This window comes from Sphaeramia orbicularis, chromosome 10, assembly GCF_902148855.1.
Source record: "Sphaeramia orbicularis chromosome 10, fSphaOr1.1, whole genome shotgun sequence".
In the NCBI taxonomy this organism is placed as follows: domain Eukaryota; kingdom Metazoa; phylum Chordata; class Actinopteri; order Kurtiformes; family Apogonidae; genus Sphaeramia; species Sphaeramia orbicularis.
The window spans coordinates 51,145,918-51,255,379 of NC_043966.1; the positions used below are offsets into that span (position 1 = coordinate 51,145,918).

The window sequence follows — 109,462 nt, forward strand, 5'->3', positions numbered from 1 at the left end:
AGAAGAACTTCATAAATAAATAAATAAACTACTGGTCAAAAGTTTTAGAACAAGTCTCAGTTTCAACTGTGAACAGAAGACTTCCAGTTGCAGGTTTGATCAGTCCATAACAGCTTCTTCCAGTCTTCAGTAGTCCACCGGTGGTGTTTCATGGCCCAGGCAAGACTCTTTTTCTTATTCTGAAGTCTCAGCAACGGCTTTCTGCTGCAACTCGACCCATCAAACCTGCAACTGGAAGTCTTCTGCTCACAGTTGAAACTCAGACTTGCTTACTACGACCACTACTGAGCTGTGCTTTCAGCTGTTGTCCTGTGAGTCTCCTCTCATAAACTTGTCTTCTGATTCTGTTGTGTCTTTGGCTCTGCCAGACCTCTTCCTGTCAGCATTTCCCAGTCCAGTTTCTGAGTGCCTTTGTATGGTGAAGAAAACTGGACTTACTGACACCTGGACTTTCTTGGCAATTTCTCTGTAGGAAAGACCTACATTTTTAAGTATTATGATGGTCTGTCTCTCTTCTATTGTTAATTCCCTTTTCCTCGCCATTTTTATAGTAACACACTACTTTCTGCAGTCCAATACTGTTCAAATAATGCTCACAACGGTATGGTACCAAAGTGTGTTCCAACACTACTTTTATGCAGACAGAGGGGGTTGGAAGTAATTAAGAAACGCTGGGACACCTGTAGGAATTGGTAGCACTAACTTTCAAGGCTTGACCAACCTCCATTGCTGCAGAACTGCTTTAAGTTGTTAACCCATTTCTTGTTCACCTTTTTGTATAATTCTGAAATGTACATTATTTTTCAGTTTTGTTTAACCTTACCTTTTTTATTTTTTATTTATTTATTTTTTTTTACCTCTGGCAGTTCACCGCTTACCTTTGTACCATTTCAAGCTGTTCATTGGACTGGAAGTGCTTGAATTTCAAAACAAAAATGGAAAAATTCGGGTGTTCTAAAACTTTTGACCAGTAGTGTGTGTGTGTGTATGTATGTATATATATATATATATATATATATATATATATATATATATATATATATATATATAAATATGTGTGTGTGTGTGTGTGTGTGTGTGCGTGTGTGTGTGGTGTAAAACTAATCAATTATTGCAGAATAACTGTTCAGATATCACCCTCTTTGTGTGGAAACCTCATGACCAGAAATAAACGCAAATCAAAAAATGACAGATAATTACACACTAGTATTTGAACATTTGATTAAAATTCAAGATATCTACACAGCAAAAATGACAGTTCACTCACACAGTTAATTTATTACAATTCACATCTCTAAATGAGACAGAATAGAAATAGAATTGTTAATATTAGTTGAGTTGTTAACTATTGATAATTGCAGTTTGACTTTATTTTTAAGTCAAAATTCTGACTCCTCAGCTTCTTACGAGGTGTGACAACAACGAAACAAGACTGTGCCAGCCATGCTCATGATTTAATGGCAATTGAGTAACCACTTCTGTCACTATGTTGTGCAACATCTAACCACTGTTCTGCTATAATATTGCTCAAATCTCCCTCTCTATGCCAACTGTGTGACTCGAACTGGCCTCCAAGAGGAGGACTTTGCTGAGTGCTTCCAGGAGTGGCAGAAGCAGTGGCATAAGTGCATTAACTCTAGGGAGGATTACTTTGAAGGGGACGATGTGTAATTTCTCTTTAAATTTTGTTAAAAAAAATTTTTTTAAAAATTGAGAAACGTCTTGTTTCATGTGTGCGTTTTTCTGGTTTCCTGATGCCTCAGTTTAAAGGACTTCCTTTACCAGTGTTATGAACATAAATGTTTTTGTCAAAAAGCTGCCGTACAAATTAATACTTCAAAAAAAAGACACTGGCATTTGTTATCTGTACACTCCTTAAAGATACTCATTGATGGTTTTTTCATCCAAATGCATCGCCTACAGTGGTAACTATAAAAGTTGTGGAAACCTTCAAACTCAGTAGCACATTTCTGTATGAGTTTATAAGTTACAGTATAGGCCATTGAGCTTTGGTAGTAAATGTATGCACATCATTGTATCAAAGAACTACGGGTGAGCATTTGGATTGAGATCAATTGTCCAAGCACTATCTTTTTGCCTGTTTCTTCTATTTCATTTGTTGTTGTTTTACATTCAAAGGTCAACTGTGAACTTGACAAGCAACCTAGTTCAGGTTTTAGCAGCAGCAATATAAACTCTGTTGGTCTCAAGACAGACCCAGTGTCTATGATACATAAGTCAAGTTCATGTGTTTATCTCTGTACATCAAAAACTGATGTTTTTTTTTGGATGAAAAATTCATCAATTTTTTTTTTTTTTCTTCCTGTCCTCTGTTGAGAGCAGACGTGTTTCTGAGCTGTCCTTGCCTTCCTCTTTTTTTTCTCCTGCTTTTGCCTCTGCGTCTCATCTGATTTTGTCTCTGGATCCCCTGCTTGCTGTATTCCCGAACAACTAAATTATAGAATTGATCAACTGGACACTCAACGCAATTGACAAGATTTTTTCACCCAGGAACAGGGGCCTGGGGGAGCCCGCCTGCCCTGACAGAACTTTTGCAGTATGCGATCGACGCTTGGAACAAGTGGAGGTAGTATGGCTGTCGGTTCTGTTGGTGGAGGAGTTTGAGAATATTTACCTATTTGGATTTTTGATAACAGGACACCTTCTAATTGGTCTTGGAGTTGCCCTGGTTTATCACAAAGTTGAAAAAACAGCAGCACACAGAGACCCCGCTGGTGTCAGTCGAAATTAAGGAGCACTTTGGAGTGGTTAGTGACAACGTGAAGGTATTACAGCGGATGGTGACACAGTCGGACGATTGCGTGCGAGACCTGGCTGGACGAGCTGTGGACTCACACAAAAGTTGGATTACATCACTGGACAGACCGTGGATGTGCTCCGGGAAATCACGGGACTGAGGGGAAAATGGATGAACTGTGCAGGTGGATCTACCTGCTCTGAAGTGATGAGTTAATGCTGAGGCCCGGTTATAACGAAAATTAAGTTATAACTAAATTAAGCCGAAATCAAGTCATTTTCCCCCATTTAGTTCTGTTCCTCCTGGGAGCCGGTAAAGCAGTTGGAGCCACTCTTGTCTAATCTGTTCCTTTGCAGTCAAAACATCCTTCCAAGGCCAAGACTCAGGACTGAATGAACTGATAGTCTGAGTCTCTTATTTTTCATACACAAACAGACTTTCAAGGACTCACCACATACAAGCATTTAACCCCCCCCCATCTCCGTCTGCCTCACAACATTCTTCTTCTCTTCCTGTCACCCTCCCACAACCGAATCCATTGAAAAAGTTCCATCACGTGACCACGTCTACTGTGTTTATAATGTTTTATGTATGTGATGTATGTGCTTGCATTATCTTCACTGTAATTCTTTCAAAGAAAAGGGTTTGTGGTAGCGCTCTAGTAGGAGCAGCGGCCCCATGTCCCTAATCACTGAACTCAATTTCGTTTGATGTACTTTCTACTGTCAAATGACAATAACATCAATCCTGATTCTGATCAAACACACTAGAATCCAAACTAATGGACACTTGCTTGTCAGCCATATGCAATAAAAAGGCCTACATCTGCAGGGGGAAACACCCTCTATCACTATTGTTCAAACCGTGCGTAGAGCTACTACAACTATTACATCCCACAAACGCCCCCTGCCAAACAATAACAATATGATGATGGCTGAGGCCAAAACTGAAGCCAAAGCCGTCACTGGACCAAAGAGCAAGACAAATATGTCAGTCAAAAAAAAGACTATAAAACACGTACCACATGCCATCGATGTCAGAAATATGTCTGCAAAGCCTGTGTGTCCCCCTGTGCTAACCGGGCATTTAGTGACAGAGAGAGAAAGGGGAGGGGGGGGGGGGGTATACACAATATGAGATATGAGGGCAGCGGGAGGGTTATATGTGTTATTTGATGTAATTGCCTTCAATTCATCATTCAGGTTGTTCCATAAGTTGATTCCTGAAGTCATTTTTGCAATGTGCTGCAGCCTAATTTTGAGAAACACAGACACCACTAATCTCAATAGGTTTGAATGGTGGTTGTCAATGCCAAATTGTGTTTCTTCAATATATTCCCAAACAAAAACACATCCTGTGCCAATCTCTTCCTGGACAACATGCGTCACCACCTACACCTTGGGAGCTTGCCCTAATTGGACCTGGCAAATCACCCACTCCACTGCTTTCACCACCTTTACAGAAAAAAAAAAATGTTACTACCACTACAGGTAATTAGCATCAATAGTAACAGTGGAGGAGTAAAAGTTCTATTACAAAGCTCTGCTTGACAGTTCATAGGCCCACTTTAACCTCTTTGGTTCACATCCCACATGTCCATAACAAGGCAGGGGTTAAATAACACATATCGCTATTGTGTACACTACAAAAGGGTTAACACATTCTGTGATTGAACATGTTTAAGGTTTTCACACACGTCCGTATCACTGCAAACTTAACCACATCACCATAAGCCTGCCCTGATGGCCTGACTGAGATTCAACCTAAGTATTGCTGTTAAACAGGGGGGTGGCAGCAGAGGATAAAACAAACAAGACAGACAAAACAAAAAAAAAAAGGAAACTAGTGCGCCCCAAGGGCAGTTCCCGGATCTTTTATGCCCGTTACCGGCTTACTTGCTGGGCGGACTAGACATAGAAAAAACCCAAACCAACTAATAACACAAAAACAACAGCAAGAAAAACAGCTAGGAGGCCCCCGATGCCTCTGGTTTGTCCAAATGGTTCCCTTACCGACTACCTGTATTTGCCACCCCAGCAGAGAAACAAGTCCTTGTTCCTTCATTCCCCTGCATACCAGCATGGAGTGAGGTGTGCAATCGCCTCACTCCTCTGGTTGGAACCACCAGCCACACTCCTGTTCCTCCCTGCCGGCGGGCATATTTATATCCACCTTCCTAATCCCTGCACCTCCCCTTATTTGCTTAGTGCCACCTGCCACAAAAAGAATATCTGAAACCTCAAAATGCATCAGAATGCATTATGGTCATGAGCTTTGGGCCATGACTGAAAGGACAAGATTCCGGATACAAGCTGCTGAAATGAGTTTCCTCCGTTGGGTGGCTGGGCGCACCCTTAGGGATAGGGGGAGGAGCTCAGTCACCAGGGAGGAGCTCGGAGTAGAGCCGCTGCTCCTCCACATCAAGAGGGGCCAGCTGAGGTGGATCAGGCATCTGTTTCAGAAGCCTCCTGGAAGCCTCCCTGGGGAGGTGTTCTGGGCATGTTCCGCTGAGAGGAGGCCTCGGGGAAGACCTAGGACACACTGGAGAGACTATGTCTCTCGGCTGGCCTGGGAACGCCTCGGGTCCCCCCAGAGGTGTTTGGGGAGAGGGAAGTCTGGGCATCCCTGCTTAGACTGTTGCCTCTGTGACCCGGTCCTGGATAAGTGGTAGAAAATGGATGGATGGATGGATGGATGGATGGATGGATGGATGGATTATACGATGTGATGGTTTGATATGAGCTTTTAGATTAGTAATTTTCACTGTTTGTAAGAAAACCTAATCTGTAGGACTAAAGTAGTTCATGTGTTTTACAATTAGGCAACATGAAGAATACTGTAGTAATGTATGGGGATGGATGGAGCAGAGGAAGATCGAGAGATTCTGTCCAGAAAACATATGCCTTCGGACCATGAAGGTGCAGCGTGAGGGTGAACTCTCTCTCCTGTACTCCTGGCGGTTTTTTGCCAAGAGGTCGACCTGTAGATCTGAAATGAAGTTAGCACAAACTACTAAGACCCCTTTAAATAATAAGGTAGGAGGAGTCTAACACAGTGTAAACATTAAGCACCTATATGAAATATTTTGATCAGTATTTTCATCTGACCAGAGGAGCATTCCAGTCTGTCTTTTAGCTCTTCATCTGTTTTCTCTTCTTTGCCCTTCACTCCCAGATCATGCTGCTCCTCTTCTCCTGCTCCAGACTCTCCACTCTAACCAGAGCATCAATAAGTCTGGCCTTCAGAGCAGTGGGAGAAGCACCTAAAGCAGAACTGAGGTCCTAGTGCAGGCATGTCCAAAGTCCGGCCCGGGGGCCAATCACGGCCCGCGGTCAGATTTTATACGGCCCACAGCTTGGGTTTTAGAATGTATTATTTATGGCCCGCATGGACTGTTGAACAGACTACATGAATCATAAAAGGTTCAAAATGCAGGTCCTCCTTTCACCTCATGGTGGCAGCACCACTCTAACTCTATGTGGCTCTGTGACCTTGCCGTGAACCCTTTTCGCTAATTTCTAACCATGGCGCCTGTCAATAAAAAAACGAAAGTTGACAGTGAGGGCCGCCGCTTCCAGGAGAGATGGGAATTACAATTTTTTTTCACTGAAAATCGAGGTGATTGTGTTTGCCTAATTTGTCAACAGACTGTTGTCTTGTTTAAGGAATTCAATGTAAAGAGACACGAGCAGACAAAACATGCTAACGAATACGACAAGCTAGCAGGGAGTGAGCGCTCCGAAAAATTGAAGCAAATTCCAGCTGCTTTAAACTCACAACAGTGACTCTTCATGTGAACCTGGGAGTTCAATGAATTCACCACCAAGGCAGGATACCAAGTTGCCAGCTTAGTTGCCTCTAACTGCTGGTGTTATGTACTTGTAGATGTGACACAAAATATTACTTTCTGAATGATTTTGTGGAAGACAAGAGTAAGAGTCAAATGTTTTCATCTTAAATGTTAACAGACTTTGCATTACTGAGTAATATATGAGTAATGATTACTCATATAAGTCATGTTTAAAATGAATGTGGGGTTAAGATTTTTATCAACTTCTTGGACGTTTCAGATACTCCACACAGTTTGTTCTATGTTATCTGATTCCAGATGTGAAAGGAAGGCAGAAATGTTTTTTTTTTTTTAAATTTGTTCACACCTGAGTGGCTTAGATTTGGTTACATTGCCATTTAAAAAAAATGATATTGTGACAATGAAAATAAAATTGTTGTAGAACAGCGCTTTTATATGTAATTTTTACTGTTTAAAAAACGTCTGAAGGGACCACTGGCCCCTGGCAATGTCCACATTATCAGATCTGGCCCTCTTGAAAAAAAGTTTGGACACCCCTGTCCTAGTGGAAAAAGGGAAGGAAATATTGAGTAATGTTTCTACCTCCTCTCTCCCACTGCTGGCTCACATGCTTCATCTCATCCTCATGGGAATGAGCGTCTTACTGTCAGAGACACATATTCAACAGCTACAGTAGATTTAAATGGATGCTCATGTGGACTTGTGTGTGTCTAAAAGGAGTGGCAGACAGCAGATGTGATGGAGGTTTGAATCTGACCAGGGCCTTGATGCTCTCATGTGTTTGAGAATTATTACATGCAAATACTTCCAGCCTCATGGAAATGCTGAGATAAGTCCACTGGCAGGCTCTCTTCAGCTTTCCTCCAAGCTTATGTATACCTCTTGCCTTGATAGATGTACATACACTTCGGCCTCTGTAAGCCCTGTACCAAGATGGCGGCGCTTTAGGCACGTCCCTCAGCAGCGTCTACCTGAGCATCATGTGATCTTCAGTGCGACGCATGATTGGGTGAAAGTTAGATCAAGTGGCTCGTTACTCCATTGGTTTTGCCTGGTTAAGATGTCCATGCTATATTGAAATTTTTTTTATCTTAAATTTGAAATGCAATGTATTTGAGAATATTGAATTAAAAAACATTTTTAAATAATTGAATTCAGATTATGAAACTATGTGTAAAAAAGAATTTAAATTCAACTCTTAAAAAAATTAAACTATAAAAAAAATCAAATTACCGAATACAGCTATTTTTTTAAAATGTTTGCGAAATACAACTATTCAATATCTGATGGTACAGATTTACTTCCATAGACAGGCAAACGCCACCACATATCTTGACCAATCACATGCTAGAAAAAAACATAAGGAAAAAAACAAATCAGCTCCCAATGAAGAGCTAGCTCCTGTTGTTCAAATCAAAGAGCCGGCTGTTAGAGCTGGATCTTTTGCAACCGACTCATCACTAATGGGAAGCAGTTTATGCCACTGTACAGAAATAATATCCTTGAAACAAAAATGACTTAGTGTCTCAAAATGAGATACTTCTGTATGTCAAATATTTATACATCTGAGAATATTTCTCATTATTTAAAGATACATTATTTTTTGACATTACAAGTTATTCTTATGAAGTCATTTTTGACCTGCTGGATCACTGTCTTCCTCCATAACATGCAGATTGTTTTAGTACTTTGTATTCCATCCTTGAAATGAAATAAAAATGCTATGTGAAATATAAGCCTTTTATCTGGAAATTTGCACATTAAATAGAAAACATAACATTTTTGCCCAACAATTTAAACTATGCCAAATATGTATAAAGACATTTAATATTTATACATTTTATGCTGCACCCTGGCTATTAATTGTGCTCATGTCAGTAAATATTTACAGGGCATTTCAAAAAATGTAGCAATGCGTTAGCCTCATAGCCTAATTGCCTATGTCATATTTTTAGCCAAATTGTGAAATATGACTGGATAATTATGCTATAATGAGGCTAATGAATAGTTTTTCCCAAATGACAAGTATTTGAAATGTCACCTATGAAAATGTAGCTCTCTCAAACACTTAAGAGAAGGGGCATCAAAATGAGAAACCCCTCCATTTTGTAACTGTATGTGAGTGGTACAACACCAAGTTCTAGTCTCAGTTTTACTCCAGGATTGACTTTTTAGTGTTTTTAGTGTCCTATCTTGATCAAGAGCGACTCTTAGTATTAAACTGGCAGAAAGTACTCATTCAACCCCAGCATCACCATTTGCTCGACTGATTCTAAAATGAGCTATTCGTAAGTTCATCTAAGAGAGATATTATTGTTATGCAGTGGTTTGGAAAGGGACGTGCTTCTGATTGACAGGCTGATGGAAAAGGACCAGCCAAAAAAAAAAAAGTGCTTGAAGTCACATAATGACAGATTAGACAGATTTTGGTAACTAGGGTCTTTATTTTAACTTGAACACAGGTGATTAGGTTAGAAAAGAGACAGGCCTTCTATACATCTGTTGTCCATCCATTATTTTTTCTACCAAACTCATTCAAGTTACAAATTTCCTTAAGAAAACTCAGGAATTGTAGTGCTTTACTTATATCAGACACAATAAATAAATCACTTTAATATATGCTGTATATATTGTGTATGCTAGATTAATCGGAACATGAATTATCATTTGAAAGACACTGACTGAGCCAGCTGAAGTAGATCCAATATGATGCAGTAAACAGTGCTGTTAAACACAGCTGGGGGGGGGGGGGGGCTGTTAAGTAGGAACTGTAGCTGCTGTGTTTACACTTTACATACAGCTAAATGAAAAAGATAAGAAACAGTAGTAATTAGGTCACACTGTAAATGTAAAAGCACCAAACATGAGCATGTGAATTTCAGTTTTTAAATTAGGATGAGGACAATTTTAGATTCATCTGCAGTTCTAGCTAGTGATAATTTTCCTACAATATAATTTGGTTTCTTGCATAGTGTTCTCCAGAGTCTCCATTTTAGCTGCAGTGCTCCACCATTGTTCCATGTGTGCACCATATGAAGCACTTCCCCCAGTGTCGGCAGCTGCAGGGAGTGGAATTGGGAATTTGGTAGTGGGATGGGAGGGGCATCAGGTTCCATAATGAAGTCTTGAGTGGTGCTAGTGCAGGTTGAGAGGGCTGTTTGGTAGTCCAGAGGTATTTGCGCTCATTGACCGGTGGGAGTCGCTTGTGTCTGACGGAACAGCTTCAGCTCTTGCTTGTACCACTCGGGGGCCTCGGGGCTGTTCTTCCCAGATGGCCCATGATCATAGCCGTAGGCAACTGTCAGCTCCTCATTTTTCTGCACAGGCCTCAAGGTTCGGATGCACTTGATTGGCCCAAAGCGAGGATGAACAAACCTGCACACAGTGAAACAAGAAAGGAAAAGTAAATCCAAACAAACAACAACACGAGACAGTTAAGAGGAAAAGGAAATAAGGAATTGGTGATAATTTAGTGACATAAAATCCATAAAATCTCATCTAAATGAAGGACTGCTAGACAATGGAAATTAAAAAATATACATTTGGCCTCGTTACACCATTTTTAGCTTTCGTAGCACAATCAAACAACCATCAACCAGTCAACTGTGTAAAACTTTAGTGGTTGACTTGTACCTGCCGGTTATTAGCCGGAATGTTTTGTATGGAACACACAAATAATAAAAGTAATGAAAAATTAAATTAAGGATAACGAATGGAGAAGCATCGACAAACAACTAGACAGTCGGACTTCCGGTTGGAACACCTCTGCAATGTCTGTGCTCTGAGAGAGCTCCCACCAGAACCAGAGTAATTACAAACATAACCCCATCAAAGAGAAGAAAATAAGTCACAATATCGAACAACAAAGGGGGAAAGAAATACACCAATAGCCGATGCTCTGTTGCCGCACAAGTGAGTGAAGACAGTTCTTGAAAATTAGCGCTAGCATCAATGACTAAAGCTAATCGCTGCCCACATGAGGCTACACGCTAAAGCCAACAACTACGTAGTGCAAAGTGACAACAGCAATTGAGACATGGCTGATCTTGATGTAATTTTCCAGGAACTAAGAGGCTTTCACCATGAAAATAAAGAACAATTAGATTCCATTAAGGAAGAGATCTCTAAAGCGTACACCAGACTGGATGAAGCTGAGGGGAGAATTGAGAAGATGGAGGACAGAATCCAGGGCACTGAGGATGTTTTGACAAAAGTGGTAAAGCTTCAAATAAGGCTGGAGGACAAATTAACAGACCTGGGGCCTCATGTACAAAGGTTGCGTATGCACAAAAACGTTTGATCAGTCCATAACACCTTCTTCCAGTCTTCAGTAGTCCACTGGCGGTGTTTCGTGGCCCAGGCAAGCCTCTTTTTCTTATTCTGAAGTCTCAGCTATGGCTTTCTAGCTTCATCTCGACCCATCAAACCCGCAACTTGAAGTCTTCTCTTGACAGTTGAAACTGAGACTTGCTTACTATGACCACTACTAAGCTGTGCTTGAAGCTGTTGTCCTGTCAGTCTCCTGTCACACAAGCTGTTGACTCTCATAAACTTGTCTTCTGATTCTGTTGTGGCTTTGGGTCTGCCAGTCCTCTTCCTGTCAGCATTTCCCCCAGTTTCTAAGTGCCTTTAGATGGTGGAGGAAACTGGACTTACTGACACCTGGACTTTCATGGCAATTTCTCTGTAGGAAAGACCTACATTTTTAAGTGTTATGATGGTCTGTCTCTCTTCTATCGTTAATTGAGTTTTCCTCGCCATTTTTATAGTAACACACTACTTTCTGCAGTACAATACTGTTCAAATAATGCTCACAACTAGGGCTGGGTATCATGGCCAATTTCCATAATTAATTCGATTTCGATTCATAAGGTTCTGAATCGAATAATCGCAATTCGATTCGATCCAATATCGATTTGATTCAGTATTAACTGATTGATTCACATGAATTTAGTGATACCAAAGTACAATTTTGAGTTGTAACCTGATTATTTGACTACCACAGTCATGTAACACATCAATACTGGTATCAACATTGATATTAGACAGGAAATAAACACGTCATTTCAGCAGGAAGTAGCTGAATCTGCTCTTAAATGATAAACAGGACAGAAACATTGCCATGTTTCTACAGTGGCTCAGAACAGACTTCTCTGTCATCTTTATTGTGTTTTATAGCTGGTGGCTTCTACTCACTGGGGGGGGGGGGGTGTGTGCTCCGTGATTGGAGCGAGGGTGGGGTTGTGCTCTGTGATTGTTGGTCGGGGAGCGGTGGGTAGTATAGCGGTCGGACATTGTTGCTTTACTATTCCTCCAACTCCATACTCAGCCATAGGTGATAGTATGGATGAAAGTTATCATTCCAAGAACGACTGGCTTCCGTGACTCGCCTTGGAGAACCTCTGGGCGGCCAGTTCCTTCACACTGCGGGTTCGAGTTTGAGGCCGAGATGACCTCCAGCAGAGGAGTTTTCCCCACCCTTCCTCCACATCTTTTCCGCGCCAGAGCCGTCGCGAGTGAGACCAAGACTCCCCCAGGGGTTCGCATGACGGAGCCGGCCGTGCTTCTGCATAGTCCTGGTCCTGCTCTGAAAAATCGATCTCATCCATTATTAATCGATTACACAAAATTAAAACGAAATCAATCTAAGATCGATCAAATCGATTTTTTTTACCCAGCCCTACTCACAACGGTATGGTACCAAAGTGTGTTCCAACACTACTTTTATGCAAACAGAGGGGGTTGGAAGTAATTCAGAAACGTTGGGACAGCTGTAGGAATTGGTAGCACCAACTTTCGAGGCTTGATCAACCTCCACTGCTGCAGAACTGCTTTAAGTTGTTAACCCATTTCTTGTTCGCCTTTTTGTGTAATTCTGAAATGTACATTATTTTTCAGTTTTGTTCAACCCTTCCTTTTTTTTACCTCTGGCAGTTCACCACTTACCTTTATACCATTTCAAGCTGTTCATTGGACTTGAACTGCTTGAATTTCAATACAAAACTGGAAAAATTGGGGTGTTCTAAAACTTTTGACCGGTAGTGTATATTCGGAGATGTCTCTCACGGCTTAAGGTTTGGATATAGTATGAAATATACAACTCTCCATCTCACATGATCAGATCAAGTTCTGACAATTCAGGTCTGGTTTTATAGTTTTGTCCTTCATTCAGAAAACAAAGGTGAACACTAAATTAATTATATGCTGTTACAGACCAACTTCCCATCTGTATGATTGCAACATTCATTCACAGACCCCTACTTGTACTTTCACATTCTGTGTATCTTTGTGTAAGCTCAGTCTGACCCCCCTGTCAGTGTTTACTCACGGGTCATATTTGCAGTTTGGTGTGAATGAGTGGTTCGCCTTGTGACCCAGGGAAGCACAGTATTTCTCCATCTGGTCAAACGGCTGAGGCACATCGATCACTGTATCCTCATCCAGTGAGATGGTGTTTCCGTTCTGTGTCCAGTCTCTGCTGTCCACCTGAAATGTTAGCCAAGTGGTTTCAATCCAAGGCAGTGATGAAACATGAAATAAACAAGCTGTAGGTGCTGTATGTGCTGTACCTCTGAATGTGTGATGCGAACTCCGTTATAGAAGGCCATCACAGTGTTTGCGCTAGCATCTGCCTTAGCAAAGAGCCCCTGTCCTGCCCCTTTGATCAGAGAGTCTGCCACCAACACCCTGACAACAATGAGAAAAAAGCTGAGAAATGCCCTTGACGTGACAAATGTACTGTAGAAATCTGACCTCTTACATTTGGCTCTCATAGGGATCAGGGAGAAGAGTGTGGGTGGCAATGCAGCTGGATGTAGACTTATCATATGTGTACATGGCACCTAAAAAACAAAGAATGCTTCATTAATTTTTCCATAAGTTCATTGCTCCCTAAAAATACAAGCAGAGCCACATGCACCCAACAATGTGATCTACCTCAGAGATCAATAACTAAAGTCACATGACCAATGGAAAAAAGTGAGAAATAGCTCTGTGGTTGTGGAAAACAGTTAACACCAAAATCAAATAAAGGAAAACTGCAGGCAAAATGGGTAGCACATGAGCTCTGATTTCACACAATGCTTTTTGTTGTTACAGTACGAGCAGTGCAAGTTATACATTAACTAAATGCTTACTTTTTTTTTTAAGTGGAGCATGTGGTTGGGTTGAACTATGGATGGACAAAAGGATGAACAGAATTTCTGGTATAGCCTGATATATAAGGCCTGTAACGGTACACAAAATTTTCGGTTCGGTATATTTTCAGTTTTGAAAGCCACGGTTTGTTTTTTTTCGGTTTGGTACGGGAAGAAAGAAAACCCCTCAAAATGTCTTTAATGCATTTATGAATTTTTGAACATTTTTCCCCAAATTTTTGGAGACAACAGAACATACAAAAACAGGAATAATATAATTCTGCTGCTATAAATCAAATAAAAAATAAAACAAATAAAATATTACTAAATGTATTTTAAACATTAGTATTGCCCTTTTCCCTGAAAGGTAGTTTTGAACAAACAACAAAAATCTAATCCCAGTTCTGTCAGTTCACATTCTGCATAAAAATAACAACAAAAAATTCCACATGAAGTGCAGCATTAACAAGAGGGTAAATTTGTATTCTCTTACAAACTTAAGAGCAACACTGACAACAAAATTAACCAAATTATTTATTCTAGGACAGTGAATAAACTGTTTAGGCCACTTTAGGTATGTGTGCATGTGTGTATGTGTGTGTGTAGGGTGCAATTGGTCAAAAACACATAAGGGGGGATTTTTTTTTATATTTTTTTGTCGGAGGGAGCGCGGGGGGCAGTTATATACATGGAGGTGCGGTCCATAACTAACGTAACTAACGCTGGCATGAAACAAAAATGAAATTTTCAACATCCAACTCCCGGGTTGTATTCCTCTATTATACAGTGTGTGTGTGTGTGTGTGTGTGTGTGTGCGTGTGTGTGTGTGTGTGTGTGTGTGTGTGTGTGTGTGTGTGTGTGTGTGTGTGTGTGTGTGTGTGAGTGAGTGTGTGAGTGAGTGAGTGAGTGAGTGAGTGACAGACAGACAGACAGACAGAGCAGGTGTCCTGGTCCCAAACAGGACTGTAATAATGGTGGAGGCTCTTCAATCTCTTCCTTCCAGGTTCACATCATATTTGTTGTTTTTTTTTTTTTTACCTTATGTCAGCTGCTATGTCATATTTCAGGTCAATGTGCGCTCATTCAATATGTATGTGTGGAACTTACGCGGATTTAAAGTTTCGTGTCGAACAACGTCTTTCGTTCCTTTTTCCCAACATACTGTGCTGTTTCGTTACAGCTGTGTGCCGAACCAAACAGGTGCGTACCGAAATGGATCAGTTCGGGTACCGTTACAGGCCTAATATATGTGTGTGTGTGTATATATACATATATATATATATATATATATATATATATATATATATATATATATATATATATGTATATATACATATATATACATACATACATATATATATATATATATATATATACATATATATATATATATATATATATATATATATATATATATAAATATATGGACAGGGGTATAATACATATTATCAGAGATACTGTATGCACTCCAGGAGCCTGGGCACCGACCCTGTCCATCAAATGGTCAATGAGTGGTGTGGAGCAGCCACACAGCCCTGAGTCACTCTGCTGTTGATGGAGAACCATGTGGAGTGCTTGTTGTTAAAATGTAAGCAGGCTTAAGCATCTCTGTATATTTTTTGAAAGAGCTGATCTTTCTTTGGGCTCCAGGGATGATGAGGATCTTCCTTACGCCATGTTGTGAATGTTATTAAAAGTTAATCATACATTCACATGGCCACCTATTTAACAGAACATAAAATACAGCAGTGCACTGTCACAAAATAACAGACAGACCATGCAGCTGTTCCATGTGTCATTTTAACCACCATCCCCTTAAGGTGACAACAAAGATGATGCCTGTTTTCTCATCTCTTCTCTCCTCAGGTTGTTGCCTTGAGGGGTGAGGAGTCAAGGCAAGAACATAAGAAGAATTAACCCAGGTGCAGTGGTAAGTTTAAAAAAATTAACGTGTGGATTTTGATACAGAAGAGCTTGACTCAAATAGACAAATAAAACTTAAAATAGCTCAATGAAACTGATCAAATGAAAGAACCAATTACAGTATGTCTATAAAATTGTACGGAAGACATTTTAAAGACATCCTAATTTTGGCCTCACTACTTACTGTTGGGGGTGGTTTCAAAACGTGGTCTTCCACTCATGTTGGAGACCAGTTTGGCAAGCCGAGCTTCGATGAGCTCTCCATCCACAAATGTTCCATAGAGTGCTGTGTGGCTGTCAGGATAGATGTACGCCACAGACTGCCCTGTCATCTCACCCTCCTCGTTGACCTCCCCAAACACACAGCCTCCATCCTAGATGCAGCACAGTACACACCAACATGCACAAGACACAGACTATGACCATTCAGGACCTTTGCACATCAAAAAGAAAAACCTTTAACTTCACTGCATTTAACCATTTAATTAACAGTAGTTTTTCAAATAAAGACATTGACAAAGATTGTACTATGAACTTAAGAATTACTGTATAATGCTTTATTAGAAATATATTTCTATAGGAAAGTAGATGAATTACCAAGTAATCCAATGGTTCATGCAGTAAGCATAGTCAACATACTTTTAAAAACATTTTTTAGTCAACTATTTCAGTTTGTGGTGGGGTGGGAAGAGATTCATGTTTTCCTTCAGAAAGATGCAGAATTAGTGTATGTATACAGAACTGTTTCAACCTGAGTGCTGCATATGTGAAGTAAAATCTGAAAAAGTGTTGGTCAGTTTTTTATTGCTATTATTACCCCACCCCCTGAAGGGGAGGCAAGGGGTCTTGTTTTTGGTTCAGTTTGTTTCTTTGTTCCCTTGTTTGTTAACACTTTAGCAGCACAACTATTAGTTGAATTCATTCCAAATTGGGTTTATAGATTGCCAGTGACCCAGAATAGATGTGATTACATTTTGGGAAAAGTAGGTCAAAGTTCAAATTTATTTAGAATTTTAAACCCCCCCCATATTTACTTATAATGGCCGAAATTTGTCTATGCTGTGTAGGTCTATGCTGACATCAGCACATGCATAGACATGATGAAATCAGCTGGATCTATGCCAAAATAAGCTACGATACGTGCGAGAAGCAGGGTTTGTTGTGCCTGGTACCACTTGTTAGCTTACCGGCCGAGAGGCCGTAAGCTATTGTCGTCATGTGGCGCCTGGCGTCGTCGTCACCTGTCGTCGTCATCTGTCATCCGTTAAAAAACTTTCAATCGTCTTCTTCTCCGAAACTACAATTCCGATTGACTTCAAACTTGGTATACAGCTTCTTTATGATCATGTCAACAAAAGTTAGTGAAACTAATTGGGTCTGGATCTGATTCTGGATTTGGTGCGACTTTGAAAAATTTCTCCATTATAAGACATATGAAGTGGATCGACGCAATAACTCACTAAATATAAATGATATCACGTGTAAATTTCTCCAGTCCAGCCCTGATGGGGAGATGACTAAAACATCATGACCACATGCTGATCTGGATCTTCTTCTGGATCCGGGAACTTACGGAAAATTTAACATGGGCTCTTACGGGGAAAAAATTTCAATCGTCTTCTTCTTCAAAACTACACTTCTGATTGACTTCAAACTTGGTGTACAGCTTCTGTATGATGATGTCAACACAAGGTATTGAAATTATTTGGATCCAGATCTGATTATGGATTTGGTGCGACTTTGAAAAATTTTCCCATTATAACAGATAGGAAGTGGATCGATGCAATAAATCACGAAGTATAAATGATATCAAGTTGGAATTTGAATTTTTTACAAATCTGATTGGAATATGACCAAAACCTAATTTGCACCAAAGCAAAATACGCAGACAATATGTTTTTTTCAGGTGTTAAACCTCCCCTGTTGGGTCTGAAAGAACAATGTATACTTTGTCTGAATCAAGGTTCGTGTACAGTATGAACACATTATTTGGATAGTTTGGACTTCACACCAATTACAAGAAGTTATGCAAGGTTATAAAAAAGCAAACAAAAGAATAATTTAAAAAAAAACAACAGATGACAAAAAATGCTAAAAATGGGTAAAATTACTGAGTTGGTATTCATGTAAAGGAGACCTAGAACACACAGATGATGCCAACTCCCAAACCTGGGCTGGAAGAAAAAAATGACATCCCTCTTTTCTGGCAGCCCTGGGAGCAAGAAGAAATGTCTCTGTTCTCACAGAGTATGTAGCTGGCTTTCTACTCTGTAATGAATTCCTTCACTGACTCATGACCATGTAGTGTCTAAAGAAATGCTAATTGCAATTATAAAACTAAGAGAGCAGTATTTTTTAACATAGTAGCCTCAAATCAACCACTGACAGCCAGGTAGCAAAACAGCCGATCACAGCGACTCAGTCATAAAAAGTAACTTGTCAGAAACACAGGCAGTGTGACTCACAGGGTAGTAGACCCAGCATTCCCCACAGCGGTTGTTGTCCTTATACTGCCCCTTGAACATCAGCCGGCCCTCTCCATCAAACTCCTGTGCAGGCCCGGTGAGTTCACCATCCACGTATGTCCCATGGAGGACACCTCCATCTTCATACGTGTACACCCCCTGACCCTGCAGAGCATCATCTACATAAAAGCCCTCCAGGGCACTGTGGAGAGCATGCAGAGAGCAAAGCTGCAGTTATTTTATTTATTTGTTTGATTTTACCTTTAGGTAACCAGATAGTCCCATTGAGATTAGAAATCTCTTTTGCAAGGGAGACCTGGCCAAGGTATCAGCCGTACAAAGTCCAAACAATACAAAACACATATATGATACACAATGAACAATCAAACACAACAACAGTTATTCAACCATAATGGCATCAAGAAAAACAGTGACATTCCTTCTTCACTGCATTCTCCATAATACTTTTAAAATCATTAACAGAAATGAAAGTATGTAGTTTTACAGTTTTTTTAAGATTATTCCATGACCATGGTGCATGCTAAGAAAACGCTGTTTTTCCAAAGTCTGTCAGAACTCGGGGGAACAGTCAAAAGCAACCACTTGGAGGAACGCAGATGGAAACTACTAGAGCAGTGGTTCTTAACCTTGTTGGAGGTACTGAACCCCACCAGTTTCATATGCGCATTCACCGAACCCTTCTATATTAAAAAATAAAATATGATTTTTTTCAAATTCAAGACACAGGAATATGTTTTACTGGTGCACAAAATGAACCGTGCATTAACATCACTGTGTTCAAAGAACAAAACCAATACAGTGCATGAACTCACAACAAATGACATACCTTCTCACAAAGACATGACCTTTTTTAATACTACCACACTGAAATGGTTTTAATTTTTAACCTTATGTATTCCAATAATGAACTTATTGTATTTATGCTATTTATCATTTTTAACATTTTAACACACACCCATCACCTAATTTCCATCAGGCTACAATAATAATGAATATTTACTGCAAATCAGTGTGACTGACGGCTTTAGCGTAATACAATTTCTCCATCTGCGACGGTGCGTTGGTCGTCACATGATTGTAACTGACCAGTGCGGTGACCGAAAAATGTAAACAAACGCTACACATGGCTGCCTCCGTGGTTAACAGGAAGTAGCAAAAGTCATAACATCGATGTGGAAAATACTCAAATAATTCATCGTCAGACGAGTGGAAGAGATTATAAACACTTCCGGATTGTGTTGTAGTGCTATAAGCAACAACAATACACCACGTATATTGGATGTCAATCAGAGAAAGAGTCTCTGAAGCCGTTTGTTTACATACACAGACCTAGCCCGACACACACCCGACTAATGAGTCGAGTGTGTGTCTTGACCTCTGCCGAACCCCTGAGACTGACTCACCGAACCCCTAGGGTTCGATCGAACCCAGGTTAAGAACCACTGTGCTAGAGGTAATAGAAAGAAGATTACTGAGGTATTTTGGGAGTTTACCCAGCAGAGCTATATAGATGAACAAAAACAAGTGTTTTTGTCTACGAATGGTTAATGATGTCCAGCCCACTAAATCATAGAGAATGCAGTGGTGAGTGAGAGATTTTGCATTTGAAATGAAATGTAAAGAAGCATGATACACTCAATCAAGGCACCTTAAAGTGGAGGTAGCTGCGTGTCTGTACAGTAGATCACCAGAATCAATCACAGACAGAAAGATACGTTACACTTATCAGTCTATTAAGACTATTCACATTGTATATTCAGAGATGACAGTTATCTTTACCAAGTCACGAGGGAATCACAACAGTGAGCATGTAAACACAACACCAATGAAGTCCCATCTTTAAATATGTATTGAGGTATATGTTGAGTGAGATATGCTGAGTCTGAGATGAACTGCTTGTGAAATTATTAGGAAAATAAGACACACATTTTTTTCTCAGGGTGGGGAAGCAAAATTTACAATATTTTGAGGCAGGGATTGAAAGACAGTGTATGACCAATTAGTTTATTGAAAGTCATGAGAATTTAAATCTTAAAATCATATTTTACTGGATTTCTAACGGTCTTGTTGTCTACCTCAAGTTCAGTTGCCATTTTTCTCATGGATTTGGTTGGATCCTTTAGGATTTTGGATTTGAGAGCTTTAATAAAAGCTTTGGTACGTTTTTTGTTGCTTCCTCCACTTCCAGACTTTCTCGTAGGGCTGCACGATTAATCGATTTTAAATCGAAATCGAATTTTTTAATTAGGACAATTTTTAAAAAAAAGGGAAATCATAAAATCGATTTCATCTCTCTCGTGCCTCCGGGCCGTGCGCCTCCGCAAGCCCGCGGGCCACCGTAGGCTCTTCCTGTGACAGCGGTCTGTCACAGAAGTCTGTGTAATGACCGGATGTTAAATCTGTTCATGAGCCCGCAGTACTTATAGCAACATAAGCCGTGGCTTCACGCACGGATCCTGCAATTGAAATATAGCGGCATGTGGATCACTCATCATACGTTGTCCCGGATCCATACCCTACTGTCATCTTCCGAACCCGGTCCGGGTCTCGGGGTCATCAGCCTCAGCAGAGGAGCCCACACAGCCCTGTGCCCACACACATCCACCAGCTCCACAGATAGAATCCCTCCAGTGTGTCCTGGGTCGGTCTGTTCCACGCACGGATCCCACAGTTTAAATAGAACCGCACGTGGATCACTCATATTAACGTGGTCCACGCACGCACGACAGATGCTTGTCACTGACTTACATTGGTATCACTTCTGTGGGCCAGATACCCCAAAAAGGAAAAAAAAAAACTTTTTTTTTTTTTTAAATTAATTGTCCTCTTACTTGCTAAATTTTTCATTACAAATGTAAGTTCTGTAACACAAAACCAAATATTATTTATGTTTTGTAAGATGTTGAACTTTATTTAAAGCTGTTAGATAAATGTGGAAACAAAAAGGCTATAAAAACTATCAGTATTTGCTCTGATTTGGACATTTTATTATAGTGTATTCCCCCTGACAAACTTATGTTATTTTCTTGTTGTATACATTGTTTGTGTACTCTACTTCATTTCAAAGATTTAATGAAGAGAAAAAACAAAACAAAACTGTGGGTTCATCACGTGATACCATCACAGCTTTGAGGTCGGAGCAGTGGCTTGCATTGTGGGCTGCTCACGAAAACGACATGCTGACTTCTGTTGCCTTTTCTAGTTATACCCAAAAATCGAAATCGAAAATCGAGTTTTTACAGGAAAAAAATCGGGATTTTTTTTTTTGCCAAAATCGTGCAGCCCTACTTTCTCATAATACTTTTGCTCATAGTCATTCACTTCTTTCCATTATAAACAGTCTTTATGGAAAGCCAACTATTTTTGAAATCTCCTTTGGTGTGACGAGTGCATTCAGCAAATCACACACTCTTTGACGTTTGCTTTCCTGATTACTCATATGGGCAAAAGTTTCTGAAAAGGTATGGATAATAGTGTTAGGTATGATTATGACATCAATATATGTTTGGTTTCAAAACAACTGACGTAGTGCCTGCTGAGAAAAAACAACTAAATGTTCACTGTAAATTTTGCTTCCCCACCCTGTATATATTTCCAGACTTGGTGGTGTGCATATTAGTGAGTCCAATAATATTTGTCTGATAATATTTACCTTCCATCAAAGAAGAAGAACTTGCCCTTGCCATTCTTCTCTCCATGAGTGAAGTGCCCTTCAAAGCGATCACTGGAGGAATAGGTCACTGTACAGAAGCCATGTGGCTGGCCATCATCATCCAGAGGACCTAAATGCACACACAAACATGAGGCTAAACATTTACAGTGCAACTGCATTTTTTTTTTTTTTTTTTTTTACATTTTCTGGTGTGACAGCCTTATTCTAAATTAGATTAAATTCATTTTTTTTTACCTCAACACAGAGTATCTTACAATGACAAAGTGAAAAAGTTTGGTGGTACCAGGCAAAACAAACCCTGCCCTTCACACATATTTTGCCCATTATAAGTAAATGGGAAGAATTTTAAAAATAGGACCTATGGCCCTGTAGCTTACCGGCCAAATTAAAAGCTTTGGGAAATGTATCAAGATGCCATTTATTATCACCCAGTTATGTGTATTTATTATATTACAGAAATAGCCATGTTTTGGTCATATTCCAATCAGATCTGTAAAAAATTCAAATTCCAACTTGATATCATTGATACTTACTGATTCAATCCACTTCCTATCTCTTATAATGGGAACATTTTACAAAGTCACACCAAATCCAGAATCAGATCCGGATCGAAATAATTTCAATACCTTGTGGTGACATCATCATACAGAAGCTGTATACCAAGTTTGAAGTCAATCAGAACTGTAGTTTCGGAGAAGAAGACGATAAAAAATTTTTCCCCATAAGAGCCCATGTTAAATTTTCCGTCAGTTCCCGGATCCAGAAGAAGATCCTGATCAGCATGTGGACATTATGTTTTGGTCATCTCCCCATCAGGGCTGGACTGTAGAAATTTACACTGGATATCATTTATATTTACTGAGTTATTGCATCGATCCACTTCCTATCTCTTATAACGGGGAAATTTTTCAAAGTCGCACCAAATCCAGAATGCGATCTGGATCCAAATAATTTCACTAACTTTTGTTGACATGATCATAAAGAAGCTGTATACCAAGTTTGAAGTCAATCGGAATTGTAGTTTCGGAGAAGAAGACGATTGAAATTTTTGTAACGGATGACAGACGACGACAGACGACAACAGGTCCATTTTTAGCTTCGGTAAGCTAAAAATCATAAAAAAATGTAACTTTGACCTACCTTTCCTAAAATGTAATGACATCTATTCTGGGTCACTGGCAATCTATAAACCCAGTTTGGCATGAATTCAACCAATAGTTTTGCTGCTAAAGTGTTAACAAACAAACACAGAAACAAACCGAGCCAAAAATAATACCCTTTGCCTCCCCTTCGGGTGGGGCGAGGTAAAAATATATCATTTTCAACAGTATTCACAGCATTTTCTTAGTGCATTGTTGACACACCTTTGGCAGCAATTAGAGCCTCATTCTTCTATGCAGAACTTCTCAAGCTCCATCATGTTGGATGGGGAGCACTGATGCACAGCCATTTTCAGATCCCTCCAGAGATGTTCAATTGGGTTGAAGTCTGGGCTCTGGCTGGGCCACTCATGGACATTCACAGAGGTGTCCTGAAGCCACTGCTTTGTTATTTTGGCTGTGTGTGTAGGGTTATTGTCCAGTTGAAAGATGACTTTTCACCCCAGTCTAAGGTCCAGAGTGCTCTGGAGCAGGATATCATCAAGGTTGGTCCAAGATGGCACCAATGCATTTGGCCTGAAGTCTGTCACTGCCCGCACTTTTAGTTGTTTTATGGTTTTTATCAACTGTCACTGCAAATGTTTTACCTGTATTTATATATGATCGTCAGACACTTCTGGATTTGCGGCCAGCAGCCAACAATATTGTGAACTTTCAGCAGGATGGGCAAAATTCTTATCAGGCCCCATTCCTACATGGAGTCCCATCTTACCTGCTCCGTATCCCGGCCCCACCTCTGCGCAGAAGGCGCCGTTTGCGCAGGGGAAGACGCATCGGCCGGCTGGTAAAACTAAAGGCCATCTTGGCATGTTCTCCACAGGCTGTGGAGCATGCTGCTCGGCTTGCTCCATGGCGAGTGCTGGATCCCATCGCCCCCTGCCTGGTTCCTCTCATCGGCTTGGAAGACGGATCCCTGTGTTGTCGCCTCCCGTCCCCGCGCATTCTCAGGCGCGGAGTGAATCTCCACAATCTCTGGCTACCTGTCCGGGTGCAGGTGGCTAGTACCCCTGCTAACTCTTCAGCTTCAGATACTGTCAGGGTAGCTGTGGTGAATGCCCGATCGCTGGGGAATAAAACTTTTAATTTCAAGGACTTCTTCATGTCCCGTGGATTGCATTTCCTATGCGTGACCGAAACCTGGATAAATGTCGGTGAGTCCACTGTGCTGTCAGAACTTTTGCCACCTTCCTGCTCATTCTTCAACTCCCCGAGGTTATCAGGCCGTGGAGGGGGAATCGCTACTGTTTATAAGCAGATGTTTAAGTGCAAGCAGTTAACGCTGTCTTCCACCTATACCAGCTTTGAACTGTGCCTTTTTGAACTGTCTTGTCCTGTTCCCATCCTGTGCGCAGTTGTCTACAGACCTCCTAAATACAACAAGGATTTTATCAGTGACTTTTCTGACTTCCTAGCGGACGTAATGCCGAAATATGACAAGCTCTTAATTGTTGGAGATTTTAACATTCATGTGTGCTGCCCCGAGAAGCCATTAGTGAAAGACTTCTTAATTCTTTTGGACTCTTTTGGTTTGGTGCAGTGCGTGTCCGGTCCCACGCAGGAGCGTGGGCACACGCTTGACTTTGTTTTAACTTTTAATTTGTCTGTTGAGAATCTTGTAGTATTGATGCTGTGTTTTCTGACCTTATGCCTATGATTTTTGACATTTCACTGCCGTGTGTAATGGCAAAACCGTGCGCTCCAGCGCGCCGCTGTCGGGTCCTTAACCTGCTGCTCAGTTTGCTGCCGCTTTTACTGTTAATTTTGACCAGTCTATATGCGCTGATACCGAGGAGCTATCCTCTAGTTTTTATTTGATCTGCCAGACTGTGCTAGAGTCTGTGGCTCCAGTTAAAATAAGGGCATCTAAACCTAAACAGGAGCCTTGGTTAAATGAGAATACTCGCGCTGCCAGGCGAGAATGCAGACGAGCTGAGCGCAAATGGAAAAAAAATAAACTGGAAGTGTCTTTTCAAATTCTAAGAGAAAGCTGGCGCCACTATCAATCAACTGTAAAATTATCAAGAACGAGATATTTCTCTGAGATTGTTACAAATAATCGTCACAACCCTCGTGTGCTTTTTAAGACTATTGACTCGGCTTTAAATGTCCCTCAGCCTGTGTGCTTAGAGCATTCTTCTGAAACATGTGAGAAGTTTCTTTCATTCTTTGTAAGCAAAGTTGCAACTATAAGGACTCAAATAACGCCTCCTTCTCATGACCCCTCCATGCATGTCCCCTGTTGTGCTGTTTCTGATGACTTTGAGCCTGTAACTCTCCCAGAATTAAAAAACATTGTTGCTCAGTTGAAGGCCACAGGTTCTCCAGATGACCCACTACCTCCGCGTCTCTTTAAGGAGGTTTTTGAAACTCTAGCGCCTGCTGTCCAATTGATTTTAAACAGTAGTTTGTCAGCCAGTGTTGTCCCTGCTCATTTTAAACATGCAGTGGTGCATCCCTTGCTTTAAAAAACCTGGCCTTGATTCTGCAGCACTGTAAAATTTCAGGCCTATCTCTAAGCTCCCATTTGTTTCAAAGATCCTGGAGAAAATTGTTTTTATTCAGTTGAAATCATTTTTAGATGAGCACGGTATTTTAGAAACTTTTCAGTCTGGTTTTAAAAATCTTCACAGCAGTCTGCTCTCTTACGGGTTTTTAATGACATTTTTATTTCAACTGATGCTGGCCTTTTTGTTGTTCTGGTGCTGCTTGACCTGACATCTGCCTTCAACACTGTTGACCATGGGATCCTCCTCTCCCGACTGGAACACTGGGTGGGGATTCAGGGTTCGGCTCTGGACTGGTTCAGGTCTTATTTGACTGGGAGATCCTTCTGTGTTCACTTTGGTGAATTTATTTCCTCTTCTGCCCCCCTGTCATGTGGGGTACCACAAGGATCCATCCTTGGACCTTTGTTATTTTCTCTTTATATACTCCCTTTAGGGTCCATCCTGAGGAAACATGGCATTCCATTCCATTTTTATGCAGATGACAGTCAAATCTATTTACCTTTTAAGAAGGATGACCCGCAAGCTATAAAACCCCCCTTGGACTGTATTGATGATATTAAATCTTGGATGTCATTGAATTTTCTGAATCTAAATCAGGACAAATCAGAAGTGATGGTTTTTGGCCCCAGTGTTTCAAATCACACAGCTCTTGTTGACCTGGGTTCCTTATCTCATTTGGTTAAACTGGTCATGTCAAATTTGGGTGTTAAAATGGACCCCAATCTTAAACTCGACCAACAAGTTAGTGGTGTGGTCAAGTCCAGTTTCTTTCACTTAAGACAGCTTGCAAAAGTAAAGTCTGTTCTGCCCAGGGATCTATTTGAAACCGTGATCCATGCTTTTGTAACTACTAGACTTGACTATTGTAATGCACTTTATGCTGGGTTGAGTGAAAATGCACTTTCCCGACTGCAGCTGGTCCAAAATGCTGCAGCTCGGCTTTTAACAGGGACACGCAAACATCAACATATTTCACCGGTTTTAGCTTCACTCCATTGGTTGCCAGTGCGTTTTAGAGCTGATTTTAAAATTCTTCTATTTGTTTTTAAATGTTTGAATGGCCTTGCCCCCTCCTACCTGTCTGACCTGATCCACCCCTACGCCCCCTCTCGTGCTCTCAGGTCAGCAGATCAGCTGCAGCTTGTGGTTCCAAAAACTAAAAAGAAGCTTCGTGGGGACCGTGCCTTTTCTGTTGTCGCCCCAAAGTTGTGGAACCAGTTGCCCTCAGTTGTTAGACAGGCTCAGTCTCTATCTGTCTTTAAATCATATTTAAAAACGCACTTTTTCTCATTAGCTTTTAATCAGTGAGTGACATGTCTGGTTTTTTTTTTATGCTGTTTTTAACAGATTTTAACTTGTCTTTGTTTTTATGATGTTTGTATTGTGTTGTTCGTAGCCCACTTAACACCCTGTGTTTTCACTAGTTTTATTTACTTATTTAATCCCTTGTTTTATGTTTGGTGTACGGCACTTTGGCCAGCTGTAAAGTTCTTAAAGTGCTTTATAAATAAAGTTGGTATGGTATGGTAAGGATGTCTCTATACATTGCTGCGTTCATCTTTCCCTCAACCCTGACGAGTCTCCCAGTTCCTGCTGCTGAAAACATCTCACAGGACAACGCTGCCACTGCCTTGCTTTACTGTAGGGATGGTATTAGGCAAGTGATGAGGGAAGCCTGATTTCCTCCAGACATGAGGCTTGGCATTCAAGCCAAAGAGTTCATTTTTGTTTCATCAGACCAGAGAATTTTGTTTCTCATGGTCTCAAAGTCCTTCAGGTGCCTTTTGGCAAACTGCTGGCAGGCTGTCATGTGCCTTTTACTGAGGAGTGGTTTCCGTCTGGCCACTCTACCATACAGGACTAGTTGGTGGACTGCTGTACAAATGGTTGTCCTTCTGGAGGGTTCTCCCCTCTCCACACAGTGCTGTGGAGCTCTGTCAAAGTCACCATCGGGTAATTGGTTACCTCCTTGACGACAGTGATTGCTCAGATTAGCCGAGCATCCAGCTCTAGGAAGAGTCTGAGTGGTTCCAAACTTCTTTCATTTACAGATGATGGAGGCCACTGTGGTCACTGGAACCTTCAGTGTTGCAGACATTTTTTTTCTGCACCCTTCCCCAGATACAATCCTGTCTCAAAGGTCTAAAAACACTTCCTTGGACTTGATGACTTGGTTTCTGCTCTGACATGTATTGTCAACTATTGGACCTGAGGTGTGGGCATTTCCAAATCATGTCCAATCAACTGAATTTACCACAGGTGAACTCCAATCAAGTTGTGGAAACATCTGAAACATGATGAGTGGAAATAGGATGTCCCTGAGCTCAATTTTGAATGTCATGGCAAACACTGTGAATACTTATGTACATATTATATTTTTGTTATTCATTTTTAATGAATTTGCAAAAGTTTCAAGCAAACTTTTTCACTGTCATTATGAGGTATTCAAAGAATTTTGAGGTAAATAAAAGTTCATCTAATCTAATTTGGAATACGACTATAATACAAGAAAAAAAGTATAGCACTGTGCCAGATGCACAGTAACTTTGCTCACAGTATGAGACATTTCTCACACAAGGAAGTGGTGTTTTAAATTTAGTTAGGGGTGAAATGATTCCTCGAGTAATCTGATTACCTCGATTACAAAAAATGATCAAGGAATTTTCTCAGCCTTGAGGAATTGTTTATGTAATTGTAAAGGTTAAAGCGCGGTATTTCACTTGGAATAGGGCTGCATGATATTGGAAAAAACTGACATTGCAATTTTTTTAAACCCTGCGATTTTGCTGCCGACATAAATGGTCAAACAAATTAGTTGTGTTTCCTCTCGTTGTGGCAACAGGTGCACGGTACTATTGACACAGAACACGTGTTTCAATATCATCCTTCTTACAGACAAAATAATTCCAGATAACTGATGCTTTTCTTTTTGGCACCATGTCTTTGTTTTCAGTAATTTTCTCTTACTTGTTGGTCATTTTTCAACGCTTGGGGGGGGTACACACGCACACGATTTGGCCTGGGGGGATGCACACGCGCACATTTCATTCAGCAGGTCGGGGGGGGGGTTCCCGTCCGACTTATATTACTATGGGGGTCCGTTCCGCCCGCAGAAGTGAAAGTGAAACTTAAGGCTAATTTATTTTTTTCCTACCTCCTGAAGCTTCACAAACTTTCATTTAAGGGGGCAAGCTGTGCCACAGCAAAACCTTACCAGTGGAAACGCTGTGTTGTTACCAGCGACTCAGTCCATGCGCAAGGGAGTGGTCTGCTTCGGCAAACTGATTAAGAATGAATGTGATTTGTGGATTGCTGCACGCAGTGTGTGTCAGGTATCCTTGTAATTAGATGAGAACACATTGAGTTCATTTGCCTCCAACATCGCAGGACCTGCGATGTGACTATTGCGAACACATACATATCACAATGGCGATGATGACGATGATGATGGCGAACGATGTATCTAACTCAGACTACTTTTAATGTGGCACAACACACTTACATCATCCACTCAAAGGAAGGAGGGGGAAGTGGAAATGTTTGGCTGAAGGAGCAGGAAGACGGAAGAACCGAAGGAAAACAACAATGATGAAAGAGAAAAAAAACACAATAAAAAAGACAGAAAATGACAAAAGTAAGACAGTTGATGTAGCTGAACAAAGTAAATAAATAAATAAATAAATAAATAAAAAATCACCTTTTGAAGTGACCCAGTTGGAGCCCAGACCCAAATCCACCTGTGGAATGACTTCAAGAGAGCCATTCGCACCAGAAACCCTGACAATATGGGTGAGTTGATGCAGTTGTGAGGAAGAATGGTCCAAAATGTCCCTAAACATTGTGCCAGTCTGATCAACAGCAACCAAAAATGCTATTTTAAGGTTATTGCTGCCAAAGGAGGTTTGGTTCACTCATTAGATTCAAAGGTTTACTCACTTTTTCCAGCAGAACTGAGCATTTAATGGCTGTGTTCCATAAAGAGATGACATATTTATATTTAATTAATAATTTGTGTGGTATGATGTTAAGAACATTGTGTTTGTCTATGCTCATGACTTAGATTCAGATCAGATCACATTTTATTACCAATTCAAAACACAATGCCAGATTTCAAAGGGTTCGCATACTTTTTCTTGCCACTGTAGTTCATATCAAAGAAAGTTCCACCTGGGTCACCAGAGGATGGTAGAGTGAAAAAGGTATTTTATAATTACTATGACAAACATGGTACTTAATAGTGACATTTAAAGGTGCGGGAGACTTTCGTGATGAATTTTTCATCAAATTTGTAAAACCTCAGTCATAGCCTAAGTATCACGAATCTGTAAGTCTTTCTGTGATTACTCACTTGAATCTCTTGCATTACAGTGAACAATTTTGAAGTGCCATCCACCATAAACAAACCCGTGTGTTTACATTCAGAGCTGGGAGGTAACTCGGGCATCTTCGGAATTTTTTTGTCACGACGTGCACTGTAGGGAAACGGAGGCTTGTGCTGCCGCTGCAGGGAGGTTTGTGCAGCCGCCTGCAGCGGCAGCAGCAGTGCAAGCCTCCATTTCCCACAATGCACGTCGTGACCAAAAAATTCCGATTTTGATGAAAAATTTGTCATGAAAGTCTCCCGCACCTTTAAAAGAAAAAAGAAAGTGAATGGGTCATCTCATCTATCTCATTTGATTGGAAGTTTATTTGACAGGTTCATGTCACAAATCATATCTCAGTTCTCAAGTTGAGGCTCCTTGGGTCCTTGCCCTGACTTCTCACCTTTATCGTTCACTCCTCACAGAGCAGATACAATCAGACAAGACATCTTCACCTTGGAGTCATTAAACATTATGTAAGGAACAGCTGCAGCAAATATTTTCTGATATTTAGTCCCACTGAACCGCTGTAGTTTCAGTTATTTACACGTTTGATTAACTTTTCAATATACAGGGTAGCATAATGTGTCAATGTGCGATGAAGGGATTTCATATAGTTTTACTTTCTTATTTAACATGTACAAGTTTGCTCATGCATTTGGTTAATTTAAATAACTAAGGCAACTTCAGACTGAACAAAGCTTTAATCTTTTACTTTTATTGTTACTGGACTGACTTCTTCCTGAGAGTCTCTGTGCTCAATGTCCTTACAGGTTTTCCCTGGATCATCTCTGGACCTGCTACTGTGGTCCTGCTTCTTTAGTTGTGATAGTGTTTATTATATAGTTACATGGATGGTAGAGGTTTCTATTACGGGTGCAGCTGCAGTAGTAGTATATCCACTGTTAGTATTTGTATTTAAAGTATTGGTATTAACAGTTTTTACTCGTTATTGGTAGTTCAATTCAGTTTGCTGTGCATCCATGTCTCCCCATATCCCCCTCCTCTCTCTCTCTCTTTCTCTTCCTGTACCCTCTCTCTTTAACCCCAACCAATCAAGGCAGACATCCATCCTCCAGAGTCGGGGTCTACTCCAGGTCTCTGTCTGTTAAAAGGAAGTTTTCCTCACCACTGTCCCCAACTGTTTGCTCCTAGAGAATTCTGATGATGTCTGTGAATTGGTTTGTTAAGAGACTGGTTGAAACGAGCTCTAACTGTATCATGAGATAACTTTTGTTATTTTGTGGTGCTATCTAAATAAAATTTGATTGATAGCTTTTAAGTCCTGCCATCGTTTGTTTAGTCCAGCCATGTAATAACTCGTCTACACATCACGGGTCTGATCACAGAGAGACTCAAGTACAACTTGGACAAAGCAATATCTCCTCTGCACAGTCTCTTCAATCCTCAAGCTATATTATAAAAGCCAAGTAGCCTCTGTGTGTGTGCGTGCCTATGTATGTGTCCAGGGATCCACACAAAATCCGGAAAGAGCTGATCGCTGCAGTTTGGCATACTTATGTATTTTTGTTCAAGGTAAAGACTAGCGAAAGCGACAAGTTGATAGGACCAATATTTTTGGGAGATAATAGTAATTTTGGAATACAATAGCCTTACAATCACATTGCTATGGCCAGAATGCTATGGTAGTGACTGCTGGACAAATGCGGTAATACAAAACAGCATAAAAATGACCACATTTAGAACCTGTGGATCCCCACGGGGCAATGCGCTAGTATTTAAGTGAAATGAGAGATCAGTCAAGATTGCAGACAGAGATTTCCAGTCCACTATCAAGCATTTAGCAATCAGGAAGCTGAGGAAGTGAAAAATAAGCAACTGAGAACCGTTCCCAGCCCATGGACTAATGTCCATGCATGAAGTTTACACAGCCCACGTAAAATGTTACATGTTTATGATTTGAAGACTCCTTGTGAATAGTGGCTTTTGTTGAAGAAGGCAAGCAAGAGTTGTATGACACTGGAGGAGCAGATGACCTCCATCAGTCCATCAGAGTAACTTAAAGTGACAGCTGGTCTAGAGCAGTGGTTCTTAACCTGGGGTGCCCAGAGAGCCCAGGGAGGGCACAAAGCTTTGTCTGCATTAAGGTTACAAGTTGTGAAAATTCTATTGGATGTAACAGAAAAAAGACTTCTACACTAGGCCTGCACGATATATCAATAATGTATCATTATCATAATATCAATGTTTGCAATAGACGTACTGCAAAGATTACTTAAATTTTAATTAATATAGCGTACATGTTATGTGCCGTGCATTCACACTCCGAATGTCAACATATTTGGCCAATCAGATGCTGTCATGCTGCCAGAGAAGCCCGCCCTACCTGATAGGGATGGTAGGTGATGACATAACTGTCACTTGTTATCCTGGTTCCAGGTTCGAACAAATCCAAGACATGCAACCTACAATGCAAATGGCTGAGCCAGTCAAATTTTTTTTTTTTTAAATTTACCATCACAAAGTGCTATTTTACTGTACCGAAGCAGATGAAAAAGGGTTTGAACTCTTGAGTTGAACCGTGTTAGTTCTGTCATTAACAGCTGCAGTCTGTTTTTCAATCATAGTTTGTCTTTAGTTCTTGAAGACCGCTGTGCATGGTCATAAATTATTACTTTATTTACCTTCTGCTGAACTGGACAGAGCAGATAAAGGGCTGATGAACACAATATGAAATATGAAGATGTGGAAACACCTCATAAAAGCCTTATTTGATATCATGTAAATGCATAAAGATCCTGTTAAGCCAATGTAGTGGGCGCTAATTAGCTAAGATGCTAACATTTGCTTGCACCAAATGTCCTCATTTTCGAACTTAACCTTATTTTCATGATATATCATGATATATCACAATATATCACAATATATCATGATACTGTTAAAAAGGCAATTTTATGTTTGTTTCTTTTTTTTAAATGATTATTTCCTTGAAGAATTGATTTACACCAGAAATATGCACAAATACTAAACACATTTTTATTTGATCACGACAGGATCTAATGTTATATCACAAAATGTTCCTGTGTTCAAATTTAAATTATGTTTTACAGACATTACAGTTTAAGATCCTGTTCAAATGTTCATATTCTATTAGTTCAGAACTAACGTCAGAACATTATTTTTGTGCAATCCCAACAAAGGAACTAACGTTATTTAATAAAAGAGTGTTAAATAAGAATAAATAAAATGTAAACAAAACAGAAAAACAAAAATGAACCTCCACAATATCTGCATTTAAATAAATACCTAAACCCCAGGTGTCAAACATGTGGCCTGGGGGCCAAATCCGGCCCGCCAAAGGGTCCAATCCAGCCCGCGGGATGAATTTGTGAAATGCAAAAATTACACTGAAGATATTAACAATCAATGGTGTCAAAATCATTTTAATTCAGGTTCCACATACAAACACACTCCACTTAGATTTCAAGTGGGTCAGACCAGTAAAATATTATCATAATAACCTATAAATAATGACAACTCCAAATTTTCTCTTTGTTTTTTGGTGTAAAAAAAGTAAAATTACATGAAAATGTTTACACTACCAAACTATACTTTTACAAAAATGTGAATAACCTGAACAAATATGAACAAACGGAAATGTCTTAAGAAAAGTAAATGCAATTTTACCAATATTCTGCTTGTTACTTAATGTATTGTGCAATCGTAATGCAAATGTGTAAATGATAAACTGATAAAACGAGACAGAATATTGTTAAAAATGCACTTGTTTTTCTTAAGACAATTCAAGTTGTTCATGTTATTCAGATTTTTAAGGAAACTTTGTAGATGTAAATATTATCATACTGTAATTTTACTTTTTCCACTGTTATTATTTTACTGGTCTGGCCCCCTTCAGGTCATACTGGGGTGAATGTGGCCCCTGAACTAACATGAGTTTGATACCCCTGACCTAAACATATTGATACAGTACTTTTTAATATTGATACAGTATTGTGAAATGAAATATCACGATATACTGCGGAGCTGATATTTTCTTATACCCCTAATCACAACAAGAAGTAGTAGGCATACCTGGAGTAATCAGTGTGTCCAATAATGACAGACAGGAAATAAAGGAGCCACATTAAGTTCAGGAGGTAGTGGGGCTGTGCTGACATTGCAGGTGGAGTTAAATGATTATGATAAAATGTATTCTAAATTTTGAATCCTTTATGTTGTTTTCAGGTTTTCATTTATTTCAATATAATTTTGTTTACAATAACAGAAAATGTTTTAAGGGGGCAAGGTGATTTATGGCCGGCATTGCAGATGTAGCTGCATTTTTCCCCAATAAAAATAATGTTGGAAACAATACATTTCTTTTTTTAATTGTCTGCATCACTCTATGTTGGCAGCAAGTAGAGTGAAGAAAAACATTAAATACTTAAATATTCCAAGTCATATCATCGAAATATTCAATAATGTTATCACATATCTTCCTAATATCATGCTTCCCTATTATACACCCAATAAGATAATCAAAATCTGTACAAACCCACTCAAAACATATTTTCTCTGCATTTAAAAATATCAAACTATCTAGTAGCCATACCCTCTTGACCTCTGAAACTTTGTGACCCCCACAGCCAGAGCAACAGTCTGGTCAGGTCAGATAGATAATTCACCTGAGGTTTTTTTTTTTTCTGTCAGTGTATCATCATATGTATAAAACACCATGTCTAAAAAATGCAGATGACTCATCAGTATCAAAAAAGAAAGTCGAGTTACCCTAACTTTGGTTTTTAGTGAAGGACAGGAAAGTTTCGATGGGGGGGCTCCAAGGAAAAAAGGTTAGAAACCACTGGTCTAGAGAACCTGTCAGCTTCAACCTGAACATCAGTCTGAGCCACATCCTCAACTACAAACCACCCTGGTGCTTCCACAGTTCTGATAGGTGTTCCTTGAAAAGTTTGTTTTCACCTTCTTTGTGGAGGCTACAGTTTCACAGTAGAGGTCGGATAAGTTTAGATCCTGGAGTAGTTGTGTGCTCGATGTTTTCAGGTGGTCATTTCTCCTCCACACACGCAGGCTAACCGAACACGTTTTCAGACTGACGCCTTCCCACGGCTCCTGAACGCCACATGTACAAAAACACACACGAACCCTCCACATGTTTCAGTGGAAATCTCAAATGTAGCAAAAAGTCACTCGAAACTAAAATGTCGCCGTTTTTGTCGTGTTTTCACTTCCTGCCTGCTCGTCGACGGTTGAGGTCTGACTGAGACCCGGGCCGCCGTCCGACGCAGGAAGGGCGGCTTACTTGTCAAATCCAGGCCGCGGTGCCTTCTGGGAACCGAGCAGGCCCGGTACCGACGAACTCATGGAGATTTCCCCACAAGTGACACCACAGAACCGAGACGACACTGTGCTGCGGCTCACACCTTAGGTTCAGCCGTATAAAAGACAAGCCACATAAGACAACCCAGATGGATAAAGTGAGTGTGAATTTACCTTCCACCACCTCCTCTATGGTCTCATCATCGCTGTCCATGCTGCGACTGGAGGATCATACTACAGCCGGTGTTCTGACTGAGTGCTCCGGTCACCAGTGGGCGTCAGACCACTACTGACACCAACATCTGACAATACTCCAAAACACTTTGAAATGCATGGTAATGCAACAATCACACATAAAAACTTAATACTATTACATAAAACTTATTGTTATTATTATTATTAGTAGTAGTGGTAGTAGTAGTAGTAGTAGTAGTATCAATAATAATAATAATAATAATAATAATAATAATAATAATAATAATAATAATAATGCAATAAAAATGCAATAATTACACATACAAACTTATTACTATTACATAAAACTTATAACATTATTGTTATTATTATTATTATTATTATTATTATTATTATTATTAGTAGTAGTAGTAGTAGTAGTAGTAGTAGTAGTAGTAGTATCAATAATAATACTAATATCCTCCCAAGGGTTCTTTTTGAGAGAAATTCCTTATTCCAGTCTGCATATAGGTAGAAGGAGATACTCTTGATATTCAGTCATTAGCTGATAAGCGGTAATGGGGGTAAATGCATTTGAAGGCATATGACATTGCTTTCTGAGTTAATTTGTACGTTGCTGGGCACGACATAAACAACCTGGATTTAACTGATGAAATCATGCAGATTCTTCCATTTGATTATTACAGCAGTGTTTAATATGTTTCAGCTGCAACAAGTTCTTTGACTGATGCAGTGAGTAGTTTCTCATTTCTGAAACAATTATCAGTTTAGTAGAGAGCATAAAGATTTGGCAATGTCAAGATTCATTAGGTTAAAATTGTAACAGAATGGTTCAGAAACAACGCCAAAGAGTCTGGACCTGAACTCTATTGAGAATGTGTGAAATGTGATGGAGAAGACTTCCGACTACAACTCTCCATCATCAGTAAAACAAGATAAACATATATATTTATAAATGTATTTACTGTATCATTTTATTATTACTATCAGTATTTTTATAAAAAATTGTTCCTGCTAATCTACTGTACCACACTCCAGTCCAGTAGGTGGCGGTAAGGCACATGTTAAGTCGACTGCTGGCCGCCAGTCAAAACCAAAAAAGAAAGAAAGATAACAAACATGGCGACAACAGTGGAGGTAACACTAATGTGTATACTAATGTTGATATTGATGAGGGTAGTTGTCATAAATATGTTAGTAGGTATTTTTTTTTAAAACAGAGATTTCCCCCTCTCTGTTAAAACAAACAAACACATGCAGACGTGATCATTTTTGGAAAACTCCTCATTTATATGGCCTTGTATATCTATACCATCAAGGGCATGCCAGGCCTGTAGATGGCAGTGTAGTGGGACCATCAAGTACCATTAACCAGGGTCGTTGATATAAACAGAGTCATGACACTTCCATAGACTCCTGTTGTAAAAAATGACGGATGAAATATGGACCTACCTCCAGGTTATGGAGGGGCCAATAGTTCCAAACACTGAGTGTAACGTCGTCGGAACACATTCATTTCTATTGCAGCTGACCTAGCAATTCCAGTGCTAAGTTAATATGCTATCGTTATCTTTCAAATTCAAATTTGAGTGTATTTTCTGTATTAGCGGACATTTATGTTGTAAATTCTGTTTTCCTCAGTATGTGTTAGCGTTTGTATAAAATTATATCTTAAACAACTGTTATGTTGGATTTTCAGCTGTAGCCGTATAGTTTGCTAGCTTGACTTGGCCAGCTGTTGAGATTTAACCACTATAACCACAAATTATGGAGTTTTTAAGATAAGGTAACATTAGTACAAATTTTGTTATCAGTGGATTTTATTTTAGTTGTTTTGCTGAACCTGGTGGTGTTCAGTTAAGTTTGTCAGCTGAGGTCATGTACTAATTAGGAGGAGAGTTGCTGCAGAGCTGAGCTATGCCAATAAAAATTCATTAAAGTTATTATTCATGAGTTAAAGGAGGCGATATATCTGTAACTTGGCCTTTGTAAAATCCGTCTCATCCTATAAGAATTCTGTTGAGTTTTGAGTTTGCTAAAGTTGAGTTTTTAATGAGTTTAGTGCCCGTGCTAATGCTAACATGCTAAGTTAGCTGCTACGCTATCTGCTGGTTAATGCCTTATTGTGTGCATTATCAGAGCAGTGCTTGGCAGACACACAGTGTTCACAGATAAACAGTTTTCTGCTTATACCTACATACTATAATAGTAAAAATTCAAAATGGTAAATTGTCTATCTATCTATCTATCTATCTATCTATCTATCTATCTATCTATCTATCTATCTATCTATCTATCTATCTATCTATCTATATCTATCTATCTATCTATCTATCTATCTATCTATCTATCTATCTATCTATCTATCTATCTATCTATCTATCATGACGTCACCGCTAGCAGAAGTCTCCGCGGTTCCGCCCACTGAGTGGGAGAAAGAGGGAGATGAGTGACAGCATTGGCTTCAATACTGTCTAAACTGAAGAACATTACAAATACTTAATAAAAAATGGGGAAGAGCTGTTGTGTGATTGATTGTATGAACAGGTTCTTAAAGCAGTGGGAGCTATCATTTTACAAACACCAAAAGACAAAGAAAAGAGAAGAAGATGGATCCACAAATCCAGAAAACCAAGCCTAGATCTGTGGATCCTGTTTGGTGTCAGCTAACAGTAATTTATGCTGTGTTTTTGGGTAAAATCAGACTTTAAATCACATATTGTTTTGGCTAACATTACTTCTTAGTAAAGCTCTTGGTTTCATGATCAGATCTTTCATGGTTTTTGTCTTCATTTTGTGATTCTGAACCTTGTGCTCCTATATGATTAGTAAACTAACTGAAACTGAGGCTAACCTAGTTTTACAAATACGGGGGAACTGGAGAATAAAGCTACGACAGCATATTAGGACCACATGAGAAAATAAAAATGTTTGTCACCACCAGTATAAAGTCATAAAATATCGATATAAAACCCATAATTTTATGATAATAAAGTTGAATACAAAAAGAATCACAATTTTATGAGAATAAAGTCGTAGTTATAAAAAAAATCCTAATTTAACAAAAAATGTCATTCATTTATGAGATTAAAGTCGTCATATTCCGACAATAAAGCCATAATATTACAAGAATAATGTCGTAATTTAAAAACAGGTGGGAAAAATATCATAATTTACAACAATAAAGTCGTACCTTGCTCGTACAAAGCAGTAGTATCTGTGTTGTATAAAGTACTTGACATTAACTAGACGTAAATCTCCTCAGTACCAGTTGATCATGCACATATTCACTGGGGTCAGTCCATGGTCTACTGGAAATGCACTTTGGATCAGCTGGTTCTCTGTCTAGTTTTGGACCCTGGTTGTCAGTGGTGATGAAACCATGTATATTTGTTTCAGGTAAAAATAACGATGATCCCCTCCACCCTGGATGTCAGAATACGTGATCTCGGGTCACATGTCAGTGTTCATGGACCACTTGTTCTTTGGTTGCTTGTACGGATCCATGTCCAGTCCAACTTTCCTTAATTTAATTTCGTATTTCACATTTTTCCGGTCTTGCTGTGTTTACTGCTATACTCCGTCATGTTGAGCAGGTTGGTTTTTGCCACTCAGTCTGATTTAGAGGGGCGTGGCCCAGGGGGGAAGTGGCATATGTGCATACCTTCTATACTGCTAGGTACATAGTCAGTGCTATTAAGATATGAACAATTCATGACAATAAATTAGTTTCCTATTTCAAATAAAGAATACAACTATGTATTCAAAGCAATCCATAATGGCGTTTTCTTACTCATGAAAAGTCATCTTAGTTATCAAACATTACAGACAGATAAACCTTGTTTATTGATTAATGGCATTAATATTTTTAGCTCGAGCTGTAATAACAAGCATATACGCGATGCACTGCATGAAAAAAGGAAAATTTCCCCAAGAGGTAAAGCATTATGGAATTCAACTTTCTCTAAAATTGAGTGGTCAAAACCATGGACATCACCATATAAATACTGTATTACAAACAAAATTAGAATTATACATTTCAAGATATTACATAACGTATATCCCTCCAACGCTTTTTTGTCTCGATTTTCTGACATGGAAGAAATATGCAACTTTTGTCATTCTTGCTCTGAAACTACTCTACACTTATTCTTTCTGTGTGAACACTCTTCTAATTTCTGGTCCAAAATTGAAAAATATATCATATCTAAAAGTAATGAAAAGATAACTATAACATCCTAAGATGTAATTACATATTTTAAACATGACATTCACAATTTAGAATTTGTTGTAAATTTGTTCATTTTATTTGGAAAATTTCATATACATAAAAATAAATATACCAAAACACACCCAAATTTTTAAATCTTCCTATTGGAATTTGAAAAATATATAAAATCTTTAAAATGTATCTATCATATAAAAAGCTCAAACACCCTGGCTATTTGTAAACAATTCTTTAATACTGACTGAACTCTCTGTTGCATTTATGTATTTATTTTTGTTAGATTTGTTATTTTTATTTATTTATTTACTTTTTTTTATACTATTATTTGTATATTATGCTTTGTGTCTTTAAATCTATGCATTATTTTCTTAAACTTATTTGTTCAAGTGCTTTTTCCTTTTTGACATCCTGTTTGTTCAAGATTTATGTATTGTATACTAATGTTTTCAATAAAGTTGGAGGGGGAAAAAAAGGTACGTAGTCTATGCTCTTATTTTGAAAGGTATAATCGGAAGTAGAAAGATGTTCCGGAAGTGAATATCAATGAAGGCTTCAAATAATAAGACGATGTAAATGTGTAACTAAACCAACAGGGAAAAGACGGACAGGGTTTATTTTATAGTTCGTTCATTAATGGACAAAGACTCAGTCGGACTTGTTGATTTCAGATTCTAAAAACACACTTTCACCTGGTAAGAACAGGAACTAGATAGTTTTGTTTACATTGTTAGCACAGTGGCAGGCAGCAGAATGCTAACCTTTTCTTGACTTCATAAGAATATAATGGCCACAGTATGATATAATTTACATGTTATCAGTATCGGAAGTACCAGCTATGTAAGTTAAGCCTGGGAAATGATACTTTCTATAACAATTTAATCGTTTTACTATGTTCACATAAGCTAATGTTCTGTCTAGAGAAGAGCTGTTGATGTCTTCATGTACTTTTGTCTTATTCTCAGGTTTGAAGTTCTCTTTATGCCACTTCTTTAGGGTCGCATTCGTAGCCTGTGTCTCGTCTTGTTAAATGTTGGACCTGGTTGTCAGATATATGTAGTAACTCGTGATGGAGTTGTCTCAGAGGGAGAGGTTGTCAGAACTGGTGGAGGAGCTGACCACATCTGGACAACCTGAGCTGAACGAGGACAAAATGAAGGAGGTCAAGAAGCTGTGCAAGTATGTCCACTTCACCTCTGCATCACTAAAAGTCTGCTCTGTGGACCAGAGATCCTCCTCCCTCTGTTTAGGAACACAAACACCAAATTCACCAGTGTGTTCTCTGTGTTTTCAGACGTTAACCCATACAGACCCAGTGCTACTTTTGTGTCAGTTCACAAATGATTTTTTTCTCTCTATTTAATCTTTTTTTTTTAAGTGATTTATCACCGTTTATTGTAATATTATCCTTTGGATTTGATTTGATTTGATTTATTTCGAACTTGCAAAGAAACAAAATAAAACAAAATGAAGTAAATTAAAACAAAATAACAATTAAATGAACAGAATCTATCTTAAAGTACGTGCAAGTCTGAATTTTGCATGGTCGAAAAGGAGTAGGAAGAAGTATAAACTTATTTAATCCTACCCCTTAAGTCCTTTTTTCATCATCATTACTAACCTAATGCAACAATCAAACAACACATCTTTACCAATTTTAGCATCGAACCACAACAAATACACAATGCAGTAATTGAACCATACTCAACAATATGTTCACGACAGTACTGTCATACAAACAGACTCAACAATTCAACAATTTTCTTCAATAATTGCAGCATATTTATCAATACAACATCATCTATAAACAAACAGCCCTCATTGTCATTATTAAATACTGTACCTCTCAAGAATCAATTCTTTATATCTTTTTTTAAACTGAATTATGTTTATAGGCTTTTTTTAAATGTGGCTTTTTGTGTTTTAATACTAATCAAGCAGTTGAACATTTAAGAAATGCATAGGTAGAGCATTAAAAAAGAACTATAATAATAAAAATGTGTTAGTAAAATTCTGTTAAAAAAAAAAGTAAAACAGTGAAAGTTTTGGAAGTGTTGGAGCCACAGTGTGAACATAACAAATCCAAAAGTCAAAAGAAAAATGTATGTCATATGTGTCTGGCTGTGAGTTTGACTCCTCCCACTGTGTCTCCTTCTAGGGTGTCCAATGACTGCATAGACCATGTGTACCACTCAGTCATGTCCCAGCTCAATCAGGAGCACGCAGAGGTCCGACTATCCGCCTTCCAGATTGCCAGCGAGCTCTTCTCCAGATCACATCATTTCAGAATACTGCTGGTCGACAACTTTCAGGTATGAGCATCATGTACACGTCACAGGTATCAGGCAGGTACTGTTGAAACAGCTGAAAGAGACCATGAAGAAACAGAACAGACACAGCTGGGTTCATGGACTTCACATATTAGAGTTATTTATTTGTTTCATTGCAAACAGTAGCTTTAAAACAACTGTATGAAAATATGATAAATTCTGAAAGAAATGCACAGTCAAGTCTTTTAAGAATAGGAAATTACAGGAAATCACCAAAAAATCATATTTGATGATCATTATATTATTTGAGGACATCAGCAGGTAAAACTCCAGTGAAAGTGAAAAGAGCAGTTATAAATATCAATCCAATATGATGCTGCCATCTGGAGGTGTTTTCAGCTCACTTAGTTATTTATTACCTCCACCAAGGAGGTTATGTTTTTGCCGACGTTGGTTTGTCTGTTTGTTTGTTTGTCTGTCTGTCTGTTTGTGTGCAAGATAACCCAAAAAGTTATGGACGGATTTGGATGAAAATTTCAGGAATGTTATGCATGATATGATATTCTTTCCAATGTTCAGGGCTGATTAAGAGTTAATATAATGTATATTAACAACAGATTTCTTTGTCAAAAGGACATAGGAGACAGCAGGACACTCTTGTTGACACTAGAGAAAAAAAAGATTCCATTGTTGATAAATTAATTTGTCCATGAACAGAAAACTTAATCTTTCCCAACTTTAAAAAGAAAAGTAAATCATGCACCCATTGCACAGAAGTGGGTGGCAGAGGTTCCCTCCACTTAAAGAGAATCATATGACATACGACAACCAATAGTGTACAAAAAGCTAGCGAGTCACTTTGGTTTTTGGACAGTCCCAGTGCAGGAGAGGAAACTCCAAAAATAGCCAGTAGGGGGCATGGTTACACTGATTTACCCAAAGCAGTGCTAATCAAAACAAAAATATAAATTTTTTAAACCAATTTTTTTTAAAGTTTTTTGAAAGATTGAATGTTAAGACTCAGAATTCATCCTTGACTAGACAGGATATCATTGAGCAGGAAGTGTTGGGCGCCCGGGCAGGGGTCTTATTAAGCTCCACTTACTTTTTCACTTCTGTATTTCCTGTTAATGCCTTCTTCTGTCGTTTTTCTGTCTTTTACTCTTAAAGGAGTTCTTGGAGTTGACGGTAGAGACAGATCTGGACCAGCCCCTCCCTCCTCCTAAAGAGGTAGCGCGGAAGCTGAAGTCATTGGCCATCAAGACGGTCCAGTCTTGGCAGTCCTCTTACGGGGTGGCGTACAAGAAGCTGGCGCTAGGCTACCACTTCCTCAAACAGGTTAAGAAGGTGAGAGCAAACGCATGGAAGAGATTTATTATTTATTTATTTTGCACATCATAAAACAGCAAGAGAAAAAAAAAAACAGCATTCAAACAAGTAACATCATTGTGCAGGAGAGGTTAGAAGCCAAAAAAGGCTTATATGAATACCTCCCCGGAAATGAACAATACACAGAGAAAAAAAAAAGAAAAAAAGAATTAAAAATACAATATAACTGAATTCATCAACTAAAGTAAAAACAATAAAAATGCAAATCACATTACAAATCATCAAATCAAATTACATACAGCTTTACATTTTTTCATGAATTAGAGTCCTTTTCATATGCTGATTGAAGTTTAGGTCGTAGATTATTCCATGGATTTGGTCCATGATATTTCAGAGAATACTGACAGACAGAAGTTCGGCGGTACGGAAGATAAATTTTGCTTGAATATCGTGTAGGATAATTGTGAATAACAGAGGACAACATGAAGAAATTCTGTGAAACTTTGGGAAAAATATGAGTTAAGTGAACATATTTGTACATGAAGACACAGGTCTGGTAGACGTTCACATCAAAAACTGAGAGAAGTCTGAATTTTTTGAAGAGGAGCAGATGAGTCGAGTCTCTTAGAAAAGCTGATCATTCTTAAAAATTTCTTTTGAATTAGGAGAATCTTATTGAGATAAGTGGGACAAGTTGCGACCCAAACAGTATTGGAATAAATAATGTAAGGATAAATTAAGCAATAATAAAAAGTCAAGAAACAGCAATGATTTATTGATGAACAGACTCTGTTCAAAATGCCAGGTGACTTCATGATTTTTTTTACAGACGATCAATATGTGATTTCCAACTCAATTTTTCTTCTACAATAACACCTAAAAATGTAATGTAAGTTATGTGAGTTATTTCCAAAGTTGTCTATGAATATTTTGTTGGTTTCATTGTTATACTTCTTATTTTTGTTACAAAATATGATAAATTAGATTTTTGGGTATTGAGAGAGAGTTTATTCATCTGAAACCATCTAGAAACAGACAATAGTTCTTCATTTGCTTCTCTAGTCAGTGTATTAAAATTTTCATGTGATATAACCAAACACGTGTCATCAGCAAACAAAAGAGGCAGGAATTTTTTACATACCATAGGGAGATCATTCATGTAAATCAAAAAAGAGATGGAGAATGTTTAATGTCCAATGCAATCTGTAGCATTTGTATAGTATTGAGTTTATCTGTTAAAAATTAGTATGTAAACTAAGTGTTAGTATTAGCCGTTCCTTAGATATGCATGTTCTTAGGAAAACGTACACATGTTATGGCCCACTAAGTTAAAAACATCAGTGAAGTCTCCACCACATCCCAAAGATTAACGGTGGAGGTCAGATGGTAGTTGTTTATTACCTCTGCCAGGAGGTATTGTGATCGCTTTGCTTTGTGTGCCTTTGTGTTTGTTTGTTTGTTTGTTTGTTAGCAAGATAACTCAAAAAGCTATGTACGGATTGTCATGAAATTTTCAGGAAATGTTGATACTGGTACAAGGAAGAAATGATTAAATTTTGGTGACGATCGGGGGTGGCCCTAATTTTAATCCAAACCACCAAAATTTAATCATTTTTTCCTTGTGCCAGTATCAACATTTCCTGAAAATTTCATCAAAATCCATCCATAATTTTTTGAGTTATCTTGCTAACAAACAAACGAACAAACACGCATGGGAGGCAGGTCTGTCTTGGCGGAGGTCTGCGCTCTCCGAGTGCTTTTCTTGTTCAAGCTGTTTATTCATTCGCTCATTTTCCCAACCGTTTAATCCTCGGTAGGGTCATGGCTGTACTGGAACCTATCCTATCTCCCACTGGGCCGTGGACAAGGTGGACAAACACTGACAAACGACCACTGACCGTCACATTCACACTCAGGGTTAGAGAACGTGTTGAAACATATTCATCATGGCAGGATCTGATCTATGTGCTTAGTTTAGTCCTGGTGGGCTCTCTTCTGTTGGCCAAACACTAAGGTTGAACCAAGCCAATATTGGATTGGATATCGGCCCCAATATCAACATTTTAGCTGGATGAGGGATCTGTAAAATCCACCGATCCTTCCCCTTTAAATTTTTGCAACACGGGCTACGTCATGTATGCACAGAGGTTGGAGTTTGGGCGTTCAATGACCGGATGGGTTTCTGCTCCAACTGAGCATTCATTATAAAACATGCTGGAGCTACAGAACACAAACAGGGAACTGGACCTCCACATCTGGAAAATCTGACGTTTTTTTCTTTTGTCAACAGATTCTAAAGTACTTCCTGTTTTGGCAGACTTCAAAATAAAAGCACTTTCTTAAATTACTTAAATTAAAGAGTTTTCTCTTAATAATTATCAGCTTTGTTATGACGCTCTTTTACAATTAAAAATAAACTGAAATATCTGAAAATAAATCAATAATGCATCCTTTTAATATAAACTTAAACCAACATGAATTGTGTAGTTTTCTCCAAGCTCAAATAAATTAGTCCCAACAGAGGTATTTCAGCCAAACCACACCAGGTAAGGCTCGGAGCTTCTTAAATTAATAATGATATTGGATTGTTATCGGGTATCGACCGATACACAAGTACCCAGCATAGGTATCTGCATCTGAACTGAAAAAGTCGGCTCAGTGCATCCCTACCAAGCACTTTATTTGGGTCTACCTTTCACTTACATTTTTTATACTTTCAGATAATTTTTGTCTTGTTGCATCTTTTAGGTTATTTCTTGTGCTTTATGTCTTGTTTTGTCTTGTTTTCATTTCATATTTCATATTTTTTGTCTTGTTTTCATTTCATACATCTTGGTGTGTCTTTTGCGATGTTTCCATCTCATTATGTCTTATAAGTTATTATCTGTACGTCCCTTTTACATCATTTCAATGTTTCATATTGTCGTCATGTTGTTTTGTTTTTATATCCTGTCATGATTTCTTCATTGTCTTTGTCTTGTTAAAATTTTCATATTGTTGTCATCTTGTATTGTATAGTTTGAGTTTTCATTTTGTTTAAAACTACAAATAACCATCTGGGTTTTTTTTTCAACTTTGGCTCAGAACCAAAAATCAGCCTTTAACCCATAAAGACCCAAACACCCACTGACGACCAAAACCATCTACTGATGTAAACTGTTTAATACCTGTTGATCCATTAATCCTATCAATACATGTAAATAATTGTGTAAAATACAGTTTGTCATCTTTTCATGGTCATCAGATATGACCCATTTGGACGCTCAGAGGCTCCGTAGTTACTGTGGAAACACCATCATCTTCTACAGCATTGATTCACCAGTAAAACCCATAGAGTTGGATCAGTGACAGTGGATGAACACACTTGGTATATGTTAAGTTATTGATATACCATACTTTCCGGACTATAAGCCGCTACTTTTTTCTCGTTTTGAACCCCGCAGCTTATACAGTGATGCAGCTCAAGTATAGATTTATACGGGCTAACAGCCTCCAGGGGGCGCTCTAGCAGGAAGCGCAAAAGTGAGAGACAGGTGGAAGAGGTGATGCAGAGAGTAGAAGTTTTAATCTTAACTTTTAACAATCATTTTGCGTGTCATGCACAAACCCTCATCATGGAAAACACACAAAGAAATGCATATTTTGCAGCTTTTAAGTTAAAAGCAATTGATGCGTCTGTCTAAGGAGATAGAGCTGCAGCACGGAAGTGCCATTGAGCAACAACGGAGGAGAGACTGAGAAGGAGTGTGACGGAGAATTTGAGGCTGTTCAACTCCAACACTGAAGAAGATGACTGCAGTGGTTTCAATGAGCAGAAGGAAGATGAAGATAGAGATCAATGACTTTTCTAGGTTTTTGAACCAGTCGTGTTCCTGCTATTTTACTGACATGTTACAGGTACTGTTTGGAAAAAAGCAGTTGAGGTATGGAAATAAATACTTAAATAATCTTTCTGTTTACCATCTTTCTGTGTAAATATCTCATGTCACAACGTGGACACCTGCGGCTTATAGTCAGGTGCGGCTTATATTCCAGTGCGCCTTATTGCCCGGAAAGTACAGTATTTTGTTGAAAAAGACACTTTTTCTTCAGTTTTCTCTGTTTTTTATATAATAATCCCCAACTTTAATCTGAGCTAATCTAAACTTTAATCAAATCAAATTTTATTTATATAGCGCCAAATCATAACAAAAGTTATCTCATGACACTTTACATATAGAGTTGGTCAAAACCAGACTCTAAGACAATTTACAGAAACCCAACAGAATCCTCCAGGAGCAAACACTTGTGACTGGTGACAGTGGCGAGGAAAAACTTCCCTTTAACAGGAAGAAACCTCGAGCAGACCCAGACTCCTAAAGGATGGCTGTCTGCCTTGACCAGTTAGGGTTAAAGATAGAGGGTAAAGTAGGAGAAAAAGAGAGAGCGATAAAGATAGAGAGAGACTGGGGGAGAGGGGGAGAAGAGGGGAAGTAGGGGTAGACACATGGATGCAGTTGATGCACAGATAACTGAACTAGAACATCTATGGAGCTATATAATAAACACTATCATAACTATATGGATAAGTGAGTGATGATGGTGAAGGAGGAGAGAGGCAGGACCACAGCAGCAGGACCATAGATGATCCTGGGAAAACCTGTGATGATCCTGGGAAAACCTGTGAGGTGAAAAAGCACAGAGACTCCAGGGAAGAAGTCAAGTCAGTAACATGTATTCACTGAGGCGTAAATAGAAGTGAAAATTAGGAGAGAAAAGGACAGGGAGAAAGAGGAGCAGAGAAGAGGTCGTAGAGGAGGAGGAGCAGAGAGGAGCTCAGTGTATCCAGATGAGTCTCCCAGCAGTCTAAGCCTATAGCAGCATAACTATCTACATGATCAACGAATTAAATATAGGAAAAAACGTGATTTTTACTGTAAAAACACAAAACACAGAGGATAACATTATAGTAAATGGTGAAAAATCACTTAAGAAAAAATTAATATAGAGAAAAAACTATTTTGGAACTGCCACATAAGTAACGCTGGGTCTTTATGGGTTAATGAGATGAGGGTTGTGTGATACTTATTAACTAAATGAACGCTTTTATAATGGTCAAATATGTACATGAGCCCTATTTGACAGCCTATCCTTGCTCTGACTCTGACAGAATGAGAGAATGTATAAACCTTGGCCATAGCTCTAGATTAGTTTATTTCTGTATGTAGTATACCTGTGAATAACGTGTGTGTGTGTGTGTTTTGACAGGTGGACTTCCAGGACATTGAGGCCAGGACAGTGACAGAGAGACGGAGGGAAGAGGAGAGACGGAGTCGGCTGCAGAGGATCTACAGACAGAAGGTGGAGGCAGCTGCGAAAGACATGGAGGGTAAAGGCCAGACCTTCTATGACAGGGGTGGCCAACCCTGGTCCTGAAGAGCCACTATCCTGCATGTTTTAGATGTATCCCTCTTCCAACACACCTGATTCAAATGATCATCAAGCTCTGCAGAAGCCTGATAACGACCGTCAGGTGTGCTGGAACAGGGAAACATCTAAAACATGCAGGATAGTGGCTCTCCAGGACCAGGTTTGGCCACACCTTTTCTATGACACTGTACCTAATCTAGTTGTTGAGTCAATATGTATTAACAACACGTTATTATTTCTATGTCAGAGTCGTACCAGGAAATTGAAGCCACACTGACTGAGATGGAATCATGTATGCAGCTGCTATTCCCCGAGTTTGAGCTTATAGGTGTCAAAGAGCAGGCAGCCGACAGCAGCCGCATGAATGAACGAGCAGATGATGATGATGATGATGATGATGATGATGATGATGATGATGATGATGATGATGATGATGATGATGAAGATGATGAAGAACAACCATGCTGCAGCAAAGACCTGAAGGATGAAGGAAAGAGAGGGGAGAGAAGGGAGGGAACCATGACCAGACATGACGAGGACAAGATGGAGGAGGAAGATGACAAAGAGGACAACAGAGAGAAGACGAGGAAAGAAAAGATGGAGGACGAAGGAGGAAGGGTTAGGAATGTGCAAGAGGAGAAGGGAGTGAAGAGGAAAGGGAAGACGAAGGTAGAGGAAATAGAAGCACAGAAAGGGGAAGGAGGCAGTGAAGAAGAGGAGGAAGAGGAAGAGGAGGAGCCCTCTGTTGAGGACCTTTTTATCCGGAACTCGGGCCTCATCTCTCACTCATACAGTCTGGATCTGAACCTCAGTCCAGGTGGGTGCAGCGTAGGCAGGGGTTGTTTGGCCTTAAAGGGCTCATATTTGTCTAAAACCACTTTTCTTAGTCTGTGGTTCATTTCTTTGTGTATTTGGACCCTAATAATTCATACAATTTGAATTTGAACCCTCCAGCCGCTGCAAAACTATCTTTATATTCATTTGGGCAAAAATCCAGTGTATTTCTACAACCTATTTGAATTCCTGCTTAATGAGTTCCGTCTATAACTAGTTCCATCACAACATTTGCACATATAAGGTCCAGACTTAAGACGAACATTTCTCCGAGTACTTAATCAGTTGTCCCCATCAAATTAGGAAAAGTCATGAAATGTGAAGCAATAAAAAAGTCAGCTGTTATTTTTGAATAATAAACATTGAATGGGGTCCAATAGTCCCCAAGGATAATATGAGGGTTAAAAGGAATCAGAGAGACTGGTTTGTAAGGTCAGTAAGGAAGGTGACTCTGAGTGTCTGTGTATACCAGTAAATGTAAATGTCTTTTTCTTTTGTTCTTTTCCAGGTCCTCATATTAAAGAGACGGAGGACAACGAGGCGGTCGTGTCGACAGTGATCGACCTCCACAGACTGATAACCACCAAACACCTCCCTGCTGTACAGAGTTGGGTTCAGGTCAGACAACATTCAATCATGGATTTATGTTTCGACCAAATTTAAAAACAGAGCTCTGTATCACGAAGCGAGTTAAACAGAACCAGACAAAAACCAGGCCTTAGGTGTTAATGCTTAGTCGAATCACACTGGAAAAAATCCAAATCTTACCAAGTGTATTTTTCTGAGTGAGTGGATGTGTGGATCCGGTCTATTAAAAATATATGTTTATGGATATATTATTTACAGGGGGTTTTATATTGTAATACAGTATATACAGAAAGTGCAAATTGAAGTATTTATACAGTGAGTTGATAAGTACAGGATACAGTTTTTAAAAAATGTATGTTTATGTATATGTGTGTGTGTGTGTGTGTGTGTGTATATATGTATATGTATTGTTGTCGTGCAAATACAGTTTTTTACATAGTGCAAATTAGTCAGTTTTATAAAGTGTGTAAATTGGTCAGTTTAATTATGTAAAAAAATAACTTTGGTAACATTCACACTGATGTAATCAGTGAAAACACATTCTCTCTCCTGTTGTGTCAGAGCCCTAAATGAGTATTGATCACATGTGTGCAGATGCAAACTTTAAAGGTGCGGGAGACTTTCGTCACCAATTTTTCATCAGATCTGTAAAACCTCAGACATGTCCTCAGTATCACGAATCTGTAAGTCTTTCTGTGATTACTCACCTGAATCTCTTCCCTCACAGTGAACAATTTTGAAGTGTACTCCACAATAAACAAACCATTTGTTTACAAACAGAGCCAGTAGGTAACTCGGGCATCTTCAGAATTTTGTCGCGACGTGCATTGTGGGAAGTGGAGCTCCAGCCGATTCCGCGTCATGTTTGTTGCAGCCATATGATATCATATAGCTACAGTGGCTGTGTGAACCTCTGCTTCCCACAATGCACGTCGTGACAAAATTCCAAAAATGCCCGAGTTACCTACTGGCTCTGTTTGTAAACAAACGGTTTGTTTATGGTGGAGTACACTTCAAAATTGTTCATCATGAGGGAAGAGATTCAGGTGAGTAATCACAGAAGGACTTACAGATTCATAATACTGAAGATATGACTGGGGTTTGACAGATTTCATGAAAAATTGGTGATGAAAGTCGCAGCTTTAAGTTGACACGTTTCTTACCATTCATCCACAAAGATGACACAGAATCCGCTTGAATAAAACACAAAGAAGGGGTTAATTAATCTGTTGTCGCTCATACTGAAATAAACATACTGTATTGCATAAAATGTTTCTACAAAAATGTTTCCATTCATTGTAACATAGACCACACAGTGTACAAGAAGTGTACATGGTTACAATGAAATGGTGTGAGACTTGAATAGTGTTGTAATTAGGGATGCACCGATACCACTTTTTTCCAGACCAAGTACAAGTACTTACATTTGAGTACTTGCTGATACTGAGTACCGACATGAGTATTTAATAATCCCATTCCAGTTCTTAGTTCGTTTTGTAAATGTGCTTTATTGTCATTGTCATTAGTCTGACTGGAACAAAGTGCTGCTACTGACATTTAATGTGTTGGAATGAGCGTTTGTCAATTAATCCACCAGAGGGCGCCGCTCTGATTTAATTATACTGGACAAATACGAAAAAAGTAACGTTTTTTGAGAAGAAGAAAGTCAGTAATAACAAACCTGGAGAAGACAGAGGTAACATTAATGTGGATACTAATGTTGCAGCATTTTTGCTGTTAAGGTTTAAAAGCTTAGCTTCAGCAGGAAGAGAAAAGATAAATGAGCGCTAAGTTTCGTTTTCACTTCCCATGGCGGCGGTCTGCACCGCTCTGTACCCCCATAGTATTATCAGTAGGATGGAAACCGGCCCAGCCCTGGGTAGTTGTCCTAAATGTGTCAGTAGTTTTTCTCTAACTCACACAGTGGCTCTTTGAACAGATCCTCTACCTCCATGGTTCCCGCTGGTATTCTCCGTCTGGGTACGCATCCGCCAGCACCTGGAAGATGAATGGAATGTACGCAGGGGACGGACAGAATGCTCCGTCCATATCTGTCTGTGTCTTTAATGTTACTTGCAGTCAGCGTTGCTTTTATCACTGTCATTTATTTTGAAAAATCTCCATACTCTTCACACTCCCCACACGTTATTCCACCGCCGCGTACCTGCTGCACTGAACTGTGAATGTCACACAGCTGTAAGTGGTATCGGTGCAGTTGTATCGGATTAGTTTTACGAGTACGAGTACAAGTACACACACTGAGTATTGGAGCCAATGCCCGATACTGGTATCGGAATTGGTGCATCCTTAGTTGTAATGCTTTTTCTGAACAGTGAATAGACCATTGTCAAATCCCTCCTCTTCTGATAATGTGCACTTGATTCAAACTACTGAGCTCGTACTCCTCATATTTCTTTAAGATCAAACTTATCTAGCTCGTCTGTATACAGTAACATGTCTGTGTATGTGTCTAGATCTTCACTAAATCAGGTGCTGAAGAGCAGCTGTTAAGGAGAGCACTCCATCTGAAGGGGTCTTTAGAAGCCGCCGTGCAGAAACACAAGGAGCTTCACATCGACTACAAGACCAGGGTCCGCAAAGTGGTGAGAGACTCTCAGTACTAGTCTCCTTCTATCAACCAGAGCATGTTCTCCAGGCAGTGGGTAATCGCCTGCACAGACACATACAGTGCTTTGTCATGTTGGGAAAATGTGGGACAAGTTAGTGCTTGTGTTGTCCCCGTCCAGCAGATGGCAGCAGTCAACCATAAGTCAGATGATCCCCACTGACAGTACTATCCAGGAAGTACATTTACAGAGGGACTAATTTTAGGTGAAGGTTTATGTATTTGGGATTTTTCCTAAAATTAGTTTCTTAGATTTTCCCGGGATAGTGAAGGTGTTGATCCTTAGATTTTGTGTCAGCAAGTCCTTGTATGTGGTGCAAAAAATTGCCAAAAGTCAGTCATAGCTCAGATGAAACCTCTTGGACTTGAAGCCTAAGTCAGTCAGTAGAAGGGTCTGGTCTCGCACTGTGGCCCAACACATTTATAGTAGGTTTTCCTTTAATTTGTCATCTTTTCTATTTCACCACTGCTGCAGCATTTGCCCCAGAGGTAGGGATTAGAGGTTCACAGCATCTAGTGGTGATGAAAAGAACTGCAACTTCAGGTATTTCACTCCGTCATTGTGAATGAAGTGTAACTAATTAATAATAACTGACTAATAACTAACCCACTACATGATTCTGACAAAACAGTCAGAGGCTGACAGGAGGTGATGAGGAGTTCGGTGTCCACGTCTGTATGTGAGACTAGGAGGATATCACCACAGAAAATTTCTAGACACTTCCCATGTAATCTGTGAGCCAGATAGTTTGTGTTTTTGGACTGGTTTAACACTTAAAAAAATGCAATCACTGCAGTGGAAATACAGACATATTATCAGTTCTGTTTCATTTTGGAAACTGAATGAATTTTTGTCAGACTCCAAGCAGGAAAAAACAGAGGAGAAAAGGCTTCAACACTTTATTTAGAGCAAGGCTGTCAAAGTAATTTTGGTTCAGATTCCACATTTATCCCAATTTGATCTCAACTGGGCCAGACCACTAAAATAATGACATAATAACTTATAAATAATGACAACTCCAAGTTTTTCTGTTTGTTTTAGTACAAAAAAACCCAGCAGATTATGAAAATATTAACATTTTGCAAAAAAAGATGTGAATAGCCTGAAAAACTGACATTTCATTACTAAAATTAGATCAATTTTAACAATATTATGCCTCTGCTTATTATTTATACATGTATATTATACACAATGTTACACAAGCATTTGGTAACAGAGAGAATATTGTTAAAATTTTGGAGTTTGGAACTAAAATTACAACAATTTGTACAATATTACATCACAACTTACAGATCACAGTGGATCTACAAATGCACAAAACATTTAGTAACAGACAGGATATTGTTAAAAATGCACATTTCGTGTTTTTCATATTTGTTTTTATTTATTTGCATTTTATTGTGAAAGGACAGTTTGTAAATGTACATATTTTTACAGGGTAATGTTATTTTTTTAACTTACATTTTTTCACATAATTTTTCAAGAAGAAAATTTGTATTTGTCACTATTTATACGTTATTACAGTGGAAAAAAAATCAAAATCTTATCAAGTGTATTTTTCTGATTTCTAGTCCCAATATCTCATCACTCTTAAAATAACACATAATCACCTAAAGAGTAACTTGTCAGTGAGATATACGAACTGATTTTTATACAATAGATCTGGAAAATCTTATTTCAAGCAATCTTACCAAGATCATTTTAACTTGTTCCATTGGCAGATTTTGTGCTTAATTCAAGATTTTTTTCTTTTTTTTTTTGCTTAATTCAAGCAAGAAATCTCCCAATGGAATAAGTGAAAATTATCTTAAGATTTCTTGAAATAAGATTTTCAAGATCTATTGTCTAAAAATAAAAAATACACTTGGTAAGATTTAGATTTTTTCCAGTGTATGTTATTATTTTACTTGGAATCACATTAGTCTGTATGTGGAACCTGAACTAAAATGATTTGAACAACCTTGACTGTTAATATCTTCAGGGTAATTTTTGCACTTTGATCCCATGGGCCGGATTGGACCCTTTTGTTGGGCCAGATTTGGCCCCTGGGCCACATGTTTGATCCCCCTGATTTAGAGACATTAAACACTAAAACATGTCTTTGAGATGCAAACTGGATTATATGACTTATGATGAAACAAATATACAAAACTATTTTCAAATCTCCATTTTGTGGCTCAACATGGCACCTCCTGTTTTAAAATCCTTTTGAGGTTTCCCTTCATTATGAAGTAGAGTCGACCTTTTCAGATCATGCTACAGTACTATGAAAAAATCAAAGGCCACCATTAGGTTTGTAGTTTTAGCAAAGTTACAATGCACACATCCATCTGTTTCTCCGTCTGTGTATCAACAAACCAAAGTGTACTTGTTTGAGGGCGGAGGTATATATAGATATACCAGGGATTCTGTCCTTCCGTCCATCTGAGATTTTTGTCCATCCCATTTCTTGGACACTATTCACCTGATTCTTTTCAAATTCAACACACGTTCTTTATGAGGGCTGAATTACAAATTTTTTGAAAAGTTTTTGCAAAGATTCAAATTGAAGACTCAAAGTTAATCCTTGGGTAGGCGGGGTATCAGTTAGCAGGATGGGCAAAGTGTTATGTGACCGGACAGGGGTATTAGTAAGCTCCACCTACTACTTCACTTGTTTTTAGTGTTTTACACCAGATTTCATTGATGTCAAGGAAACAAAGGTCACTTTAAAAACCGACTTTAGCCGGTAGAAAACAGTTACTTGTTCTGTGTGCTGTGCATATTTCTGTGCATATACCCTGTATTTTCTTGTTACTTGATAAAGAGACTTGTAAATAAATATGTGTCATATAAAACCCTGCAAAGACAACAAAGGTAGCCTCAGATTTACCACGAGGAATGTAAGTTTTAAAAATTGTATTAAAAAAAAAAAATCATTGTCCCCCCCATCTAATCAGAAGTGTTCAGTCTACCAAACAAACCTCATTCATTTTAACACAAGTTGAACTGAAGCAAGCTCATCACTCTGTTCAGGAATACAGAATTTAGATGGAGGCAGGGATTTTACTGCCTCAGTCGGATTTTGACGGGTTGAACCTGAAACAGTGTATTAAAACACCACATTGACACAACAGCACTGACTGCAGACATATTAGGTACGTTAAAGAGTCTTCATGGCTTCAGTTCCTTAGAGGAAATGGCAAAATTATATTATTGTTTTTTTTAAAAAAAAGATGTGAAAACATAGCATGCTCATAAATGATAAATGTATAGTGCTGTTATTAGGTGGGCCTTTTGCAGGTGGTAAAGTCAGTGCATGACCCGTCACACATGTGGATCACAGATCCTCATGACCTCCACCATTTACTGTCTTTGTAGGACTTTTCAGAATGCACACGATGAAGTTAGACTTGGAGGTCTGCTTTAAAATCAATAAAAATCTACTGGCATACTGAAGGAATGATTTACAGAATCGTTAGTGTTTAGGCTGAATCATTAAAAAATAAAATATAAAGAAAAAACTCTGTTTGTGCTTTCTACATTTAGTAAACTGAAATGTGATCCATCCCATTGCCTATGCCTCAGACCCTCTGTGTTATATCTTCTTCAGTTCAGGCTCATTCTATTATCATATATTAAAGTGCACAGCTTTAAATGTGCCCCCTTCCTGTTTACCTCTTTCAAATGTCTGCTGCCTCAGTTTGTTCTGAGCCCAGAGTGAAGTATCATAATTAAGACGAAGAGAGGGAGTATAGAATTATTAAAGGAAGACATTTTGGAGAGGTGAGATAGCAAGGCAGAGCCATAATGCATAATGCATCAGAGACAGAGTGAAGAAATTGGGGAGCAAGGGGGAGGATGTACTCATTCATTCCCTTCACTACCACTAATGTGCCCCGTGGCTTGACAGCTGATATGTCTATCTGGCCGACTCTCTATCAAAGCCTAACATCATCCCTCTGCTGTTGTTTGAGCTGGCCCAGAATTGACCAGCGCTGTCCTAAATAAATGTCACAATAAAGCTCTGTTCCTTCAGCCAAGACTATCATTAATTTGAGGGGGGTTTAATGGGTGCTAAATTGTCTTGAATATGTAGAAGCTCTGCTGGCAAATGGAGAAGAGAAAGTGAGAAAATCCAAACGAAATCGGCAGCCGCCTGCATTTTCACGGATTAAAAGGACAAATGAAATGCAAAGTGGTTTATGCATTTGAAAAAAAAAAAAAAAAGCATAAAAGTTGTAGCGTGTGAATCCATCTTTAGCTGAACAGAGGCGCAGAGTGACAGTGACAGAGCGCTGAGCTTCTGGCTCTGCCTGGTTATCACTGTCAGGGACCAGTCTGCTGCACCAGCAGGCCCAGCACTGCGATAACCACACAACTTACAGCCCCTTTATCATAATTAGCTTTTCCTTTTTAGCCTTAAAAGGCCTTCCATTACTGGGTCCTCCTCTATCGGGTCGCTGACACACCACACGATTGGTTTCTCTCTCAACGGGCCTCTCAATATAGTGTCCCATAACGGGGGAGCTGGAGAAGGAACGAGAGGCTAGACAGAGGAGGGGTGTTATGGAGGCGCAATGAGAGGCAGGTTGAATGAGATAATAAAATAGAGGAAGGGTTGACTGAGGAAGGAAATGAAATGAAATAGAACTGCCTATGGTCTTTGTTTAGTGCTCGACTCTTCAGTTAATGTATGGATAAAACTTCTGATGTTAGTTAAAGTGTATCTCAACCCATCGATCATTTAGGCTCTGTCCATGTTTTAGTTTTAAAATGAATAACCAAGCATCCACGCCGTTCTGGGGATTTCACCTCCTGAAAACCTTGGACCCAAAGACTTCTGGAATAGCATCTTACAATGTTGTAGTAATGTGGACAAACAAAAACAATCGCATAAACATCCACAGTTGCAGCTTGATTGGTTCTATCCTTCACTAGTTGTTCTTCTCTGATTCATCCAAGCCCATTCATGTGTCCATGACTGAAAGGAAGCAAAACATTGCTCTTCATGACCAGCCACAGATATATTATGGTACCAGCTGTAAATTTAACATGGACTGTGAATTATAGGCTACTTTGCTCTTGCTGTGTCTATTAACAGCTGTGATGTAGGGTGGATGTTGGTGGAGAAGCATTGCAGCAGACAGGTACTTGACTTGGAATTCTGGGTAGGCCTGCTCATAGAGTCAACAGAAATACACAGAACTTACCCGTATCACACCAGGTCTCCACGGTTCTGTATCTTATTAATGAATAATACAGTAGCATAAGCATACACCCACACCTTACTAGACTACTGCTGCTCCCACTCATGCATATGTGCTGCATGAGTTCCCTTTTGTGCTAAAAGACTGTTAAAAAACCTAAAGTGGAAATTTTGTGCTTGATTTTGCTTGGTTGGTAAATTTTTTGAGTTTGGACTTTAGGGGGGAAACAGTGTGTTTGAATTTGTGTGTTTTTCCATTAATTGTTCAATACATGCTTTTGAATTTTAGTCGGTTTAAATGTGTGAATTCTTTTCTTGTCATTTAATGTGAAAGGTGTTTGTTTAATTTAGACTTGCATCCTTTGTGTGGTTTGAGGTACAACAAATAAAAACTAGAAAACCAAAACTCAAGCATATACATAAGACTGAATAAAACCGACAAACTGACTTTACATCTTAAATGCCAGGAGAGAGATCTGGCTGGCACCCCTTAAAAAAAAAAAGCAAAATAATACAAAATAAATAAGTTAAAGCTTCAAACTCAAACTGTCACTACAGCACTGCACTCTGAGAGTGAACTCTTAACTGTAGTACATCATAGCAAACCAAAGACAGGCACTTGTGCTATTATTGGTTTTTCAGGCAGGAACACCCACATCATGTTTTAAACCATTTATTGCTACAAATGTTAATACAGTTAAATTTGGCACTGATGGCTCCGCTCTTGGGTGCTTCCTGATTTTTTGCTCAGCGCATGCTAATCAGGGAGCCTGCTGCGTGAATCCCCGTATACAATCAATCAGTCGACAACATTTTTTATATAGCGCTACGTCAGCTCTTAATAACCCAGTTCATGGATCAACAGAATCCTCCAGGAGGAAACCTTTGGTGACAGTGGAAGGAAAAACGCTGGTTCTGGAGGATGGTGGTCTGCCTTGACCAGTTGGGAGTACAAGAGCTGTGTAGGACAGAAACTGGTCCTTTGAGGATGTAGACTAGAAGGTGGAGGCAGTTCAGCGCGGTGTGGTTGAGCTGAAAGAGCAGGATGTACTCAGCAAAGGATCTGAATTTAAATGGACCACCTGATGAGTGAGAATGAGCTGGGATTGGATGGCTACTGGGATCAGCTGAGTGTCAGCTGATCGGGGCTGGGCACATGACCGCTGTGTCCTGCATGAATTTCCACGAAGCTTCATTTGTAGTAACACACTTTAACCAGACTGTTGCATTATGCAGTTCATTCCAGATTTTTATGAAGTATACTAGCTTGGATTAGTTTTTGAAGTTGAATAATCAAGTCCATTTAAGTCAGTTGAATTGGATACAGTTTTGTGACTAGCTGATCTGGTAGCAGCTACTGTCACCCTCCAACCATGTCACCCATCCCTCCTTTTCCAATCTTTTTCATCTGTTTATAATTCACTTGGTGAGAGTGGTTATGTAGTTAGCTTAGACGGCACAGTAGAGTGGAGTCATGGGTTGGTACAGTTCTAAAACAGAAATAAAAAGGCTGTCCAGTCCTCCAAACCTCTTTGTCCATGAGGAGCAGAGATTTACAAGCAGCCCCTCCGCTCAGCATTGGACGCTGCAGACAGTTTGTGGTAGTTGATGAGCACAGTTATTTTTATTTTGTTTTTATTTTTTTCTGTCGTGTCTCTGGAAACTCATTGAGAGACACTATGGACTGAACAGATACAACCAGATATGGGTATGAAGTCCATTCTGAGCCTTACATTTTGAATATGCCAACAATACCAAGCTAAGACACTCTAAGGATTTTTTTTTTTTTTTTTTTTTTACATATTCAATTTATTTTCGGTTTTGGCCATTTTTGTTCATCTTTTTAAACTATTTAGCAAATTTTTTTGTTCATTTGATTTAAGTTCTTATTTTGTTCATTTGTTTTTTTCTTATTTTGCTCATGTTTTGTTGAGCCTGCTGTGGTTTGGGCCAAAAGGGGCTCCTGTTCCCATCCTTTTTGCTGTCAGACCTTTTGAATTACAGTAGATTTTATGGTAATTCTAATTTTTTTCTTTACCGTACTACTGTCAGGTAGTGCAGCTTAAATGTGGAGAACCAGTGATCCTGTCTTATCTGCTGTTCACAGTCTGCTTTGAAGACAAACCCCTTCCCCCCTGTGGAGGTCTGTGCAACGGGACTCTGGTTCATACCTTCCACCTTAGTTTTTTTCTGTTAAACTTTGAACCAGATGAGAAAGCAGGGGGTCGTGACGGTCCTCTACCCAGTTCTATCATAAGCCTCTTTAACACAGCCCTTTTTTTTCCAGTAATATTTCCCCTTTATTCCAGAACATTTGTGTAAATGAAATGGTGGCTCATTTGGTTCCATCTCTGTAACTCCTCTGGAGGTAGGAACAGAGCCATGATGAAGATGGAATCAGAATTCCGGAATGCTGTGTAAAAGGAACACCTCTCGTTCTGCACCAAGGTGTGATGTTTTGATGACGTATTGCATGTGCGACCCCCGCTCCGGGGGGATTTAAAATTGAGCGTATTTCCAACAAGCAAGTTATACGTCACACTTTACACTGCACTGCGTCACTGCCCCTTTAATTCTGGAACACAGGTCCTCTGTGTAAAAGTCCAGCCTGTCTCACCTCTGGTACTCCTCTGTCTTGTCTGTGGAAATCAGTCAATGGTGGCAAAAAGGTGGGATCACCATCTGACCTTTTTTCCGGGATTTGAGTGTAAAAGTGGCTTTAGTGTCTCATATGCATCCAATGAGAGCCACTAACATGGGCTTGTTTTTAGGGAAGGATAAGACATGCAGCAGACTTATTTGAACATATCTGTTTTTAAGAGTGTATTCAGTCACTCTAGGCTCCATTCATACAGGCCTGGGCCTTGTTTACTGCTGATAACCCATCTTATCACAGACAATGGATGTGGCCGCCTGTTTCTTGCTGGAGATAAACAAAGAAAGACTATCTGTGTATTTCTTCCTTCCACCACTCCTCCTTTTCTTCTGTACATTTATTCTTTCAATGTGGCTCTCCTCTCACCACTTATACTTTGTTTTCACTTCCTCTCTTTACCTGTGTTTTTCCTTACTCTCTAATTACACACCATGTTCATATTCAGAGGAAGCGCTGTGCTCATTACACCTTGGCAAATTTATTGATTAGTTTTTTCATTAATTGGATAAGGGAAGGATATAAGGAACACATAAAGCGCCTTGTTTAGAAGCTGATGATGTTGAGTTTGAACATAATAATTTCTCATATAATCTGTGAAAGAACAAGTTGTCAACATTCTGTCCGGCTTCTGATGTAATGATAAGACTGACGGCTTACATTTCTATTCACTGGAGTTCAGTTCTCTGACTAAGCGGACCAGTTGGATGTAACTGATCATCTCCATTGGCTAAAGTCCAGTTTCCAAATATAAGCAAATTAAAATTGTATGTATCAGTATGAGTCAACGGTTAACGACGTTCTCCTTATATTTACAATTCTGTTGTGCTCCAGCCATCGAGGGAGAGGTCAGCCACATGTTTAGTGAGCTTGGCTTCTTTTAAGACAAAATTTCAGTAATATGAGGAGGAATAGAGATGTAAAACCTCATATGTGGTCTGCTCCATCACACTGTAGAACTACTGTAAGTGGAAAACACCTCAAATTAGAGCTCAAATGAGTCAAGACCACATAAACTGAAAACAAGTCAAGACCTAGACCGAAGTCCACTGAGACCAAGGCTGAAACAAGACCAAGGCCATACCAAATGCACAGCAAGGATCTTATGCACAACATGTGTTTCAATTATTACACACATTATAGTATGATATAACCTTAAAGGTTCTTGCTGTAATGTTGAAACAACAAGTATTGTTGAGGTGATTCAGGTCATTTTGAGCTGTTTGTAAACCAGAGAGTTCTCAGTTGGTTTACCAGTGTTGTCAGTGGTGCAGTGTTAAACAGAGTTTTTCCTTGGCTCGTATATTAGTCTTTTAGTTTATCAGCTTCCTATTTTAAAAATGTTTTTGAGCATTTTTTTCTAATTTTTTTTATTAATGTTTTTCTGGCACAGACATACCAGGGCAAAGACTTTCAATTTAATGGTGAACACTAACATGTGGCAAATGTTTTTCCACACATCAGACATTCGCATCTTTGCTGAGTGTCAAAAACCTTTTTGCAACATTTCAAGCCTTTTGTGAATTTTCAGAATTTGAAGTTGCTTTTTTGTTTTTTTGTTTTTTCTGAAATTTAGATTGCTCCTAAAAATGGGCAGATTGGAGGATACTTATTGTAAATCACTGTGGTGTAGTCTGGTTTCATCAGGGGCCCCTTTTATAGTGTGAAAGGAGATGGCTTTCAAATTGGAACTGATGGATCCACTGGGACCGTCATGGTCTTAGGGGGTGGTGGGTTTGCTGCTTATCCTGGAGATCTCTGGCCCAGTCTGATATCTCTGACCACAGAGGCTCAGAACATGGCTGCAGGGGATCTTTGAAGGCTTCAGCACCTTTTAATGACAGCTGGAGTGTCCTCATCCTGGTCCTCGGTGTCTGTAGTAAAATGAAGAATAGCACTGTGTAATTTCACCAGGGGTGGATTCGGTAGAACAGAATGTATAATAATGACTATTTTGATCACAGATGAAGACAGACTGAGAGGGGGAACTTAAGTAGACAGCTGAAAATAAGCTGGTTGACAGGGGAAGGTTTGGGAGGCTCTGGGCTGGCTAATAGACCTGCCAAGCTAGGTTAGTGAAATAAAGATGTCACCTTATACATCATATAAGCTGACTGCTCCCCAGAGACAAAGGGTGCGTCTGTGTGTGTGTTTGGGTGGAGGAGCATAATGGGCTAGCGTAGCATAGGAGAAGCTATAAAGGGGAGGAGAAAAAGGGGAGTGGAGCGCTTTTTTCTCATTAGTGGAGGATCCCATGGGATCCTCTCCAGGTTGTAATGAATAGGAGTGGAAGGTGGTAATAGAGATGTGGGATGTTGCAGCCATTCAAGTTGTGAATGGGTCAGACTCGACTGGAAGCTTTAGGCCTAATTAGTTTGTAAATATGTTCAAATCAATCAGTGGCAGTGGGAGTTTGGTGTTCCCTTTCAGCTGAGCAGATACTGGATATAAAAACAGTTTATTAAGGAAGTGAACACCAAAGATGGAAAGTAGAAAACAACTAATACGGTACTGAAAAGTGCAGGAGACAAAACGAGGGGAAAATCCCAGGATTCAAAAATGCAGCCTTTGTTCAGTTTGCTTCCAAATCAAGAGTTTGGATGAAAAATCATGTTGATTTCCAAAACTGCAGTGTGAAAACAGAACTAACTGACAAAATTAACACAGCCTAAGGAAAACTTGGGCCTTGGCTTGAACTTCCAGATGTGAAAATGCATTGAATATGAATGAAGATGAACCAGACATCATTACAGATCATCGGTCTGAAAACACCTACAAGTGGCCAAACCCTGGTCTCCCAACATAGATTTTCTACAGCCTAAAGAAAGAGTTCAGAGAAGGGGTAGAATTGTTGTTTCCTCTCAGATCACTTGAATTATAACATGCTGAGAGGTGATTTTTGTCCAGTGATGCTAAAAATCAAACAAGCATTGCAAGTATTTTTTCAATTGTCCTTTTTATGGTGCATCCAGACTGATTTCAACCTAAATGAATGCAACAATGACAAGACATTTCCTGTGACACCAGAAAAATGTCAGAAGATGAAAATGATATAAAATTAAACTGAAAGTAAATCGAGACCACATCGTGGAGAGCAGACTTTATAAAGTGTGAAGTTCAGGTGCTGACACTGAAAACTGATTTGCACTTTGGAGTGAAGTTAAAGTTGATTGTTTTCAGTCTGTTGTTCTCGATTCGATGTTAGAATGCTTCAAAGGTGGACTCCAGACTTTCCTGTAGTTTTACACTTCTACTGCAGTAGTTGACTCTTCACAAGTATCTGTGCTTCAGCTTTCATGAACAATGTGTGGACTTATGCCACCTGATGAATAATTATAAATCGAGTAAAGCCTATAAAATGGTTCTTTTTCCACAGCATGTGCTGAGGTGCAAAGCCATGGCTGATATTCCACCACTATCATGGTGTCTGAGAGACGTTTTTTCAGCTCAAACTTCACCCATTGAAAGAAAATGCCCTAAAAATGTCTTCCATTTTAACGGCCAAGTAAAATATCTGTTTATGGGAACCTCAGGCCCAACTGACACAATAGCTACTGTTTTTTGAAACAAGGGTGTCAGATATTCCAAGCAGGCAAATATTCTTCAGTAAAATCTCTAGTAAGTATAATCTAAGTAAAATAATCTAGGGAGACCAGGAACCAACGGACCCAAATCTAGGGCAAAAAAGCATTTTTCAATGGAACAGTGTGAAACATATTTAGTTTCAATGCCTTTAAATAATCCAAACGATAGACTGCAGGTCACAGGTGCACCTTCAACATGTGAAGGTCTTGATAAAGAATTAGAATAACACCCAACAGCCTGCTCTGTTCATCTGTCAGTCTGATCATCCATTAAAGCCTTAAAAATGAAAAGGGATTTGTCAGCTATATTAACCGGTTATTACAAATAGAAATCAAATGTAATAAGTTGTATGATATTGATGAAGTAAATAAAACAGTTCCATTACATACTCCATTTCTAATAGAGTAACTAGTTAGTCTGTAACCTATTCCACTTCAATTGGATCCCTCACACACTGACCCGAGTTTAGATATTTCAATAATGAGCTTTGTATATTTTTAAGTTGCATCATATCTGCCATGATCATTTTTTATTAACAGAAGATAGAAATATGTCGTGTCTCTTCTTCTTCATATGGTGCAAAATCAAACTGTCATTAGACTTTTTGCTCAGTTCAGGTGTAAAGTTAGCAGAATAGACAATAATAGCAATAATCACAATTAATGTTCATTTTCAACTCAAATTGCAATATCGTAACCGTGTCTTGTGACTGAAACAGTCTGTAGTCAAAGATTTGTCATTGGTGGGTGTGTGTCACTTCAGTGTAATGGAGTCTGGAAGATGACTGTGTGTTTATGCCTTTAATGTGTTGATTAGCCTAAGTGTATCTCATTCGCTCTCTCTTAAAGGAAATGTCTCCTCATAATGCAAATGTTAGTGACTCCTAAAAGACATTTTCTATTTCACTCTAACGTGTATAGAGTGAAATAATCTACCTGTGTGTGTGTGTGTGTGTGTGTGTGTGTGTGTGTGTGTGTGCGTGTGTGTGTGTGTAGTCAGGTGGAGAGTTATATTAACTTGTCTGCAGAGACATCTCAAAAAGCTTTCTCACCTCCTTGTGCTCTCGTCTCTTTTTTGCTCCTTCCTCCTCCTTCTTCATCTCCTCCTCCTCTCATTCTGCTCCTCCTCTCCTCTTCGTGTGTGTGTGATGGTTAACCTGCCCCTCCCCTCTCTGCCATACACCTGACTTATGGCTGTGCAGTAATAATTTGCCAGACCTTGGCAGGCTGAGTGTACATTAGCATATAAATAGCAGATGCACTGAGTGCCCATCTCAGTCGACTACATTTAATTTTTGGTTTATAAGATTGAATGGGTTTTTAAACGCAGCGCCATCAAACTTGCCAAGAGACAAATGAAGTCCGGGGAGCAGTTGTCCAAGGCGGCGCCCTCACATCATTTTTTATAAAGGATAAGAGTCTTATTTAAGGGGGAGAAGGGGAGGGGGCAACAGGGCAAGATGCTATAGAAGCTGAATAAGCAAGACACCTGTGGAAGCAGCAGCATGCGTTAGTTTCTAATCCTACTTTGGCATTGATTTTTATTCTTTGTGGCTGTTATAGGTGTGCCATGTGTCCAAAAATATGCAGACACCTGAGATTCCCTTATGTTATGTTCAGACTAGGGATATAACGATATGAAAATTTCATATCACGGTTATTGTGACCAAAATTATCACGGTTATCATTACTATCGCAGTATTGTTGAAATTGTGCTCAGAATATTCAAAAAGTACTTATACACACACTGAAATAATTTAACCAACAACAACAAAAAAAACAAATAAAATAATTGGCACAATATACCTTCTGTTGGCAGAAACATTCAAGTATTAACCCTTAGGGCCCTGAGCCTATTTTGGCTGTTTTTCAGTACTTTTGATTTTGCCTTTGTATACTATATAAACAAATGTTTACTATACCCATGTTTGGTGTCTTTTTTTTTCAGCACAACTTCATTTATATCAACTGCCTATTATTTTTTTCACTTTAACCTACTATATCAACACAAAAAGGACAAAAAATATATAAAATCCGATTAAAAAATGTATATAATTTATTGCATAAATAACACAAAGATGCTTAATGAACCTTTTCAAAGACTTTAAAAGTGAATATTGGTTCCAAATATTAAGTATATCAAATTAAAATTGTAATAAATTAAAGCTATACTCAACTATTTGACATAAAAGCATATCTTTACATAGGCGTTTTCTCCAGAAAAGTGCAGTAATCAAACACGGTTATCATGATAATTAGAATTTAAACGGTAATACTAACCGTTGGCAAGTTTACTGCGGTTTATCATTATACCGGTAATTGTTACATCCCTAGTTCAGACCAAACCCAACCACTTTCCACTTCACATCACACACACAAATTAAGTAATCTGCTGGTGAGCAGTGGAAATGAACAGTAACATAAATAGGCACTAACACCACAGTAGCCAATGCTAATGCCAACTTTGTTCATAGTAGAGTGTTTACAGTAGCTAGAATAAAGTAATAGACACACACGTTATCAACAGACTGGGTTATCCTACAGTTTCACTCACTTTTCTCTAGGTCTTCCCTTTTTATTGTGTTTGTTTGTCACATTAGGTAAATCAAGTGAAAACAATTCAGTGAGTGTCGGGGGCAGGGGGAGGGTTGTCAGGTCATGGTCTCCAACCTCATGGACAGTAGCAAAAATCTGACATACAGTAACAGTCACTTTGTGTTCAGTCCCTTTATGTTTACAGTTGAGTTCCACATGCTCTGTTTATGAACTGTTTTCCGGGTTGGTGGTGATTCAGATTCAGAAAACTTTATTTATCCCATACGGGCACTTCATTTGCAGCTTACCACAGACATCAGCCTCCTCCAAAGTGCAATGTGACAAACACAAATAAATCAGTGCACAAATACAAGATCATTGAAAGCAACTATGAATAAATGTATTGAAATAATCAACAATAAATAATCAATAAATACCAATGCAGACTAAAAGACCCTATTGGTTCTGCTAACATTAAAAAAAAAAAAATCATATAAAATGACTAAAATGGCTGCTGTCAGAGTTTAAAAGTGTGATAGCTGAAGGAATAAAAGATTCTGAATATCTGTTGGTTCTCCTCTGAGGAGTGTGGTGATCTCCACCTTTCTGTTTATAAGAAGTCACCCCCCCCCCAAACTGTACTTTTAAATCTTCATATTTTATGTGCGATGCAAGAATCCCTATTCTTTTATACTATACATTCATGTGAATTCTTCACTCAAGTTCTTCTGTTTAACTCATGTGATTGTGTTTCTTCACTTTTTTTCTATTAGCTTTGTATGTGATTTCATGGGGCGAGAACTTCTCTTTCCTTTTGGTTTGAACACATAGTTACTGCAGTGGGGCAGGTTCAGTTCTGAGCTGTATGTCATTCCTTCACTCTCTGTCTTCCTGAACCAAGACATATTTTTTATTCAGACAGCCAACTTCCATCCTCCACTCTTGTGTTCTTTTAGCTGGTGTTAAGGTCAAGTCTTTGTACAGGCCAGTATTTGCTATTATTTTGTTTAATTCCAGTGGACAGTTTTAGCTATGAGCCAATATAAGCACCAATATTATTTTGAGGCCAATTAATCATCTGCCTCTGTTTTGAAGTTGTCACTTCAGACCGAGGACATTTTCAGTGTGAGTATTTTCACCCTTTATGACAACTCTAAATTAGAAGCAGTGATGTGTCCCAGCTCTAACCCAGGGGGAGTGTCTTTGCTGTGTAGTTTCTGATGGCTGAGGCTGCAGGTCCATGTGGCTCAGATATCAGTATCCGTCTCTAGCACATTTCTTCTGTATTTAGTTGTTAAATAACTATTATTTTTCTTTCTTCCCTATTTTCTCTTTAGGAGCCTTCTTTATTTTATGTTTGAGTAAGCATTGCCATTACAGTAACATATAGCCCTGCTTTACTTAAACAACTTTTTTTTTTATTTATTCTGCTCTTTTCAGGACCTATTTTTATTTCTATTGTGGCCTGTTTTTAATGTTAAAGTTGCAGGGATTTGTTTTGTCTTTTTTTCTATTACAGTGACACATGGCCTTGCTTTACTTAACCATCACTTCTAATTTGTCTGCTAAATCTTGAGTTTCAGTTAAAGCAGCAGTTTTTATCTTCTCCGAGGGGAACTCTACGATACTGTGTGAATCCCCCCACCCGTCCCCACCCTCTGTGTGTCCCTGAGAATAAACCAAAGCTCTGTTAAAATGCAAAGCAGCCCCTCATGCAGCCATGTGGGGGAATAGAGGCCATATTTTAGATGCGCCCGCCGTCAGCAAAATGTTTCTAGTGGAAAGCTAATTCTGCTGCGAGACTTACAGCTCTGCCAGGCCAGCCGACAGCACTTGATGCTATCAGGATTAAATTAAGGTGAATTAGAGACAAAGAGGGAGAAAAGGGATGATGTTAGGGCAGGATTTTCCTCCAGCTGGGTGATCACTTCTTAGTCTTAGGTCATTGATCAGAACAGAATAAACCAGCCGGGATTAAAGTAGACAAGCACAAAACCTATAGAGACTATATCTGTGTGTATATGGGTGTGTGTGTGTGTGTGTATATATATATATATATATATATGGGTGTGTGTGTGTGTGTGTGTGTGAGCTGTGTGTGAATCCATTGTACTCTGAGGATGAATAAGTGTAGCGCTGGGGTAATGTAAAAAGTTTGCTTTGGTGTTTAAAATGGTACACTTCTGTTTAACTGCATCCTCTCTGTGGGAAATAAATAAGATCAAGCCTCAGTATCTTACAGCTCCGGTTGACTCTGTGCAACGTCTTTTTTTAGATTAAAGGATCATTTGTAGTAATAACACTGGAACTTTTTAAAGTCTCCTCTACCTTTTACTTTCTGCAGTGTTTTACTGCACACTTCTTTATACTTCTGCATTGGCGACAGAGGCTTTGTGTTAATGGGATGTGCTTCTGTCTGTCTCTTTCATTCTTGTAAAACACCAGACTATGTCAGGCTGCACGTTAGGGAATTTCCTCAAATATGGTATAAATATCAGCCAGGACTCAGGGCTGAAGCGATTGAATTTGGTGTAAGATACAAAGACACAAAGTGCACTTTGTGTCTAATTTACACTAACTTTACACATTTTTAACACTAACTTACACTGTAGCAAATTTCCTGTAAAATTTACAATAAATAACAGAGAAAAAAGTTGCCAATAAAGTGCTGTAAAATTGTTTGCTAATTACTGTAAAAATAGTATATTATTGGATACTTTTTACAGGTTGTTGCTGTATATAAATTGTATCAATGTATCATTGTTTTATATTAGAAACGAGTGTTAATTATATTTTAGTTTTTTTAGTTTTGACTGCTCCAGTTTCACTATAGTCGTGCTAACGGTGCTAACAGCGCTAATGGAACCTGGACTATTGGAGGCATTTCCAAACAGTGCTAATGCATGCTACTAGCATTAGCTTAACTTAACCAGTTTTTCGCATGCTAACATTTGCAAAAATGGTGCATTCTGAGTCCCACACCCTGTATATTACGTATGAAACACGACTAAGATAAATTAAATAATATGGAATACAGTCACAAATAAAGAAACATTATTGTTACTAAAATGCTGGTTTTGACATATTTACATGACACGCTGAGTTAAAATAGACATCTACATGGTCCAGTTATTTTGCATGAAGTCACTACTTAAATCACATTTTAATTTTGTGGGCTAATGTCTTACACTTTATTGAGTGGATGGATGTGGGGTTTTCTCCCCGTGTCCACCTTCATGTCCTCTTTGGCTTTTCCTTCTAATACTAACAGTGTGTAATTGTCATTTGTGTTGTTTACAGTCAGGACTAAGTGAAAACACAACCATCCTGTCATTTTACAATGTGATACTGGGAACAAATGCTTGAAGTTACCGTAAATATTTTTTTTACCCATGATGCATTGCAATTTACAGTTACACCTTGTAAATTGTTAGAACTAAAAGCTACTGTAATGTGTTTGTTTATTACTTTGTAGGGCTGTGTAATCTATTTAATTAATTTGGTTAGATGGGATTTTCCTTCTATAAATGTTTCTTCATTTATGTGTCAAGGCAAACTTGCTTTATTATCCCTGTAGGGTTTTTCAGCATTTACCCATCGTAATGCACACACAGTATTTAGCATTAGCATTAGCACACACATTAGGAGCAGTGAGCTGCCATTGATGGTGCTTGGGGACCAACTCCAGATCTTCATTAACACCGTGGTCAAGGACACTGACAGGAGAATTATCCTATGTGCACCTTTTCTTTTAATGGCAGTGGAAACTGGAGGAAATCCACGTGGTGTGGAGAGAACCACTGAGCTCAGCACAGAAACAAACACAGAAAGGCTCCAGTCGGACTTCGAGTTGAACCTGGAGCGTTGTTGCTGTGGGGTAGAAGTACTGTCCTCTACACTGTCCTTGGTGTCACATGTCCCCAGAATGTTTATTTGAAGTTTCAGCACCAAACATCCATACAGATAGTTAATTATACATGTCTGTAAACTTGGTTGTCAGTCGCGTTCCAACCAGGCTCTTATAGTTTTGATGCAGACGTAGTTTCTGCCCACACTGGTTTCCTTTCAGTGCCATGGATACCATTACGTAGACTCCTTGGTAAGGCCTCAGATCTGTTTTTACACTGAAAAATGTTAATATTTGTTGAACTTTACACTATTTTATGGCTAGCTGATGAGTGTGATTATTGTGGACAAAATTACCATTTGAAATTGTGCTTTTTGACTTCTTGCTGTATTTACAAGATAAATGCATGGATCACCGATTGAAAAGTCTATTTTTTCCAACTCAAACATCCAAACTTAAATTATCATTTTAAAAAAAGTATAAAATATGACATTAGCTTAGTCTGTTTTGTGCAGTCTTCCCTCCGCTCAGTGTCCCTGACTTTGATATGGGTCTGATTTGGTGATTTGATTAATTGTACAGACCTGGTTTATTTTATTACGTAAATTTTGTGAGTACTTACTGAAGTATTTGAAAGTAATAATTAATCTACCATTGTTTTTTTTCCCCCTCCTATTTCCCCCCTCTTTCAGACCACCCATCATGTCCCTGTCCCCACTTTAATGAGAACTAATTAGGCTTTAATTGCTGTGTTATCCAAATCAAGTATTGTAATATGAGACATTTTTAATTGCTGGATCTGAGCGTTCACCTGCTGCGGTGCAGTTAACTAACTGTCCTCCCTACCCCCGTCATATATGCATGGCTGAGTGTGTGTGCACGTCCCAGTAATCATCTCAGGACCCATCATTTGTAAACTAATTCTAACATTCTCATGGCCTTTATCAGCACTAACACAGCACCCTTCTATCGCTCACACACACTAATGAAAAGAAGGCCTTTGGGAATAAGAAGTTAGTTAAGTGTTTAGTTTTATTGCTCCTCATAATGCTAATCACTGTGATTATTTTGCCGGATGGTTGCGGGGTGTGTGTGTACGTGTGTATGTGTGTATATGTGTGTGTGTGTGTGTGTGTGTGTGTGTGCGCGTGCTCAGCTGTTAAAGGTGTAACACACACACACATATAAGCATCTTCGTTATGGAAATGACCCCTTGTGTGTATGACTGTTGTGTTCGGCATTGTAGACCAGTCAATGGCTAACAACCTCAGCGGGAAATTAAAAACCATAAATTCTGCTTAGCACTGATAGCAGCTTAGAAGACACACACACGCGCGCACACACACACACACACACACGCAACCACTGTCATCCTTTTCTCCACCAAGTGAATAGCAGAGGAGATCACACAGCCCTGAGCAGGAGAGGAAAGACATGGAGAAACTGTTTGGAACTGTTTAAAATGTCATTATGTTTGGTTTGGTTCATATTCTCCACCTCACGTATGACTTTAAAATACTGGTAATGCTTGATGTGTTTGATAAGGTTTACAAATGGAATGTCACATGTAGCACTTGAATTTATTATTTGTGTTGATTCAAACAGTCACTCACAGACTTTGACATACCAGGGGTTCTGTCCGCCTGAGATTTTTGTCCAACCAATTTCTCTGACAGGATTCACCCGACTCTTTTCAAATTTCACACATGTTCTATACATGTGCCTGTCTCCCAATTTTTGCATTTTAAAATGTTTTTTACCTCCACCAAGTGTAATGGTGGAGGTTATGTTTTCATCGGGGTTTGTCTGTCTGTTTGTTTGTTTGTCTGTTAGCAAGATAACTCAAAAAGTTATGGATGGATTTTGATGAAATTTTCAGGAGCTGTTGATACTGGCACAAAGAACAAGTGACTAATTTTGGTGGTGATGGGTGGGGGACTGATCTGCCTTGGTGGAGGTCTGCACTCTATGAGTGCTTTTCTAGGTTTTTTTTTTTTTTTTTTTTTTTTTTTTTTTTTTTACAATTTTGAAAAGATTGCAAATTAAGACTCCAAATTAATCCTTGGAGTCTTAATTTGCAATCTTTTCAAAATTGTAAAAAAAAAAAAAACCTAGAAAAGCACTAAGAGAGCGCAGACCTCCACCAAGGCAGATTAATTAATCCTTGGGGGCGACACGGTGGTGCAGTGGATAGCACTCGTGCCTCACAGCAAGAAGGTCCTAGGTTCGATTCCAACACCAGTCGACGGGGGGTGGGACCTTTCTGTGTGGAGTTTGCATGTTCTCCCCGTGTCTGCGTGGGTTCTCTCCAGGTACTCCGGCTTCCTCCCACCATCCAAACACATGCACTAACAGGTTAATTGGTTAATCTAAATTGCCCATAGGTGTGAATGTGAGAGTAATTGTTTGTCTCTATATGTTCAGCCCTGCGATGAACTGGCGACTTGTCCAGGGTGTACCCCACCTTCGCCCCTATGTAGCTGGGATAGGCTCCAAGCGACCCCCGTGACCCTAGTGAGGATAAAGCGGGTTCAGAAAATGAATGAATGAATTAATCCTTGGTTAGGCAGTGTATCAGTGAACACACACCTTCAGTCCATGACATAATAAATCACATGCTGGAGTCACCATAGTAGGGAAACATTGTCATGTAGATAACATGATCAAGATTTGTTTGAACTAAATATGAAAATGATAAAATTACAGATTCAGGTGAAAGTCATTTACAAAGAACATGACAACAACGGGTCACACGCATGAATGTTTTCTAATTTGTTCTTAAACAGCGAAGGAAAACAATAAAAGAAACCTCTGTCAGATTCAAATTTGTTCTTTGCATTAATGCTGTTAGGTCTTGATTTTATTACAGTTGTTTTTAGAAAAAACACCCAATTATATCAATTTGCCTCAAAAACATACATCCCTTACAATACTGGATTTTCCTAAATGGCAACATTTTCTCTGTCAGCGGAAAAAAATAAAAAAGGATGATACTGGACATAAGCAGATGCAGAGGCTGTAATCTGTCATGAACATGAGCAACAACAACAAGTTCTGATGTAAACTTGTGTTTCCTTAAAGCAGCATCTGACTTTGGTCCCACATGTTTGTTCAAATGTGTCCAACCCCAGTCAGATGCTCATTCTCTCTAATCCATTAGTCTGTCTGTGCTTATACACCTGATTTACGGTGAACAACTTCATAGATGACTCCATCATAAACACAGTTCACTTGTTTACAGAACAGACCCAAATGTCACTTGGGCCTTTTCAGAAATTTTATCTTGAAGTGCATTGTGGGAATGTGAGTTCCCTGCAGCAGCAGTTGGTCTGTCTGTTGGTGAGTGTTGAACACATATGTGTCCTTTACCTCCATCCACCGACTAGACTCATTCTATAAAACAACCCTGGTGGAGTGGAGGAGTTTATGGAGGAACCATCTGGATCGTTTTCAACCCGAATCTGTGAGAAACCACTTTCGCTTCCCACAATGCACTTCTCTACAAAATTTCCAAAAAGGCCCAAGTGATGTATGGGTTTGTTCTGTAAACAAACGGACTGTGCTTATGATGGAGTCATCTACGAAGTTGTTCACCATGAGGGAAGTGATTCAGGTGCATAAGCACAGACAGACTAATGGATTAGAGAGAATGAGGATCTGACAGGGGTTGGACACATTTGGACAAACATCTGGGATCAAAGTCAGATGCTGCCTTAAGTGTTGGTTGCGGTTGTGGAAGTGTATTTTTTACATGACGTTGATTTGTCCACGGACCAGGTCCAGTCTGTCTGTCAAAGGTGTTGGTGCTGACCTTAATCGACTGCAGGTCGAACACTGATTTATAGACCTGGATTGGATGTTTCAGATGCAGCTTCAAAAGTCAGACACATAATAGACATGAACAAACGGGATGTGATGCCATCAGTTTCCATTTTTTTTCATTTTCCTGGTCCACACGGATGCACACGAATCTGAGTTTTTAAAAGTCTCAGTTTTTGTAACCAAAAATAGCATTTATGTGTGTGACAGACCCAAACATAGAAAAATATCAGTTTTTCTGAAGATGGATGGAGCATCAAAGTGAAGACTCAGTTTAAATTTAGAGGACGTAACACGTAAGAGAATTACCTGTCTGTTTAATTCTGTTTTTAACATCAGAGCACAGAAGTAATTACCTCCTCTTCCTCAGATGACAGCTTCTTCAGGTGGTGAGGATGATGAGGATGATGATGATGATTTTGATGAAGTTCCAGAGAAAGAAGGATACGAACCGCACATTCCAGAGCATCTACGAGCAGAGTATGGTGAGTTGAAGCGCACGCACGTGTGGACACCTACAAACACGTGCATAAATAATGAGGTTAAGCTATAAAAGACGACCTGCTGCAGCCGTAATCTGTTCAGATTCACACACACACTGTCCAAACAAACACACATGCACACACACTTCAAAGAAGGAGCAGCTGCTGAGGTCTGGATGAAAGACCGATCTGTGAGCGCGTCTTAAATGTGTTTATTTATACAAACACATGAGTGTGGGTGTCAGGGTGGTATGATAGTGAATCAAAGACTCAATCGAAAACTACTAAAGGAAAGATTATTTTGTGAACTGTAATAAAATTATAAAGGACAGTTTTAAAAAGGACAAAAACTGAACTAAAAATAGTGAATAATGCTCCACAGAAGAACTTAATTCCATACAACTGCAGATAAAGCGGGTTTGTACAAGTTTCCCTCTTTTATAAACAGTGGCTTTTGTAAATTATTCTGATGCCCGACTAAACTAATAATGTTTGTATAATGGAATGTAAATGTATTTCACAGTTAAAGTGTAAAACCTAAAAAAAACATTCTCCCTGCTCTATGAAACATTGCATGTTACACATTACCTTAAAGTTATACATTATATTGCTCTTAATAACAATACCCAGCCTACTTTGCAAATGTTAGCATTCATTTATATTGAAATTTATCATCTGTCTGTAAACCTGCCGATAAGAACAGCTATTGTGAAGAAATTGTTTGTTTGCTTATTTATTTATTTCGAATTTGCATTAAAATCAAACAACAAAAGGATTATATGAAAGAAAGTCCAACATTCCCCGTTACTCCGTCCTTCACCTACACTAAATTCATCTGTCAGATTCCACAAGTAACTAAAAAATCCTACACATATCAAACTGAATACTGACTAAACATAAAACACAAAATTGCTGTACGTATCAAGGATAGACTGTCCATTTTACAGCAGCATTTCACATTAAAATAAACTCTGTCCTTTTCGTAGAAGTAGTAGTGTACATATCAAAACAAAAATAAACTCTGTCCTTTTCATGACAATAATACACATATTAAAAACAAAAGTAAACTATTCCTTCAGAAACAATAATGCACTAAAGTAAATTTTCCATTTCTTAGCAGTAATATACTTACCAAAAATAAAATATGCCCAATTCATAACAATACCCATATAAAAAAAACAAAAATCAACTCTGTCCATTTCAGAGTTTATATAAATAAGTCAAAGGACATTTTAATATCACTGTTTTTCTTTTTAATTTGCATGTTCCATACTGTTCCAACAAATGTCTTATTTGGGGTTATATTATTATTAGTTATACAATAATGGTGACATGAAGTTAACAGAATGGATAATAATAACATCAACTGCAGTCATTTTTAGAACAGTTAACATCCAAAATAAATACAGTAACGTCAGTATTCTTGATTAGTTTTTCTGTTTTTACAAACCTCTTTATATTAGGGATGCACCGATATCAATACCCGTATCGGGTTCAATACTCACTGTGTGTACTCGTACTCGTAAAAGTACTCCAATACAACCGCACCGATACCACTTACATCAGTGTGACGTTCACAGTTCAGTGCAGCAGGTACGAGGAGGAGGAGTAATGTCAGCAGTGTGGAGCTTTAACGAAATAAACGATGGTGACAAAAGTAACGCTGACTGAAAGTATCGTTAAAGACACAGACGGATACGGACGGAGTGTTGTGTCCATCCTCTATGTACATTCCATCTATTTTCCAGGTGCTCGCGGAGAATACCAGCGGGAACTGTGGAGGTAGAGGATCTGTTCAAAGAGCGACTGTGGGAGTTAGTGAAAAACTACTGACATTTATGATGACTACCCACAGCAATATCAACATTAGTATCACATTAGTGTTACCTCTGTCGTCTCCATGTTTGTTTATTGCTTGCTTTCTTCTCATAAAACTTTACTCTTCTTCGTGGTATTTGTCCAGTATGGCTAATAATGCAGAGCGTCGCCCTCTGGTGGATTGATTGACAAACGCTCCTTCCAACACATTAAATGTCAGTAGCAGCACTTTGTTCCAGTCAGACTAATGACAACGACAATAAAGCACATTTACAAAAGGAACTAAGAACTGGGATGAGATTATTAAGAACTCATATCGATACTCAGTTTTGGCAAGTTCTCAAATGTAAGTACTTGTACTTGTACTCGGTCTGGAATAAAGTGGTATCGGTGCATCCCTACTTTATATAATAGAAAACGACAGTAGAAACATTATTTTAGTCACCTGTTGGGTCACTTGCTAAGTCATGTAGACATATACCGAGAGCTGAAGCCCGTGGATGGGTAGGCTCCGCAGACCCAGACCACCCTGGGTTCTGCCTCTCAGGTGTTTGTAGATTTTAACGTAGCACAGCCCTTATAATGGAGACAGATTTCTTTCCTACAGTGTGTTCTCTGTGTATCTTTGACAGATTTAGTCCTGTCGACACATCCATTTCCTTTCTCCCGCAGTCTCCTATAGTCATGTATGATTGACTGTTACAGGACTATTTCCTCTCAGAGCGTGCCTGCATCACCCTTGTATGGCTCCTGTCTAGCCTTTGAGGCAGTGCGGTGGGTCAGAGGTCAAATGTTCAGGTCATTAAGCAACCGCCAGCACGTCGTATTGCAGCGTCAGCTCCGTAACAACATGTTTTTTTAATAAGTAATAGATGGCATTTGAATGACATTAATATCATTATCAGTGTTGTTGTTTTAAGCCCCGGGCTACAGGACGCCGTAAACGTCTGTGGTTGTTGCTCCGTCAGCCATATTCCTTTGTGTCCATCAGTCATATGGATTCATCTGTGAGCTCAGCCGTATTTATGTGTGCCTGTATTTATGTGTCTGTGCCTTAATGACGCCATAACGGACCATGCTGTTGACGGCGCTGTTCTTGCTCAGTCAGCCAGTCAGTTGTTGTGGCTGCAGGGTGCCCTTTGACCCGACCCCCCCCCCCACCGTGGTGAATACTCCCCCGCTGGCTTCCTGAGTCATTACATCGCAGCCTGAGCCCCAGTCTTTACCTGTTCCTGTCCTCCTTCCACCTCCCTCCAATACAAATCAATTAGACGCTAAAGTAATTAGATAGTATCTGATGTGGCCAAAACAGCTGTGTGTGTGTGTGTGTGTGTGTGTGTGTGTGTGTGTGTCAGGGTGATTAGTGGGTTAGGTAATGATCTACAGAGGCCATACCAAATTAACAATGCAACCTTTTTAATGAGCCCCTATTAGCCCTCCATCTAGTTTTTACCACCCACTTTAACAGATGCACACACATGCACCTGCTTAACATCAAGGTAAAATATTATGCATTCATCCGTTCTACCGTCATGTATTGTTTGGGTCCATTTTTGATCTGATTAGGCTTAACACAGTAAAGTGAACGACGTAAATGCCATGTTTTAATTCTGACATTTTTGTGCACTGAAGCTGCTGTGAAGTCAAATTTGAACAAATATGTTGGATTGAAGAGGTGCGTTACCAACGGTCCAGGTGATTTATGTGACCACTAGAGGCAGTAGGGAGTCACTCACACCACGGGGATGAAAACTAATACTTTGTGTTATTGAAAGAAATGATGTTTATAGATACATAACCATCATTTCTTACTTTTATGTCATTTTTATTTATCCCACTACTTCATGGAAGGCATGCAAATGACATTCTTCTATTCTGTTTAAAATATAGCTAGATCAAGGTGAGGTCATTCAATAAGCCTTTCGGGTTTCCGACCTAACCTGCACATTTTCATACCCTTCTCTCAACCAAGAGAGATATGTACAGGTATTTGTCTTATTTTATATTTGTATGTGCAAATAAATAAATACTCAAAAAAAATGCAGTGGGGCCTTTGACAATGGAATCAGCAAGTGACCAGATGGGATGAAAACAGCTACAAGGCAACTTTTATAATCAAAGAAAGAGACAAAAACTGATAAAAGGTAGAAGTACTGTTGGACACAGCTCTGAATGAAAAGAGTGGAGTTTGATGCTGAAATGGAAGAGTTTCTTCTACACAGGAGTTTGATTATGAGGCATATGAAGTTCTATAGTTATGCTGTTCTGTTTGGTCCCATTCGTCGATCTGTTCAGACTAAACTGTGACAGTTCTGACCTGGTTTGTTGGATTCTAGACAGATCTTTAGTGCATCTTTAGTGTATTGATAACACAACCTATATAGAAAATGGAGGTGATTTGTGGTTTTACTGTGGCTGTTTTTGGTCTAAAAACAGAGCTAAGCTAACAGCTAACAGGCTGACACAGAACATAAAGATTATGAAATACAGTGTTATTTTGACCAGTCGTTATGAGTTTTAGTTTGACAGATACTTGATGATACCATAATACAGATGTGACCTTTATACTTCATACAGTCTGTGGATACATAACATTGATTTGTTGCTGTTAAATGTTAGTTGTTCACTTGGACTCTCTTGGGTCAAAGGTCAATATCACTGTGATAGCACAAAATATGTGATAACCCAAGATTTCAGATTATGATGCACTGGTTGATGCATTGAATTACTCAGTTAGGAAATATGACATTACATTGCTTTACCTTACGGTAAAGTTCTACATTATATTGCTCTTAATTACAATACCCAGAGTGCTTTGCAAATGTTAGCATTCATTTCTGTTGAAATATGTAGTTTGTCTGTAAGCCTGCTGATAAGGACAGCTGTGGTTAACAATTTAGTTTATATGCTGCTTGTTCAAAATCAAGGCTTAGTTTTTTTAAAAATAGAAGTTGCATCATGTTAATACATATTTTCGTTCATTATGAGGCTATAATAGGACAAATTGGACTACAGCTAAAGTGCAACTGTGTGCTATTTTAACTGGGTGTCACAGGATATATTTATGTCATACCACATATGTGTTGTAAATAACACTGAGCTTCTCCTTTTTCTCTGAGTGATGGCCATAGCGTTAACACTAGTGTCTCACAGCTGGAAGACTCTGGACTGGATTCCCAGTTGGACCGGGGCCTTCCTCCGTCCAGGTTCCTCGTTTTCCTTTGGGTCCTCTGGTTTCCCTGACTTCCCCGGTTTTGAGTGCCTTCATTGGCCACTCTTAATGTGCTAAGTGCTAATGCTAATTAGAATGCAGTGACTTAATTTCCCTACAGGGATAATAAACTGAGTTAACCTTATCCTGTACGTGACAGGTGGGTGACAACTGTGTTGACAGTTTTCATTTCACACACTGTATGAACTTTTCAGCTGTGATACCACAGTACCATACCATAACTGAAACTTGGTTTAACAGGGTGCGCCTCCATTTCCTCAACAGTTTAGGTTAGGCAGTTATGGTCAGGGGTTGTAGAACCATGAGGTTTGTGGGAGTTAAAGTTATTTGACTAATATTCTGTAGTCATTTTTAAGGTAACTTACCCACCAATGGATAGTTTTTTGTTTAACTGCATTAAAGACACTGTGAGAAAAGCTGAAACTCAAAGCAACTGGGAGCTGAAGGTCTTCTCTGCAGTTCCTCAGTCTGTTTCTCGCTCTGTTAACTTGTACAATAACTGAACCAATAATGCATAATGTTACATGTAGCTTCTACTTGGACTGAAAGCCCACCTCAGTTATTTTCAGCCTTTTAAAGTGGATACAACCACATAATTATTCCCCATTATTTCCCTTTAACCTCTTAGCTCAATCAGCAGTAAGTGCATTTTTTGACATTGATTTCTATCGTCATTCGTACGTCAAACAGAAGGACTTTGATAATTTATCACATTCCAAAACCTTTGTAAAGTTACAATTCTTAGTGTTTTTATCCCATTATCAAAGGAATTATTAGGAATCAAAACCAATGCAATGAGATGTGATCAGTTTCCATGTTGATTTTTCTTCTACCCATCACATTGTTTCTTCTTTTCTCTGTGATCATAATAGTCTTTCTGTTTCCTCCTGTCTTCCTCTGACTCTTTTCGTCTCAGCAAGAGGATCGCATTTATCATTTTCTCCGTTTCCTCTCCTCTTTATTCGCTTCACCTCTTTTTCCCCTCCTCCTCTCTTGGGTTCTTCTTCCCCTCCTTGTTCTTCTTCTTTAGCCTGTATCTGTTCCTATCTCTCTCTCCTCCCTCTTTCCTCCCCTTTGCTGTCCTGTTCTGTCATCCTGATTATCAGTCCTCTTATCCCTCTCTCTGCTGTCAGGACACTATCTCTCTCCTTCTCAAATTAACATTTTAATTACAGGCCCTGCTTAACCCGGGGAAATCAATACCCCTTTCTGCCTTTTCTCTCTTTCTTGCTGCCTCTCTTTCTCTCCAACTCCCTTAACCCCTTTTTTCTGTACAACTCCCAACCCTACACACACACACAGACAGAGCTATATACACACTTCCTCCCATTGATCTGTACGTCTTAACATCCACAACATCCAGACAAACCTCTGCCATTTGGCAGTTTAAAAAGAGCACAGTGAGTCTGTATTTTACCACCTGACACAGAGGGAAAGAAGGGCTGATGAAGATGCAGAAAAACACTGGGATAATTGGCCGTTTCACCACGGACATAATGGAAAAAGGTTCAAATGTGTAAAGATTTCAACATATTTTCATAACCCTGTGTACATACATCACTGTTTTTCAACCTTGGGGTTGGGACCCCACGTGTAGTCGCCTGGAATTCAAATGGGGTCACTTGAAATTTCTAGTTATTGATAAAAATAAAATTAAAACTTACTAATAAAAAATATATGGTGAGTTGAGAGAGACAATCACAATACATAAGACATGACAAACTCTGAAACTGAAACACTGTGGTACTGTTTCTTTAAAATATTAACTGTGGCTGGTTTAAGATGATGCAGCCCTTTCATAATTCATAGTTTGAGTTATTGTTTTTTCAGTATTAATTTGCAGCCTTTGGACTGACTGTATAAAATTCTCACTTTGTGCAGTAATCTCAACCTGGCTTTTCTGCCTCCATCCACAATAATATACATTATATAGCCTTAATGTTGTGTAAAATTAACGTTTATTTGCAACATAGTATAGCAAACTATTACATGATCAAAAACAAATAAATTTTAACCAAAAAAAAAGTCTCCATTTTGAATGTCTGGGGTCGCAAGCCAAAAAAGGTTGGGAACCACTGACATACATACAGTTGTCCTCTAAATTATTCATACTCCTGCCATTTTTTGTGATTTTTTTTTCTTTGTTTTTGTGTTGAAATGAATGATTTTTGTCACATCTGTTTGTGACGTACATGTGTAACACAAGTGAAGGAATAACAACAAATGATACTTGAAGAAATACTTTATTTCAGGAGGATTTTATGAGTGGATTTCCAAAAAACACCATGTTCGAAATTATTCATACCCTAGGTTTACTAAGTTCAATATCCGTTCTTAATAGTCTGTAGAGTAGCCTTTATTCTCGATGATGGTTCTTGTTTTTAAGGAAACTTTGTAGATGTGAAAACTTTCATGATGTAATTTCACTTTTTTCACTGTTACTATGTTACTGGTCTGGTCTATTTGAGATCATATTGGGCTGAACATGGCCCCTGAACTAAAATGAGTTTGACGACCCTGACCTAAGTTATCATTTAATTCTCTTAGAAAGGAATGAAATGCAGTTTTGTTTATGAATCTGAGAAGGTATACACTGGATAACAGATTTAATTCCAGTGTGTCTAATGCAGCTGCTCTGGGGAGCTACTGCAGACCCATGGGTATGTCATTTAATGTTGTGTATTGTTTTCCTTCCGTTAGGTTTGGATCCTTCTCCTTCCACCTCAACAGCACCAGCCCCGAAAACGCCTCCAGCTAAGAGACCTCCACCTCCACCCCCTCTATCTTCCTCCTCCTCCTCCAGGCGACTAAAGCGACTCATGGAAGAAGAGCAAGATCCAACATCTGCAGCGGCAACTCTGCGCCTTCTCAAACAAACACTCCCCCTTCCCACAGAGACCAGGTAGCAGGGTCTCTCTTCTGAGCCCCCTCTGCTGGCACCACGTTCCACTTCCCTCATCAGTCCTGCCAGGAATTAGTCAGTCCCCATGAATTCTGCACAGCCTTGCAATTTTATTCAGTTGTAGACTGATCATTTTTTAAATCAAATTTCAACCCATCCTGTTCCAATGGGAGACTGCTTTCAGATTATTATCTCTGCTGACTCGGAATTTATTTTATTTCATTTCTTTTCCAACTTATTTTGTTGAGTTTTTTCAGTCACAGGTTACATGTATACAACATACCTTTGTATGTAAAAGGATATAAAGTCAATAACCTAAGTGACAGCAATTTAGAAAAACAAAATAAAACAACCACAACAAAGAACAAAACAGACAACAAACAGTACCTCGACATTAAAGAATACAGTTATACGATCCGATGTAAGTGTCAGTGTAAACATGGTCCATCTCAGCATTTAAGGTGCCTCATTGCGCGCATAATCTCAGGCTCCTATATATTCAGGAGTAAATTAGGTTCAGTTCACTCTAGTCCAGCGGAGGAACGGCCACAAATGTGAATACAATAAACTCAACTAATCAATCAGGAATAGCGGGCAAATTTAAATTTTTAGCATATGAAATTGGAATTTATGAAAGGAAATGAAGAAGAAATGAAATACATGATCAAAACCTCAACTTCTCCCTCTTAAGATTTGAACTCGTTGATCATTGACGTCAATTGCTGTCAGTACGTCTGGTAAAGTATATCTGTCCTCAAAATAAGTGCACATGCTCTAAAAAACTAGGTATTATACAGTAAAAGATGGTCAAGTTCATTAAATTTGCTCAGTAATGGTGCTTGCTTACAATTTTGCCAAGTTCTCTTCTTATTTCACTCACTTTATCAAATCTATTAAAAACCCAATTGAGAAAAAGTAGTTCAGAACCTCCACAATATCTGCATTTGAATAAATACCGATACAGTACTTTTTAATATCGATACAGTATTGCGAAATGAAATATCGCGATATATTGCAGAACCGATATTTTCCTACACCCCAGTACCTAATATTTGAGGGAGTGTGTCAACTGCCCTCATGTTCGTTTGTGTCCCACTGTCTTTTGTTCTCATGTTCAGTTGCAGTGACTTCACAAATAGATTTTTTTTTTTCTCCGTCCTCCACCCTCTGTCCAAACTCTGCAGAAGACATCATCTTCCATGTCATAAAAAGCATATGTGTGTCTTCACTCTGTTGCTCCGAAGGTTTCTCTGTCATTGTGACTGTTATGTGTGTTTGGTCTCAGCTCCTCAGGCCCCCATCCATCTAAGGTGGCCTCTGCCCAGAAGGCCCCCAGTGCACCTGTGGTACCGTTTGGTTTGGATCTGTACTACTGGGGCCAGGATCAGCCCAGTGCTGGCAAGATCATCAAGTAACACACGCTTCGATTTCCTTTATTAGATTCTATGACACTCACATACACTCACACAAGTCCTTCATATTGTCTCCTGGTGCAGGTCGGCGTCTCAGCATCAGTTCTGGGTGCCCACAGAGGTGGAGGAGGAGGTGGAGAACAAGGAGTTGGCAGCAGAGAGCAGGAGCAGATACATCTCGTTCCCTGGGAGCTTCAGTCCTGTCACCCACCACTGTGGCGCCCCCCTGGGTGACGGGAGGCTGTGTCAGAGACAGGACCGGCTCAAGGTAAGACCAGAGTCCACATGCCCCCGTTTCTGTCTGCTTCCTGGATCTGACCAGGACCATGTCTCCTCCAGTGTCCTTTCCATGGACCCATCATTCCTCGGGACCAGGATGGTCGACCTCGTTTGAAGGAGGACCAGCTGAGAGAGGAGCGGGAGGAGCAGAGGCGGAGCCAGGAGGAGCCTGGTGAGGGTCTCACACATGGGGAAGGGGGATAGTGTCTCAGTATGCTAAAACTATCGCACTGACCCATGGAGAACTACGGGTTCTAGATCCTGGACTTCATTGTTGTCAGTACTGAGGGTGGGATGGGAAAAGGGGGGGTGTTTTTAAAATCCACATCCAGACCCTGAGGGGCAATATCCTGGTCCCCAGCACGGATGTTTGTTGTGTATTCACGCATGCTGTACCACATTTGTCCAACAGTCACCGCCAAAGTGTTGACCTGATTCTGTCCATAGCAACGTGATTCTAAGGTATAAGGTGTTTGAAAATTACTGATATCTAACAAAATACTGGTCCTATCAACTTGACCGTTTTGCCAGTCTGTACCTTGACCAAAAATACACGAGTGTGACAAACTGCAGCAGTCAGCTCTGTACGGAGTTAGTGTGATGCTCAAGACACACACACCCACACACATCCACAGAGAGTCCACTAAAAGATAAGATGACACTCACATAAACTCTTTCTTTTATGTAATGACTACTTTTTAAGTAGGCGTTTTCACATCTGAACACGCTGCCGTTGAGGTGATGATGACGTTTGGGTTTTTACAACCACATGAACTTGTGTCAAAGCCTGATGACGAAATGTGTCAATCGACAAAATCCTCATGATTAACATGAACATGTCATCTCAGCAGATTTTACAGAACATGTGCTCTCTTTTAGACATACATTAATATTCGCAATAAAGCAAATGGAGCATGGCTCAGTGCTTTGGTGCACACTCTACTGCACCACTGTCTCTGATGGAGCTGTGAAAATTCAACTGGTTCTGAGTTCGTAACAAACACAAGCTCCTAGAGGCCCTTTGTCCATGTATTTGAAGGAGTAATGTGCTGTATTAACTTTGTAACAACTGGTTTAGAAATGATGTACATAGGAACAGTGATGGTCAGACCAGTGTCTTATTTTCAGTGGTTCTGTGACATAGACTTTAGTGATGGTTGAATCGTCACGTTTATGAATTTCTACTGGATTATCTGGGAGCGGATTAGAAGTCAACTGATACTGGAGTCATAAAGACCGATTCTTATTTATTTATTTATTTATTTTTACCTTTATTTACCCAGGCAAGCAACTAAGAACAGAGTCTTATTACCTCCGCCAAGGAGGTTATGTTTTTGCCAGGGTTTGTTTGTTTGTTTGTCTGTTTGTTTGTTTGTTTGTCTGTCCGTTAGTGTGCAACATAACTCAAAAAGTTATGGACAGATTTTGATGAAATTTTCAGGATTTGTTGGAAATGGGATAAGGAAGAAATGATTAAATTTTGGTGGTGATTGGGGGTGGGGGGGCCCACGGGGGGGGGCCACTGATCAGCCTTGGCGGAGGTCTGCGCTCTCTGAGTGCTTCTAGTTTACAAATGCAGCCTGATTCTTGTCTTATACCAATATTTAAAATGACATTTTGGCTGATAGTTGATGCTGATACCAAAGGTACTTTGTTTCTTTGTTTTGTCCAGTTATTTATCTCCCCTTAACATACAACATCTTCATTCTAAATATAAAAATAAATACTGATGTAAAGTTTTCAAGTCCTTCATCACATTATGTTTTAATGAATGTGGATTCAAACGTATACATTTTAGTACAACCTGATAAGTAAATATCTGCCACTGCCATCATTGAAAAGACAACTGTTATTACTGCACTAGTGTTGACTAATATTATTTATCATTGCTCCCTTGAAGAAAATGTGCTATTTTTAGTCCAACAGTCCGACGGGTCTGATGGACAATTGGTATCAGTTGTCGTCCGTCCATGTGTACACAGTTTTTCAAGAATCTTCTTCTCCGAAACCGTCAATCAGAATGGCTTGATATTTTTTATGGAACATACAAGTTTGTTCAAAGAATTGGGAAACATTGATTTTTGAATTTGTTATGAATGTTTTACATTTTTAAATCCCCATTGGTTTATAATGGGACACATTTCAAAGTGCTATAACTTGAAAACAGTTAAAGATATTGATATAATTACTATTGGTAATAGACAGGAAGTCACATATGGGCCTTCATTTGGTGCTCTGACCTTTGACCTTGACTGACCTTGAAGGGTCAAACGAATGTCAATTAATGTCTTTAAATATGCTGTTTGACTTCAGGAGCCAGGTCCTATTTTTAACTTGATTCGATTCTAGATAAGTTAAAGTGATACTCACCTCCAGAAACAAACAACGATAAATCCTGAAATGGCATAAACATCTGGTTGATTCTACACACATTTTTTTTTGTTTGTTGTTGTTGTTTTTTTGATGAACTACTTTTTCTCAGTCTATATTAGCCATCACCTGCTATCGAAGCGAAGTTCAGCCCATAGTTTGTGATCGGAATGTTGGAATCAGATTTGAAACCACCTCTGCATGTGTCGTGAATGACTGGACTTGAATGCATCCTGAAAGTGTTCACACCTGGTATCATGGCCGTCCACATGTGACAGGACGTTAACACTGGGTCTGAACGTGGCCTGTGTGTATCACTACAACTCAGCAGCACAACTGTGTGTGTGTGTGTGTGTGTGTGTGTGTGTGTGTGTGTGTGTGTACACATAAGAGGACACAACAAACTTTCAGTTTGTGACGGAACATGTTCAGTGGACTGGTATTAGTCAGTTATACAAATTGTCATTGTCCTTTGGAGTATGTTTGGTGCTTGTTGTTGAGTGAGATAGTGTGTATGTGTGTGTTTGTTGTCCAGCAGCTGCCTGCAGTGCCTTGTTACCCACCCGCTTTGTGTGTGTGTGTTAATGTGTGTGTTTGTGTGTCCGTGGCATGCAGTCCAGTGAGTTGTGAAATAGCATCTTTTGTTACCAACTACTCTATCGATCCAACAGTCAATCTCACACCTAGCTACACACACACACGCACACACACACACACATGCACGCAAACACATATACGACTCAAATCAATCTCACAGTGGGGGGGCAGTGGCCTGAATGAACTGCTGAACTAGTGGCCTTAGCTCCCACTACCTATTTAGTGTCAAACACACACACATGTAAATACACGCAGTGAGGTTGATCTAAGGACATCTGAGGATGATGACAACATTTCTGTGATGTAAAAAAAAAAAAAAAGGAACTAAATACAACTGAAATATTTACTGAATCCCACAATTTAAAAAATCACACAGAAAATCATTGTAACATTCCAAATCTGCTGTGAAATCAGTCGTTTCAGCCAGAACCGTCCCAAAAACACCTGCAGAACCCTGGAGGGATGGATTACTTGTTTCAGGGAAAAACAGAAAATTTCTTTTAAAGTTTTTGTTTCGTAGTCTTCTTATTTAAACATACCATAGTGTCAGACATGCTTCTGTTTGTTTGTGATGCCAGTGCACTTGTTGATTTAAATACTGATGGAATCTCCTCCACTGGCATCTACACATGCATACACACTAAGGACTGACAGCATGACAAATACAAAGAGGTCATGTCAAGACGTAGACCAGGGCTCTCAAACTCATGTTCTTTCAGGTTCCACATTCAGCCCAATTTGATCTCCAGTGGGCCGGACCAGTAAAATAATAGCATTATAACCTATAAATAATGGCAACTCCAGATTTTTGTTTTTGTTTTAGTGCTAAAAAACCCTCCATTAAACTATAAAAATACTTACTTTTATAAACTACCCAAACAAACAAGAAAAACCTGAAAACACTGAAATTGTTTAAGAAAAATAAGTGCAATTTTAACAATATTATGCCTTAACTTATCATTTCTACATGTGCATTATGGATCAGATCTACAAATGCACTAAACACTTAGTAACAGGCAGAAAATTGTTAAAATTGTGCTTAATTTTCTTTAGACATTTGAAGTTGTTCATATTTGTTCAGGTTATTCACATTTTATCGTAACAGAATAGTTTGTAAATGTAAATATCTTCAGAATTCAAAGTTGTTTTTTGCACTAAAACAAAGACAAAAATTTGAAGTTGTCATTATTTATAGGCATAATGTAATATTATTTTTTCACATCAAACCCAGAAGAAAATACGGAGTCATTATTTTTTGTAGGTTATCATGCTATGATGCTATTATGAGTTCAGTACCCATGACTGTGGAATTTTTGCACTTTGCAAATTCATCCCTAGGGCCAGATTGGAACCTTTGGCGGGCCACATTTGGCCCCCGGGCTGCATGTTTGAGACCCCTGACGTAGACTGTGATAGCCGTCATGAAGTGAAGATAAAACATCTCAATCCCCCTGGTGGCCTGCTGCAGTATAGCACACCAAAAACTCAAGTGCACATCCAGCACTGTGTGTGTGTGTGTGTGTGTGTGTGTGTGTATGTGTATGTGAAGAATGTGAAAACATCACACAAACAATAATAGCACTGACAGTCTAGAAAAGGGATGTCAAACATGAGGCTCAGGGGCCAAATCCGTCCGCCAAAGATTCCACTCTAGCTCATGGAATGAATTTGTGAAATGCAAAAGTTATACCAAGATATGAACAATCATTTTAGTTTAGGTTCCACATTCAGACCAATTCAGTCCCCAGTGGGTCAGTCTGGAAAATGCTGTCATTGTAACCTATCAATAAAGATAACTACACATTTTTCTCTTTGTAAATGCAAAAACTTTCATGTGTTGACTGTATTTACACTAAAACAAATTATCATTTCACCAAAAAGTTGAATAACCTGAATAAATACGAACAATCGGAAATGTCTTAAGAGAAGTAAGTGCCATTTCAACACTATTCTGCCTGTTATTAAATGTTTTGTGTATTTAAAGATCCACTGTGATCTGTAAGTTGTGATGCACATGTGTAAATGATAAACTGAAGCAGAATATTGTTAAAATTGCACTTAATTTTCTTAAGACATTTTAGTTTAAGTTTTTTGCATTGTTTTAATGGATCATTTGTAGATGTTAACTTTTTAATAATGTAATTACCTCCGCCAAGGAGGTTATGTTTTTGCCAGGGTTTGTTTGTTTGTCTGTTTGTTTGTTTGTTTGTCTGTCCGTTAGTGTGCAACATAACTCAAAAAGTTATGGACAGATTTGGATGAAATTTTCAGCGTTTGTTGGAAATGGGATAAGGAAGAAATGATTAAATTTTGGTGGTGATCGGGGGTGGGGGGGCCCACGAGGGGGACACAGACTAGAAAATTTCATCAAAATCTGTCCATAACTTTTTGAGTTATGTTGCACACTAACGGACAAACAAACAAACAGACAGACAAACAAACCCTGGCAAAAACATAACCTCCTTGGCGTGGGGGGGCCCACGGTGGGGGCCACTGATCAGCCTTGGCGGAGGTCTGCGCTCTCCGAGTGCTTCTAGTTTTACTTTTTATCACTCTGAAACATAGAGGAAAGTCTGGAGTTGACATTATTTATATATTATTTTGTTATTATTTTTGCAGTCTAGCCCACTGCAGATCAAATTTGGCTGAATGTGGAACCTGAACTGAAATGAGTCTGACCCCCCCGGTCTAGAACAGTACCGTTGATAATACAGACTGGTGCTTTCTCCACTGCACCGTTCCTTTAGGGCAGTGGTTTCCAACCTTTTTCGGCTCATGACCCCATTTTAATATCACACATTTCTGGTGACCCCAGACATTCAAAACAGACATGTTTCTCTTAGATGTCTTAGTGGAGCCAGGCGGGTGAAGAAATCTTTCCATTCTCTGTTCGGTCCGGTTTCGACTGTCAGGCTGAAGCGTAGTAACGCATGCAGTCATGTGATCGGGTCAATCAAGATATGCCCTCTCAAATGCTACATCCTGCATTTTATTTGAACTCAATTTTTATTAGGAAAATGTGTGGTGTTTTAATTATAAGTTATTAAAAAATATTTGTTGTTAGTAATTTATTTACATTTTTTTTTTTATCGATTACTAGAAATTTCAGGCGACCCCATATGAATTCCATGTAGGGATGGGAATCGATAAGAATTTAATGATTACGATTCCATTATCAATTTTGCTTTTCAATTCTCTTATCGATTCTCGTTAGGTGAGAGAGTAAAAGAGTACAAATGGGTGTATTTGCATTAACTTTCTTTTATATTTCCATCTCTACACAGAAAATATACCATATACAGTATGTATAAATAATAAGAACAGATGACACTGGGCCCGGTACAGTGAAAGTGAAACTAAAGACGCTTTACTAATTCCTCTATTTCTCCATTTTAAACTACATGGAACCGGTTCGACCCTGTCCGTCTCCCGTTGTTGTGGACCTCATTTCCTTTCCCCTACCTTCGGAAACTTGAATTTGAGAGGGTACGACGTTTGCTGCCCGCACCGGAACCAGAACTGGGCCCGGATGACAGCCTGCCACTACATTCACAAGCACCGCTAAGTAGCGAATCAAATTAATCACATGCTGTGGGCAAATCTTTGAGCATATTGGAGGGATTCCTCCCTTTTGAAGAAATCGAAGCTTTGCAAGTGTTCCAAGTGGACCTGGTGTGGTCTGTTTGGACCTGGTGTGGTCTGTTTGGACCTGGTGTGGTGTGTTTGGACCTGGTGTGGTCTGTTTAGACCTGGTGTGGTCTGTTTGGACCTGGTGTGGTGTGTTTGGACCTGGTGTGGTGTGTTTGGACCTGGTGTGGTCTGTTTAGACCTGGTGTGGTCTGTTTGGACCTGGTGTGGTGTGTTTGGACCTGGTGTGGTGTGTTTGGACCTGGTGTGGTCTGTTTAGACCGTTTCTGCCTCAACGCCATGTTGGCTACGTTCTGACCAAAACAATGCAGCGTACGTGTGACATCATCGCGCATGCGCAATGAAGGCAGAATCAATAAGCAGAATTATTAAGACGGCAGGCAAACGATTCCAAGGAATCAAGCTACTGGGATCCGATTCTCAAAAAGAACTGGTTCTCGATTCCCATCCCTAATTCCATTCGACCCCACGTGGGGTCCCGACCCCAAGGTTGAAAAATCCTGCTTTGGGGGGGGCACGGGGGGTACGGAGGGGCCCACTGATCTGCCTTGGCAGAGGTCTGTGCTCTCTGAGTGCTTTTCTAGTTATTGCTGTTATTGTTTCTCTATATAGATGTTTTTTCTATATCCTTTTTTCACCTATTTGAATAATTGTTTAATCGAATTGAATCAAAGTAAAAAAAAAAAGATTAATCGATTACAAAAATAATCAATAGTTGCAGCTCTAATACTTGAGGAAACACAGAAGAACAGTCCTGCAAGTGTGTGTTGGAAATATTCAGGCCTGTTTCAACAGCGTACTTCCATCCACTGCAGCATCTGTGCATGGAGGATGTTTGGTCCTAGTGAAGCTCAGACTGACGGACAGGGACGTCTGTCTGTCTGTCACTGTGTCTCAGTGTCACCTCTGGATTTATTCTCACGCCGTCCGTGTGCTTAGCGGTGCGTAGCTCAGAGACATCTGAACAAACCAAAGGACCCCCAGGCTCTAGTGTGTGTGTGTGTGTGTGTGTGTGTGCGCACCCCCCCCACAGGCCCCAGCTGGAGGGGCTAAGAGGTGTTGACAGAGAAAAGAGCCCTGCTGCAACACTCATTACATTCAGACGACTGTCCTCCTCTGATTTCTCCTCTCCTTCTCTTTTTCTTTTTTTCCCTCCTCTCCTTTTATCTTCATAATTCTTTCATTTTTGTTCCTTTCTTCCATCTTTGGCTCTTTTTCTCTTTTAAATCACTGTAAAATCCAACAAACTAACAGAGGACTCATTCCACAAACACGCAAGCCAATGCTCTCGATGCAAATGCAGCTGCTCCTTTTTTAGCAGTAATGATTCTCCTAAATACACCAGCTGCTTTTCAATTACTGCTTTGTGTGTGTAATGAGGGGCTAGTTGGAGTTCCAGTCGGACCCGAGGTCAGAGTGTCTGATTAACAGCCCCCCCACCCTCACTGAGCCCAGGTCAGTGTTTTGACAGAGCTCAGAGCCCAGCTTCAATCCCATCACAATCACAGTGTAATTACTTTTCATTACTGCAGCTTTATCTCTAATTCCACCGCAGTACGTCATTAACTAGGACTGTCTCTTCATTTAGACCATCATTACTCTGTATTACAACAGCTTTTACTTTATCACCTAGAATTATGACATTACACTTTTCATTAACACCAGGAATTGGATCCAGATGAGCCTGTACTCCACACTGTTTACTACTTATGGTCTGTAAAACTGGACATTATGAGCTCATTTATGTTATCAGTTGTAATTACTTCATTGCACTCAATTCCATTGAAATTACTTTTTGTTTAAGTCTCAATCCAGAGCTGTAGCAGTGAGACACAACTGTATTAGAGGAGGTCGATAGGGACAAAACATGTTCAGAGCAGTTGATATCAATAATTGTTAGGATAAATGTGAAATCATAATTTTTTTAAAGACAGATATTTGGTCCTGAGTAAACCCTGTAGAATGAATGAATGGATGTAGAATCACAAAACACTGTTGTTTTCAGTTTAATAATCATAAAAATGCAACAAGATTAAAAAAAAAGTAAAAGATGCAACAACAGGAAAATATAAAAGAGGTCTAAAAGAAAAACATGTTGGAAAAGGCAGAAAATGAGGTAAAAACCCAACAAGGGAAACACAGTTTAAAATAAAAGAGCATCATAAATAACAAGACAAAGTTTATATAAAAAAAAATGAAAAACACATAAATGCGGCAGATGCAAGAAGATGAAATTGGTGCAAAAGATGAAAACTGCACAAACTACAATTTTGCAAGACGTAAATGTGAAAAGTTTCCACAGTTGGAAACATTGTAAGCAAAAAAAAGGAGATAAAAGTTGAGAATGGTGTAAAAGATCACAAAAACACAACGAAATGGAAAGTATGATTAAAAGCCCAACAAGAGAAAGATAACACTGAAAGGCAAAACTGATGCAATAAGACAAATTTGAGCTAAAAGACATGAAATTCTAATAATATAAAATATATGAAAACAAAAATGTTGTAAAAGATGCACCAAAACAAAATCATGCAAAAGACAACAATAGCCTAAAAGACAAATATTGTATCAATGATGCAACAAGATGAAAATGAAAATTAAGATGTAAAAAATGAAAATTGCAAAATGTTGCAGAACCACATATTATATTAAATATAATTATCACAATATAAAACTATATCCTATTGAACATAATTTTGTTTTTGTTGCCTGGTCCTATTGTATGATTGACCAATAGGAGGAAAAGCAGTGAAAGCTTTTGTGTGTGTGTGTGTGGGGGGGTGTTTGAAGGACTTTGAAGGTCATTTGGTGTTTTCTTATTTTTCGTCCTCTTGTGTGTGTTGTTTTGTTTTTTCTTTTAGTCATTTACATTATTTACTAATGCATGCTTACAACTAATTTCTCTGATCTAACTGTAACCATACAGCGTAAAAGTCAAACTGGGGGTTGGAGTAAATAAGTCTGACTTCTTCTCACTCCCTTTCAGGCTACTAGGGGTGTATATTAATAGTGAATTATTGTCTACATTTATGTATATTTGTGTACACATAAGGATGTGTATATAATGTGTGGATGTTATATTAGTTCTGTCTCATTGTAAAATTGAAACAACATGATACATAGAGTGCACAAGCTCCAAATAAACCAATCAATCAATTTACAGTTCAAGATATCATGTTATATAAAAAATAATCTGAACCGAGATACATCACTTTTGGTTAACATCATTCTTATTCTGGGTAAATACCACATACATAAAAACAAGTGGAAAAAACAGCTGCCAAACTGATACTGTAAAAATATTTTTCTCCTCTATGAATGTTTGAAGAAACTCCTCCGACTGTGGAAACAATTTGTGAAGCAGCTGAAATGTGTTTACAGTATTATTTGAATGCCTGTTTTTTCATGTTTTATCATTATGAACGTTGCATTATTATTATTTTAATGCCTCGAGTTTTTTGTTGATGTATGGAGTGCATTTCCATTTCCTGTTATCTGTTTGAGAAGTTGTATTTTTGATAAAAATAATTTTTAAAAAAAGGTCCAACCCGCATTCACATCTAACATGATTCACGTCCGTTTGTTGTTCCTGTGTTTCAGATTGGCGGGATGTGGAGCTCATGCGAGACATCGAGGCTGCCACAGGACAGGACCTGGGCTCTAATAGGGTGGGCAAAAAAGGGAAGGGGAAAGGCAAGAAGAAGAAGTTTCCCAACCTCAGTGATCTGAAGCAGAACGCCAACACGTCGCGATCCAGACTGGAGAAGAAAGTCTTCAACAAGTAGGTCACTTCCTGTCACATGACCAACAGTGATGAATGGTATATTCTGTATATTCTCCTTATATTTGAATTATTAATGAAACACAGGTATAAATCATGACTATTATTAATATTTTTTTGTGGTAGTAGTGTTACATTTCTGATATTTGTTTTTAATTGTGAAAATTGAGTTGTGGGCTGTATATAAGGATAGTCATCATCACCCCCCCACACACACACTCAGGTTATTCTGTTTGGCCAAAGTAACAACTCAGTCTACATATCCAGTACATTTTTTCTAACGTTGATTTCAGTCTTTTTAAGTACATTTCATGAGATTGAGTTTGGATCTTTCTGATCAGTTTGTTATTAATAAGCTATGTGCAGAGCCACAGAGAGACAGAGTTGCAACACGCTTTGATGTTGCTGCTACGGTGATCAGGTGGTTCAAGTAAGCCTCAATAGTTCCAAACAAACACACGCTGTCATGTTCTTGTATGGGACAGACAGCAGCGAGTGTGTTATTGCAGGTAAATACACAAATAAACCACACATTAGTCTATTCCCAACCGTTGTTACACTACTGTATGTATGTTTGTATCAGTTGTGCCCCTATTTACTTACTGTTAAAGTAAGTGATGAAAGGCTGCCAAACTGAGTAAGAATAACTTTACATGATCTTTTATCGAAAATTAGATTTTCTCCAAATGTAAGTATTGCATAATGTCTTTCAACAGAGCCTGATGAGTCGGAGGAGTTTTGTTCCTCCAGTTTAGCAAAGTAGTGTCACAAACCTCAGAACAATCCTCTGTTTAGCACTAAGGTCCACTCCTGTTGGTTCCACACCCAACATTATTGGTATTGGGTCTGAAGGGAGTGGTCGCTTAAAAATCTTAGACAAAGTTTCTAAGGCCCAGTTTACACAACGCTCTTGGGTGAAAACCACAAAATATTTTATCAGATGCGCCTTTCGTTTAGATGGCAACGGCGTTTTGGGGGGTTAAAAATGAAAAGTGGAATCAGAGACCATTATCAAAAAGAGATAAAACCAGACCTCCCAGGTGAAATAAACCAGATCACTGAAACTGTGGGTAAAGCGCATAAGAACGAAGGAGGAAAAGTGATAAACTGTATCAAACTGTATCAGGGATTGGTGTCTAACAGGAAAACTTCAACTCTGTATATTAGAGATAAATGGAAAAAAGAACTGTTGGTAGAATTAAGTGATGAGACATGGTATGAAATATGTGAAACTCCAGTGACTACATCTAATTCCAGAAATTGGAAAATACTTTGTTGGAAAAACATAATGAGATTTTTTATAACACCAAAGATCCAACAGGCTTCACTATCATTACCTCAGCCCTGTTGGAGGTTGTGCGGTGAGCAGGATGTGGGTCATGTGCATGTTTTTGGGCAGTGTACAAAACTATCCCAATATTGGAACAATATCAGCGAAGAACTTTGAAAAATACTGGGATACGAACTACCAAGGACATGTTCTGTATTATATTTGGGTCATTTAACAGGAAAAGACATAGCAAGTAATTCAATTCTTCCAGGAAATAATCATTTAAAAAAAGAAACAAATTTTAAAAAATTGCCTTTTTTAACTCTATCATGATATATTGTGATATATCGTATTGTGATCCTAGTATTGTGATTTGTATTGTATCGCCAGATTCTTGCCAATTCACAGCCCTAGTCATGGATGGGTTTGTCCTCCTTCAGCTTTTCTTTAGTGGAAACTCTGGGTTTTTCACCCACATACAAACACAGGTCCGTCCACTGGAGCTGGGTCCATTTGTTTGGCTCCACCCACTGAGCCCACAGTGAGTCTGAATCAGGACACCCCCCCGCTGCTAATGGTCCACTTATCTGTACACCTTGTCTCTCGTTGAGAAGGCCTCTGGATCTGCCATGACTCTGTTTCTGTCCTTATTTTCATGTTCCATCTACTGTTGACACCACAACTGACACTGTCTGACACTAGTTAGGCCCCACCCACAAAATACATCATCACTGTTTGACAACGTAACGGACAACACACACACATACATCATTTTGCTTTAAAGTTACATGTAGACATGTAATGTTATATAAGCTAATGTTTAGCACAGGGGTCACCAACCTTTTCTCTTCTGTGGGCTACTTTTACCTAATGAAGCTGCCGGAGGGCTACTCTAATTTAGCAACATTTATTTACATAGCTATTTTTCATACATACACATATTTTGTATCATACGTTTGTAACATTGTGCTCTTCATTTATTTTATTTATTTATTTATTTATTTATATATCTTTGTTTTAATATTTACAATACTTAAAAAGTGTTTATATGAAACTATTATTTTACTTTAAGAAAATCAAAAGTAGAAAAAAACAAATACAAGCATTTGCTGCTGTATTCCTAAATATTTTAATACTATGTCAAAAATTATGAAATGGAACAATCCTGCATATTTTTATAGAATTACTAAAAACAAATACTACACACCTGTATGTGCATTTTTAATACTTTGAAATTGTGAAAAGGAATGCTGTCACACAATAAAACTTCACCAGCATGTGCTGCGGTTTTTCTGAAGGATTTGACCTTTTCTAAATTCACATATGCTGTCAAAACATATTAATTAAAACCAGAACTTCGTGCCCATAAATCCACCATCCCCGTCACTTCTACAGTCATCACACTGGAGTAAAACACCGAGGCACCTGTTCAGGTCCGACTCCAGCTGTCTGAGCGCATGCGCAGATAGTGTACATATGTTTGCGCTGATCCAGGATGTGAACCACTTTACTGATGCCTCTGCTGAAGCGCTGGCCTTGGTCAGTTTAGTGAACATGGACTGTTGTTTTTGGACTGTAGTTTTCAGCTCTTTTACCTTCTCTTCACGGAGGCTGATTCCCACTGGAGAATCTCCAGAAAAGTTGCTGTGAACTTTGGTGAAATTCCGCTCCACGTTGCATCTTTTACTGACTTCCAGAACGCGCCACAGATCAGATACACACACACACACACACACTCGTCTTTCACATTTGTCAAACAGAAGTCCGTGCCTCATCGTTGGTGAAAATAATTCCCTGACTATATTCAGCCCACATCGCTGGGGGCTGAACCCACTACCTGCCTGGCATCTGGCTCATCCTGGGCTCCACCCCTCTCCAATGACAGGCAGCAAACCAGCGCTAAAGTTTGATTGACAGCTAGTTGACCGTTTCATCTCGGGAGGGGGGCAGGACACTTGTAATTTTGATTGGGTGGAAATTTAGACCTGTTCTACAAATGACGAATCAACTTTGTGTTCTTATATTAGTGACCCTTGGTGAACCACCGGTAGATCGCGAGCAACATGTTGGAGAACCCTGAACTAGTTCTATTTTTAGAACAGGCCTGCGGGCGACTCGTGTGGTCCCTGCGGGCGACCTGGTGCCCGCGGGCACCGTGTTGGTGACCCCTGGTTTAGCACTATTACTGGCTAGCTAACGTTAGCTACTGATGCTAGCCTACACTAAGCTGTATTGTTGATCATTTCAGATCCAACGTATTGTATCAACTTCAGCCATCTTCTCTTCTCCTTTTCGTCGGGAGGAAAGTGATAAATAAGAGATTGTTCTATTTGCATCTTTTCTGTTGTTGGAACACAGGACACAGCACTGCACCATTTTACAACGTTTTGAATATTCCAGGATTGGACACGGAAGTAACGTTGTAGACTATGATGACGTAGTGACTAGCCATCCTCTATAGTTTAAAACACCAGCGTAGTTATGACATAAGGTGTAAACACAGTAAGAACTAGCATTTTTCCATGTAACAACTGTGAATAATTCAATTATTAGATTGAAATTATAATGAAAAACATTGTGTTACCATCTTTGTCCTGCTGCAAACATATGACTTGTCCAGTGGTTGTTTTCTAACCCACATGTCCATCGTTCCAGGAGCTCCATGCGTCGAATGGCTCAGGTGTTGGATAAAGCTGACAGGAGGAAACACGACAAGTTCTCCAACCAGTTCAACTACGCCCTCAACTGACCTCCATACAAAACACACCGACCAAAGGAGATGCATTTACTGCTGTATGTGAACGCCACGTAAACCAGCGCACATGATGAGTGATCTGATGTGTGTTGGCCTTTAAAACATGTAATAATATTTAATACAGTGTACATAACACTGAACTGTGTACAAGTATATTTTATATGGCTTCTCACAATATTTTTATAAACACTGATGGATTAGAATTGATAAAGGTTTATGTTTTAGGCCAATATTCCTTGTTTAATACTGCCATCGTATGCATAAACTGATGTTGAACTGTTCCTGCTGGATATATATATATATATATATATGTGGAATGTATTTATCATACTTTTCTGAAATGAGTGAACGAAGGAAACTGTATTTGTTTGGTGTTTCTTGTATTGAAGCTGTGTGTTTGTAACTGTCTGTCTGTCTCCTCATATTAGTGCCTTTGTGTCGTCCTCTATTTCAGAGGTCCAGTCAGGGTTCATTCAACACAAACAGAACTGACTCAGTGACAGAGCAATGATTATTACTGTTTGGTTCAGATACTTTTAGATGCATCTTTTACTTTGTATTCATCATTTTTACCCCCTCAGCCAGAAATGGCCGAAGGCATATTTTAATTGTTTTGTCGTCTGTTCGTCTGTCCATTCAACGACATAATCGCATTATCTGAAGAACGCATGGACATATCTGCACCACATTTATACTGTGGATGCATCCTGGCATGGAGCAGAAGAATACTGAAAATACGTCATGTTCATGTTGTTGTGTTTTGTTGTGATAATTTAATAACATAAACTTCTAAACGTCTTCTAAGCCTTCCTGTTTCCTCAGCTTTCATTTAGGAATAACAGTCAACCTTTAAACTGGAATGTAATAATGATCTGAGGCAGTGGTTGGTGCTGTCACCTCACAGTAAGGCGGGTACACAATTACAGATAATCGGGCTGTTTTTGTCCTGATTTTCCCCCTTCCCGACCAAGGGTGGCAACCCCAGATTATGTTATGTTTCATGAGATTATCCTGTCAGATTCTCCTGTGGTCTGAGGTGTGTTAAGAGTTAATTTGTCCCGATAATCAGCTCTGAAACGGGTCGGGGCCGACAGTCGTAAATATTAAACTTCTTCAATATTTACAATGAAAAATCTTCATGTGTGGGGAAAGACAAAAACTCCTGAGCAGAGTCCTGCACGAGTCCACTTTTCCAAACCCGCACCCGTCCGTACCCATGTACATTAGACCCACAACCGACCCGACCTGTTATTAAACCCATTTTCTACACATAACTCACATTTAACGGCTTCATTTCTGCCTAAAACACGTCATCAAATCTTTAATATGTGCTGTTCAATGACATCTGTAGTTGGATGTAAACAGACATGAAGCTCTGGAACTGTTTGAATTGCTTTATTAACATAATGTAATTTAAAACATCTGATTCCTTTATTATCAAATGTTTTAAACTGGACAATAGATTTCAAAGATAATATTGGTGACTTAATGCTTCTTTTGTTAATTTTGTTGATTTAGTGTTTCTTTTATTTATTTCAGTTGGGTGTTGTATAGGCCTGAATGCACTTGTTTGTGTTTTTTTCACAGGGATAGTTTGATTTAATTTTCGAGATATTAATTCATGATCCCCGAAACAGATGACAGATCTGATCTATGAACGCTAACTGAGACTCAAATTTCATAGATTAAAATTTTTACCAGATTTCTTTGTACTTTATTTACTTGTAACAGGGCTGTCAAACTCGTTTTAGTTCAGGAGCCACATTCAGCTAAATTTGATCAGAAGTGGGCTGAAACAGTAAAATTATAATATAATAATATATTAATTATGTCAACTCTAAACTTTTCTCTATGTTTTAGAGTGAAAAAAGTAAAATTCCATCCATCCATTATCCACCGCTTATCCGGGGCTGGGTCGCGGGGGCAACAGTCTAAGCAGGGATGCCCAGACTTCCCTCTCCCCAGACTCCTCCTCCAGCTCTTCCGGGGGGACCCCGAGGCGTTCCCAGGCCAGCCGAGAGACATGGTCTCTCCAACGTGTCCTGGGTCTTCCCCGAGGTCTCCTCCCGGTGGGACATGCCCGGAACACCTCCACAGGGAGGCGTCCAGGAGGCATCTGAAACAGATGCCCGAGCCACCTCAGCTGGCCCCTCTTGATGTGGAGGAGCAGCGGTTCTATTCCGAGCTCCTCCCTGGTGACTGAGCTCCTCACCCTATCCCTAAGGGTGCGCCCAGCCACCCGACAGAGGAAACTCATTTCGACCGCTTGTATCCTGGATCTTGTCTTTTCGGTCATGACCCAAAGCTCATGACCATAGGTGAGGGTAGGAACGTAGATTGACCGGTAAATCGAGAGCTTCGCCTCTTGGCTCAGCTCCTTCTTCACCACAACAGACCGGTACAGCGACTGCATCACTGCAGACGCTGCACCGATCCGTCTGTCAATCTCACGCTCCATCCTTCCCTCACTCATGAACAAGACTCCAAGATACTTGAACTCCTCCACTTGGGGCAAAGACTCTCCACCGACCCGGAGAGGGCAGACCACCTTTTTCCTGTCGAGAACCATGGCCTCAGATTTGGAGGTGCTGATCCTCATCCCGCTCGCTTCACACTCGGCTGCAAACCGCCCCAGTGCACGCTGAAGGTCCAGGTTTGATGAGGCCAACAGGACAACGTCATCTGCAAAAAGCAGAGATGAAATCCTGTGGTCCCCAAACCAGACCCCCTCTGGTCCTTGGCTGCGCCTAGAAATTCTGTCCATAAAAATTATGAACAGGACCGGTGACAAAGGGCAGTTGAAGTCACTGAGGTGGTTGGACAGCTCCTCGGTGGCAGGGCACCGGGGGTGGATGAGATTCGCCCTGAGTACCTTAAGTCTCTGGATGTGCAGGGACTGTCTGGGCTGACATGTCTCTGTAACATCGCGTGGCAGTCGGGGACAGTTCCTCTGGATTGGCAGACCGGGGTGGTGGTCCCCCTTTTTAAGAAGGGGGACCAGAGGATGTGCTCCAACCACAGGGGGATCACACTCCTCAGCCTCCCAGGGAAAGTCTATTCCAGGGTACTGGAGAGGAGGACCGATAGTCGAACCTCGGATCCAAGAGGAACAATGCGGTTTTCGTCCCAGACGTGGATCGCTGGACCAGCTCTATACTCTCCATCGGGTGCTCGAGGGTTCATGGGAGTTGGCCCAACTGGTCTACATGTGTTTTGTGGATTTGGAGAAGGTGTTCGACCGTGTCCCTCGTGGTATCCTGTGGGGGGTGCTTTGGGAGTATGGGGTCCGGGGCCCTCTGCTGAGGGCAGTCCAGTCCTTGTATGACTGAAGCAGGAACCTGGTTCGCATTGCCGGCAGTAAGTCAGACCTGTTCCAGGTGCAAAAGTAAAATTACATTATGAAAATGCATCTACAAGCTATCCTTTCAAACAATGTGAATAATATGAAAAAACTGAAAAAAATGTGTAATTAAAGACATTTCAGGTTGTTCATATTTGTTTAGATTATTCAGATATTTTTGCAATATTATATTTTGTTTTAGTTAAATACATGAAAACATTTACATTTACAAAAAGAAAAATTTGGAGTTGTGAGTATTTATAGGTTATTATGACCCACTTGAGATCCGCGATCGTCTGGTAAGCCTTTACCAGGGGTTTGTTTGCTTGGATGAGAGGACTATCTCCGGGTGATGTGGATGACGCCATGGTGGCAGCAGCGAGATACCGGGGCAGAGCGCGGGAAGCGGTCAGTGACAGCCACAGGTAAGGATCCACTGACAATACTTACCTGCCCTGATGGCGGTTTGGGTCAATGGTGCTGTAGAGGTGAAAAGATGGTGAGAAAAGAAATCTAACAATCGGTCACTTCGATTGTTAGATTAAACCACTCAGGTTAGAAAAAGACACGGTTAGGAGGTTAGGTTAGGTATGAAGTTAGGTTAGGTATGAAGTTAGGTTAGGTATGAGTGAAGAAAGCGTTAAGAGGCAAAAATAAGTAGTTTAAAAGGCTGTATTTCTTGGAGTAGGTACGCCGGCAGAAATAAATAAAAGTGATATTTCCACAGTTTGGACCCAGTCCAGTTTGTCCTTGTAGGTGTTTCCATTGAACAGTGTTTTGTTCTGCTGTGTGATTCTAGTCCAGTCCCGTCTGTCCACATGTGTTCATTGTGGTCCAGTCCTGTCTAGTTGTGTTCTGGTTCTGGTTTAAAGCTCTACCTCTACCTACCGATGTGGCATTTCTCACAGCACTTAGTAAAAGTTTGAACATGAACAACCCGCCTCCCTCCAAAGCCCCGCCCCCTTCCCTCTGCCTGCGCTCTGAGGCTCCTCCTCCTCTCTCCTGATGCGCGATGGAAACGGAGGAGGAAGCAGAGGCGGAGGTCCGGTCTGTTTTGGCGTGTCCGCGGACCCCTCCCTCAGTAATCAGATACATCATCCACCTGCCGCGGGCCCGCGGCTCCTGTTCCATCAGTAGACCTGGTCCATCAGTAGACCTGTTCCATCATTAGACCTGGTCCATCAGTAGACCTGGTCTGTGCAGTACTGGGTCAGGGTCTTCACTGCAGTGCCCAGGGGATGGGCGCGCGCACTGTGAACGCGCGGCCTCCGCGAATTTTCCGTGGACATTTGAAGTTTCATAGTCCATACAATTATCATCCTACATCATCTTACATGTGTGACACCATGTACATGTACCTGTATGAGTCCCACCGTCAGAAAAGCTGAGCTTTATGCAGACCTGTTCAGTCCAGTACAGCTGACTTCTGGACTTTTATCTCCATCCTTCATTCATCAGACTCCTGTTTGTTCCCCTCAGTTGTCGTTTCTGTTCATAAATCCGTTTTTTCCCTTCCACATGTGCATGTCAGTTCTATCCAAACACATCCTAGACAGTAGACTGTGGTCAGTGGACAGCAGACTGTGGTCAGTGGTCAGTAGACTGTGGTCAGTGACAGGAGAAGCAGCGCCAGTGAAGCGTCAGATTCAGAGGAACACATATCGGATGTGAGACGGCGATAATGGATCAGATGCTGGACGGCCGTAATGGATGATTGACAGGAGGCTCAGTCAGGTTCGGCCAATTATTTCATTCGGACCGACTAAAATGATTGGTCAGACTTTTATTAGAAATATATGAGAATTAAACATTTTTGAGTTTCAATACCTGGTGGATTTCTTTTACATTTTAGTTTGACACACACTTATTAGGAGCATTTTAAGATGACAAAAGAAAAGTGTAAAAATGCCACATCATACGGTAGAGCTTTAAGGCAGATGTTTGCCTCAATTGGATCAGAACCTCCATGGTGTTGCCACTGTAGTGCGGGTTCATTTACTGCTATTGCACTGACTGTCTTCAACTACAGAGGACAAAACCACCGGGATCACATGAACAGGAAATAAACCACTGAGACCACATGAACAGGACAAAACCACTGAGACCACATGAACAGGACAAAACCACTGAGACCACATGAACAGGACAAAACCACCGGGACCACATGAACAGGAGAAAACCACAGAGACCACATGAACAGGAGAAAACCACCGAGACCACATGAACAGGACAAAACCACTGAGACCACATGAACAGGACAAAACCACTGAGACCACATGAACAGGACAAAACCACCGGGACCACATGAACAGGAGAAAACCACCGAGACCACATGAACAGGACAAAACCACCGAGACCACATGAACAGGACAAAACCACTGAGACCACATGAACAGGACAAAACCACTGGGACCACATGAACAGGACAAAACCACTGGGACCACATGAACAGGACAAAACCACTGAGACCACATGAACAGGACAAAACCACCGGGACCACATGAACAGGAGAAAACCACCGAGACCACATGAACAGGAGAAAACCACCGAGACCACATGAACAGGACAAAACCACTGAGACCACATGAACAGGACAAAACCACTGGGACCACATGAACAGGACAAAACCACTGGGACCACATGAACAGGACAAAACCACTGGGACCACATGAACAGGACAAAACCACTGAGACCACATGAACAGGACAAAACCACTGGGACCACATGAACAGGACAAATCCACTCCATGGGTTTACAGTTCACTGGTACACTACACTAATATATCCAAACGACTAAAAAAACACCTCATGAGAATGGAAAAACTTTTTTGCGATCTTTGACAGTTTTTGCGACATTTTGTTGTTTCCATTACCAGTTTTCTAACGCACACTTTACTTTTGCAATTTACCAGAGGTTCAGGAACATCACACAGTGTATTAAATGGTGTCCATAAATGTGGACTTTCCTTGGGCTGGTTCTGCGTTCCCTTCTTGTGTAGTTGAAGACAGTCAGTGCAATAGCAGTAGATGAACCCACACTACAGTGGCAACACCATGGAGGTTTGGATCCAACTGAGGCAAACATCTGCCTTAAACCAGCGTCTCACGAGAACTATACAGTATTTTATGAGAAGTGCGACATGTTGCGAGATGGGACTTTACTAGAATCACACATCAGAAACCAAACACTCTTCAATGGAAACACCTACAAGTAAAAACTGGACTTTGTCCAAATTGTAGAAATATCGCTTTTATTTTGCGGAAAACTGTCATGGAAACCAGCTACTGAAACACCTTCTGTTCAGTTTGTTCACCTGTTGCTTGGTTACACATCCATCACCTTCACTCATCCATGCACACACTAGCCTACTGATAACACTGACCACATACAGGATTTACTGTATGAACTTGATTCGTGCACCATTTAATTCTACTTGTTTGCCTCCTGTGTTGGTGTGTTGTGTCCAGGTTCTATGAGTCAGTCTGGACAGGGAACGTCATCAGAAATGCTGCTGGGACCTCAAACACCCTCTACTGCAGGGCTCTCAAACTCATTATCTTTCAGGGGCCACATTCAACCCAATTTGATCTCCAGTGGGCCGGACCGCTAAAAGAAGAGCATAATAACCTATAAATAATGACAACTCCAAATTTTTGTCTGTTTTAGTGCAAAAAAAACCCCATTAAATTTTGAAAATTCTTACTTTTATAAACTATCCAAACAAAAAAGATGTGAATAACCTGAAAAAACTGAAATTTCTTAAGTAAAATAAGTGCAATTTTAACAAAATTATGCCTTAACTTATAATTTCTAAATGTGCATTATGGATTGGATCTACAGATACTAAACACTTAGAAACAGGCAGAAAATAGTTAAAATTGTGCTTAATTTTCTTTAGACATTTCAGGTAGTTCATATTTGTTCAGGTTATTCACATTTTATTGTTACAAGATAGTTTGTGAATGTAAATATTTTAATAATTCAATGTTATTTTTTGCACTAAAACAAAGACAAAAATAGGACCAATGGCCCTGTAGCTTACTGGCTAAATGAAAAGCTTTGGGAAATGTATCCAGATGCCATTTATTATCACCAGTTCTGTGTATTTATTCTATTACAGAAATAGCCCATGTTTTGGTCATATTTCAATCAGATCTGTAAAAAATTCAAATTCCAACTTGATATCATTGATACTGATTTATTGGATCAATCCACATTCCTATCTGTTATAATGGGAAAATTTTTCAAAGTCGCACCAAATCCAGAATCACATCCGGATCAAAATAATTTCAATCCCTTGTGTTGACATCATCATACAGAAGCTGTATACCAAGTTTGAAGTCAATCAGAACTGGAGTTTGGGAGAAGACGATTGAAATGTTTTCCCCATAAGAGCCCATGTTAAATTTTCCGTAAGTTCCCGGATCCAGAAGAAGATCCTGATCAGCATGTGGACATTATGTTTTGGTCATCTCTCCACCAGGGCTGGACTGGAGACATTTCCACTGGAGATCATTTATATTTACTGAGTTACTGCATCCATCCACTTCCTGTCTCTTATAATGGGGAAATTTTTCAAAGTCGCACCAAATCCAGAATCAGATCCGGATCCAAATAATTTCACTAACTTTTGTTGACATCATCATAAAGAAGCTGTAGACCAAGTTTGAAGTCAATCGGAACTGTAGTTTCGGAGAAGAAGACGATTGAAAGTTTTGTAACGGACGAGACGACAGACGATGGACACCGCACAACGACAATAGCTTGTGGCCTGTCAGCCGGTAAGCTAAAAGTTTGAAGTTGTCATTATTTATAGGCATAATGTAATATTATTTTTTCACATCAAACCGAGAAGAAAATCTGGAGTCATTCTTTTTTGTCGGTTCTTCTGCTGTTATTATTTGACTGTAGATCATACTGGTCTGTATGTGGAACCTGAACTAAAATGAGTTCCACAGCCTTAACTGGAATTTTTGCACTTTACAGATTCATCCCACGGGTCGCATTGGAACCTTTGGCGGGATGCATTTGGCCCCCAGGCCGCATGTTTGAGACCCCTGCTCTACTAAGTGAAAAGGAAGAATGGTCATAGCTTCACTTTCACACATGAAATTATAAAACTTCGGGTCCTGACATCTGACCTTACAGTGGTCACGTTTACACTGCGTTGCAATTTGACATAATTCTGACGTGAACAAATGTCATGTAAACTGTATGTTGGATATTTCACTCCAGATTTGTTTTTGAATGGAGTATTTTCCAACTGTGACATGTGGGAGATGCTATTCTTGTGGTTTTAGGATGATACTTTCGACAGTTTTGGTTTACAGTGCATTTATTAGCAGACATACATCATTTCAAATGGATGATCCAAATGAACTGTTTACAAAAAGAAACAACTATTTTTAAACCTATGTATACAAAACAGATTTTTGGATCCGAATTACGCAGCTAATGATTACACTCATGGATGGATTAATATATGAAGGGTTTGGTCTAAAGTCAGAAAATGATGAAAAAGTGTACCAACGCGCAAGATGATGTCCTCAACTGTCGATCAAGATAGCTACTGATTAACTGAGTCAACAATTAACCAGTACAGCTCTGTCTCGGAAAAATGTCAAAAATCAAAACTTTTCAAAAATGCGTGTGAAGGAATGAAAGAGGGAGACTGAGGAATGTGTGCAACAAATAGAAAACTTTGCTTAAAATCTGATTTTTAATTCGAGTATGCATGGCTGCATGTAAAAAATAAATATTAGTGAAATTAGTGGATTAGAATAATTGGACACAAACACATGACCTTTGTAGACAATGGTTCAGACTGTCATCGGTAAATGTCATTATTTTAATATCAAAGATGATATAATGTGAGCTGATGAGTCAGGACATCCAAGGATTTTATGGAAACTGTCAACAGATTCAATAAATAACAGAAAGAGTCCAAATGAAAGCAATCACAGTTGGAGTTGCACGTTACAATAGATCAAGCCATTCCTTAAGTCATAAATAAACATTCAATATTCATACAGACTTTGTTAAACAAAGAAAATCAACTATCTGCCTATTACTTGGTTGAAAACAGCATTCAGAATAGGGAGCTAGAACATAGACTTATGTACAGTGTCTGGTAGATATTCACATTCTATCAAAATAATCCATTGAAATTAAAGCCTTTAAACATCGGTAGTAAAAAGGTGAGCCGAGCTGAACGCTGACGGTCCGTCTGCTCGGCTGCGCTCCACTCACAAACTGAAACGCTTCATTCGCTTTAGGCTCAGAACCAAGCTTTGGCTACGTTCACCCTGCAGCCAAAACGACAGCACACATCAGACTTGAATCACTCATATGTGACTTCGATCTGTTTGTTTCCATAACAGTGTGAACAGCAGACTAATCTGATCTGTACAGGTCTGACCTGGGCCACTTTCCACATGTGCTCCTGAATCACACACAGATCTGACCTAACGTCTGTAGAGTGTTTACACTCTTTACTCCGTAGATGTCATTCCTATGGTCGGGTATGCACTGGGGGCGTGGCTCTGCCGGTCTTCATCCTCATCCTAATAGATCTTCCACTGCACATCAACTTAGGTCCAATCCCAATTCACTCCTTGGCCCCTCCCCCTCCATTTTGTGCGTTCACACGAAGGGGTAGTATTGTCCTGATTCTCGACGAGTTGGAGAGGAGGGGCTATTTGACCCTCGAAACAGAGATTTTCCAGGACCACACTACAAACGAAGGGGTATGAAAAATTTCCCATAATTCAGTTCCAATCATGGGTCAGATGGAGGTAAACAGAGCAAAAAAGAGCAGCAGTGACCAAAGAAACACACAAATGTATGGATTTTTGTCATAAACAACTTAATCATTTGATCCATTTAATGTCGTTTCAATGTGTTAGGGATCACACTTCTGCCGTTTACAGTTGATATAGACGTAAAAAGATGTCCAAAGCCCATGGAACAGACACGGTTCCAGCTGCTGGCGACATGGAGAATTCTGACCCAAAGTTAGAACATCTGTTTATAGAGACATCGACGACTGATGATGATGGAACTGGTCTGGAACGGTTGGACCATTTCAGAGGAGAATGTTTACACCTCTACCCCTTAGGACTCCATATCGAGGGGTAGTGCCAAGGGCAAGGGGGAGGGGCCAAGGGGTGAATTGGGATTGGACCGTACACATGACTGTAAACACTGATACTTGGCGCTTCATTTGACGTCTTTGTTCTCTAATGCATGAGACTCAGTTCACACTGGAATCTGATCACAGCCACATTTTAGAAAACATGACCATAACATGAACTGTTAAAGAATCAGATCTGAGCGATAAATCTGGAGCGGCTGGCAGTGT

General features: G+C 39.5%; 2 protein-coding genes across 7 annotated transcripts; one reads left to right on the forward strand and one right to left on the reverse strand.

Annotated features, from left to right (window-relative positions):
• Nucleotides 1-8,990: 8,990 nt before the first annotated feature.
• setd7 (SET domain containing 7, histone lysine methyltransferase) lies at nt 8,991-35,403 on the reverse strand. The gene is made up of 8 exons (XM_030146352.1): nt 35,288-35,403; nt 21,767-21,896; nt 18,094-18,295; nt 15,813-16,002; nt 13,330-13,411; nt 13,139-13,256; nt 12,898-13,055; nt 8,991-9,944 (listed from the first exon to the last, which is right to left on the reverse strand). Exons 1-8 carry the CDS (start codon nt 35,325-35,327, stop codon nt 9,752-9,754), a joined length of 1,113 nt encoding a protein of 370 aa, XP_030002212.1. The 5' UTR covers nt 35,328-35,403; the 3' UTR covers nt 8,991-9,751.
• A 4,649-nt stretch (nt 35,404-40,052) lies between these two features.
• uvssa (UV-stimulated scaffold protein A) lies at nt 40,053-99,170 on the forward strand. Of its 6 annotated transcripts, none has more exons than XM_030146342.1 (16): nt 40,053-40,228; nt 40,530-40,712; nt 41,692-41,845; nt 42,974-43,150; nt 48,380-48,500; nt 48,789-48,932; nt 48,987-49,358; nt 49,884-49,993; nt 52,438-52,566; nt 74,587-74,701; nt 82,449-82,650; nt 83,936-84,061; nt 84,147-84,330; nt 84,402-84,513; nt 94,557-94,737; nt 98,663-99,170. In XM_030146342.1, exons 2-16 carry the CDS (start codon nt 40,603-40,605, stop codon nt 98,754-98,756), a joined length of 2,331 nt encoding a protein of 776 aa, XP_030002202.1. In that variant the 5' UTR covers nt 40,053-40,228; nt 40,530-40,602; the 3' UTR covers nt 98,757-99,170. The 6 variants fall into 6 exon arrangements, with proteins under 6 accessions (XP_030002202.1, XP_030002203.1, XP_030002204.1 ...); XM_030146343.1 differs by having other exon boundaries at nt 48,789-48,929; XM_030146344.1 differs by having other exon boundaries at nt 48,789-48,926.
• The last annotated feature ends 10,292 nt before the right edge of the window (nt 99,171-109,462 follow it).

Coding starts and splice junctions, on each gene's coding strand:
- setd7 (XM_030146352.1), bottom strand. CDS start 35,327: ATGGACAGCGATGATGAGACCATAGAGGAGGTGGTGGAAG. Junction 13,257..13,329: donor GATCCCTATGAGAGCCAAAT/GTAAGAGGTCAG, acceptor CATTGTTGTCAG/GGTGTTGGTGGCAGACTCTC. Junction 9,945..12,897: donor CCAAACTGCAAATATGACCC/GTGAGTAAACAC, acceptor CACTGTGTGCAG/GTTTGTTCATCCTCGCTTTG.
- uvssa (XM_030146342.1), top strand. CDS start 40,603: ATGGAGTTGTCTCAGAGGGAGAGGTTGTCAGAACTGGTGGAGGAGCTG. Junction 48,501..48,788: donor AGCTGCGAAAGACATGGAGG/GTAAAGGCCAGA, acceptor TTTCTATGTCAG/AGTCGTACCAGGAAATTGAA. Junction 82,651..83,935: donor CCCCTTCCCACAGAGACCAG/GTAGCAGGGTCT, acceptor GTTTGGTCTCAG/CTCCTCAGGCCCCCATCCAT.